The sequence below is a fragment of the Chenopodium album genome, chromosome 5 (assembly GCF_948465745.1).
Source record: "Chenopodium album chromosome 5, dcCheAlbu1.1, whole genome shotgun sequence".
Classification (NCBI taxonomy): Eukaryota; Viridiplantae; Streptophyta; class Magnoliopsida; order Caryophyllales; family Amaranthaceae; genus Chenopodium; species Chenopodium album.
In genome coordinates this window covers 64,606,609-64,724,850 of record NC_137838.1, presented here as the reverse complement: position 1 = coordinate 64,724,850, position 118,242 = coordinate 64,606,609, and the positions used below count along the sequence as shown (strand labels likewise).

Below are 118,242 nucleotides of genomic sequence, written 5' to 3'. Positions count from 1 at the left end.
TACCAATTTCGGCAATCCCAATAATTCAATTAACTTGAAGTATGATTGTTGACGATCGATCCAACGTATCGATGACAATGAAAGAAAAGAAAAAAGAGTTGATCACAAGCTATAACAATTTTCTAAAGGACTACCTCCCTTTCTTATTAGTTTTACATTTTGCGCTATGTACCCGTTTTAATTAATTGCTTATCGATGTAGTTAGCGTTATGTCATTAGTGCTATGTCAAATATATCCGATGTCTAATATTTTGAAACATATATAAAAAAATGTATATCATTGATAATAGAGTAAATATGAATCATTATATAAATTATATAAATAAAGGGATGGGTCACATGTAAGATTAGTACTAGATGAAGCCCGTGCGATCGGTTTGTTTCAATTTTTTAAAACATTTTTTTACAAATAAAATTTGTTACATATTTAAATAAAATTTCTAATATCAAAAGATAATATTTTATATTTAATTAGTTTAAACTTAAAAATCTCAATCGCCAATTTTGCGTGGCATTTGAATTATATAATTCTAAAAGAAAATAATAATCTCTTATTTGATTGGCTACAATTAAGCCCGTGCGATGCACGATTTATTTGAACTTTTTAAATAACTTTTTTAACATTATATTTATGTGCTAAAATTTGTTATATATTTAGATAAAATTTCTGATACCAAATGATAATATTTAATTAATTTAAATCAGAAAATCTCATTCGTCAATTTTGCTTACGTGTCATTTAAAATATTTAAATTTATAAGAATTAGATACCAAATGATAATATTTAATTAATTTAAACCGGAAAATCTCTGCTTACGTGTCATTTAAAATATTTAAATCTAAAAGAAATTAATTATCTCGCATTTAATTGGCTACCACTAACTCCCTAAATATATATATATATATATATATATATATATATATATATATATGTATGTATGTATGTATATATATTAGATTAGGTGGGTGAATGAATGTGTATATAACATTATTATACAAGTTTATCAAAAACTTGTGTAATAAAAAATCAAAAACTTATAGAAAAGATTTAAATAAGTTAAAGAGATGAAGCCTCAGGCATATCTATCCAATAGTAAAACATTTAGAGTCATTAAAATGTAGTGTGAATACTCCGAAAAATTATGACTAAACCATAAAATGCTTAAAAAAATATACTCACTTTGTTAATTTATTCGGTGGTATTCTTATTGAATTATATAACAAATTTGCATGCGTCCAATTTAATTTTAGTTGATAATCAGGGTTCGTTTGGCATCACTTTGGTTTTCTGTTTTTTGGTTTTTTGTTTTTTAAAATCATATGATATATATCATGTAATGAATAAAAAATTAATCAAATTTATTAAAATTATGATAATTTTGAAAACTGACAACCAAAAAGTGGAAACACCTTTTTCTTGTTTCTTTTTTTGGTTTTTAGTTTTCAAAAAAACACAAAATTGAAAACAAAAAACAATGCCAAACAAGCCCTGATATTTAAACAAATTTCTGATTTATAAAGATAACATCAAACTCATAATTATAAATTCTTTCAACAACAACAACAACAACAACAACAACAACAACAACAAAAAAAAAAAAAAAAAAAACTCATTACCTAAAGGAGGACAGTGCTTCCTCGAGCATTTTGTCGTTGGGGATAGCTCCGCGGCATATAAGAAGGTGAGTAAGGCTATAAGATAACCCACGAGCAGCGTGTTCCAATGGCAGGCGTTCCGGCGACATAGCATAATGATGAAAGTCATTTAAATCAACATAAATGCGGAGTTGAGAATCAAGAAATGCAGCAACACAAGCAGTAGCACATTTTTTGCAAAGGCGCGCCAACACTTCGGATGCATTGAAAGCCTTAAGTTTGTAATAATTTTGAACGATGAAAGATGCAAATTGATCCTTGTCATTAATTTCAATTTGCTTAGAAATTTGTTTGGAGAGAGAGTCGTATTCGGCAAGGTAAGCAGTCTCTTCTGATTCAAATAATTCAGTAAGACAGCCAGCAGATCTAGCCAACTTTAAAGCAAAACATGGGTGAATGATGTCAGATTGTGTCTTTAAGGTTGATAAAGTACTAGTCTTGTGCTTATCAGCATCCATCTGTAACACACAAATAAACACCATACCATTAATGATCGAAATCCATCCATTCTTATTCAGATTTAATCCCAATGCCAAATTTCCGCAAATTGTTAATTCAAATAATCAAGACAACATAAAGTTATATCCAGATCTGGAACATACCTTCTCCGAGTAAACATCATCTTCAGCCATAAATTACAAAATAAGAATAATCTCTTGAAATATCGAAACTAAGCAGATATGTCAACCTTTACTTGCTAGAGAATTAAGAGGTAGGAGATTAAAGAGAGAGAAAAAGTACTTTTAAAGAGGGTAAGAGTGAGGATGAGGGTGGCGTAATAATGAAAGGTTAGAGAGAGCTGAGAGTTTTAGGTTCAGTTTGATGAGGGGTTGAGAGTTTGATGAGACATTGAGACCTGATCAAATGTCGGGCCGAGCCGGGTTCGGACCGGGCCACGTAGTCGGGCTGATCCGGGTCGGGCCGGCCATTGGGCCAAAACTTGTTGCCCAAACCCGTCCCATTTGGACTTGTCGGGCTTCTTCGGGTTATTTCGGGCTTTAATAGTAATAGTCGTTACAACAATATAATATCATTAACCCATAATAAAAATGGGAAGTTAGCAACAGTAACTTTTAGAGATATTACACTTACACCCCCGAAATTAATGGAATTCCGAAATTGCCCTTTATTCTAATTGGTTGATGCTTGAGTGATTTGACTAATTGACTGCTTTCTCACCGACTTCATTCTCTTTCCTCCTTCTCATCTCAAAAAAAAAAAGCTCAGAATTCTTATTGGAAAACAAGGAGAGAGAAACCTAGAGAGAGAAAATATGTCCTCCTTCAACAATGATGGAGATGAGCTCAAAACCACCGATCATCCTTGAAAAACCATGGCGATGGGCTTCGATTCTTCTCAGTGTTTCAATTTCATCGGTTTTGGCGACGCGGTTGCTAAGGTTCATTTATCTTTCTTGTTTTAATTGGTTCAATACATCGATGTTCACCTCCTCGATTAGATTTTACCTTTTATATGAAGGTTGCTTTATTTATTTCTAGGCTTTCATGTAGTTTTTTTTTTTATTGAATTTGATTTCAAATGGTTTCCTAAAACAAAGATGTTCGGAGGAATGTTCCAGAAGAAACCAAGCAAGGAAGAAGCTCTGCCGCAACTTTGATCCCACGAATTGATGTTCGGAGCATGGGTTGTTGCTATTCGGGTCACTCATTATTTTCTTCAGTATTTTTCCAGAAAGAGGAGATTACTTTGGATCTTTGATTCAACCCCACCAAAATTAAGGTATTAGTCTTATAAGTTTTCAAGATATTGACTTTCTTTGATTATTAATTTCACTATTTTACGTTATATGGGTGTTTTAGATGTTAAAAATTTAATTTTTGCAAGGAGGAAGATGGACCCAGGAGAATTTTGATGTATACTAAGATTCTTAGGGGTTTGGATGTATTTTGGATATTTGAGTAAATTTCTGCAGTTTATTAGGAATATTTGGATTTCTTTTGGATATTTGAGAACAATTCTGCAGTTTAATGGAAATATTGATGTGTTGTGTATACAATATCTGTTTCCTTTCTCTTTCTTGTTCTTATTGGTTCAATTTTCAACCCTTCTTCTGTTAGTATTGCTAGCGATCTCACAGGTTTATCTGCAGTAGCAGTTTCTGAAAGATGGAATTACTACAGATTGGGATGCTGTTATTGATGCTGGTATATGCTCTAAAATTTGAATTTTTGTTTTTAATTTGTTTAATTTTTTTTTTTGGTTTTGTTTTGTTTTGTGAAAAACTAATTTCAATTTCTGTTGGTTCATTGATGATTTATCCTTGATTATGTCTCTAACATTGATCAATTTTTGCTAAATTTAAAGGATTAACTAAGTAGGTTCTATAAATTTTCATTTATTGATTGAGATTTTAAGGGGTTTAGGTAGATTTTTGTACTGTTTGTAGCATGGACATTTACCAGAAGTGTAAGTTTTTATCATTGGAGTTTAGCAATGGAACCAAATTGCTGCCTTGATTCTGTAGCAGTAGCTTTCTATATTTAGCATATTATGGTAATTATTGTTTTATTCTGCCAGTTTGCCATTGCCTTGAAATCAGTGGTTATCTGCTAGTGAGCTTGCTTTTAGACATGAGATGCTATAGGTGATGTTTGAGGGTGTTGATTCTTGATGTTTGAGGGTGTTGATTCTTGATGTTTGAGGGTTTGGTGAATTAGTGAGTGAATTGAATGAATTAGTATGTTGATTATTGTCTTGTTGATTTGTATCAGTTCCTTAATTTATGGGTTGTTTAGCTCTAAGACACTCAAGAATGTTTAAGTTTTTCCTTTTTTATTAATTTTTTTTTGCATTCCTCACTTTTCTAGTATTATAGATTGAATTTAATATGAAAAACTCTAAAAGTTTGCACATTTTCTGAAAATGCAGCAAGTCCAAATTTGTTCAACAATGTCATTTTGTTTCCATCACATTCCTGTCAAACTTCCAGGATTCAACAACAAAAAGGTCTTGATAATTTCTCAATTGTAAGATTATTATAAGAGTAAGCTAATAATTAGGTTGCTCAGTTTGGCAGCAGGTTACTAATTTCCGAATCATATTTGTGTTTTCTTGTTTATCCTGAACAATGTTATCTAATTTGCAGCACATGGAATGGTACATAAATGCAGTTTACTATTTATATTATTTGTTCAAAAGTGTCACTATTTTATAAGTTCTTAAGTGCTTCATTGTACCAATTCCCATGTCTATGATCGTAGTTTTTGAGGGGGTTGGGGGAGTGGGGTTAGCGAATTAGGTCATGCTGATCCTGAATATTGAGTTAAAAGGATAGCGAGACAGATTCAGTTGTCTATTTTCATATCTGAAATGAAGAAAGAAAAGCTTGAAATCTCAGTGTTTAGTTTCTTTTGTAGATTTCTGGGGGAGGTACAGCTGCGAAGGGATTCAAGGCTGCCGGTATTTATGGTGGTTTGAGGGCCCAAGGAGAGAAACCTCCTTACTTACAAATTTCTGAACATTTAGGCTGTAATAATTAACTCGGTTTCTTCCTTCATTGTTTCATCATGAAGATTGGTTGGGTGCTATTGTTTCTATTTTTAAGGTTTTGTTCATTTCCTTTTTTTTCGTTATATTTCTTGTACCTTGATTATGAACGATGCTTTAATTTCTATCTATGCAGAAATGGAGGGTGACAAATTATTTCAGAATTTTGGGGTGGTTTCGATTCAGTTTGGTAAAAAAATTGGGATTATATTCCCATGCATCATAAAGCTAGGGTTTTATTTATTTATATATTTGATTTAGATCATTCAATATCTAATTGATTATTTTTTATATGAAGTCTGCTGGAATATCAGCTCCAACTATTGGAAGAGTCGAGAACACTCATTATTACCATCCTGGAATTGTTGCTCCTCAGTAAATTTTCAGTTTTTTTTATAAGCCCCAAATTACTATAATAATGTTGCCATGTTTTTAATAAATATGGGAAGATAGAATGCTTGCAAAATTAAACAAATTTTTCTTATGATTATAAGACAAAGAGGGTTCTTAATTCATCTAGAATAGAGTAACAAACCTTCTTTTGATCTTATAATTTAAGTTTATATTGTGGATATTTAACCTCATGTAAAAATCCCATTTTGACTTTTTTTTTTTTAAAAAAAAAAAATTATTTTTGTTTTGTTCGTGAAGAGAGTAACAGGGGAAATGGGGAGATTGAATGGGATCTGAAGTGAAAAGGTTAATGGCTAGCGAAAGAGCAGCATTAAGTGAGTTCTTCGATCTCCAATGCCTTCCCTTTTTAGTATCCTTTTATTCTTTGGCAAATATCTTTTTGGTTCATTTATGTTTACTCTATTTCTCAGGTTTTTTTTTGGTGTTTATTTTTTTTGGTGTTTATTTTGATGAATTTGAATTTTGAGATTTGGGTTTTGTTTATTTATAGGTATTGTTGGAATTCTGTAGAGGGGAAAAAATGAGTTTAGTTGTGCAATTTAATCCAAAATGCTCATAGTTAAATCTGGTTCACTTTTGATTTCTTGATTATCCATGTTTATTTTGATTTGAGTTTCTCTATTTTGATGCGAGTATTAGTGAGTATTTGGGAAAACTATTACTCATACTTTATTGATCGGTAGCTAACATAAGCATTACAATGAATTGAGAATTTGTACATGCTTATAATATGGCTGAAAATTGTTATTTGTGAGCTATAATAAGCGAATTTATAGTGTTGTCTGAATATTATTAAATCTGTTAAGATAGCTCAAAAGATTGGTATTTTTAGTGTCGTAGATAACATGATTCTTTTGCTAAGTAATTTGCTAAAGTTTGGACTAAAAAATATGTTTGATTACATTGTAATTTATTTACTTTAATAATATAGCCTCCATTGTGGATCGTTGAGTCCATTCTCGTGTACTGATGTATTTTTCTTTAGAGGGCAACTAAGTAGGAGATGAGTGGCATATGATTTCTTATAAACTATCATGGGTGAATTTTTAGAAAATACCTTACTATAAAATTATGATATTTAATTTAATGTCTCAATAATTTTAATGGAGGAATAGGAAGCTGAATCAATCACTGCAGAATTGAGTTTTTTCAGCATTATTGATATTTTTACTTATACTATTTTTGCTTTTGTTATATGATGGGACTTCAAAAGAGGTCAAGAAGATAGTAGCTACCCAAGTTCAATGCAAGTGAAGGTTGGTCATGAAAAAGGCTGTGAGTCTACTTTACGAAGACTTAGGGGAAAGGAATTTGATATAGTTCATGAAGCAGCTCAAATCAAAGTAATACACATCATTCAATAGAGTATTAGAGAACTTTGTGACTGTGTCTCATTCCTGATCCCCTTCCAGTGAAAGGATTAATAATCAATATCTTATGTTTGCATTTTTCAACTCATCAAAAGAAGGTCGAGGTCTAGGTCGAGTATATGCTGGTGGAAACAATTGATTGGTTTTGTTGGGTGTTAAACTTTTAATAATAAATTATGGATACTGGATAATTTTTGCCACTTTTTTATTTTATTTTATTTATTTATTTTTTTTTTTGGTGAAGATAAGTAGGCAATTCATTTCAGTGTTTTAGCTTAAGATAGCTTTAAAATGTCCTTGAATAGTTTCTTGCATTTGATGTTACTCAAATGGATATTCTAAGAATTTAACATTAATCGTAATTAGTGGCTATGTTTTTCCATTTGTATGAATGTACATTTTCAATTTCGTTATGTGCGAACACATTTTTCTATATAGCAATAGATGAATTGGCCAAATAGCATAAATAATTAAATATAACCAACCAACAAACAAGTTAAATAACCATACAAACCATGTAACTTCAATTTTTTTTTTTTTTTTTTTTTTTTTTTTTTTTTTTTTTTTTTTTTTGTAGTTGTTCATTGTTTTGTTGGATGAATCTCAATATGTGTGTGCTAAGAACATTATGTAGAACTGATTGGTTTTTGATGAAAGAATGTAGTTGCAAAATTGTTACTTTTTCTCCGTAACAAGTAGTACAAGGAAATGAAAACTTAAACAAAATTCAAGGTAGGAGTAAGAGATACTCAAAATTGAGAACGTAGAACTGTAGATGAGAGGATAGAGGTGAACACACCCAAAAATAACCCATTGAAAAGGAGGGAGGGAGGGAGAGAGAGAGAGAGATTACTTATTAAGAATACTTATTAGAGTGTCATTAAGGAGAAGATGACACTACATTTTAAAGTAGTCAAAATTACAAAAGATGAGTGAAATAACGAGAAAACTAAAGGGAGGGAAAAACAAAAAAGAAATAGCAAGATAGGGGGACTAGATTTTGACAACTATATTTGGACACACTTTTTTTAAATAATTAGTAAATGTTATTAATTAAACAGCGTGATTTTGTGACAATTGAGACATCTAATTTATTAACACCTTTAGAATAAGAGTGCGTTCTATTCACTTGAGTTTTTTTTATTTTTATTTTTTTTACGGGCACTTGATTTTTACTTATATGAAGTTATCTGATTTTATCTGAACTCATTAACCCTTATTAAAACTTATTTTAGTAATAAATTGAACTTGGGTAACCCTGATAAGCTCTTATCACAACTCATTTAAACTTATTTTTTATGAATTTATCTTATCTAAATTTATTAACCATTATATGAACTTATTTTTCTTGAAATAAGTGAAAATAAGGTCAACAGAACAAGGCCTAAAATTTTCAAGATTCTGATAAAAAATCATGTTAGATTCATGACTAAATGTTTTTTTTTATGTTAATACAATCATAGTTATAGATAACTTTAGGAAGATAAAGGGTAACAGATAGGAAGGGGGAGAAGGAGTGGAAGAGACTCGAGAGAGGAGAGAAAGAGAGATAGAGAGAGGAAGAAATAGGAGGAGATGGAGAGGAAAAAAAAGAGGGGGGGGGGATGGGAAAGGAAGAGAGGGGTAGAGAGAAAAAAACAGAGGGAGCCAGGAATAAAAAGTGATGGAAGAGAGAGAGAGAAAAGGGTTGGGAAAGAAAAAGAGGCCAAGAGAAAGAGAAAGAATAGATAGATAGACCGAATGACAATGTCAAAAGAGAAAGAAAGATAGAGGGGGTTGAGATATGAAGGTGCTAAAGAGAGAGAAGGCAACGGTCACGAGAAGGGGAGAGGGGAGATGGGCTAAAAGAGAAGCGTGCTATGAAAGAGAGAAAAGTTAAAATAAAATAGAAAGAGAAAAGGTTGGACATGAGCTAAGAGTAAATTAAAGAACATGTTAGGGGATAGACAGAGAAGGGCTGGGTAAGAAGAGCCAAGAGATGGGAGAGAGGAGCCAAGAGATGGGAAAGAGGATTTATGAGAAAGAGAGAATAAAAAAGATGAGTTGGGAAAAAGAGAGTGAGATAGAGAGATAACGAGGGCCAAGAGAGATAGAGGAGGTCAAAAGATCGAATAAAGTTAGAGTGCTAATTAGAGATAAGGGTATATGAGGAAGGGAGAAAGAGACAGAGAGAGGCCAGAAGAAAGAGGGAGATAAAAAAAAGCTGAGATAGAGGTCTCAGGGGAGAAAGAAAGAAAGATTGATATGGGAGGAGGGGAAGGAGGCGAGAAAGTACAATCTATAGTTTTAAAAGCCTAATTTTTTTTTAAAAAAATGGAACAAGGACAAGAAGAATTATGATAGAAGAAAGATATGGAGAAAGAGTTTTGGGCAGTAAAGGAAGGGAGAAATGTGAGCAAGTGAACCTTTAATTCCAAACTCATTTTAAAAAAAAAAAAGAACGGGGAGATAAAGTCAAAAAAGAGATAAATGTGTGTGTGTGTGTGAGAGAGAGAGAGGGGGGGTGTTATTAATTAGTACTCTTAAAAGAAATAAAGAAGTTATATGAGAAAGAAAACGCATTATCATGCGTTTCATGTTTATACATACACAATAGTACTCTGAAATACTTATTTAATCAGTCAACCAAATTAGAATTCAACTTACTTTATTGTATAAAGCCCTTATTGATCTTTCCAAAAACACAAGAACACCCAATTTATGGTAATGAGAAAACAAATCTGAAAATAAAAATTAATTACGCGAATAAAAATTAGAATTATTATAAATTTATTAATTAAATTTAAATAAACTTATATCAAGAATTAGTGATTGTTTTAAACTCTCAAAATCTGATGATCCGAGCCGTATCCAATCCAAAATCTATGAATATTCGATCCAAAAAAATTGGATATTCAAGATAATCATACACAATTCACATTAACAATACAACAAATTATTATTACAAAACATTAAATTAAGCTCCCCTAATCAGCATGTTAATAGCACCCCAAACTATAAAACACGATCTCAATCACGAAGCTTACATATCTTAGTGTCGGGGGGGCACGCGAGTAGCACGTGCTCCAACGACTAGTAAAAATAAAAGTCATATCTTATCATATCATATAACTAATATATAAAGTTTAACCTTTAGCTAGGCGACGAGACAGCGACACTTGACGTTCCAACTTTTCGCCAAGTGTCGCGCCACGCAGGATAGAGTTATATAGAATTAAATTTGTAGGATAAAAAAGTTAGTTTAGAATTCTATTTTCAATCAAATTTGGATAGAATTTTAAGATAAAATCGTTAATTTAGAGTTATATTTTAGATAAAGTATCAATATTTCATATGTACAAATTGAATTATAATTTTATTCAAAAAAAATTAGATTTTAACTCTCACAAATTATCATATAGATTTATTTTTGGTATCATAATATTTTTTTGGAGCGAAAGAATCAGTTCAAAATGTACCACATCCATCATTTATAACATACTAGTTGTGGACCCACGCGCGTTGCGCGCAATTTCCCAAGTTATCAGTATTAACTTTTGATGGTTGTTTTTATTGTTTTTTGTATGTTCATCATATATTTATGGACATTTTCACCTTGAGTAACCATTACTCCGTATATTCTAATTTCTCATGAAAGAACTGGTTTATTAATACAAAGACTTTGAGAATAAAAAATTGATATGTATTTATTATTTTATCTACAAAAAATTTTAAGATAAATAATTTCTCATTCCCGGGCCTTTTTTCTCGGTCCCTATATTTTTCTCCTGATCACTCTTTCTTTTCCAACTCTTCTCTAACTTGGCTCCTTCTCTCTCGACATACCCCTTTCTCTCTCCACATTAGAAAAAACATGATCAAATGAGATCTTGTTAAATTTGTCACAATGTACACTTTTAACATATTAAGTTTTTATAAATTTTTACTAAAGTAAATGATGTAAAATGTTCATTGACAAATGTGAAAACTCAAACGTTGTCCATCTATAGTGAGCCTCATTCACCCAAATCTCTAGCCATTTAAAATTTGATCAGATTGATTGTCACAACCTAAGTACATGGTAGTGGTATAGAGAGAGTAAATGCTAGAATTAATTAATCCTAAGCTAAACAATAATTTTAGCACAAGCCAAATATGTAGTGTGAGAATTTGTAAAAATTAATAATATAATTCCACCAAGAACATCAAATTTACAATTATTGTTATTTCTACCTATTTCGGGGGTTTTTGTCCCTTGGGAGAGTTACAACACTAAGACTGGATTCAGCAAAGGGCGCCTGTACCTGCAAAGCAAATGGACCGCCTGATGGTCGGTGGTCCGCCTCCGAAGATTAAGTTAGTAAGTATTCGGAGTAAAACGTGCGGAAATAAAGTTATCTGCTCGGATTCCAAGCTCCGGTAAGGTGCTGTATGTTTCGTGAAAACGACAGCTCTGTAGTAAACGTGGATGTGACGTGTTGTCTCGTATTCCGTGTATCCCTCTCATAAATGAAGGAATTGTCCCTTTTTATAGGGTCTTTTGGAAAAGTGTGCCCTCCCTAAGATCTGGTGACCTAGGGATTAAGTCACGCCGCAAAACGGCGCCTCAAAGTTTGGGCCCTTGAAGGCCGCCATTCCAGAAGCAATGTCTGAGTGACACGTGTCACTGAGCCCAAAAGGCTTTTGGGCATCTCTTAGGGTGACATGTGTCGCCCTCTTAATGGTTCATGCTGGATCATCAATCATCTCAGAATGGAGGAATGTCTGCCTACCACGTGTGACCATCTCAAAGGTCCAGGTGGCACCTCTACCAATGACACGTGGCGGCTTCCGATTGGGCCACTTGGCCGGGTATAAAAATACCTAAATCATTTGCCCCTCACAGGGGTCATGTGCATTGCACATGACAGACACATCTGTTTGGTTGGATTTCAAATTATATTTTGGAGGGAAAAATTAGGGTTTACCCCTTCTATAAATAGAAGGGTTTGACCTCCCTTTTGCTTTCACACCTTTGCGAATCTTGGAGAATCTTTGGACTTTTGACTTTCAAAGACTCTCAAAGACTTAAACTTATCAAGCATCCGACGCTTAGCTTTCTGTCCTTTTGTTTCAGCAAACCAGGCGTCTCATAGTACCTTCTTCTAAGGTAACCGCCTACTCTCTTCTTTTACTTATTTTTTCTTGCATTTTTTCTTTATCAAATGGTTTCCCAAACGCACCCGGCACGAACTAGGTTAGCGATCAGCCGGTCACCGGGGACGGCTGAATCTAGAACTGGGAGTGCCGAATGCTCGTTCGAGAACTTTGCTTTAAGTACATCTCCGAATCCGACAATGTCTGTGCATCTGCAGGACACAATGGCCAGAACAAAGCAGACAATGAGGAGATATAGGGCGGATGGTTTCTTTTACCATTCGGAGGCGAGACTGTCAACTCTGATGGCTCCATTAGGGTGCCTGCTAGTGAAATCTCTAAGAACCCTCCAAACCCCTCATCTGACCTTCCCCAAACTCCAACTTATTATTCTTCCCCCTTTTCAAGCGGCACCCCTAGTGACACCATACTACGGGAAGCCGACAGTCAATACCAGGCCGAGCCTTCAGAACAGGCGTCAGAGGAGAGTCTAGGGGAGGACCCTGCTGGACCCAGGCGACAGTCCCTTAGCTCTAGGGAGATCTCTGATGACGATTCAGCCTCGTCATCTTCTAAAAATGCCTCCGTTACTTCAGAGGAGGCCCGAGCAAAGATAAGCACTGCAAGGGAATCCTTGTCAGTGGAGAAGGGAGAAGGCTGGGTGGAGCCAAGTGCTTCTAGGCGCCTGGAACGCGCCCCCTACTATCACCATATCCCGCAAAGTAAGCGGACTTTTATGAGATCCGGTCTTGCCAATTTAAAGCGCAAGACCGTAATGGGTCATGGCTTTTCCTTGTCCGTTCCCAACAAGGATGATACAATAACCTGGCCGACCTTGGCCAGCTATAAGGACCAAGCATTCAGGTGCTACGAGGCGGTCCTCCAAGCTGGTCTACGCTTCCCTCTCCATCCGGCCGTGGAGAGAATACTGGACGGATACCAACTGGGTATCTGACAACTTGTCCCGAATTCATGGATTAATATCATCGGGTATGTTGCCGCATGTGAAATGCTGGAGGTGAATCCCAGCTTTGAGGCATTCGCCCACATGCATTATCTCAGCCGAGCGCCTGCCAAGGGCGGCAAAGGCTGGTACACCTTGTCCGCCTGCAAGGGGTACATGATGGCAGTCGGCAAGGAGAACAAGTGGAAGGACTGGAGAACAAAGTTCTACATAGTCCATTCCTCTGATAGCCGACTGAACCAGAAATACAATAGGTGGAACAAGGATCCGCCCCTCCTGGCTGGCAAGAGTGCCTTGCCCCCTCTCCCTAGTCGGGCCCAGGAGGAAATTTTTGACCGGGGTTTGTTCAAAGTGTCCGTTCGGACAAATGAGTAGGGGGAGAAAATAGTCGTCCCCCAAAGCTACATTCCCCTTTACAAGTGGCTAGAAGATGGGGTGTTCTTGGCCGCTTGTGGGCTAAGCTCTGAGATGCCGAGAGGTAGTCGGCCGTCTGATTTTATGCAACCTTTAAATTGCTTTTCAATGTTTGTTTATAATTAAAGTCTAACTCCTGCTTTTGGTGCAGACAAAGCTATGGAAAAGATCTCGGCAACAAGGAAGCCGGCTGCTGTCTCTGCAGCAAAATATTGCTCGAACGTCCTTAATCGAGTGAGTGACGAGCAGAAAACAGTCAGGACTCCCAAGGTAGTTGTTTATAACACTTGGTATATTTTTTAGCAAAGGTTAATTTTTGCCCGCCTGTTTTTCTGACGCCTTTCTTTTTTCTAATGCAGAGTGGGTCCACCAGGCCCTCTCCCTCCAAGCAATCCCAATCCAAAATCCAAAAGACTGGAAATGGTGATGTGAGTGCATCCGGCAAGAACCGGAAGCACATTGCTCACAAGCCTAAGAAAGGAGACGACTCTACTCTCGAAGCTGACAGGGAGGTCAGCAAACCGGATGCTACTCAGGCATCGAAGGGTGGATTTAAGCAACCCACTACTGTTGTCGGCTCAGCAGGAGAGAAGAGGCGTCATGGGAAGGAGGAGGAGATTCAGCTGGACGGTATAAACCGCATCTTCATTGAATTTCAACATCAAGATAGTTTCTTAAAATTTTCTTGACTAACTTTAACTTTGCAGCTCCTGTGCAAAGGCCGACCATCATCCAGATGGCCAAGGAGATGCTGAGGGTGCTTGATCTAGAGGACAAGGCGTCCGTGAGAGGAGTCGGCACCCTTAACTCACTACTACAAATCCCTTAGTTTTTGGACGCTATTGGTTCGACGCTGTGTATGGGGTGTCCACGTAAAAATAAATTCCCGCTTATTTTCGACGCTTTTATGTGTCGAATCAATTCTTGACAAGTAAAAGCGTCCACAAATTCCTATGATTTGCACGTGACTCAAGGCAACCTGAGGAAAATTAAACAGAAAAAAAAAGAGATGTAAAAAACTGGCTCATACCCACAAATATACCCAAAGTACCACACGCATAACTCTCTCTCTCTAACTCTTAGATCTCAGCACCTCAACACAAACTCCTTCGTCATTGAAATCCTCTTCTTCGATCTCTCAATTTCTGGATTTTCTCTCCTCTTCTCAATCATGGTGCTCGAGGTTTTGCCTTCTACTCAATCTCATATTAAATTGCTTCCTAAAACGATTTCAAAATTAGGGTTTTTAATTTTACTGACATTCTATTATTCCCCCTTTTTATTGGAGTTTTCAGGCGACTATAATCTACATGCATCGTCAATTCAAAGTGGATGCGTAATGGTGATTACTCGCCCACCAGATTTCAAGCTATTTCTGATGCTGTTAATCTCATCTGCGACGCTAAAACTCAGGTTTTATTTCTCTCTCTTCACTTCTTTTAAACCCTAATTTACAATTTGGGGGTTCAATTTGTTATCAATGGTGTTTTTTTATGAATTTGGTAGTTAATTGTGGATATTACTTGATGGGTTTTGATGTTATTGATTGATTTTGTGCAGTCTAATCCAGATAACACTGTTGAAATTCTGACTATGGCTGGAAAAGGTGTTATGTTTTGGTCACTCCCACTAGTGATCTTGGAAATATATTGGCTTGTATGCACGATTAGTTTTCGTTTGACATATCGTGAATTGATTAACATAAATTTTGATTATGCATGTTATTGAATCTGTTGTTGTGAATGCATGATTAGAAAGCATGGTTGTATCTTTGAGACAAAATCTTTAGGTATGTTTTCTGCCTTGCTGTATCTTTGTTTGCATCAATAAAATTTTTTTTCAAGTATTTATTGTTAACTAAATAGAAAATGGCTTAGCTAGTTCAATTTTGAATTTAGGTGATGTGACTACATCTACGAGGCTAGGGCACAACTCTGTTCAAGAATTAGCTTAGTACTCATGAACCTTCTTCATTTGCTCGGAAAAATGCAACATATTTTTATAGTCAATCATAAAAAAAAACTGGCCATTTTAAGTACTAACTGTGAAAAATATATTGCGCTTTTATTATAATTTTATATTGCATAATCTTTTCTTGAACTTCCTACTTCTTATAATTTAATTTTGGTTCTGGTCATATTATCATCTTGCAACTTCTGATTAAAAGTTCCACCTAAAATAATTTTAAACTCTTATTGTTAATAGGTTGCTTTTAAAGTTTTAAACTCTTTCTTAAAAAATGTGAGCTTCTTTACATTTTTGTTGTATTTATTACAGTCGAATGCAGGGTTCACTGGTCAAAATAGTAAGGGAGATGCAAAACCACCTTCAGCGAGGATGAAAAATATTGCTTCTGACTTATCTGTTACTACCAGATCTGACTTAAACCCTTCAGAAAGAGATAGTCCCTCAGATCAGCAGCCTTGTCGACCTATAATTTCTGTTGATCGAAGTGTTGTTACTCTGTCTCCATCGTATTCTCAGCCAGCATGATGATTGAGGTCTGTCTACATCTTTTAAGCAATATTCTTATTTATTGCAATTGGAAGATGCAAATGATTTTCTTTGTCTATTCGTGACAGTTGCTTGGCTTGGATTAATTTTAAGTTTATCAAGTATCCATGCCTTTGATTATGCTAGTTATTTTAAGCAGCATGTATTGCTCTTCATTGTTGTTAGTGGTGTAGCATGCTTTATGACAAAAACACTATCATTTTATGTTGGTTTTCTAATATTTTCTTTTTTCACAAGCATCCTGATTATAGTGAGGACATGGTCCAACTCATCTAATTGAGATAATTAAAACTCAGAAGCACTTATCAGCTAATTTCAATTAACACAAATGATTTAGTTATTCTTTTTCGTCTTTTTTAATTTTATTTTATATTTTATAAAGTTTAGACTATTAGTCAGTCATGTTTTGTAACAGTTTAGCACAATAAGAATCTCATATGTAATTCTATTTGTCAGACTAATGGAAGTTGTTGAATGCAAGCTACGGACCAGAAAATGCAGGAACTTTTGTCCAAAAATAATCTGTTTGCTTGCTGATGTTTGCTTCTGAGCTTTTTTAGGAGCGAATTACCCCATTTTTTTTGAAGTATGATCTTAGAAGTAAATAAGATCAATGGGAGTTTGCGAGTGATTTGTCTTCATGTGTTTTTCGCTATCATCTGCAACATACTCTTCTCAGTTTCATGTCTTCTTAGATCAACATTTGCCAATGATAGCTACAGATGAACACTTCAGCATTGTGAGACTCTGGGATCTAACTGTTGACTGTATCAATTTATATGAAAGAAAATCACGTTTGACAACCATTACTTTAGTTTAAATTTTGAATGATTCTATTTGTGAATCATTGATTATTGAATACCATATTTTTAATTCGTGGTTATGATTAATGATTCTCATTGTATATCTCACTGTACAATTATCAATTTGATTAGTTTGCTGGTATATTCTTTAGATATTAAGTTATTATAAATATATTCTTGATTAATGATTCACAAATAGAATCTACTATACATAAGCTAAGGGGAGGTTGTGGTGTCCCCCTAAAATAACCTCAACATCAATTCTTCTTTACGAGTTGCTAAGCGTGATACTGTGATGGTTTCACAAATTTTTCATGTTGCCATTGTTTTGATCCCTAAATCTTTTGCAATTCATGTGGTATAACTGCTGATCTGGTCCTAATATTTAGCTCCCTGTTTCAGGGTGATGCTCATATCTTCTATAGAGAAGGCCAAGTAAGTTAGATCTGCTGATGGTTGTAAATTGAATTATGTTACTTTTGCATGTGCCAAATACTAACTTGTGTTTGCATACGTTCAGGTGAAGGATGAAATCAGGGCTGCACTGGATTTTATTAACTATGTGTATGGAAAATTTGGGTTTCCCTTCGAGCTAAAACTTTCAACCGTATAATAATGTTCTCATTTTCTTTGTAGTAATTTTTGTAGTCAGCATTAGTATATAGATTTCAATTAGTGATTCGGAATTTGTTCCACTACAACTAGTCACGAATGAATTCTAAGTTGTAATTATAATTGTTGTAATAGAAACTCATTACTATTGAGATATTGAATATTTGCTATAATATATTTAAATGCAATATAAAAATTTCAGTATAATTTTGTTGTACTTCTTAAAATTTTTGGTAATATATATTAGTATACTAGAAATCATTGTCAGTGAATGAAATATTTTAATTTAGTATTTTTGATATTTTTTTTAAAAAGAATATTGACAAGATAAAGCGTCCCCAAATTAGAAAACGTGGACAGGAAAAGCTTGCCAAATGTTAGACAACAAATGTATGAAAATCTGGACATAAAAAAGCGTCACCAATCCTAAGATTCTTGACTACAAAAAGCGTCGCCAAAGTTAAGAAAGTGCGCTAACTGTTGCAAGTTGTGACACTTTGTATAAAAATTTAGACACAATAACGCGTCGAGATTCGCGACGCTTTTTGATGTTCAACAAAATTCTCGACTCACTTATTCTCGACGCTTTTTAGAAGCGTCGAGAGAAAATTTTGCGACGCTTTTTAGTGTCGAAAATAAGGCTAAAAAGCGTCTAAAAAGCACGCCTTTTGTAGTAGTGACTTGTATGCCATCTTGGGGAACCTCTGTGAGGTAAAGAGTTAGCTTAATTTTCTTATTGTTTAAGCACATATCCGACTGGTCTTGACCATTCGACTCTTTTCTCATCTTCAGGCTATGCTGCGCATCCAGGGGCTAAGGAGGCCAATCCAGGAAAAGTCCAAAGAGGTAACAACCGCTAGCTTGAGCCGAGTCCGCCTTAGACCGAGCTCAATTTGAAATTGCTCAGAATGAGCTACTGACCCTTGATATGATGTATTCCCAGGCGGATGCCAACCTGCAGGTAAAGAAGGACCTGGATTTGGCTCGCTCCAAAATTATTGACCTTAAGGCCGAAATTAAAGGCCTTAAGGAAAAGCTTGAGCCTCTTCAAGAGGCCAAGAAAGAGGTCGAGAGGGCCAAGGAGCGGGTTGGCCGCTTGGAGGTGCGCCTGGCGAACCAGGAGAAGCAGCTGAAGGTCAAGTTCAAGTCCCGAGCTGAGGAGGAGAAGGAGGCCCTTGTCAAACAAATGATGGAGCACTATGAGACCATCATGCGGATGGCATGGGAGGCGGTACAGCCGGGTGTTGACTATAGCACCTGGAAATCCAAGTTTGATCAAGCTAACAAGGATTTCAATGCTGAACTTCTTCGCTAATCTCAAGAGGAGGCGAACAAGGCTGCTGCGGAGGGCGAAGAGTCCGACTCCTCATCGGGTTCTTCTGGGGACGAGCAGGGGGACGAGGAGGATGATGAAAATGCGGAGCAGCCGGTGGGTGATGATGCGACTGCCAATGCTAATAACTCCCCTGCCCCTTAAGCTTTTTATAATTTCTTTCTGCGGCCGAAAGGCCATTTATCTGATCTTCCGGCCTGCGTGCCGAGTAAAAATGTATCTTTACCGACCAAGGGGTCGGGTTATTTAACAATTCTTCTGGCTTTGCCAGTTAACTCTTTGTTGTCGTCAATTTTGACGATTTTTTAATTTTTATGAAGCATCCGGTCATTTGGCCGGTTTTTATTTATATTGGTGTTTATGCATGCTTTAAAAATTTTCAATGCTTTAAAAATTTTCAAAGCTTATTTTTATGCATAGAATTTTAGCTAAGTATTTTAACCCATATAGTATGCGAATGTTCTTGCCCCTGGGTGGATGTCAATTGGTTTCGGTTGATTGGATTGATTGACTTAGAAATTATTGATACTTAGAAGAGTATGCATGGTTTCTAAGTCAATCAATCATTATGGTGATTGCCCCAAACCAAGCGACAGACGGTCATGCAGAGCAGTCGATTCTTTAATTTCATTCGGCCATAGGCCTCGTTAAAATTAGATGATAAGTTTTAACTTAGCTTATTTGTTTAGAGAAAATATTCCGCCTGCTTTGCCCCAAAGCAGAACAGGCGCATTCGGCCATAAGCCTTGTATACGCATAATGCTAAGTTTTTGGACTTAACTTTTTTGATTGAGAGAGAGTTCTCCGCCTGTCTTGCCCCAGAGCAAAAACAGGCGCTTCCGGCCTTATGCCTCGATAGCCTCTAGTCATGAAACAATGACCTTTCTTCAATTGTACTAGAACAATTCGAAGGACTTTCGGCCTTTTAGATTTCATTTTCGATTTATTCAAACAGCTGCGGATGCGTTTTTAGCATTCGGTAGGGCCGTTAAATGTATTAGTAGAGCAATGTGCCACCCAAATGGGAGATGCTTCTCCTCGACGAATTCGCCCGAATGGACGTCGTCGGTTATTTGAATCATGTTGGAGCAGACGGTCATACTCATGTTGGAGCAGAATGTGGCCGTCGGCCTCTGTTGTTTTATTAATATCCGGCCATTGGCCTCTATAAAAATGGTAAAGAGCCGTTAAGTGTTGGACTTAACTTAAAAATAAATCAGTAGGGTCGACTACTTTGGTACAGTCGGCTCCTTCAGACGGAATGGGGCGTCTGCTGTTGGGGCAGAGGCTAAAAATAGGGTGGTCGTCTGTACTTTGTATAGGCGACGCTAGCATAATTTACAAAATTTAGCAAGAAGACAAGTTTGGGAAATGAAGGCATTTTCTCATTAATCAGAACTTTGAAGTAATTACAAAAAATTCTTAGAAGTAGTACTTTTTTAAGTTGTCTACATTCCAAGTTCTAGGCAGCCGCCTACCATCTGGTTCTTCCAGTCGGTAGGTGCCGTATCTTACTTCATCATAGATTCGGTAGGGGCCTTTCCAATTTGGGGTTAGCTTTCCCTGCTCATTCGCCCTATCGACTGCCTCTATTTTCCGTAGCACAAAGTCTCCCACTTTGAGAGGACGCTTGTGTACTCTTTTGTTGTAGGCCCGAGTCATTCTCAGACGGTAAATCTCATGGCGCAAGGCAGCATTGCCCCTGCGCTCTGGAAGTGAGTCCAATGCCAGACGCATGGCCTCCTAGTTTACCTCTTCGTCATATAACATGACTCAAAGAGTCGGCTCATAGTGTTCGATGGGCAGGACAGCTTCTGCACCATACACCATGAGGAATGGGGTTTCTCCAGTTGCCCCTTTGGCGGTTGTTCTTATGGCCCAGAGGACGTGTGGTAAATCATCCGCCCAAAGGCCACCAGCCCTTTCTATTTTCTTTTTGATCCTGTCTGAGATTAACTTGTTGAAGGCTTCGACCTGGCCGTTTGCTTGGGGCCGGCCGTCTGATGCAAAGAAGCTTGAGACCCCTTGGTCTCTCAACCAAGTCTTGAGCTGAGGCGTCACAAACTGAGGTCCGTTGTCAAAAACCATGGACATAGGCACCCCGAAACGAGTGATAACATTCCTCCATATGAAGGAGATGACATCTTTGGTCTTGATGTTTTTGACCGCCTCCGCCTCTACCCACTTAGTAAAGTAATCCACAGCTACCAATATGTAGCGCTTGGCGCCTGGTGCTGCTGTGTAAGGCCCATGTATGTCCATGCCCCATTTGGCAAAGGGTATTGGGTTGTGGATGGCCGTCATGTCTGTGGCCGGACGATGGATGAGCTTGCCAAACTTTTGGCATTTGTCACATTTTCTGACCATTTCCATGGCATCCGACTCCAGAGTAGGCCAGAAATAGAGTCGCCTGGCCTTGGCAGCTAGGGACCTGCCGCCTATATGGGAGGCACAGAAACCCGCATGCAAATCTTCGAGGACTTCCTTAACCTTCTCTGGAAAAACACACTTCAACAGGGGTTTCAAAAAACCAGTTTTAAAGAGTTCTCCTTGTCTCAGCTCGAAGTTTGCCGCTTTATTCTTCAAAACAGCCGCCTCTTGAGGTGAATCAGGGAGCGTGCCGTCTGCAAGATAGGCCCGGATGTTGTCCATCCAGGTTGAGCTTCGGTCAAGAATTCCAATGGTGTCTTCATTAGATATACTTCTCTTTTCCATGATCTCCCAGAAAACTAACCCAGGCGTTTCACAGGAGGCGGATGATGCCAGTTTTGACAGAGCATCCGCCTGATTGTTTGAAGATCTGGGCACTTGAGTTAGATGGAACTCCACAAGTGTACCGAATTCATTTTTGACCGCCTGCAAATATTTTATCATGGCCGGATGAGTGGCCTCGTACGTTCCATTGACCTGGAGTACGACCAGTTGAGAATCAGAGCAGGCGTCAATTTTCTTTGCCCCTGCCGCCTTGCAATACCGAATGCCGGCTAGCAGGGCCTCATATTCGGCCTCATTGTTAGAGACCTGGAACTTGAACCGTAATGCATATTCGTACTTATCTCCCTCAGGAGATTGACAGATAATCCCTGCACCACAACCGTTCGTAGTGGAGCTCCCGTCCACATACAATTTCCAAACCTGGTTAGTATTGTCCGGTGCAACCGCCCTTGTCATTTCAACAATAAAGTCGGTAAATGCTTACCCCTTTATTGCCTTCCTTGGTTCGTTAGTGATTTCTAATCCCTGCATTTCAATCGCCCATTTAAGCATTCGTCCAGAAGACTCCAAGGTTGTAAGTGGCCACTTGATCGGTTGGTCAGTATAGACCTCTAGCGCATGCGCCAAGAAGTAGGGTTTTAGCTTCTTGACAGCCATGTAAAGGGCAAGGCCAAAATTTTCAACCATGGGGTACCGAAACTCTGCGTTCCTGAGAACATGGCTAATGAAATACACCAGGAGCTGGATGCCGTCTCTTTCATCTAAGAGAACGGTACTGAGGGCATGATCAGAGACAGCTAAATACATGAAGAGCTTCTCTTTGGGCAAAGGGCTAACAAGCCTCGGCAAAGAGTGCAGATGAGTTTTCAGCTTTTGAAAGGCCGCCTCTACATCGTCCCCCCATTCAAAGTTGGTCTTCTTTTTGATTGCCTGGAAGAAGTAGAGACACTTGTCACCTGACCGAATGAGGAATCTCCCTAAGGCCGCCAGGCAACCTGTTAACTTTTGCAGTTCCTTCACAGTACGAGGCGACTGCATGTCAATTATCGCCTGTATTTTCTCAGGGTTGGCCTCTATTCCCCTTTGGTCAATCAAAAATCCGAGAAACTTCCCAGACTCAACACCAAAGACACACTTTTTTGGGTTTAGCATGACCTTGTGTCGCCTGAGTGTGGCGAATGTTTCTCGGAGATCAGTAAGATGATCCGCCTGTTGTTTGGATTTGACTATCATGTCATCAATGTACACCTCTAAATTCCTTCCGATTTGATTAATGAAGACCGTATTAATCATTCGTTGAAAAGTAGCAGCGCATTCTTCAAACCAAACGACATCACCGTATAACAGAACAACCCCTGATCAGTGACGAATGCCGTCTTTTCTTGATCTTTTTTCCACAGGGGGATCTGATGGAAACCTGAATAGGCGTCCATAAAACTCATCAGGGCATGTCCGGCTGTTGTATCGACCAGACTGTCGATCTTAGGCAGTGGATAGCTATCCTTTGGACATGCCTTGTTGAGGTATGTGTAATCAACACACATGCGCCAAGTTCCATTCGGCTTTTTACTAACACAACGTTAGCTACCCACTCAGGGAAATTGCACGGCCGAATGAACTTGGCGTCTGTAGACACCTAAAAATATCTCCCCAAAACCAAACCCGATGATGAACAACCTTTTACCGCCACTATTGGTCGGGTTCAGTATTTAATCCCGAGAGTGCTTAAAAAATCGTATTTGATTAAATTCAATTTTTAAATAGTCTATGGATTAGTCTTGATGTTTGGTCAAAGCATAGTTTTAATTTCAGCCCAAACTTATTATTTAATTTTAGCCCAAACCTTTGTTTTTTATTTTACTGTTTTATTATTTAATTTCAGCCCAAACTTTTTATTTATTTTAGCCCAAATAATAATAAAATCATAAAATGGCCCGAAATTATCAATCGACACTTAAAATGCTGAACGAAATTAGGGTTAAAAAATGTATTTAGACGGAAAAGCGGACCGAAAATTCCCGTGCCACGGCAGCATTCCACCGAGTCACGGGAAACTTTCCCGTCTGACGGTGGGATTTCCCGTGACACGGGAAACCTGCTGTGACGCGGGAATTTGTGTGTCCTTTCCGCGTAAACCCTTAACGCATTTTCTTCCCCGTTTACTAAATATTTCCCGTGTCATGGGAATGTTTCCCGTCTGACGGTGGGATTTCCCGTGTCACGGTACATTTTGCCGTGTTGCGGGATACTTTTTTAGGGTTTTTATCATTTTAGGGTTTCGTGTGTTCCCTCAGCACATTTTTTCTATAAATACCCCCTCATTTCTGATGTACGGGGCATCAATTAATTCTCTAGTTTTTTCTCTCTTCTATGCTCTAGCCTAAATACTAGCCTACCCTTTTTCTTTCAAAATTCCTTCTTCAAGCACTCCAAGGAGTCTGTACTTTACTTGTGGTTCCGTCCTTAAGCCAAGGCGTGAGAGGTAGAACTGTTTGAGGGTTTGGCCCCAAATCAACTCTACTTAATTTAATTTAATTTAATTATTGTTCTATTATTATTTTCTTGAAGTTACTAACTCGTTTATTATTTTGTAGTCGCAAACAAACAGAATCAAAATAAGAATTATGTTCCTTTTATTTCTATTATTTTTCTAACGATTTTATATTGTTGGAATTATTGTTAAATTGCTTCCAATATTAATTTTTATGCTATTATTTTTATGATCACCATATTGCATGTTTAAAGGGAATATGTAATTGAAAATCACGCCTAATAAGATAATTTGGACAACCGGTTTAGGATCCTTTTTAATCTTGTTGCTTAATCAAGTGATCACTAATATTTTAGAATTATGTGTTGCATTAATATTCAACCAATTTAGCTTAATAATAGTTGGAGAAAATTGAATATTTTGTTTGTATGCCTTTGAGATCGCAGGAATGCTTTTCACTATAAGAATCGAGTAGAGGCCAATACGGGTGAATGTGACTCCATGACTCACTTCGTACCATCATCCCCGATCCTCCTTTCGTGGTTCCGAACCATATGGAGTTAGTAATCTCATGGATTATGAATGGGGTGTAACCTTCACGGGTCAATCGTTGTTGCCTATCGTTGTCCCTTAATCGTGGTTGCCTTTTATGATCCGTGAACGGTTTACAAGTTCCTTAAAAACTTGTTGGCGGCTCCCTACTTTCCTTGTCCCTAATCGTATACGTCAATTCCCACTTCCTAAGAGTGCCAAGCATATTCACACATGCTTTTAACGTAGGCGCACTTCGAGCGACACCTACAATTTGGCAACTCCACTGGGGAGGATTCTTGGTTATTTATCGATTTGAGTGATCGATATTTAATTAAGATGAGTGGATGAGACTTGAAAGATTCTTGAAAAATATTCCTGTGATTAATTTGGCATTTTTGCATATGCATAGACGTTTTAACGTCGCATTTAGGTCTGTCCCGTAGGAGAAATTGAATAACTTGATTGCATACGAAGGAAAACTGGGCACCAGTCAGATTTTCAGACTGTCGTGCCATGGCAGAATCTGCCGTGTCACAGTACAGTGCACCGTCTGACGGTGTGCGGTACCGTGGCACGGGAATTTTTGCCGTGTCACGGCAGTCCTATAATCCGTCCAGTGGCTTGTTTTATCTTCTCACAATCAACTTCCTTCGATTTTTCTGAAAAAGCGTGTGTGTTCTACATGCGTCTTAGCACCGGGGGATTTAAGCTCTATCAACCCAAAAACGCTCATGGAAATAAGGGTTCATCCGAGTTATTAAATCCACCCAAACCATGGAGTGGAGTTCGATTTCATCACGAACTCGCGGAGCCGCCCGTTGGCATACACCCTCAAGGGAGGCTGCCTTGCTAACGCGTCCAAACTCTTAACCATGGTACCCTATTGACACCAAATAAACTTGACCATATTGGAATATAGAACTTGACCTTAGGTTGCGAACTATTATTTGCATCATTATGCCTACGTATTTTTATGTTTGGTCGTTTTGATTCTAACCTTAACAATCTTTCTTTATCTATGGTGGATTATTTTATGACTAACGATTGCCAATGGAACGTACTCACTTAGTAAGTTTTTACCGTGACACGGTACAGTTTTCCGTGTCACGGTGCCCTTGAAATAAGTCCAGTCAAGTCTTCCGTGTTAATTTGGTCCTCGCGTCAGTCATTTTGGTTATTGTTCACATGTCTAGCCATACGATCATACCACGAGTCTTATAACATCACTTAGTCACTCACGAGTCAAGTATAGTCCACACACTTTCTTTATGTTCCGACTCGAGTCGTGCACCAGGTCGTTTATGATCGTATACTAGGTACATGCACCCTTTTTTCGTCATAATAAAAAATGAGTGGAGTTTTCTCACCTGTTGTCAAATGTCTATTTTTTTTCCTTCCTTTCCTATCTTGAGCAATGAGTCAAACAATTAAGTGAATTATTTTATTTCACAGTACTTGGTTAAGGAACAGGGATAGATTAATACGGTTTGAGTCATTATCGTAACATTCTATCAGATCTAATAGGCGTTCAAAGAGAACTTTGCCATCTCCACATTACTTATCACCTTTCAATGGCCACTAAAGAAGATATTGAGAACATCAACAAATCCATCGAGGCACTGTCTGCCATGATGCAAACCCTTACCACTAGGGTCACTACCATAGAACAAAACAAGGTCACTGTTTCCACCCTTGACAAATTGAAGGAACAAATGAGTAAGATTTCTGAGGATTTCACTTATGTGGAATGGCCTCCCACTCCTTTGGATGTGAAGGACAAACTCCTTGAAAAGTTCTCCGCTGCTGATATTCCAAAGTTCAAGCCTACTGACAATCCAATATTCCATTTGAAGGCGTTCTCTGCAACCATGGCTCTTAAGGGATGGGACGTAACACTCTTCCCTACGGTGTTCCCTCTCTCCTTAGAACATGCTTGCCAACAATGGTTTTATTTCTTAGATGCCAAGCATACTGCGACTTGGCAAGATGTCACCGACAGTTTCATGAATCGTTACAAGTGTAACATTCAAACTAAAACTTCTGAACGTGAACTCTCCATTCTCAAACAGAAAGAGAATGAGGGCTTCACCGCTTACCTGAACAGGTGGAGGGAAACAGCTTCACTCTTGGTAGATCCTCCCAAAGAAAGAGAGATGGTTCGCCTCTTTATTCAAAATCCGACTCATAAATATAGGGAACATCTCAAATTTCTTCCACTGAACACTTTCGAAGCTGTATACGACATCGGCATCAATATCGAGGATGAGCTAATAAAGAGTGCTGGTAGTAACAATAATAACACTTGGAAAAACAAGAAGAACGACCATCCTTCTTCTTTGTCTTCTAAGCACGAAAATACTACCAACAATATAAGCCAAGTTGATCTTAATGAAGTGTTAGCTATTGATGCTCCATTGCCCAAGAAGAAAAGAACTTACACTCCTTTAGGAATGACTTATGATGCGGCCTTTGATCGCCTTTACGGTCAAGGCTTGATCACACCTATTGGGCCATTTCCAGAGCCAAAACCAGAAGAAAGGAGCGCCAAATGGAATCCCAATGCCTATTGCAAGTACCATCAAGGAAAGGGCCACACTACGGAGGAATGTTGGAATTTGAAGGACGTCATTCAAGATTTGGTGGATGCAAACAAACTTCTTGTCCCTCCAGGCGGTAAGAAATAATGAACACAAGGCGCAAAGCAGATCCTTCGTGCAAGATTTTATGATTTCTTTATTTTTATCATTCATCTCCATTCCCCCATTCATGTCTACCATTGGTTTTCCATTTTGAATTTTTATATGTTTCATGTGTTTCGTTCACCTTGTCCATTAATAAAATGAGCAAATTTCATTTACATCTCGATCATAGAATTTTTCATTTTTTCATTCATTCTCAAAAAATAAAAAAATAAAAAATAAAAAAATAATTCCATTACCGAACTAAAACCAAGGTACACCAATGACTTGAGGCACCTTTGCAACCCTGTCATTCCCTGTTAATCGTTCAATCACATTCCATTTCTTCATCAACCATTTTGAGCCTCGTCTAACGTTTGGCCTTCATTTCTTCAACCCACATTTACTTAACTCTGGGATTGGAAGATGTGTAATTGTATAACATTCAAAAAGCAAGTAAAAAAAAAAAGCAGCAAAGCAACAATAAAACAATGTATAAAGGCAAGTGTTCCAATGTCTTTGATATGAACACGTCTCAAATTGCGTCTCTCATCGAGTGCACGGTACCGTGCCTGAGTAACATGAATGCTAAGTGAGTGATGGACCGCATGATCTGAGATTGCCTACATTGATTCAAAAGAATAAAAAAAAAATTCAAAGCAAAAAAAAAAAAAAAAAAGTTTAAAATAAACTTGCAAAATTCAAAATTTTCAAATTCACAATTACACATCTTGGGGGCTTCTCTCGGGTCTTGAGCCTTTTACCCCTTTCTTCCTCAAACCATCAACTTAACCACATTACAACCCTTGAGAGACCTCTTTGAGGTGTACATACACTTGTGCAAACTTCGGTTAGAGCTACGTTCGGCCTGATTCCTAACGGATACGTAGGCAACCTCACATTGAGGTGCGGCCACATTCATATTCATATCTATGCATGATCGAGTCAAAGAATATCCAATGCTTATCTCTATATTCCTACCCATTTAGAGCTATACTTGGGGGCTTCAACCCAAATCACGTTAGCTTACCCAGCCTAGAGAGTCATCATCTTTGACTCTTCACGCATATATTTCCATCACCATAACCTTTGCAGCCTCACCTTAGTATCACTTTCACACACTTCTTTCACACATACATATCCATATCATCTTTCCCTTAGGAACCCTTTATCATGAAATCTTGTTTCCCTACCGCGCATGCTTCATTATCTTTCAAGACAACATTCATCATAAGAAACGTTGTATACTTGCTTAGCTTCTTGACCTGAGCAATGTTCATTGTTTCATGCATCGCATAATGTGCAGAGTAACATTTCTATATCAATGATTTGTAATAATACAAAGCATATCGTTCTTAGCTCCTTGACCTAAGCAACGTTCATAATCACTTCATCTATATACGTGCTTAGCTTCCATACCTAAGTGACGTTCAAGATCGCTTTTTTACACCATATATGATGCTTAGCTGCTCCATTCATCTATCGTGTCACATGATGTAATTGTCCTTAGCCTCCTGGCCTAAGAACATGCATCATGCATACATTATTTTCAGGAGAAGCAATTAAATCCATACGAGTCATTTCGTCTTGCTCAACAAGGAAGTTCAAAACTTCTTCCCTTTTTTATCATGACTTTTATTTTAGGGAAGTTTAAAAACAAAACCTCATTTTTCATGTCTTTCTTTTCGGGAGAAAGTCGGTACCCTCCACTCATGACAAAAATGACGGAAAATTTTTGCTTTTGCATTTTTAATTGCTTGTGTCAGTGCACACACTCACTCAATACACACACAATCACAAGTCATACTCATGTCATGTCATGTCATGTCATGTCATGTCATGTCATGTCATGTCCTGTCAAGTCAAACTTGGTCAAGTTAGTTGATCAAGTCAATTATAGTCTATACGAATCCCCTGGCAGATTTTATTTTGTAGATCTCAATTACAGCCCACGTCCGGGGACAAGCGGACCATCTACAACCCACGTCCGGGGACAAGCGGACCATCTGCAGCCCACGTCCGGGGACAAGCGGACCATCTACAACCCACGTCCGGGGACAAGCGGACCATCTGCAGCCCACGTCCGGGGACAAGCGGACCATTTATAGCCCATGTCCGGGGACAAGCGGACCATTTACAACCAGCCCACACGTCCGGGGACAAGCGGACCATTTATAGCCCACGTCCGGGGACAAGCGGACCATCTACAACCCACGTTCGGGGACAAGCGAACCATTTACAGCCCACGTTCGGGGACAAGCGAACCAACTACAGCCCACGTCCGGGGACAAGCGGACCACCTACAACCCACGTTCGGGGACAATCGAACCACCATCATTTCATGATGCAAGGTTCTCGATACACAGAGACTTGCAATCTCATCATCTGTCGACTTTCCTCAAGCATGGAAAGTATTATCCGGTGGATTTTTTCAAGCATAGAAAACCGCCAAATTCCTTTGTCGGCTTTCCTCAAGCATGGAAAGCATTATCGGTGGATTTCTTCAAGCATAGAAAACCGCCAAATTCCTTTGTCGGTTTTCCTCAAGCATGGAAAGCATTATCGGTGGATTTCTTCAAGCATAGAAAAACGCCAAAATCATATGTCGACTTTCCTCAAGCATGGAAAGTGTCATCCGGTAGGTTTCTTTAGGCTTAGAAAGCTACCAAACTCATATGTCGGCTTTCCTCAAGCATGGAAAGCATTTCAACAAACGTCATCCGGTGGATTCCTTCAAGCATAGGAAAATACCAAACTCATTTGTCGTTTTATCCCTTTACTCTTTTATCTGTAGAACTAACATTTTTCTGCAAGTATCGGCGTATACAGAGTGGTTTAGGATTGCGGAACGTCTTAAATCATTCTCCGTCCCTATCGACTACTTTAATGATTGTTTTCGAAACTGACGTTTCTACAAACTCAGTCAAAGTGGGGGCTTCTGTAGACACCTAAAAATGTCTCCCCAAAACCAAACCCGATGATGAACAACCTTTCACCGCCACATTGGTCGGGTTCAGTATTTAATCCCAAGAGTGCTTAAAAAATCGTATTTGATTAAATTCAATTTTTGAATAGTCCATGGATTAGTCTTGATGTTTGGTAAAAGCATAGTTTTTATTTCAGCCCAAACTTATTATTTAATTTTAGCCCAAACCTTTGTTTTTTATTTTACTGTTTTATTATTTATTTTTGCCTAAACTTTTTATTTATTTTAGCCCAAATAATAATAAAATCAGAAAATGGCTCGAAATTATCAATCGGCACTTAAAATGCTGAACGAAATTAGGGTTAAAAAATGTATTTAGACGGAAAAACGGACTGAAAATTCCCGCGCTACGGCAGCAGTCCATCGTGTCACGGGAAACTTTCCCATCTGACGGTGGGATTTCCCATGACACGGGAAACCTGGTGTGACACGGGAATTTGTGTGTCCTTTTGGCGTAAACCCTTAACGCGTTTTCTTCCCCGTTTACTAAATATTTCCTGCGTCACTGATAAGTGACTTTTATGCCACTTTTTAGGGTGTTTATTGAGTCGTTTTTCGGCTTATTTTTCCAATAATTTAACCCTTTTTGTCCTTTATTTCTTTATTTACTTATTCTTGTCTTTTATCTTGATTTCGAGTATTTAAGTGGTTTTTAATAGTTTTTAGCTTATTTTCTTAATTTATTTAATTTATCTTCTTTGTTTTTATTTTGATCTTCATGCTTTGGTTTTGTAGGAATTATGCGCCGAAAGAAAGAGGATATCAAGAAGCCAAGTTATCTGTTGTGCGCGGGGTGCTGTGCGGCTTATGCGCGGGCGCACATGTGAGGCTGTGCGGGAGCGCAGCCCTGTCAGAACCCGCACAGCCAGACTGAAGAAACAGAGCAAAACCAGAGAGTTTGCGCGACCCTATGCGCGACCTCTGTGCGGGCGCACACACCTTTGCGCGGGCGCGCATGACTCATGTGCGGGCGCGCTTATTTTCCCCGTACCCACAAAGTTGCGGCCGCACACTACGATGAGAGGGCGCACACACATTGTGTGCGGGCGCACAGGACTCATGTGCGGGCGCGCACGACTGGGTTTACGATTTATTTGCGCCTTGTTGTCCAAGTCTCTTTCTTTTGTGTGGAGCCACATATATATAGACGGGACTCTTTGAAAAAAAGGGGGGATCTATGATGCTATTTTCTTAGTTAGTTTAGGAGAGCTTCTCTCTCTTAGGGTTAGATTAGGAGTTTCTCTCTCTAGTTTAGGAGTAGTTTAGAGAGAGAAAGCTTGGATTTTTCATGGAGTTTTTGGGATTTTGAAGAAGCAAATTTGTGGATTTTCCCTCTCATAAATTCAATGAGTCTTCCTAACTTTCTCTCACCTTTATTGCTTTCATTTATTATTGTTTTTGCTTATTTATTTGTTTATTTGAGTAGATTAATTAGTTTAGTTGTTGATTCTTGCTTTTATTATTATTTTACCTTGTTTTCCATATTTTTGTTCACCATGTTAGTTTAGGTTTTGTTCTAGGGAAATGGATGAAGGTTATGTTAATTAATTTAATGATTGATTGTGGTTAGTATGAAATTGTTTCTTGATTATTGTGTATGGATGATGCTTTTATGGATTAGAATCTTTCTAGCTAATTGATTCTATGCTTTTAATTGTGTTTTCAATCAATTGTGCGAAAGTGAGTTGTTTGAGAACCCTAAATTCCTCCATATCTTTGCTAGGCTAGTTGCACGAGAGTGAATTAGTCTAGTAGGATTATTAACATGTTTAATTGCGCGAGAGTGAGTTAAATGTGTAAATCGTCCTAATTGAGGTCATTTTCATCTAATTGTTTGATGTTGTTGAATGCATTAATTTAATTGGATTCCACTTTCCCTAGTTTTAGTTATTTGCTCTTAGTAGTGTTTAATTGAACCTCTCTTACCTCACAAGCTTTCCTAGTAGTCTAATTAGCATAGATTGATACACTTAGTCCTTTTGGGTTCGACCCTTTACTTACCCCTATACTCGTATTAGGGTAGTTTAGGTATTATAAATTGTTAATTTGATTAGGGTTAGTAGACTAACGACACTATCTATCCCCGATCAAATTTTGGCGCCGTTGCCGGGGACTAAGGCGTTCATTAGTTTGTGTTGATTAGATTAGCTAGGTTCTTGTATATAATTTGATTTGTGTTTGCTTTTCTTTGTTCTTTGTATAAAAATGGCATGCTTATCTTTTCCTCAATTTGATGGTGAACCCTTTTATGCTTACTTTGAAAGACTAGATGGTTTTCTTAGTTACCATGGGTGTTCTCTTAGTGATGCTTGTGATATAGCTTATTGGGGCATGAATGAGTATACTAGGGGAATGGTTGAGGACATGAATAATGGTAGATTTTGTCATTTGTCTATGCATGATGCGTGGGATTTCTTCACATGGCTTGCTAAGGATTCTTTAGATAGAGAATCTCATGTTTCTTACTTTGATTCTCAATGCCAAGATTCTTTTAATTTTTGCATGAATTCTCTTGATACTTCTTATGTGCCTAGTGATAATCCAAGTATGCAAATTGACACCTTTCCCCCTTATGCTCATTTTGATGAGGTTTGTGCTAATTTTGATGATGTGCAATTTGAATTTGATCATGAACCTCAACCCAATAACATTGAAGCCCAAATTCTTTCTCAAATGCAATATCTCACCCAACAACTCCAAGAGCTTCAAGAGGAACAAAAATTGAGAGAAGTGAGGCTTGCCCAAGTGATGAGTGCTTTGGTTGATGTAAATGGATGTGAGGCACCTCATTTGGAGTGTGAGAGTGTTTTTGAGAATGATGTGGGCCGAGGGTGTGAAGGTGAGGGGAGATTTTCTTGTGATGAGAGGATTTTTGAGGATTTTGATCCTTTTCATTCCCCATTTGAGCTTGAATGTCATCCTTCCCCTTATTCACCCCCTTTGAGAGCTTCCCTTGGTGAGGATGTGAGTGAGCCATCTTCAATTTTGAATGAGGGATTTCATGAGGATGATGATGATGAGTTTGAGCAATCAAGAGAGATTGAAAGTCCCTTGAGTGATGGTGGAAGAGTTTTTAATGAAGAAAATATCGATTTTGAGGTTTCCAACCCCCTTCCCCATCTTGATGAGTCTACCTTGCATGTTTGTGACCCTTCTATCCATGAGTCTTTGGACTTATTTGAGGTTATGGCTAGTATGTTCATTGAAGGTGTAACAAATCATTATAGCCTCTTGAAAGAGTTCATTGGCAATGCTTCATGGGAAAGGGATGAATTTGAGAGAAACCTTTATCCTTTCATGCATGGTTTAGAGACTCTAGGCTTTGAGGATCTTGAGGGAGTTGTTGTTCATCGTTGTGATAGAGAGGAGGATGAGGTTGTTTCTATTGGAGAGTTTTTGTTTGAGGGAGATGAGAGTCAAGAGTGTTCTTTTGAGGATTCAATGATTGATTTTCATGCCCTCATTGGTGATGTGAGGCTTTGTGAGACCATTGTTTCTCCTCCCCTTCCTCATGTCCCTTTCTCAAGGAAATTTGACCACATCCCCTACTATCCTATGTTCCTCCCCTCTTTTGTCTTAAAGCCTATTGAGGACCCTCTCTTCTTTGATGAGACTTTTCCTTCTCATCCTCCCATCATTGAGGAAATGGGTGATTATGCCACCCAAAAAGATTTTGAGGAGGTTTTGCCTTTTTATTCTCTTCCTTATTTTTCTTCTTCTTTTTTTGATTTTTCTTTTGATTTTTCTTCTTTCTTTTGGCATCTTCCTCCTCATTTACGTGCAATAATCTTGTTGCACGTCCTCCTCTCGTCATTTGCCTACTTGTTATCATATGAGATGTGTAGTAGTGCATTTGATAAGCTCTTGCGTTCATTGCAATTTTATTTACTAGAGCGGTCTCGCTTGGACGTTAAACAAGCCTTTCTCGGGAAGTAACCCGAGGTTTTTATTGCTTTCATTTTCTTTCCTTTTTAGATTAGATTTTCTCTCATGGAAATGTTTGTGTGCCTTTTGCTAGGTACATGGCTTGATATACTCTTATGCATTGGTTTGGATCAAGAACCAAGGAAGTTTGACGCCTATTTTTGCTAGCATAAGGAAATCGAGATTCAATTCAAGAGGAAATCGGCTTTGAAAGGTTAAATTGGTTCATTTGCGGGTAATTACACCCACCAATATCCGGTAATATCTTTCCTAGATCTTTCTCTAATGGTTGGTGACTCGTTGGACTTGTGTTGGTTTGTTGGATTGATTTCTTTCTTTTCCCCTCCCATGGATTATTTGGTTTATGTTTGAGTATATTGTCTCATTCAAGCTTGGGGGAGGGTATCCTATCATGTTTGGTGGGATGTTGATTCGTTTATGCCATGCACTTGAGTATATGCATTTTCATGTCTTTTCTTATATTTTGAAAATTCTAAAAAGATTTTTGTGTACTTTCAAGGTAATTTTGGCAAAATGTTTTTTGTTTGTTCTTATATTGGACATTTTGTTTTGGGACTTGAATCCTTGAATGTTTTTCTTCCTAAGTGGTAAATGTATGCACGGTTTGAGAGTGTCATTGGTTGACTCTAGGATACTATATGCTAAGGTAGCCGGTTTAAGAACTTTTAGGGGTCCATGAAGCCTTAGTTCACGGGAATGTGGTAAGATGGAGTTGTTCTCTATAGTGGATTTGAAACCCTTGGTTGGTATTTGTTTGGTTATAATCCCTTGTGAGCTTCATTTGTTCTAGCCTTCATCACCTTGTTGAGCGGCTATTTAGGATCCTTGACTATGCATGTCTTAATCCTTGTTTTGACCTCTAGCTCCCAAGATCGCGACCGGGCCTCTCTAGGGGAGGAAAAGGGCACCTTTTCTCATTTTTCTTTATCTTCTTTTTATTTTGTTACAAATTTGATTTTCTATTTTGCATCAACCTACTTATTAACCAATTTGAGCCTAATGTTTCCCGCTCTTGTTTAAACCGCATTACAAACCCAATGGCCTATGTTTACCAACCCTTTTAGTTAGTGAAGCATAGGCATGTGAGGTTTGAGTGTTGAGAGTGTTGATCATGAGCAAGAAAACTTTGTGAATTGGTTTAAGTACGGTATTTGAAAGTTGAGCTTGAAAAGAATATGCAAAAAGTTCGAGAAGAAAGATGCAATTCAAGAAAATCAAATGAAGTTTCAAGAAAAAGCCGTCCATGGTTAGAAAAAGGCAAGGACACATAAAAAAATAAAAAGAAACAAATAAACACAAATAATATATTTTAGTTTGGTTTCGTTTTCTTCCCTTGTTTAAGCATTGAGGACAATGCTTCGTTCAAGCTTGGGGGGGAGCGTTCCTTCATTTTTTTTGTATATATTGTGTGTTAGTGTTGAGTAAACTTGTGGGAGATGGCATTATTGGTATTTTTGTTTGATATTTTGCGATTTCTTGAGTTTGTTTTTGAGAGTAGGCCACTCTTTTGCTTCACTTAGGAAATATCACCAAAATTTTCAAATTTTTACCCTGCCTTAACCATTAGCCTTACGTTACAACCTAATAAAAGTCCCTTAGACTTTAGTGGGGTTAGGTCAAAGAACGGTGGAGGGAGATAGATTTCAAACCTATGGAGAGAGTATGCATAGTTGAGATGTCAGGATTACCTTCTCAAAGTTTTTCATTTCTTTATCTTTTTTCGATTCCTTCGTGGAATCATGAGAAGCTAGCTTAAGGGTTGATTTGAAGCTAGTGGAGAGAACGCGGCCCGATTGGTTGGGGCTAGGGTGGATTGAGTCCTCATTAGTTCTCTATGCTTAGCATATGTTATGTTTCAATCAACCATTGACATCTTGGAACGTGCATACATTTGTCTATTTAGAAAGGTTTGCATCCATCGGTGTTTGTTCCAATCTCTTGTCCAAATATGAACTTGTGTTTTTCTTTCTCGTTTTATGTTTCTTTTTCTTTTCTTTTTATTGCCTTGCCTTGGTTTTTATTTAGAGTTGTGGGTTAAACTCTTAGGACACCCTCACGAGAGCACACTCGTCCTCTAGGGCGATCTAGGGGTTTAAAGGGCTTGTCATTAGTTGCTAAAAGTGACCGTGATTCCTACGAAAGTGAGTTAGTGTACATTCTTGTCTCCTTAAGTGTTCTAGCTTTGCTTGAATAAATCATTCTCCTTCATTCGTGTTTCATGTTAATTTGCTCGAGGACGAGCAAAAGGTTAGCTTGGGGGAGTTTGATAAGTGACTTTTATGCCACTTTTTAGGGTGTTTATTGAGTCGTTTTTCGGCTTATTTTTCCAATAATTTAACCCTTTTTGTCCTTTATTTCTTTATTTACTTATTCTTGTCTTTTATCTTGATTTCGAGTATTTAAGTGGTTTTTAATAGTTTTTAGCTTATTTTCTTAATTTATTTAATTTATCTTCTTTGTTTTTATTTTGATCTCCATGCTTTGGTTTTGTAGGAATTATGCGCCGAAAGAAAGAGGATATCAAGAAGCCAAGTTATCTGTTGTGCGCGGGGTGCTGTGCGGCTTATGCGCGGGCGCACATGTGAGGCTGTGCGGGAGCGCAGCCCTGTCAGAACCCGCACAGCCAGACTGAAGAAACAGAGCAAAACCAGAGAGTTTGCGCGACCCTATGCGCGACCTCTGTGCGGGCGCACACACCTTTGCGCGGGCGCGCATGACTCATGTGCGGGCGCGCTTATTTTCCCCGTACCCACAAAGTTGCGGCCGCACACTACGATGAGAGGGCGCACACACATTGTGTGCGGGCGCACAGGACTCATGTGCGGGCGCGCACGACTGGGTTTACGATTTATTTGCGCCTTGTTGTCCAAGTCTCTTTCTTTTGTGTGGAGCCACATATATATAGACGGGACTCTTTGAAAAAAAGGGGGGATCTATGATGCTATTTTCTTAGTTAGTTTAGGAGAGCTTCTCTCTCTTAGGGTTAGATTAGGAGTTTCTCTCTCTAGTTTAGGAGTAGTTTAGAGAGAGAAAGCTTGGATTTTTCATGGAGTTTTTGGGATTTTGAAGAAGCAAATTTGTGGATTTTCCCTCTCATAAATTCAATGAGTCTTCCTAACTTTCTCTCACCTTTATTGCTTTCATTTATTATTGTTTTTGCTTATTTATTTGTTTATTTGAGTAGATTAATTAGTTTAGTTGTTGATTCTTGCTTTTATTATTATTTTACCTTGTTTTCCATATTTTTGTTCACCATGTTAGTTTAGGTTTTGTTCTAGGGAAATGGATGAAGGTTATGTTAATTAATTTAATGATTGATTGTGGTTAGTATGAAATTGTTTCTTGATTATTGTGTATGGATGATGCTTTTATGGATTAGAATCTTTCTAGCTAATTGATTCTATGCTTTTAATTGTGTTTTCAATCAATTGTGCGAAAGTGAGTTGTTTGAGAACCCTAAATTCCTCCATATCTTTGCTAGGCTAGTTGCACGAGAGTGAATTAGTCTAGTAGGATTATTAACATGTTTAATTGCGCGAGAGTGAGTTAAATGTGTAAATCGTCCTAATTGAGGTCATTTTCATCTAATTGTTTGATGTTGTTGAATGCATTAATTTAATTGGATTCCACTTTCCCTAGTTTTAGTTATTTGCTCTTAGTAGTGTTTAATTGAACCTCTCTTACCTCACAAGCTTTCCTAGTAGTCTAATTAGCATAGATTGATACACTTAGTCCTTTTGGGTTCGACCCTTTACTTACCCCTATACTCGTATTAGGGTAGTTTAGGTATTATAAATTGTTAATTTGATTAGGGTTAGTAGACTAACGACACTATCTATCCCCGATCAGTCACACAAAATTTTCACCGTGTCATGGGAATGTTTCCTGTCTGACGGTGGGATTTCCCGTGTCACGGTACATTTTGCCGTGTTGCGGGATACTTTTTTAGGGTTTTTATCATTTTAGGGTTTCGTGTGTTCCCTCAGCACATTTTTTCTATAAATACCCCCTCATTTCTGATGTACGGGGCATCAATTAATTCTCCAGTTTTTTCTCTCTTCTATGCTCTAGCCTAAATACTAGCCTACTCTTTTTCTTTCAAAATTCCTTCTTCAAGCACTCCAAGGAGTCTGTACTTTACTTGTGGTTCCGTCCTTAAGCCAAGGCGTGAGAGGTAGAACTGTTTGAGGGTTTGGCCCCAAATCAACTCTACTTAATTTAATTTAATTTAATTATTGTTCTATTATTATTTTCTTGAAGTTACTAACTCGTTTATTATTTTGTAGTTGCAAACAAATAGAATCAAAGTAAGAATTATGTTCCTTTTATTTCTATTATTTTTCTAACGATTTTATATTGTTGGAATTATTGTTAAATTGCTTCTAATATTAATGTTTATGCTATTATTTTTATGATCACCATATTGCATGTTTAAAGGGAATATGTAATTGAAAATCACGCCTAATAAGATAATTTGGACAACCGGTTTAGGATCCTTTTTAATCTTGTTGCTTAATCAAGTGATCCCTAATATTTTAGAATTATGTGTTGCATTAATATTCAACCAATTTAGCTTAATAATAGTTGGAGCAAATTGAATATTTTGTTTGTATGCCTTTGAGATCGCAGGAATGCTTTTCACTATAAGAATCGAGTAGAGGCCAATACGGGCGAATGTGACTCCATGACTCACTTCGTACCATCATCCCCGATCCTCCTTTCGTTGTTCTGAACCATATGGAGTTAGTAATCTCATGGATTATGAATGGGGTGTAACCTTCATGTGTGTCAATCGTTGTTGCCTATCGTTGTCTTTTAATCGTGGTTGCCTTTTATGATCCGTGAACGGTTTACAAGTTCCTTAAAAACTTGTTGGTGGCTCCCTACTTTCCTTGTCCCTAATCGTATACGTCAATTCCCACTTCCTAAGAGTGCCAAGCATATTCACACATGCTTTTAACGTAGGCGCACTTCGAGCGACGCCTACAGCGTTTAGCAGCTTTTTAACTTCGGCGGCTGCCGCCTGACTTCTTTCCTCGCCATGGTTTCTTTTCTTTTTCCGGATAGGCTTCTTTTTAGGATCCACGACGAGTTTGTGGACAGCAAGATCTGGGCTGATGCTTGGCATCTCTTCCACTTCAAAGGCAAAGATGTCTTTGAATTCGCTCAATAGTTGGTGCAGGCTCTCACCCAGCTTAGAAAATGCAACCGTCCCCACCTTAATTGTCCGCTCTGGCCGACTGTTGTACAGAGGGGTATCAATGTGTTCTCCAGTAGGCTAGGGACCGAGATCATCTGATCGTTCCCCGGTTAGTGATTGTTATTGTTTTTCTTTTTTGACCACCACTAGCTGATCAGTCTTTCTTTTCTTTCTGGCTGGTGGGTCCGACTGTTCTTCCTCGACATCGTCGAGGTCGATTGTTTGCTTGCCCCAGCCAGATGCTGCGGCCGCGGGCTTGACGTTTGAGAGATAACACTCTCGAGCCGTCATCTGGTCCCCATTGAGGGAACCGACTGTTTCATCATCCTTCTCATACTTGAGCAGCATGAGAGCAGGGATGATGACGGCCTTACACTCATTTAGAGTGGGTCGGCCAAAGATGAGGTTGTAAGCTATGAGCTCTTCAACCACTAGGAAACGGATGGTCATGTGCCGACCGTCTCCCCTGTTCCCCAGGCGGACGGGTAAGTTAATTCGTCCGACTGGGTGCACAAGTCCTCCCCCAAACCCAACAAGGGTGTGAGAGACCTCCATCATGCTATCCGGTTTGTATTTGAGATTGGTTAAGCATTTGAGGCTGATGAGGTCCAAGGAGCTTCCTGTGTCAATCAAAATTTGACCAACCAGTTGATTGAACCGCCTGACATAGGAACGCAGGCCTTCTCTATCTCCCTGTTGTACATTGCCCAAATCAAGGCTTGTCTTTTTGGCAGGGATGTTCATAGAGAAGTTTGAAGCAAACAAGAACGCAAGCGTCTTGAAGCTATTAATACAACCAGCCGGCAGATTGTCGAACCACTGTTGGGCTATGCCCTTTAGGGTGGCTAGAAAACAACGACACCATGCGGCATCATCCAACCCTTGTAAATACATGAGGTGGGTGTATGCTAGCAGGTGGTCTTCTGGGTTGGAGGTCCCATCATAGGTTCCAACCAAAACATTTTTCACCTTGGCCGGTTGTTCGGCTTTGGTTATTTCCCTAGAGAAGGCAGAGGGTTGATCTCCAAGGTGTTGCAGCCTAAGCTGCCAGTCCATCGACTGATGGCTGTATGCCGCCTGGCCTCCAAAGAGGGCAGGCTGCATGTTAGGTAAAGTCGGCGACTGATCTCCAAGGTGTTGAACCCGTGGGCTGCTTGCTGGGGTCTCATGTACAGACTGGGAATACCTCGCAGAGGTATTCCGAAAGCTATCATGGTAGGTCGACGTTGAAGCCGACTCTGATAGCTGGGTTTTCTTCTGTTCAATGTAATGTCGAGCATTAGAGAATGTTTTCTTGCTACCATCCGGCTGTATGTGCCGGATGGCTTTTCTTGTGCCTGTTTCTGGGAAACGGAGTCTGGTGAGGTCAAATTGGGGCCCAGCCTTCTCTGTAGGGGTAGGATGAGGAGTTGGCTGGCGGTCCCTGACCGACTTCTGTTTGCCAGCTTGAGCTGGATTCTTGGCCGACTGCTCCTTTCTAGGAGTAGGCGATCTCTTGGAGGCAAGTTCTTTGATTTCACCCCTGAGACTGCTTAGGATTTTCATGAGTTCATCTCGAGTAACGGGGGTTGATCCTGCCGCTTGGGAAGGATCACCCGTCCGCCCCGAGGGCTTCTTAGGCTGACCAGCAGTTTTGCTTGGCCCCGCCTGGTTAGGGTGACGCTCCCGCTTTTCCTTACTGCGGATGCGTCTAGAGATGAGGGATCCGTTAGGATCCACATAGGTTTCGACGTCAGCGTCGTCCCCTGAGTCATGGTCCGTCTGGACCACTATGTTTTCTAGAGGCCAATTGGTCTCAGGATTCGGTACAGGGACTTGTGAAGCCATCTTAGAGGTTCTCTCCCCACAGATGGCGCCAAATGTTTTGGGGGTTTTTGTCCCTTGGGAGGATTACAACACTAAGACTGGATTCAGCAAAGGGCGCCTGTACCTACAAAGCAAACGGACCGCCTGATGGTCGGTGGTCCGCCTCCGAAGATTAAGTTAGTAAGTATTCGGAGTAAAACGTGCGGAAATAAAGTTATCTGCTCGGATTCCAAGCTCCGGTAAGGTGCTGTCTGTTTCGTGAAAACGACAGCTCTGTAATAAACGTGGATGTGACGTGTTGTCTCGTATTCCGTGTATCCCTCTCATAAATGAAGGAATTGTCCCTATTTATAGGGTCTTTTGGAAAAGTGTGCCCTCCCTAGGATTTGGTGACCTAGGGATTAGGTCACGCCGCAAAACGGAGCCTCAAGGTTTGGGCCCTTGAAGGCCGCCATTCCAGAAGCAATGTCTGAGTGACACGTGTCACTGAGCCCAAAAGGCTTTTGGGCATCTCTTAGGGTGACACGTGTCGCCCTCTTAATGGTTCATGCTGGATCATCAATCATCCCAGAACGGAGGAATGTCTGCCTACCACGTGTCACCATCTCAAAGGTCCAGGTGGCACCTCTACCAATGACATGTGGTGGCTTCCGATTGGGCCACTTGGCCGGGTATAAAAATACCCAAATCACTACCATTTATAATCTTCTTTATAACTTCATCAACACATTGGCCACGAAATTCACCGGCTAAAAGTTGGAGATCAAGAGGTTTCTGCATAGTCAGACTCATAATGCATATTGAAGTTTAAATATTGCATGTATTCAACCTGAAAAAACATTAGTTTTATTGTCATATACTTGCAAGAAACAAGGGAAATTTGAGTATGACATTGGTACATGTTCAACTATAATACTACAACAAGATGACATCACATTTGTATAGTCCATAAGAAACATCCCATCCCAATCCATATTTCCTCAACAACAGAAACTAAAGTAGAAAAAGCATAAAAGATAAAAGTGGCAGTGCCATTAACGTGAATGAATATTGAAGTACTTCGCATAAGATAGCTTCAAACTCACCATGAACATCTTAAATTATTGTTGAAGCCTTCTTCATGCATACTGTAATTATGTAAACTTTCTTGTTTCAATTCTTCCATCATAGCTATTTTTACTTTGTAAAATTCATGAAGAATTATGGAAAATAATTCAAAAGTTTAGTAAATTCTCATATTTGCACAAAATCATAGGACACAAAGGACATCCAGATTTTGCGACAAATAACCTTGAATCGTCAAATAATACAGAAAATCATATACGTAGTATAAAAGCACATGATATATGTTACATCACATAGGATACTCACAAGTAAAATTGATCGTCTTCCACATTTATAAAGTTGTAGCTGCATAAAAAAAATACCATTTGTTCCACCACATGATGCTCGTTCCATGAACACAAGACTTATTGTAAGTCCAAAAGCATGCTTCATTTGGAACATGTCCAAGAAGCTACCTTGTGAGACATGATCAATAGTTTTAGCAGAGTCCTGCAAGATATTTAATGCTTACATCTTACATGCACTATATGAAATTAAATCAAGTTGTTTAAGTTCTCTGATACTCTTTTGAATAATGTGTATTACTTTGATTTGAACTGCTTCATGAACTATATCAAATTTCTTTCTCCCAAGTCTTCATAAAGTAGACTCCCAACCTTTTACATGACCTTTACCTACATTGAGTGTTTCTACTATCTTCACCATCTATTCAAAAGTCCCATTCTATAACAAAAGCAAAAAAGTACAGATAAAAATATCAATATCAAAACTGGGAAAAAAAAAATCAATTATCATAATATAACTGGTTACAATATGAACCATTTAAAACTCTAATCATAATAATTTTGTCAACTTATCCAAATGATGCATATTAAAAAGATAATTATAACATCAATATATATATCTTAACACCAAAGGAAAAAAAACACAAACCAACCTCGGAAATTTTTAGAATAGCAGAAATCCTCAAAGAGTCAGCAACAGCTTTAACATTATCTTTAGAAACATGTATCATATCAGCTTTACCCTATACCTAAATGACCTCTCATACCCAGATAATGCAGATCATTTCTGTAGTCTAGAGACCCCTAACCCACCCTCTATTGCTTTTATCCCGTTTACTAACAGTTATAAAATTATCTAGGGTTTGATCTGGATACACAAGTAAATCTGTCCCTTTCGCATGGCCTTCCATTTTGGATTGATGTATCATGAACTTCCCCGAATTCCCACTCAGTTCCAACTTCCAAAGATTTTTATATAACTAACCTTAAGAATGAACCTGAGCACTATCTCTGAAGAACCTTTTTGCACAAATACACACTAACACAGGGATCTCATATGGCTAACAAGGTGTATGATAAAGTAGATTAGCATCTATAAGATATTAAGATCACAAATTTCTTGCAGGGTACCTTATAATAATTGATTAAGCTAATTTACGCAGAATGTATATAAGAACACACATTTTTAATATTCTAATTATCTAAATTACAATTCAGATCTGTTCCAATTGAGCAATCAATGTAAGTAAAGATCATAACCGTCATAGTGTTCTTTAAACCAAGCTTGTTTTTCCAGTAAAAGTCCTATAACAAAAACCAATCAACATGAAAGAGCAAAATGAAGCTCCAAGAACTCATTAGATTAAGATCGTTAAGCTTGCCCAGTTTTAAAGACCTTTTCATATCTTTTATTTTTCTGGGGAAGGTGTTAGCTTTAAGAGGGTCGGTTTACCCTATATGACCACTCTCTTTGATTTAATTCATTTGTTGTTTCTTCACTGAGCAAGGTGGTTTAGGTAAAAAAAAATAAATAAGGCCCTAACTTTAGAATGCTGAGAAATCAAATCTCTATTTTTTACATAATCCTCATCATATTGGCAAATTATCAATTAGTCATTATTGTAGGGAATATTTCAAGCGTTAATCCCCTAGCTTGAACCCCACTGTGATCATACACTAAAGTACGGTGGCGTCTAAATGGAAAGAAGATAGAGCAAAAGAGTCGCCAACAAGTTTTAGGAACTTGTAAACCGTTCACAGGGTGAAGGTTACACCCCTTAACGATCCAAGAGATCGTCAAATCCATAAGGTCTTGAACCAAATAGGGTTCGGGGATGAAGGTACAAATCCAAGCTAAAAGAGATTGAACCTGCCCTTGTAATAGGCCTCTACTTTATTCAGATCGTATTCATGTGCGCTTTCTGATAACATGCAATCAATAGGTTTACCCTAAACCTGTTTAATCTATGTTGGTTGAGTATTAATGCACAAATAAAACTATTATTGGCGATCATTTGAATTATAATCAAATTAACCCTAAACAAGATTATTAAATATCTTATTAAGCGTGATTACAAGTACCAATTCCCTTTAAACATGCATAAAAATGTGTGATCAAGCAATAACAATGAATAACAAGCAACATAATAATAAAAATAATAAACAAAATAATAATTATAATCATAAATCATAAAAATAATCATAATAATCATGTTAAAGCACCAAATTAGCAAGATCCTAGGCATGATACTAACAAGATTAATAACAAACCCTAACATGTCACTAAGCAATAAAAATCATATACTTAACCCTAACATGATACTAACAATCATAAATATTAGGAAGAACATAAAAGGCATCATAACATTCATATTTAATTTAAGGAACTTATTCTTTACCCTAAACATGATAATAGGAATATCATAATAACATCATAATATCAATAAAAATCATTAAAGCACTTACTTTGATGCCTCGTATCTCTTTCTAATAACAAAATACACACGTTAGTAACTTCAAGGAAAATAATAAACAACAATTAAATAATTGAAATAGAGATTTGGGACCAAACCCTCAGAAATTAAAACCTTTCACGTCTAGGGCGAAGGCAACTTCGAATATGGCTAGGTGTTTCTAGTGCTAATGTATGAGGAATTGTGTTTGTAAAAATCTAGGCTTAGGAAGAGGGAGAGAATCAAGAAATTCTTGATGAGAGTTGGTGAGAATTGGTAAAAATTAGAAAGAATAAGATTTGATGACTGTTGATGAATGTGGATGCCTGAAAACGGAGTTTTTACGACGTTATTTATAAAGAAAATCAGCCAAAAGATAAAATATCAAAACAGAGTTCTGGCGCAGATAAGAATTAATTAGCGCCAACGTTGGATATTGGCGCCAGACGCCAACATTAGCGCCAGGCGCTACAGTTGGCGTTTGGCGCTGATTCAGAAATTCACGCGTTTTCTTAAAATCAGATAAAAATTGCTGTACAGGAGGATAAAATCGTATTTCCCTCAAAAAAAGTTCTTTGATTTTAATTAAAACTCTGAAAAGTCAACAAAAGTCAATTTATCAATGCTAATTGAATTAGGAATGAAAAGAACCTTCTAGAAGAATCTAGAAGACTAAAACCATTCCTAATTGCATTACGAATGATAAATCATTGGGCCGCATATAAGGCTCAAACCGGGCCCAGTTCAGTAATTTGGCCATAACTTCCTCAATATTCATCGGAATTGGGCTTATAATATATCGTTGGAAAACTCTTGTCAAGCCTCATCCAACCACACTACTATTGGGCCCATATCATGGACCAACCAAACTGGATTGACTGTTTTTCTTAAAATAAGTTTTCAAAAACAGAGTGAAGAGAAAAGAAATTAAAACTATCCGCAACACTAAACTTTCCACACTTTCACTTCATTCGATTATGATTTGACGTGAAATGTACTCATCACTGGGTTTGGTTTTGGGGAGACACAAATGGGTGTCTACAATTATCCAAATAGTCATTAATCAAAATTGGCCACATTTTAACTTTATAACTAATGTGTAAATAAATGGAAGAAGGGAAGACAAAATAAATAAGAGAAGCCCAAGCATTCATTTTAGCACCCAAACCAACTCAACACAACAACACCACATAGGCATGAAATGAGCAATAACAACCCGCTGCGATAGAACCAGGGTAGCAGACCACAGTAAATTCCAGAAGGCATAACTCCTAGCACACAACTCCAAATCGAGAAATTCTTGAGCCTAGATTGAATAACTTTTCAAGATCTAAAACATTGATGAAGAGAATATGAGATAAAAAAAAAATTCAGTTCGATGATTTTTGGATGAACTGAACAGCAGTAACAGGGCAGCACCAGAACAACAGCGGCAACAACGTGAAACAACAACGGCAACAACGTGAAACAACAGCTACCCTCTATAGTCACTCACAACAACAATATCTAACTTGACAACATAAATTTTGGCAGCAAACACCATATGCATATAAGCAAATTAAAAAGAGAAACAAAAATCAAACAAACCCCAATTAATAAATAATCTCAAATAAACCAAATTGTATAAAGTTGAGAAATTGCTCACCTTTATCACACAATCATCTTCTTTATCCTCAATACAGTCAATAGATTAGCTTCTCACACTTCCCAAACCCTATAAATCATGAAAAATCAACAAATTAACACACCCAGATTCAACTTTCTCAGACCCAGAAAAATCTGTTCAACTTTAAACTACAATTCAATCCAAAAAAAATTTAAAAAATGGGCACCTCAAAAATCAAACAAACCCCACTTAATAAATCAACTTAAATAAAATAAATTGGATCAGATCAAGAAACTGGGCTATCAAATTAATAAGTTCAGCATTGAATATACACCCAAGTATCAAAATTTAAGGAAAATCAAAGGGTTTCAGAACATGAAATCAAAGGGTTTCATAACATGAAATCAACATTAATTAAAAAATACTTAGTTCAATAAATCAAAAGAGGGAGAATTATACCAATCAAAAGAGAAGCGCTAGCTTAAGGAAGATAATAAAATTTATGGCGACGCAATACATGACCAAGTACATAAGCAAGAACCAGCATCATAATTTGAAGCAGAATTGCAACTCATGTTGCTTGCTGCTCTTTCTCCAGACTTCCACACGCACAAACGGATTCTCGCGCCCGATCGGGTGGTGGTTCGCCCGATCGGGCGGAGGTGGCTAAGGAAAATAGGAGAACTCTCGCACTCGATCGGGAGGCCCTCGCCCGACCGAGCGACGGACTCAAGTTTTTGACGAGCCCGATCAGGCGGCTCTCGCCCGATGGCTCGCCCGAGGTGGGTTTTCTAGATCGCCCGACCGGGCGCGACACCAGGTCTGGAAAAACTTTATCTCGCGCCCGATCGGGCAGATGTTTTCCCGATCGGGCCCGCCTTTTTCCTAGGTCGGTTTGCTTTACTTGTCTCCGTTTTCCGGGACTCATATAAATACGAGCCTTTTCTATTCATAAGAGTCGAATTACTTTTCAAGCCAAAGACACAAACCTACCCTTTGAAATCTGAACAGTTCTTGAGCAATTCCACTCTTCGAGTTTGGGTGCACAAATTACGGAGAGAGTTACGTTAAATTTGGGGGACGTGCGTCACTAGGAAACTTGTACCGGTGGTGGTGTATTTCGCTTCTAAGGCAGTGGATTATTTTTCCACGGCGCGACTGTGAGTTTGGGATCTTCAATCCAGGAAAGTTCTAATCTTTTGTTTGTTATTGATTTCAACTGTTATTTTACCAACAATTTAGAAGCGAAATATTTTATTTATTCTATTGATATCATGACTAGCAATTCTCAAACTCGTCTATACCTAGATCTGTCTAAGGTTGAGTCTCTTGATGGAATTAATTATAAGAGATGGTCACAAAGGATGTTGATTGCTTTTGAACAAGTAGAAATTGATTATGTTTTGTTTAAGGATGCCCCAAAACCTATTGAGCAAACCAATGCCATGATTGAAATTCGTAGTACTCCTGTTCCTGGGAATAAAGAATCTAGCACTAGCCAAAGGACCACTATTGTCATTGTTAATGAATCTGAAATCAAGAAATTTAATCGTGATAATAAGTTTGTTAGAGGTCATCTTTTGAACAGCATGAAAAACAACATATTTGATTTGTATGTTAATATGAAATGTGCTAAGGAGATGTGGGAGTCTTTAGAAAAGAAATATGGTGCTGATGATGCAGGGAAAAAGAAGTATGTGACTGGAAATTGGTTAAACTTTAAATTGGTTGATACAAAGCCTATTATGGACCAAGTCCATGTGTATGAAAATTATGTTGCTGAAATTCTTGCTCAAGGTATGAAGATGTGTGAAATCCTTCAGGCCAATGTTTTAATTGCAAAATTACCTGATTCCTGGTCTGATTATCGAAATCACCTCAAGCATAAAAAGAGGGATTTAACCCTAGAAGAACTTGTGAGCCACATGAAGATTGAGGAAGCCAACAGGCTTAAGGATGTTTCCTCTAAGCCAAATAATGTGTTAGCAATCAAAGCTAACCTTGTTGAATCCAGTGCTGACACTGACAAGAAATCAGGTGACAATCGTACCAAGAAGGGGAACTCTGAGAAGAAGGGAAATCTTCAAGCTAAGGGTAAGATTGGAAAGAAAATCACTGTCAAGTGTTGGTCATGTGGTGAAGTGGGGCACTTTGCTTCACAATGAAAAAGCAAGAAGAAGAAAAATCTAAAGTCAAGCGGAGGGAACAAGGGTCAGGCTCATCTGGTTGAGAATGAGGATGAAGATGTCATCGCTGCAGTTGTCTCTGAAGTCAACCTGGTTGAGAACAACAGTGAATGGATCGTGGACACTGGTGCATCTAAACACTTCTATGCTAACAAGGACATGTTTGTCAGTATGGAAGAGACAAAGGAAGGTGAACAAGTCTACATGGGAAATTTAAGCAGCTCTGAGGTACTTGGAAAGGGCAAAGTGGTTCTGAAGCTGACTTCAGGGAAGACCTTGGCTCTACACGTGTTGTATGTTCCTTCTCTTTGTAGAAATTTGATTTCTGGTGCTTTGTTAAACAAAGTAGGAGTTAAGTTAGTCTTTGATGCTAATAAACTTGTGTTAACCCGTAATGGGGAGTATGTTGGAAAGGGTTACCTTAGTGGGGGCCTATTTGTTCTTGAGATTGTAACTGTTTCTTCAATGAATAAGATCTCTACTTCTGCTTATATTGTTAAGTCTTTTGAATTATGGCATAGTATATTGGGTCATGTTGGTGCAATGAAATTGAAACAAATGAAAAGTTTAAATTTGCTCCCAAACATGTCATTAAATGGATTTGAAAAATGTGAAGTGTGTGCGAATCTAAATTCGTGAAGAAACCCTACAAATCTGTCACAAAGAGAGAGACCACACCACTTGAGCTAATTCATTCAGATTTAGTAGACTTTAAAAACTTGGAAAGTAGAGGCGGGAAACGCTACTACATCACCTTCGTTGATGATTGTTCGAGATATAGCAAGGTGTATCTTTTGATGACAAAGGATGAAGCTGAGTCCAATTTTCTTGTGTATAAGGCAAAAGTAGAAAATCAGTTGGAGCGGAAAATAAAGAGAGTTCGCTCACATAGGGGTGGAGAGTATGGCTCCGATTTCCTTAAGGATTTATGTGAAAGTGAGGGAATCATTCATGAAGTATTTGCCCCATATACTCAGCAGCAAAATGGTGTGGAAAAAAGGAAAAATAGGACCTTGAAGGAAATGATGAATGCAATGCTTCTGAGTTTCGGGTTGCCAGACAATTTGCGGGGTGAAGCGGTTCTATCAGCTAATTATGTACAGAACAGAGTAACTCACAAGAAGTTAGACAAGGCTCCATATGAAATATGGAAGGGTTATGCTCCAAACTTGAATCACATGAAAGTGTGGGGGTGTTTAGCTAAGGTGGGTTATCCATCGTTCAAGCGCTCAACTATAGGTTCTAGGACCTATGATTCAGTGTTCATTGGCTATGCTGAGAATAGTGCTGCATACGGGTTCATGAGTCTAGAAGATCGCTCTATATCTGAATCTCATGATGCAGAGTTCTTTGAACAGGTATTTCCATTGAATAAAAACTTAGTTACTAACGATGTTTCTTCAGTTTCTTCATCTCCAGAGCCAGAAGATGCTTCCCCTAAGATTGAAAGTGAGATTCAACCTAGGAGAAGTAAAAGGCAGAGAGTGGAGACAAGATTTGGACCGGATTTCCTAATAGCCTTTATAGCAGAGTGTGGAAATCTGGGTGAATTCAAAGATGATCTAGATGAGATCATGATGTGTCTACAGGTTGTGGATGAAGATCCGAAATCGTTCGAAGAAGCTATGAGTTCAGTAGATGTAACCTTCTGGAAGTAAGCTGTGAATAGTGAGCTTGACTCAATCATGTCTAATGGGACCTGGGAGCTTATGGACCTGACAAAAGGGAGCAGAGTTATTGGGTGCAAGTGGATTTTCAAGAGAAAAATGAGAACCGACGGCACCGCGGAAAGGTTCAAATTTAGATTGGTGATAAGAGGATTCACTCAAAAATTTGGCCTTGATTATTTTTATACTTATTCTCCTATGACTAAAATTGCCACTATTCGTGTTTTGTTTGCCTTAGCTTCATCTTACAAATTGATTGTGCATCAAATGGATGTTAAGACAGCCTTTCTGAATGGCGATTTGGAGGAGGAGATCTACATGGAGCAACCTCCGGGTTTTGTAGTTCCTGGCATGGAGAATAAGGTGTGCAGACTAAAGAAATCCTTGTATGGTTTGAAACAAGCTCCAAAGCAATGGTATGAAAAATTTCATAAAACTGTTCTTAGTTTTGGTTTTGTCGTCAATGGTAGTGATGCATGTGTGTACTCTAAGATGTTTGGTGTGCAATGTGTGATATTATGCCTATACGTTGACGATATGCTCCTGTTTGGAACAAATATGTATGTCATAAATGAAACTAAGAAGTATTTAAATTCAAAGTTCGAGATGAAGGATTTGGGAGAGGTAGATGTGATCCTTGGTGTTAAAGTTACTAAAACCAAGAAAGGGTATCTTTTGTCTCAGTCTCATTACGTGGAGAAAATTCTGAAGAACTTTAATTGTTTTGATTTGCCTCTATTGAGAACGCCCTTTGACCCTTCTGGAACTTTGGTGAAAAATGTGGGAGACAGTGTGTCTCAAACTGAATATGCTAAGGTGCTTGGTAGTCTGATGTTCTTAATGAACTGCACTCGCCCTGATATTGCTTTCGCAGTTAGTAGACCTAGTCGCTATACTCATTGTCCTAGTGAGCAACATTGCGTTGCTTTGAGGCGTGTGCTCAGATATCTGTGTGGAACCGTGACATGGGGATTGAATTTTGTTGGTCATCCTTTGGTTCTTGAAGGGTATTGTGATGCAAATTGGGTAACGGACAACGATGAAACAAGTTCTACAAGTGGCTATGTGTTTACCCTTAGTGGGGGTGCAGTTTCATAGAAGTCTGGAAAGCAGACGTGTATAGCTCGATCGACAATAGAAGCTGAGTTCATCGCATTGGATCTTGCTACACAAGAGGCTGATTGGTTAAGAAATTTGCTTATTGATATTCCCTTGTGGGGGAAGTCGTCACCGCCTGTGTCTATGAATTGTGATTCACAAGCTGCTATATGTGTTGCTAAAAACAGCGTTTACAATGGTAAGAAAAGACACATAAGAGTTAGACACGAGTCTGTGAGGCAGTTTATTGTGAATGGGGTTATTTCGTTGGACTATGTTCGAACAGAGAAAAACCTGGAAGATCCTTTTACTAAGGGATTAAGTCGTAGACTAGTAGTGGAGTCATCAACTGGTATGGATTTAGGACCTATGTTGTAATGACCTAAAGTGGTAGCTTTTCAAGCTATGTGACATGATACTTTGGTTTTAATAAATCTGGAACCTGTTTTGGTTTATTTGTTTCATTGGCATGAATCATGTGGATTTGCTATTTATGTATCATGTGTTTGAATCTATTACTCTATAAGAGTGGTAAGTTTTAATAGTTAGATTATGCTAGGATGAGCTTGTCTCTTAATGTCATTAGTCCAGTTGTTTTCTGAGCGATAGATGGAGGTTCTTAAGAGAGTTAAGACCTTTATCCCAATGGCTCTTGAAACAGGATAGATAATGACACCGAAAGTTGAAGGGTTGAACTTATGTTCTTAATGTTCTAGTTCCATTGCATGTAATTCTCTGGTTTGCAAGGTGCTTAAACGTGTTTAAGCCTGCAAGGAAAGACCTTTGAATTTGCTGGGAACGTGTGTGAATAACACATAGGTTGAACACCTACGTGAGTACGAGAGGTGGCCTCTCTCAAGGGAAGACTAGAGTATAGTTTTCCTGAAGTACTTATGAGAGCCCAAGTGTTGGCCAAGATTGGCGGAGTTTCTTAAGCTCTAAAGTCAAGGTATGTGTATTCAAGGTCCCTTCCTCGCTCCTAGGAGTTCAAATCTTAGGATACTCACTAGGGAAGTGTTGAAAACCTTGTGCACTAATGTGTTAGTTCAAACCTTTGGATACTAGCATTTAAGTACTAAGACTTTCATTTACTGTTCAGATTTCATGTTGAAGATCCGCTCGCATTAGTGGGGGATTGTTGGAAATAGGTAATGCAAACGAATTCTCGCGCCCGATCGGGCGGTGGTTCGCCCGACCGGGCGGAGGTGGCTAAGGAAAATAGGAGAACTTTCGCGCCTGATCGGGCGGCCCTCGCCCGACCGGGCGACGGACTCGAGTTTTTGACGAGCCCGATCGGGCGGCTCTCGCCTGATGGCTCGCCCGAGATGGGTTTTCTAGATCGCCCGACCGGGCGCGACAATAGGTCTGGAAAAACTTTATCTCGCGCCCGATCGGGCGGATGTTTGCCCGATCGGGCCCGCCTTTTTCCTAGGTCGGTTTGCTTTACTTGTCTTCGTTTTCTGGGACTCATATAAATACGAGCCTTGTCTCTTCATAAGAGTCGAATTACTTTTCAAGCCAAAAACACAAAACCTACCCTTTGAGATCCGAACAGTTCTTGAGCAATTCCACTCTTCGAGTTCGGGTGCACGGATTACGGAGAGAGTTGCGTTAAACTTAGGGGGCGTGCGTCACTAGGAAACTTGTACCGGTGGTGGCGTATTTCGCTTCTAAGGCAGTGGATTATTGTTCCACGGCGCGACTGTGAGTTTGGGATCTTCAATCTAGGAAAGTTCTAATCTTTTGTTTGTTATTGATTTCAACAGTTATTTTACCAACAACACTAATTTCCATAACCCACAAAATGATGATTTTATTGCCGGGGTTTTGTGATTCTTTGAAATTTTGATGCAAAGAATTGGGGAATATTGATAAACAATTAGGTTTTTAGAGTAAGATAGCGGCATGAAACTCATGATCCCATTATTCCCATCATATCACCCCCACCCACCACCACCACCAAGGCGGAAAATAGATATTTTTGGTACTTTAGTAGCAATAAACCCTAAGATCAGAAAACATCTTTGCCTCAGTAGCGGTGTCGACGAAAAAATAGATAGACATATCAGAAACCACTTCAAAGGAGAACTCAGAGGAGCGCTTCAATGGAGGAGGCTAACTGAGAGTATGCTTCAAAGGAAAAGGGGGAAAGCAGCCTCGTGTTCTCAAACGACAAAATAAGAGGATCAGAGGAAAATCAGGAAAAAAAAAATTAAGGGCACAAAGGGAAATCCCCTGTTCCTAAGCAATAGTAACTGAATTGCTCATATTTATAGAAAGGGTTAAAGATTCTACTCAATTAAAATAATATACTTCACAATCTAATGGGAAGCCCTAGAAAAAAGCCTTATTTATGTTACACGTAGCAACTCTTCTTGTATTTTATTACTTTATGTAGACCTATCAATCGGGTCGGGTCACGAGTCATTTCGAACATGGTCATTATTTCAAGTTACGGGTCAAAATGTTTTTGACCAATATTATTATTATTATTAGTCCTACTACATTACACATCAATTCCTAAGTAATTTTGTATCAATGATATGTTTTAAAATTTGACATAGAGATTAAAAATTTATCTTAAAATTCAATAAACAACCCGGGCATCTCACGAGCACAAAACTAGTAACTAATATATAAAGCTAAATTTTTAGACAGATTACGAGGCAGCGATACTTGGCGTTCCAACTTTTCGTCAATTGTCGCGCCACGTTGGATGGGATTAAATAGACTTCATAAACTAAAAAAGTTAGTTTAGAATTCTATTTGGATAGAATTTTAGGATAAAATTGTCGGTTTTGTTTCAGGGTTTTTTGGAATCCCTCGGGATACTGGTCACGCTCTGCCGGTAATAAGACTCGGACACCTGCAAAACAACGAAACTCCGTTGATCGGAGATCCGCCTCCGACGATCAAGTTAGTGATCAAAAAACAGAATAAATGTAGAGAGAGAGGTTGGAGCTATTTAGTGCTCTTTTTAAGGTTATGTCACAATCCACCCCTCCCATCAACAATGATTGGGGTATTTATAGGGGTGGGGATTTGTGCCCCTTAGGGTAAGTGACCTAGGATTTAGTGCTCTGATTGGCTGCGCAATCAAGAGAGGGCACGTGTCCCCTTGGGGGCGCCGGTTTTGCAGCATTCTAGGATCTTGAGCGTCCTAATGTAAGGAGGCCTTCAGTCTCTTTATTTCAGGTGCTCTCTTGCTCTTTTAATTCGTGTCATCTTCCTACAGTGACACATGTCACCTCTTTATTGGGCCACGTGTCATCTTGGGATTGGTCCATGCATTTAGGGTAATTTTTACCCTAAACATTTGCCCCTCAAAGGGGGTGGCTCGTCCCAATCGGGCTGCGTGCTCTGATTTCACTCGTCCGATACGCTAGGCGTGTTTTGAGCAATTAGAGATGTTTGCAGGAGTCGGACGGAATCATCCGTCTACTTGATTGGGTTGAATGCCTTGTCCGAACGGTCTAACGTCTTTGAGGAACTTAGCCTGGTCATTAGTCGGACAGGATGGGCCGAATGGCCTATGTTTGGGCTGGATTCCTTGATTGACTCGTCTGACGTCTTCAAGGAACTTAGCCTAATCGTCAGTTGGATAGAATAGGCCGAATGGCTTTTGGTAGGCAACCAGTTGTTCTCCATTTTTTGAAGAGAATGGATCAACTTCTGAGGCGGATGTCGAACTTGACGGGCAATTACGACGCCCGTTCGGATTCCGCCTTAAATACTTTGTCATTAGCACTAGTAAAAAAAACTAAATGGGAAGCCCCAATTGGCAAGCGGTTTTTAAAATTCGCTTCGAAAGACCCAATTTTTTTAAAAAAAAATCTCTTTTTTGGAATGGCAAGCGGTTTTGGTGGGTTGCTGCCACCACTCCTTTCACTCCCTTTTCTCTTTTTTTTTTATTTTCGTGGGTTTGTAGCTGCTCTTGTGCGAGGGTAGTTTAGTTCGTGTGGGTTGCTGCGTTCGTGGGGAGGTGTTGCTCGTGGGTTGCTGGTGCCTATTCGTGGCTGATGCTACTGTTTTCATGGGTTACGGTTGCTCATGGGTGGCTGGTGGTGTTCGTGTGTTCTGAATTTTCGCCCCACCACCATACCTTTCTCTCTCCCTGCCCTAATTTAAGCTACCTTATTCAAAGGCACCACCGCTCTAACTCTCACCCCACAATCCTTCTCTTTCTCACTCTCAATTTAGGTTGAGCTCTTGCTAAACTTTACTTCAATATGTAATAATTGTTTATTTATTCCAAACTTTAAAATTAGGGTTTCAAATTTACTTAACACATTTATCTTAATTATTTTATTAATTGTTATTTTATTCCATAATGTTAATTGTTACTTTAATTGATTAAATGTTACATACATACATATATGTATGTGTGTGTGTGTGTGTGTGTGTGTGTGTGTTGTTTGAATTTGAGTAGCTTTAAAGTGAATTTTTTGAAGAGAATAGTTATTAGTTAACATGATAGTTTGTTAAATTTGGTTAGTAAATTATAATGTTTGAATGGATTTCTATGAATGAATGGATGGATTGTTAAGGAAACCTTAGTTTGATTTTAGGTAATTTAATTAGCACTATACGAATGAATGAACTTGTGTATTGTTGAATGTCAAATAAATGCAAATTATTAAATGCTTGCATAATCATTTGCCTAGATACCCGTTCGAGTCTTTCTCAATAGGAGAAAGTCTTGAATAGTCCCTGGTTGGGACTGTTCTTGGACGTTTAATCTCACTTAGGTAGTGAATGTATGTCTCTTTTTCGATTTTAAGGAATATCTCGGCTTATCATTTTCTCACCATGTTCTCTGGGTGCATATGTAGGTAAGTAATTACCTACATTGTGTACTTGGAGAACTGGGGGGAAATGCTGCCGGATTTTCCTTAAAATTGAAAAGTTGACATACATTCACTAGTGAGATTAGACGTTCAAGGGTTAGGTTGGAGTGATAAGGACCTTTTGGGAGCATTCATTTTTACGCGATATAGATGAATTATATGCTATATATACTTTGATTGACATAATATATGTTACATTTATACATTATTTTAAATGTGTCGATATGTTTAAAGGCAATTTAAAACGTCAATGGATCGCGGTTGGATGTATGGTAGACGTTATACATTGGAATTCTTTAATGGGCTTCAAGAGTTTTGCAAGACTAATTCACAGTATCAGCTCAGAACGGGTGTCAATTACCTTTATTGTCCTTGTGTCAATTGTAATAATGTCACAAGGGTCGATAGTGTTGATACCATCATGGCTCATGTACAATGTCATGGGTTTAGGCCTTAATATCATGTGTGGGTTTGGCACGGTGAAAAAAGACCGTATAGAGTGAATGTTGTTAGGAATGAGACGCATGCTAAAAGTGCCAAAATTCGTGTGGAAGAGGAATATGGGAGTGATGATGATGGAGATGGGGATGAGGAGGGGATGAGATCGAGGATGTTGGTGATGATCACTTGGATGAGATGATGCGTGATGTTGAAGGTGAATTTGGTGACCGATCTGATGTATTTGACTCATTATCAGAAGCTACCAAAAAGCCTTTGTATCCTGGGTCCAAAAAATACACAAAACTCTCAGTCGGGCTAACACTTTTTAACATTAAGTCGAAGCATAACTGGAGCGACACTAGTTTTACTTCTTTGTTAACTGCGTTATGTGACATGTCGCTAGATGGGAATCAACTTCCTAATTCCTACTATTATGCAAACAAACTCATGTGTCCATTTGGTTTGGAATATAAGAAGATACAGGCATGTCCTAATGATTGTGTTTTCTGTATCAAAATGAATATGAAGAGTTGGAGGAGTGTCCACGTTGAGGTAAGTCGCGTTACAAGCAAACAAGCTGCAATGCTGGTATGAAGGGACCTCCTGCCAAGGTGTTGTGGTATCTTCCCATTATTCCAAGGTTAAAGCGTCTATTTCCAATACCAAAAGATGCTAAAAACTTGAGATGGCATGCAGAGGGAAGAAAGAAAAATGGTTTGTTAAAGCATCCGGCTGACTCTCCACAATGGAAGAACATCGATATGAAGTTTGAGGAATTTAGTGATGAAGTTAGAAATTTAAGGCTTGGGTTGTGCACGGACGGTATGAACCCATTTGGCACTCTTAGTACCAAACATAGCACATGGCCGGTACTTTTAGTGATCTACAACTTGCCTCCATGGTTGTGCATGAAACAAAAGTACATAATGCTTTCACTTTTGATAACGGGGCCAAGGCAACCTGGAAACGACATAGATGTTTACCTTGAGCCCCTTGTTGATGATTTGAGAAAGATGTGGGACGAAGGAGTTTCCGTTTTTTATGCCCATAAGAACGAGATGTTCATATTGCGTGCAGCCCTTATGTGGACCATCAATGATTTTCCCGCATATGGCAACCTGTCCGGGTACAAGAACAAAGGGAAGAAAGCATGTCCCATTTGTATCGATGACACACCAAGCGTGTACCTTCACAACTGGGGCAAAGATGTGTACGTGAGGACCCGAAGATTGCTTAGGCACGATCACCCATATCGTAGGCAGAAAAAGGCCTTCAATGGGAAAGTGGAAGAGGGGGTTGAACCTAGGCCATTGAGTGGAAAAGAGGTTTATGCTAGAGTGAAGGGTATACCATGTGTTTTTGGTAAAACAACAAAACCAATAGACCCACATGCTCTCTTTAAAAAGGAATCAATCTTTTGGAAGCTTGAGTACTGGAAAGAACATGATGTTAGACATTGTCTCGATGTGATGCATATAGAGAAGAATGTTTGTGATGCAATTGTTGGGACAATTATGAACATTCCCGGAAAAACAAAGGATGGAAAGAGTGTGCGATTAGATTTGCAAGCGTGGGGGTTCGTCCGGAATTGTGGGTTAACAAAAAGGTAGGGAAGGCAATGGTAAAGGAAAATGGAAGCGAAGATGGTGGACAAAAACGTAAGGGGAAGCGCAAGGAAAAGGCAACGGGTAGCTCAAAGATGAAAGATGATGGAAAAGGCAAGAATAAAAAGGTTTATTTACCTCCAACTTGCTACGCTTTGTCAAAGGAAGAAAAACAAAAGTTTTGTGCTTGTTTGTATGACATTAAGGTTCCATTTGGGTTCTCGTCAAACATGAAAAGATTTGTTTCCTTAAATGGAGAATTGAAGTTGACAAGTATGAAATCCTATGATTGTCACATGATGATGCAAGTATTCCTACCGATTGCAATTCGTGGTATTTTACCGAAGCACGTGAGAGAAGTTATTACAAGCCTTAGTTTGTTTTTCAATACTATATGCAGGAAAGTGCTTGATACCTTTACACTTGATGCTCTCCAGGCAAATGTTGTTGTAACTCTGTGCCAATTTGAGATGTATTTCCCACCGTCACTTTTTGACATAATGGTGCATTTTATTCTTCATTTGGTTCGTGAGATTAAGTTGTGCGGTCCTGTAGGGAATAATTTTAAGACTTTAAAATCCCACTAGCTTGAACCCCACTGTGATCATACACTAAAGTACGGTGGCGTCCAAAAGGGAAGAAAATAGAGCAAAAGAGTCGCCAACAAGTTTTTAAGGAACTTGTAAACCGTTCACGAGGTGAAGGTTACACCCCTTAACGATCCAAGAGATCGTCAACTCCATAAGGTCATGAACCAAATAAGGGTCCGGGGATGATGGTACAAATCCAACCTAAAAGAGATTGAACCTGCCCTAATAATAGGCCTCTACTTTATTCTGCTCGTATTCATGTGCGCTTTCTGACTAACATACAATCAATAGGATTAACCCTAAACCTGTTTAATCTATGTTGGTTGAATTTAATGCACAAATAAATCTATTATTGGCGATCACTTGAATTATAATCACAATTAACCTAACAAGATTATTAATATCTTATTAAGCGTGGTTGCAAATACCAATTCCCTTTAACATTCAATAAAGGTGATCAAGCAATAACAATAAAAAATATATGTATCAAGCAACATAATAAATAATCATGTTAAAACATAGCAAGATCCTAAGTATGATACTAACAAGATTAATAACAAACCCTAGCATGTCACTAAGCAATAAAAATCAAATCTTTAATCCTAACATGATACTAACATGAATTAACATTAGGAAGAATATAGGAAGCATCGCAAGAATCATATTCAATATTAAAATTACCCTAGACATGATACTAGGAATCAAAATAACAATCTAAACATGATATCTACATCATAATATCAATTAAAATCAATTAAAGTACTTACTTGGATACCTCGTACCTCTTTCTAATAACAAAATACACACGTTAGTAACTTCAAGGAAAAATAATAATCAAACAATTAAATTAAATAATTGAAATAGAGATTTGGGACCAAACCCTCAGAAATTAAAACCTTTCACGTCTAGGGCGAAGGCAACTTCGAATATGGCTAGGTGTTTCAAGATCTTGTGAATGCGGAATTTTGTATTAAAAAGCAAAGAAGAAAGAATGCATAAATTATGTTATTGAAAATTGATGAATGATAATTGTAGATGAATGAACATTGACAATCCGTCCTTCTCAAAACGGAGTTTTTGATACGATATTTATAGAGAAAATCATCCAAAAAAGATAATTTATCAAAACAGAGTCTGAAGACCACAAAAACACCTTGGCGCCAGCCCTGGCTCATTGGCGCCAGGACCAGTGGCTAGCGCCAAGCGCCAATGCTGGCGTCTGGCGCCAATCCTGATTCCAGGCGCCAAGGCCTGGGGTTGGACGCCAAACCGGCTTTCAACGCGTTTTTGAAAATCTGATAAATTTCCGTACTGGAAGATAAAATAATATAATTTCAGTCAAAAATGCTATTTGATCTAATTAAAACTCTGAAGAGTCCTAACTGAATTAAGAATGATAAAACCTTCTAGAATGTTCTAGAAGACCAAAACCATTCCTAATTACATTAGGAATGATAAATCATATTAGGCCCTCCCCTAGATCATTGGGCCGTACTTAAAGCTCAAACCAGGCCCAGTTTAGTAAATTGGCCATAACTTCCTCAATATTCATCGGAATCGGGCTTATAATATATCGTTGGAAAGGTCTTTGCAAACCCCATCCAACTACACCACTATTGGACCCATATCATGGACAAACCAAACTGGATTGGCTGTTTTCTTAAAAATAAAGTTTTCAAAAACAGAGAGAAGAGAAAAGAAAAGAAATAAAACTTTCCGCAACACTAGACCTTTCCACACTTTCGTTTCATTCGATTATGATTCGACGTGAAAGGTACTCATCACTGGGTTTGGTTTTGGGGAGACACAAATGGGTGTCTACATGTCCAGTCTTTATGAGGTGGTTCTATCCTTTTGAAAGACACATGGGTACATTGCAAGATAAAGTCAGAAATCCAGCTCATCCGGAAGGTACTATGGTACAAGGAATAGTGGCCGAGGAGATTGGTAATTTCGTGGTAGAGTATGTTGCCGTTGCCGAACCTATTGGGCTTCCCACTTCCCGACATGAAGGGAGACTTGATAGTCATGGCACAATCGGGTCGAAACGGGTCTCACCTACTCGAGACCAGTTCTTGCAAGCTCACCTATTTGTGATTCATCATGTTGTGCAGGTTCACCCTTATTGATAGTTTGCGTGTCAAATTTCCATATAAAAGGGAAAGGGCACTAATGCAGTTGCATAATTCGATGTTTGTGAAGTGGTTCCATGATCGTGTGATGCATCAATTGGATGAGGGAGTCTCTGATAAAATAAAGTGGCTAGCTTATAGTCCAAAGGAAGATGTTCATTCATTTGAGGGATATGACATAAATGGGTACACATTATGGACTGAGCGTCGGGATCAGAAATCCTCATTGACTCAAAACAGTGGTGTCACTCTTGTGGCTTCATAAACAGAATTTGCAAGTGCAAAGGATACATCACTAGTTGAGGCACTATTATCCTACTATGGACGAATATAGGAAATATGTGAACTAGATTACCGTGAGTTCAAGGTAGGTCTATTCAAGTGTAAATGGGTCGATAATAACAGGCGCAACGTCAGACATAACGACTTCACTCTTTTAGACCTTGGCCACTTGTGGGATAGTTTGGAACCATTCATCCTTGCATCTCAAGCTAAGCAAGTGTTCTATGTAACTAACCAGCTGATCCAAAATGGTCCATTGTCCTTGCTGGCAAAAGAAGAATTTTAGGGGTTGGAGATGTTGAAGACGAGGAAGAATGTGATGCATTTGATGATTCACCCCCTTTCACTGCTCCTAGACTTGATGTAGCAAATGATGTAGACAATGACACTACTTATATTTGATCAGACCACAATGAGGGAATACTCGAATGAGGTACTTTTATTAATGCATCATAATAAAAATCTCAAGCTTGATTAGATGTGAACTATATATTCATGAAAATAAACATGTTGGGAAAATTAAAACCTCATTTATGTCATTTTGAGCTTATTTCGCTCCTAAAACCTTGTTTTTGCATGAAATCAATGACTTTTAAGCATTTTCAACTTATAAACATGTTATATATACCAAATATATATTTCTAGAAGGATTAGATGTGAAGTTGGAATGAAAAAAAAGAAGTTGGGAAAGTTAGAACATGTTATATATAACAAATATCTTTCGCTCTTAGCACCTTGTTTTTGCATGAAATATTTTACTTTTAAGCATTTTCAAATTATATACATGTAGTATACACTAAATATGAATTGTTAAGAGGATTATATGTAAATTTGTTGTGAAAACAAAGAAGTTGGGTAAGTGTTTGATATTTTGGTGCAGCACCTTTGATTACTTTTAGTGATGACTAACAATTTGCTTTGCTCGTGATGGTAGGTGTGTATACATCATGGGTAGTGATGAGAACCTTCATTGTGATAAGGATATGGATGATGAAGACCGTAGTAGTTCTCACTCTGATGACGAGTTATATGATGTTAATAAGAAGACAGATTTGGGTGAAGAGGAAGACCAAGCTCATGACGAGTTGCAACATAGGCTTGAGGAATATGAGATATCAGTTGAACGTGCCCCTCTATTAAGGATAATGTTGTTTCCAAGTTTGTATGTGATTCATAAGGACAAAGTCACATGCAAAGTCAAGTGAAAACCATTGGCGGTGGAGGGGGGGTAAAGGCACCGGTGAAGAGAAAAGCTAGGGGTGCAACAAAAGCTTTTAAGAAACTCGGGGTACCCATGGTTCTTGAGTATAACGAGTTTGGTCAACATGCTGGCCAATGGCGCAACAAATATTCCCAACATGTTGGCATACTACCTCGTAAAATACCCATTACACTTGATTGGGCCGAGGTACCACCCAGGTTGCTTCAAACGGCTTGGGACGATACAATGGTAAGTATTTTGAATTTGCTGTTTTAATTTGGCTTACAAATCATGTAGTACAAGAAAGAGGCAAAACCCGTAAATGCCCTTGGTTATTCCCCGGGCTGCTGCCATGGCAAATTCATGCCTGGGCTGCGGTTGCTGCCTTGGTTGCTGCATTTGCCTAGGCTGCTGCAGCTGCTTGGGCAGTTGCCATGGCTGTTGCTTCTGCCTGGGCAGTTGCCTTGGCTACTGCAGCTGCCTGGGCTGCTGCTGCTGCCGCTACCTTGGTTGCTGCAGTTGCCTGGGATGTTGCAGCTGCCTGGGCAGTTGCCTTGGCTACTGCAGCTTCCTAGGCTACTGCATTTTCCTGATTCTCTATGTTTTTTTTAAGCTTTTAACGTTAACAGTTGTCATTCTTACAGAGTGTGTTTAACATTCTTGATGAGCCAGCCAAGAGAAAATTGTTTGAAGCTTTCGTACAAGAGAGATTCAAAAACTTCAAAAGTTACTTGAGAACCAGATGGATCCATAAGAAAAAAAGGAAAAGACCAAAGAAAAATAAAAAGCTACTGAGGGAGAGGAGGAACCTGATATGAAACCGTGGGATTTATATCCACAAATACTTTCGGATGACTAGCACAAGTTTGTGGCGAAATCAGTAACGTCGGCTGCACTTGTGTATATATATATATATATATATATATATATATATATATATATATATATATATATATATATATATATATATATATATATATATATATATATATATATATATATATATAAATTAGAGTAGTTGTTTGCTAAATTTGGTTTACTACAAATAATGATGCTGACATTTCTTGATATGTAGGGAAAAAGTGAACAAGCTAGAATCAATGCTCTGCAGAAATTGTATAGCCATCTATGGGTTGTAAGAGATTTGCGGAATGTAGACCAAAGTGGATCAAAGAGGGTCTATACCCCACATCCAAATTATCAAAATCTGATAAACCGCTTTTTTCCACGGTCTCAACTTTGGTATGTCGTGCAATTGACTGGTGGTGTGATATGCATAGGATTGACAAGAAAATAGGCAAGTATGTCATGCATACGAATACAAAAGCAGTAGCAGATACACTTGTAAGCAACCTATGCTACTTTTGCTATTATTACACCGTCATTATTAAATATTTTCATATAAACTACATCTTACTTGGAATTTGTAACTTCTTGTTTTGTTACAGCTCGATCATACATCAGAAGTGATTGAAGGCAAGCTCACTCCAAGCATTGAAAAAGATCCTTTCACCTTGGCTTTGGGAAAACCATACCACCCTGAGCGAGTTATTGGTTCAGGAGGGAAACAACTAGGGTGGGAAAAGGTGATGGGTTCAGAATACACTAGATAAAAAAGAAGTAGATCAAGTGTTAATTCACCACATCGTATGGATGACAAGGAAAAGGAATCACTTAAGGCGGAGATACGCGTAGAGATGCAAGAACAAATGCAAAGTCAATTCAATGCCATTTTGAAGCACATGAACTTGCCAAACTTTCCATTACCCTCGATTACGCTGGTGGAATCAAGTAGTCACTTAGACCGCGCCGAGGACGATCCACTTGTTGAGAGCGAGGTAATCTTATTACAATCAAAATATAAAATATGAACTTGGTCTCTTTCAGAACTTGGTCAAACGGGGTCTGTTGCATGCCTAATTATATTACCATTGCAGATTCCTAGTCCTACGCATGCAGAGTCAATGAAGACTGCAAATCCGACACGAGAACCTTTCCTTGATGTTAAGATAAACTTCAGTAGCTAATCAAATGTGCTTCTATTAAACTTTCGTTGGTTAGTTCATAACTAATGTCCTAATCAAATGTGTAGGAAGAGATGCCTTGTGAGTTCCTTCACCCCGGGGAAAACATGGATGGAGAGTTGCAGTTGGTGGGGTATGGTAGCGCACAACCGTTTGACAAGGTCCATTTCAAGTCTAATACTGGTACCCACTATATCTTGATCGGGATCAATTCTATAGTAGTTGGGTTTGAGGACTTACCACTACCGGTGCCTAGAGAGGAATATGATTTCTTTAAGCTGCTTGAGGCGAAAGGTAGCTTTGTACAATGGCAACGTGATCGGGTGAGGTTGTTAGGAGGGGTTAGTATACACTACTTGTTTTTAAAACATTTCTACATATACAATATCTTGTAATATGACCATGTGCTTTTATGTTACTAGGTTACAAAGGAGAATCAGTCTGCTAAAAGGAAGAAGGTGGAGAAGCCAAAATCCAAGGATGTCCAACCTCCAAAGAACATGGAACAAAGACAAGGGTTGAAGGGTGAACACTTGTCGAATAAGAGTTCGAGAGCTTCTTCTACTCCATTTGTAGAAGTCGATGTCCTTAAGTCGCTCTCTAAAGCTTGTACTTTTATTCACAACCGTGTTAGTGAGTTGCCCATGGGTAGATATATTCAAGTGATTTTACGTAAGGCATTGTTCCACTATGATGAGGATGCGATCGCATTTATTTCAAGAGTGGATGTGAAGGAATTTCTCACCGGTTCCATGCTTAACATTTCCATCATTCAAGCTTTCATGAGGTAATTCAATGATACTATTACTAATCATATTGTTTTCATGATATTTCCGAATGAAAACAATGCAAATACTAATAATTTGCCCACATTACTCTTATGAAGGTCACTACAGGAGCTCATTATTAGTAAACCCAATTCTCAGGCTGCAGTTGGGTGGTTATGCCCCGAGCAGACCTCCATAACTAGATGCTTAGGCAACCCTCGTGAGGTTGTTGATTACCTTGAGCAGAGTATTAAAGAATCAACGTGTGCGGGAGACAAGTTCATATTAGCCCCATGCTTTGAGGAGTACGTTTAACTATCTCATAATTCAGTTGTTTGTTAAGTATATATGCTGACGTCTAACACTGATGGATTGTTATTTGGTGAATATATATATGCAGTGCTCATTGGAGCCTTATGGTGGTTTGTGTTTCTAATAACACAATCTACTACTTTGATTCGGCTAGTACCTGGCCACCACGGAACTTGCTAGTGAAGAACCTACTGAATGGGTACATATTGATTCCTATTGTTGCATATCCTCACCTAAGTCATTGAGTAGTTCTGTTTCTAACTTTGAACTTATTTTCCTAAAGTGTTATGAAGAAGCTAAAGTGTAATTCTATTGCGAGGCCAACGTGGAAATATGCAAAAGTAATGCCTTGAACAGTGATTTGTTTGATAAACTTGGCTTCGGTTATGGCTATGCATGACTAGATTACCTTTGTGTCAAGTAAGTGTGCGCAACAAGACAACGGAGTTGATTGTGCCCTATACGTGATGAGGTTTATGTTTGCCATAGTCAATTGTTGCACGAAAGCTCAACACGTTGACGAGGTATGGGATTGTTTTTCTTTCGATCAATACTTGCTTCCATTATTGCACTGAACACATAAATGGGAAAGAAAGAAGCCGAGGAAGCAGCCCAAATATATGCAGAACCCGATGCAGCCTAACTATCTGCAGCACCCCAGGCAGGTGCCCAGCCATGGCAGCAGCCTTGGTAGCAGGCCGGGGAATAGCCGAGGCATGGTGTTAGTGGGGATTTGAGGAATTTTGGTAAATTTGGCCAATGTGGTAAATTTTTTTGAACTTGATGCGTAATTGTTAGTGAATTTGGACTAGGTAATATTGACACTTTATGATAAAGAATTAGTCCATTTGATAAGAAATGTAGGAAATGGGCAAAGTAGAAGTCATATAGGCCTTATTTGGACCATTTTGTATAAAATGCGTCCTAAAACTTAGTAAATGCTCTTTTGATGTGATTTCAAGCCTTAGACACCTAATCCTAGATAATATTGACATATTATGAGAAATAGTTAGTGCATTTGATAAGAAATGTAGAAAATGGGCAAAGTAGAAGTCATATAAGCCTTATTTGGGCCATTTTGTATAAATTGCGTCCTAAAATTTAGTAAAATGCTCTTTTGATGTGATTTCAAGCCTTAGACACCTAAGACTAGGTAATATTGACATGTTATGAGAAAGAATTAGTGCATTTGATAAGAAATGTAGAAAATGGGCAAAGTACCTATAGGCCTTATTTTGGGCATCGATGGATAAAATGCGTCCTAATTAAAACTTAGTAAAATGCTCTTTTGATGTGATTTGTAAATGACATACAAGTTTGGTTTGAATGTATATATCCTTTGAAATACTTGACACAAAATTGGTTTGAATTTTTTATAATAGTCAAGTGTTATATAATGTTTGTTTTTTCCCCCTTAAGATTTGCGCGTTTCAATGGGAAGACCCGTTAACAAGCAAAGAATTCGATGAAATTCACGACATGTGGGCTTATTTCGTGACATTTGATGGCATCTAGTATTGTCGGAGTGGGTGCACACACACCAAATTAATTAGTGAGCTTGATGAGTTTAGTTAGTATGATGAACATTATTTTAGTTATGGATTTTTTTATATATTAACATTAATTATGATTATTAATACGTAGCAATTGTGAGTGTTATATATCTTTACACATTTTGGTGTACTTACATATTTTTGTTAATTTAATATATTAATGATGTTACTTTTGATATGATATATGTATGTATTATTTCATGTTATTATTGTATTATTCTTTGTAATATTAATATTATTAATAATTAATAATATTAATATTAATTCATAATATTAATATTAATTCATAATATTAATATTATTTTGACAGGTCACTTTTATAATTAAGACAGATGACTATTTATATTAAAACATGTCACTAATTATATTATTACTAATTAATAATAATTTGAAAAAAAATAATAAAATAAATGGCAATCGGTTTAGGAGCCAAATCGCTTGGCATTTGAAGAGAATGGCAAGCGGTTGGTCATTGGCAAGGCCCCTCCCCCAACAGCGTGCGGTTCAAAACCGCTTGCCATTGGGGGATTGGTCCACGCATTTAGGGTAACTTTTACCCTAAACATTAGCCCCTCAAAGGGGGTGGCTCGTCCCAATCGGGCCGCCTGCTCTGATTTCACTCGTTTGATACGCTAGGCATGTTTTGAGCAATTAGAGATGTTTGTAAGAGTCGAACGGAATCATCCGTCCGCTTGATTGGACTGAATGTCTTGTTTAAACGGTCTGACGTCTTTGAGGAACTTAGCCTTGTCATTAGTCGGACAGCATGGGCCGAATGGCCTATGATTGGGCTGGGTGCCTTGATTGACTCGTCTTACGTCTTCAAGGAACTTAGCCTAATCGTTAGTTGGACAAAATAGGCCGAATGGCTTTTTGTTGGCACCAGCTATTCTCCATTTTTCCAAGAGAATGGTTCAACTTCTAAGGCGGATGTCGAACTTGACGGGCAGTTACGACGCCCGTTTAGATTTCGCCATAAATGTTTTGTCATTAGTGTAAATTCCGTCAAAAGAGGCAAAACGATGGTAATCCGTTCGATTTCTAGGTTAAATTTTTTCCAAAGTTAACTGACACGCTAGAGTCGTATCACCTAATCAAAAGTATTACCTAAATCCTCTAACTAATGTAGATAAGGAAGTAGGGTCGAATCCACAGGGAAACAAGTCTTTTTATTCCTAATTAATTAATATAATCTAAACTATTAAGTAACCAAATTGTTGTTATAAAAATTATTAAACTAAAGATAATAAAAGTAGGGAAGAATAAAAGTAGGTAGAATTCAATTAATAAAAGCCTAGGGCATAGGTTCACCAATAAATAATATTCCATGGTAAAACTTAACAATCAATCATCAATGTATCAATTAATCAAATCATAAAGTGCTTTCGCTACGTATTACAATAACATAATTAATCTACCGGTATTAAATCGCATCTCTCGAATCTTGACTTAACCATTTATAAATTAACCTGCCTATTGAAACTAAGCCTTATCAATTGTCATCTCTTGAATCTCGAATCAATATTGCTAATCTCATACAAATTAAATCTGGCCAAATCATATTGCAATTAAATGAAGCATAATAAAAAGCAATAAAGATTCAACAAATTAATAAGCTTAATTAAAGAAGTGTGAAGTAATAAAGATTAAAAGCTTAAATTGAACTAAAGAAAAACAAAGAAAACGAAAAGCGTAAAGTCTGACAAAGCTACCTACAAAACTAAGGATAAGTTTATCCCCAGACTCAAACTAAAACTCCAGACTCTACCACATCAGCATTCCATTAACTTTAAATTACTTTTTTATTATTCATACTTATAAAAGACTCTCTCCATTTTCACACATTATTCCAAGACTCACTCAACACTGGCTTACCCTCCTAAATACTAACATTATTTTATAAATCTATTTCTTTTGTAAAATTATTTTTAATACCAATGATATAATTTCTATTTGTATATATTATAATTTGAAAAAAAAATACTTCGTGCATTATAATAATTAGGAAAAAAAAAATAATATAAAACTTGTAATGGAAATTGGTAATTTAATGGCGAGCTGAACTTTAAAATACATGAAATATAAAAAAACGATAATTTTGGATATAATACAATAACAATAACTCTAAAGCATGTGAAATTTAAAGGCAAATGAAACTTGAAAATACATGGAACTTTAAACAACACTATTTAGCTAGCACCTCCTCCAAAACGTGACCATATATGCTCCATCAAGTCATGTTGCAGCTGATGACATAAAAGTATCGATCCTGATTTGCATAATAATTTCGAAGAAGACCATGATGAAGTTCGGGTGCTTCTGTTTCATTCACAGCTACAGAATATTGGACATCTCATGGTGGATTCATTTCGTCATTATCATCTCTTTCATCTTCAATAATTATATTATGCAATATGATGCGTTCTTTCATGACATCTCCTACTTCAGTTTTTTTCCCAAACGTGTCGGATTACATACAATTGCGAATCTCTTTTGGAGCACTCCAAATGCTCGCTCTATATCCTTTCTTGCGCCTTCTTGATATTGAGCAAATCGTTTCCTTTTCTTAGGGAGCATGTTTGCTCGAGGAATGGATTTGACAAAAACCGGCCACTCAGGATAAATACCATGTGCTAGAAAGTATCCTAAATCGTACATTATTCCATTTATTATATATTGAATGTCAGGGCCTCGGCCTTCAAGAAGCTCATCAAATATTGGAGATCGATCCAATACATTGATATCATTGTTAAAACATGCAACACCAAAATAGGCATGCCAAATCCATAAATCTTTGGAAGCAATAGTTTCCAATATCATGGTAGGGACCCCTTGATCACCTCGAGTGTACATGCCTTGCCATTTAACTGGTCATTTCTCCCATTGCAAGTGCATACAATCGATGCTTATTATTGTTGTTACTACTAGAAGATGAAGAAGAAGGATGGTCATTCTTCTTGTCTTTCCAGGTGTTATTATTGTTGTTACTACTAGTGGTAGGCCTGTACAAAACTATCCGAGAATCCGAAAATTCGATCCGCAATCGATCCGAATTTTAGGATATCCGATTCGAAACTTCGGATATCGGATACGGATTCGGATAATGGTTTTCAAATTTTCGGATATCCGATATCCGAAAATTGTCGGATATCAAATATCGGATATCCGAAATTAAAAGGGTAAATACGGAATTTAGATAATTTTTTTTTAAAAAAAAAAATACTGAATATGGCTAAAACAAATAAACAAAAGTTACAAAACCCCTTACTTCAATCTCTCACTAAAAAGTAAAAACCCTAAATTCCTCCCACTCTCTCTCTCTTTCTATGTTCAAGCCGCCACCCCAACCTTCATAGGCTCACCGGCCACCGTTCACGGCGTTTAGGCCCTCACACTCTCATGACATAGATCTCCTTCTACGCCCAGCCACCCTTAATTTTATTTTTCATTTGGATCTTCTTCTTCTCGCATTTAATTTGCTCGGAAAATCGCCATGCTTTTCGACCTTAATCTCCAGTATGTATTTGTATTTCATTGTTTTGATGTTTTTATTGGTTTTATTGTTAATTTGGATGTTAATATAGTGATTATATTGTATCTTATTTGTTGTGAATTTTGATTTGTTATCTGAATTTCGTTCTAGTTGTTGGAAATTTCGATTTTTGTTGGATTGTCGATCTACTAGTATTTGTTGGGAATTTTGATCTGGATTTTTTTTTTTTATCTATTGTGTTAATTTTCTGGTTTTCTATTTGGGAATTTTGATTTTAGTTTTTTTATCTGATTTTCTGGTTACTTTATAATAATTATGTGAGATTAAGTTTTCTGTTTGGGGAATTCAGATTCTTATTTTGTAAATGTATGTGTTTAATTCCAGATCCATGGATGAAACCGTTGATATGACGAGTGAGAGTGTCCTCCTTCAAAAGAGGAAGGTGCACAAATTCTAGAAAATCAAAGTCTATAATCCGAAACAGAAGTTCCAAAAGTTCCTAATCTAAATAAAAGACCATACGAAGAAGCTACTCCAAGACATAAATGCTACTGTTTAGTATTTGAAGAGCATAATGCTCAAATATCAAATTGTCAATTGATATTTAATGGTCTTTTGATAATTTAATTTGCAAAAAAGATAAAGTTAATGAGATTTATAAGATAGGCATAATGCTCAAATATATTGTACAGGACTACATGCTTAATGATACAAAATTGATAAAGTTAATGAAATTTATAAGATAGGCATAATCAATTTTCAATAATATTGGATAACGGATATCCGAAATATCCGATCCGAATGATTTCGGATATCGGATATCCGAAATTTTCGGATCGGATTCGGATATCAATTTTAGATATCCGTAGCTTCCGATATCCGATCCGAAATCTCATTTCAGATCGGATATCCGATCCATGAACAGGCCTAACTAGTGGTTTTTATTAGCTCATCCTCAATAGATGTCAATATCGTATACAGCTTCAAAAGTGCGTGTTCAATGGCAAGAATTTGAGATGATGCTTGTACTTGTGAGTTAGGTTCTGGATGAAGAGACGAACCATCTCCTTTTCTTTGGAAGGATCCACCAAGAGTACAGCGATTTCCCTCCACCTGTTCAAATAAACAGTGAAGCCTTCATTCTCTTTCTGCTTGAGAATGGTGATCACGGGCAAGTAGGTCGTTGAAACTACGACCCTAATCAAATTAGATATTTATATCCTAAACTACCCTAATACAATTATAGGGGTACGTAAAAGGTCGAACCACTAAGGAAGCACACTAGCCAAACATCAAATTTACTGATGCAAGAGAAAATGAGGGAATATTTTTGATGGTTTTTAAGATTAAGAACACTAAAACAAAAAAGAAAGTAAGATAAGAAGGATTAAACCAAGGGTAAACAACGCTAGGGGGTACGGGGGTGTCAAACACTATTAAAAAAAGGTGAACAACGATGATTATCATAAAGAACATGCCATAGAATACAAAATTCCACCTAAACAACTCACTCTCATGCAATTGTCTAAGCAAATCAATGAATGAGGTCTTGGCCTAATTGAGATCACTTTCGTGCATCCAATTAGACACAAATCAATCGAGAGATTAAGAGTGCACAATACATAAAACTCTACTTCAATAATTCATTTTCATGCAGTCATTAAAGTAAAGGCGATCTTATCCTAATTCAAATCATTAACATGCATCTAAATTAGGAAACATCAAACAATGTGCTACTAATACTCTCAAGCCATCAAAATCATACATTCATCAATTTATAGCATGAACTCAATCAAACCATCATCAATCATCAATTTTTATCCATGTTTATCACCCCCTTCCCCTAGCTAAAAACTTAGCTTAGGGAAGAGAAACTAACCATCAAACTAAAACAGTAAGAAAACACAATTAAAAGGTTGAGCATGAAAATCAAACTAGCAAGAACAAATAAGCAAGTAATGAATCAACAAAACAATAAGCAAACCAAATGAAAGTAATAAACTAGAGTAAAGAGATAGGGAAGAAGAGATTACTCATGGAAAACTTGAATTAACAAAGCTAGAAGAAGATCCAAGTGCAACAATGGAGAAAAAATCACAATCTAATCCTAAGAGAGAGAAAATAAGAAAGAGACTAAATTAATCTAATATAGGGTGAATTTAGAGTTAAGAGAGTATTTCCCTCAAAAACAAAAAAAAAAAAAAAAAATAAAAAACGAGTTAAGAGAGTATTAACCCAAAAAGAGGGTATTTATATTACAAGCTAAAATAAATAAGAAAAGGGCTATGTTAAACGTTGCCCTCGTTTTACATACTAATGCCCGCATTTTGTCTTGAACGGACTATTATGCCCCTCCTTTCTCACTCTCATGATCTCATCCATGCCCCTCTCCTTCTCTAAATCATCCATTGATGATATACTCTTAATTCTCCATAAAAGTGGCTAACAACTTTCTTCTCCATTGCAACAGCTTCAGAGCTTTCTCCACCATTAAAGCACCACCATCTCTCCCACTAACCACTAATACCACTGCCATCACCATCTCATCACCAGCCACCACCACAAACTCCACTAGCCACTAGGTCATCACCGCCAGTAGCAGCTTTTAGAATTTTTTTTAAAAAAAAATATAGAAAACACCCAAATATTTCATAACCCATAGGTGGAAACGCCTGAAATTTTCATTTCCACCAACGGGTTACGAAATCTTTAGGCGTTTCCAACAAAAATGCCTATAGAATTTCGTAGTGAATAAATTTTTTTGGCTTTTCCACTTCCGGGTTTCGATATTTTGAGGCATTTCCTGACCACTTTCCTTCCCTGAACTATTGACTTTTGCTACCCACTAATCCCTCGTGAAGACTTGGTAATTATAATCCCCAAATTTAATTATTCGTTAATTTTGTTGTAATTAAAGACTTCTTTATAATTAAATTTATATAGAGTATGTGAAAAAGATTAGCAATTTTAGTTTTTTGCAGATATCAATCATATGAAGTATAATATAAATTTGGTACTTAGATTGATTGTGGGTTCGATTTTAGGATTTGCAATGTGTTGTGTGTTAGTGTTAGAAAATAATGAAGGATGCTTCAATGGAGGAGAAACCCTTAAGCTAGTTTTAACGAAGACTTCAGAGTAGGTGCAATTGATGAAAATGAGATGAAGAGGGGCAAAATGGTAATTATATTTGAATTGCGGGCGTTAGTATGTAAAATACAGGCGATGTTTAGCGTTCCACTATAAAAAGAAATAAAAACTAATCAAGTTAATTAAATAACAAAACTTTCTTTCAAAAAAAAAATAACAAATCTAAAACTAAAAAGGAAATAAAAAGGAAAATAAAACCAAAGATGCCCCCAAATATCCACCACTAACAAAAGAAGAAAGAAATACTTAGTTTCCCAATGTGAAAATCCCATCAGACCACTTCTTCTCCTTACACGGCTGCTCTAAATCGCATCATCAACTGTTATACTAGATAAGCAATTAAAAAAGATAAATACTTATGTTGATGTTGTGTAAAATCAATGTTGCGTTGGATAAACTGGCGATAACCGTGTCGTGGCAAACCACTGACCTAAAAGACGATTCCGCGCTACCTCCCGGTGTTGTAGACGTGAAGCGGTCGCCCTCCAGGATAAGCACGACGCCGGAATTTGTGTGCACTCACAAACCCGACTGGAATTCAGAATACTTGCCCAGAAAACATAAATGACTAAACTCGTATTTAACAATTTTGAGAAGAGAGAAAGTGATTGTTGTGTTTTTTTATGACTGATGAAAGCAAGGGTATTTATAGAGAGAAAACAACTTATGGTAAGTAACCATACGAATGTGTCTAGGTTCATTCATTCGGCCAAATGACTAGATACGTCACAAACATGAAGGTGTCTAGGTTCATTTAGCCAAGTGACTTGATACGTTATAAACACAAAGGTGTCTAGGTTCGTTCAACAAAGTGTCTAGGTTCCTTTAATGTGGGACATGTACCTCACTTTAATACCACTCTTTTCTTGTTTTTTCATCATGAATTTCCTACATCAACTCCATCACACGCATCAGCTCCGTTCATCGCAATCATCAATTTTCATCTCCAATCAATAATTAATCATGGCCATTGGATTTCGAAATGCTTAAGGATTCACGAGTAAGAGTCACGTGATAATTAAGAAATTCAAGACCCACGAAGGAGCGGCCGCGGCTAGGCATCTACCGAAAATTAGACAAGGCTGGAAAACAGAGCCTCGCACCCGCGGCAGCAGAAGTCGCGCCCGCGGTGGTCTGGGTTGCTGCTTGCTGCTAATTTGGCGCTGCTGCTGTTGAGATTGGTGATTAGAGAGGCTGCCGCTGCGAATTTGCTGCGGTTCGGCTGGCCTGTTGGTTTGGCAATGCAATTGGCTGTTGTTGCAATTGTTGCGGAGGTAATTAGAAGTGGTTTGAGGCTGGTACTGTTGATTTGCGGCTGCTGCGCGGCCTTTGTGGTGGTTGTGAGGTGAAGGATGCTGCTGACCGTGGTGAATTGGTGATTATGATGATTTAAGGTGTGGGAATGTGTGGCTGGTGGTGGTTGAAATGGGTGAGATGGAGTTGTGTTTGTGAGGTGAGGGAAGGGGAGGTGTTTTGGTTGGTTTGGGCTGTGGTGTAGGTTTAGGTGATTGTGGGGTGTAGGTTTAGGTGGCTGCAACAGGGGTAGCAACAGGAGATTTGTTGAACTTGATTGACTCGGGTCCCAAACTTCCAATGCGTTCATTTGACCATGAAATTCGTGCTTTGACCCGAACACATACCTACACACAAAAACAAACACAAGGGAAAATCGGGACAAAGACTAAAATAATAAAATAAAACGAAGTAAAATAAAATAAAATACGAAAGTGGAATAAATAAGAAAATGAGAGAAAAGAGAAATTATTATCAAAAACTATGAAAATAAACTAAAAATACTAAAAATCACCAAAACACTCGAATAAAAGACAAAAAACGAGAATAAGAACATAATATAAATAAAGGATAAAAAAAAGAGTTATATTATTGGAAAATAAGCCGGAAAACGACTCTAAAAACACCTTTAAAAGTGACATAAAAGTCACTTATCAAATGGAGACTTCACGTTTAGAAGTTCTAGCTACAAGATTCATGAAACTTTTAGTGACATCTTGTCAAGTTGTAGTGTACTTGGCATCTAGAGAATAAATCCATTGTTGAAAAACATCCTTTAAGGAAAGAGAGAACACCGTATCCAATCCCTTGAGAGCCATGGTTAGTTGTAGAGAAGACCTTCAAATGGAATATTGGATTGTTAGTGGGTTTGAACTTGGGTATGTCAGAAATGGAGAAATTTTCAAGGAGCTTATCCTTCAAATCTAAAGGAGTGGAAGGTTGTACTATGTAGGTGAGCTCTTAAGAAAATTTTCTCACTTGTTCTTTTATCTTGTCAATTGTAGCAACAATGACTTTGGTTTGTTCCATGGTATTGACCTTGGTGGTAAGGGTTTGTATCATGGCATAAAGTGCCTCGATGGACTTGTGAATGCCCTCAATATCTTCTTTGGTGGCCATTGGAATGAATTGAAAGTAGTTCGAAGACTCGAACCGCGCTAATCTATCCCTACTTCTTGACCAAGTGTTGCGATACATAGCAAACTAATCACTTAATGGTTTGACTCACCACTTAAAATAGGAAAGAAAAGGGTGATAGATAGACATTTAAAAACAGGAAAGAAAAACTTCACTCATTTTTTTTTATTATGACAAGAAATGACACATGAATGAACTTAGTATACGATCATAAACAATATAGTGCATGACTTGAAGACAAAGTGTGTGCAACAACTCAACAAGTGTGATTAGGTGAGTTTTTTAAGACTCGTGATATGATCAAATGACTAGACATGAGGACATTGTGACAAAACAAAGGACGTAAGGACCAAATAGCACAGAAGACTAAACAACAAACTAACTTGATTAATTTTGTCCAATTTTAATATTTATGCTTTTTACTAGGTGAAAACGGTCCATTGGCAATAATTATATTAGTCATAAATAAGATCAAACACAACCAAATACAAAGAACACACGTTAAGATTAACAAAATAATCACAAGAAAATAGGAAGACGATTGGAATTGTAGAAGAGTTAGGACTCATGGGAATAAAAAAAAAATCTACAATCCTGTATTATATGAGTTGACACGGATTAGAAGACTAGAAGAAGTAGAATATTGGCTAAGACAAGCGTGACACGAAAAGTTACAAAGAAATTTTTTTAAAAAAAAAATGTTAGACGCTAAAAAGACACCTAAACTGGATAGACTGTAGTATTTATGTTATAACTTTTGATTTATGACTCTGAATGGGACAAAACGAATGCCAAATGAAAGAAAAAACTCGGGGCTACAGATCCATAGATTGCACGGCAGGTAACTCTTTATAGAACTCTTGCAATGACCAAAACAAGTTGACGCTTGTGCAATACGGGAATAGAAATCCGGGTTGACTCAAAACAAGAACTTGAAGCTGCTACAAACTGCCAGAAGGGGATGCTGATGCACATGAGTCCCAGAGGCCAGAGTGATGATGATGAGGTATGGTTTTGTAGTGAAGCTGAAACTGATAGTGATGATGATAATAATCTGAATACAAATGAAACAGAGTTGCATGTTAATGAAGGTAATCCCAACTTAGCTAATAAAAAACCAGAAATGGCCAACAAAAAAAGAACTCCTTTAGCACTGAGACTTTTGGCATTATCTAGTGATTGGGATATAAAAAGTGGTGGACTTAAGCAATTTCAAAATGAGTTCAATCTAAGTAGATCAACTGTATATAGAATGTGGAGAGTTGTTAAAGAGCAAGGAAAAAATGGTATTGACCTGATTAATGTTCAACATAAAAAAAAACTGGTAGAGTAGGTAGAAAACAAAGAGACTTTGATACTGAAATTTTACTTGCAATCAGCCAAAAACAAAGAACTACCCTTAGAATGTTTGTTGTAGCATTAGAATGTTGTGTTTCCACTGTCTATAAGCTACTTAAAAAGGGGATAATCAAGTCACATACCAACTCTATTAGGCCTACAGTTTCAGCTGCACACAAAATACAGAGACTGTAATGGATATTGGGTCTCACTCTTCCTAGATCAGTCACTCAGCAATCAACATTTCATGCACGCAGATCAGTGGGAGGAGAAGTAGTATGCTCATCACTGTCCCCTTTAATTGGGGTTTTAGGTGACTCAGAACTCATTAGTTGTTGATATACTCTGAATCAAGGTTCAAAACAGAATAAGGTAGGATCGAAATATTTTGGTACCAGGTTTCATTCTCCCAAGGTTCAATCTCAGGCAGAAATTCTGCTAGTGAAGAAGCCACAATTATCTTCTTCTGCTCCTTTGTAAGAGTATACTCCTTTACCTTCTTTGAAACAATAATAGCTTTCCCCTTTTCCATTACAGGGAAAATTTGATTTTTTTTTTGTTTAATTTTGAAAGGAGAAAAAATTTGAGTTAGATTACCTCAAATTAAGGATAGATAATTGAAGAGAGTAAGAATCGCATATAGATCTGTGGGTTTTCATAGATATTTGAGGAGAAAGAAAGTGGTAGAATTTTCTAAATGAACTTGAAGAACACAATTAAGAACTCTAGTAGGAGTTCCCTCAAAAAAAAAAAAAAAAAAAGCTCTAGGAGGAAGACGTGGGTAAGTGGGTTTATTGCCTACAATCAAAGTGGAGTAGTTAGGTAGGTGGGGTGTCATAAAAGAGTAGGGAGTGATTAGTTATAATCAACAATTATATGTTTAAACTAGGATGTTTAGGATAAAATCTGTTTTTTTATTAAGGGTAAAATAGAAAATTCAGCCTAAAAAACTTAACCAAAAAGGAAGTGTGTCAACTAAATATAACCTTCCCAAAAAAAAAATAGGTGTCAACTAAAAAAAATGGAGGAAGTAATATATTGTTAGAAAGCTCTGAAAGTCTACAATCCAATTAGAATTAGATCAATATTTATTTTTTAGATCTTAAGATATGACTAACATATACCAAGTTTGGTTCAAAACCAATACCCTCGCACAATTTCGATGATATCTCAAGATATAAAAATGATATTTAGTTGATTCCAATTGGGTAGAAAAGTAGACTTTCATAGCTTCTTAATGATATATTATTCGTCTTAACCCAAGATTGGGATCAAATTTCATGATAAAAATAAAAAAAAAATTAAAAAAAAATAACTGGAACATTCTTAAGGGGAAATGATAACCCATTATTTCAGTTCACCTCATTATCTACTTATCAGGTTCAATCTCAGTTCTCAACAAGAAAGAGCAGGACGAATTACGGCCAATGATAACCCATATACATACGTCTTTTAAGTCATAAATCGGATACAGCATAACATAACGATAGGCTTACAACTCTGGGAGGCCAACGAGACCAAAAGTTAATGGGGAATAAAAGTCCAGCATTACCAACAGTACAACTGAAATCAAAAGAAACAACAAAGGATAGTTCATAGATAAGCAAGTTAACTAAGATTGCCGAGATTCCTGTGAAGGGCCTTCTAGGTGCTTGCTGGTAGCTTAGTTTACTTAGCACACCTACTTGATAATCCTCTTGACAATCCGACGTAGAGGCGCATGAACTCTTGCTAATGTGAAAACACTACGCAATGATGACATCTGTGTGGTTTTAGACATCTGATTTTCCACTGACTTGACGATGTCAAGGTTAACAGCTAGCTGATTAGGAGATGGATGTGTTGGAGGAACTGACATTTGTAGCGAAAATTGAAACCCAGTACCAAATGCAGGCTTCTGCACCTAAAAAGATATTGCAACCCCAACAGATCAGTGTACAATACATAAACCTCCTATTTGAGGTGAAGTTATTTTCACCAACCAGTGAATAAGTGATGGGAAGAACATCATCAGACCACTAAAACAAAATTGAATTTCAAATACTTATTTACTAGAAGTTAAATTAATTAGTCCTTTAAAGGTTAGCAACATTGTGAGGTAAGCCATAAGCAGCAAGTGTTAAATTCAAAGAAAAGAGGAAAATCAACTAAATTCCCAAATACATAACCCAGGATGATAGGGAGTGATTTATATTAACAAAAAAAAAAAAAAAAAAAAAAAAAAATTCATGCTATTTGATGAGCCAATTTGGAATCTTTACCCCAACATAAGAGTGTGAAGTTGATCCAGAAAGCATTTGCTTCTTAGAAAATATCTTCCTTGACAACACTGACAAAACAGAAGCTATTGCATTAGATGACATGTCAGTAACAACTACAGAAATACATTTGTTCAATTATTTATAAATCAATATTATTAGTGTAAAACAGGAAAGTTTAAAAGAAATCTAGAGTGCCACGTCATCCTTTTTGTTTTTGTATTTTTTGTTTTTTGTTTTTTTTTTTTTTTCTTTTCCTTTTTAATTTTCATTTTTTTAATATGGCCTTCAAATTTCAGTGAAGCGTGTCTTCAAAAATATTATCCAAGTGAAATGTTACAATTATCTTTTCCCTTTTGGCTGTTACGGAGTATTTCTTTTCCTCTGTTATCTTCATTTGTTTCTTACATGCGGAATGCTCAATTAATAATTCCCATCTCCTATTAAGCCTAAATTCCCTAATCATTTTCGCATTTGCTCTGCATATAAGGTTATAAATTTCACTCTTCTTTTTTTTAAATTCTTAAATGCGAAATTGTACTGTTTTTTTTTTTTTTTTAAGTAGTGGGTTTTTTTTTTATTATTTATTTATTTTAGGAACAGTTATCTTGCATAGCATAGATTATGGGGAGGTGTTCAATCACCAGAAGACCAAATACTGAGTTTTTCTTAAAAAATTTGGGTTATTATGATATGTTTCGTCAAATTTCTAGCAATATTTCTACCAGTTTTAATTGTTTTAGATCTGAATTCGGGTTGCAGTTTGATTTCACTTATATAATTTGTGACAAAATCATCGCTTCACAATCTTGCTAGCCATGCCGTCTTTTCTTTAGCTTAGTCTTCTTTTGGGCCGAGGCTTTGCCGGTAATGGAAAAACAAGTTGTTCTTGACTAAAACCACACGTAAGTGTTAAATTTGTAATAAATTTCACTAACCGGATGTTTTTATTTGAAGTCTATAAATTTTTCTGGTCGTTTTTAAATTTTTAATTGGGTTTCTTGCTTTTGAAGTGTTGAAGGTATTAAAACTGTGTTAGATTCTTACTTATAGGATTTTAAGGTTAAAGTTATTGTCTTTTTCCCCCTTCTTTTTCACAATTCAATTTCTCTTCCCCGTTGAAAAAATAGTTCTTTATCACAAATTGTTCTCATAAATCGATTGATTCCTCATTTGTTCAATCCTCTTTCATTCTCCTCTACATGATCTCTCTTATTTTTTAAAGGCTAGTTGTTATTTTCCTTCCCTTTAATTTCTCAAATGTTAAGTAAATTTTAATGTTGATGGCGAATCGAATTTTCAATTTCTATGTTTATCTATACTAATTTTGTCATTTTTCACTTGATGGTTCTTTTTTTGGTATTTGATATTTTGTAAATTTTATTCATTGGAACTAATTATTTCTCTTAATCTTCAATCAAATTTCCTCATGCAAGCGTTGATGTACTATTTCCAGATTGCCGATTATATTAGTAAAAGTTAGTAAGACTATAAATTCACAACCAATTTTTTAAAAAGTAAGGGTAATTTTATGATCTTACAAATATTAGTATTTTCGAGATTTTATTAATCTTTAATTTTGAGTGTTTTGTTTGGTGATGGGTTATGAATCTTATTATCTTTTATAAATAGGTTCTTCAGTTCTAGAATACATTTGGGTGACACAGAATTTTGCTTTATAGTTTGATATAATTTTGTTTTGTTTTGGTTTTTTTTTTTGGATATTAAAGATTAAATATTATGGGCACTTGAATTTCCACGTATAAATATTACGAGTAATTGAATAATAATTCAGGTGGATTATTTGTTTTCATTATTATGCTATACTTTAGGTCCTGCAATCCATACCTCTTAAAGGGTAAAATTTTAGTATTCTGATTCATCCATACCAATACTATCTGTACCAATTAAGGAGTAAACTGATAATGCCATATTTTGTGTGTTTTCATAGTTGAGTAATAGGAGCAGGTTGATTGGGCTTTAGATTTTTAAATTAAAAAAAATTACAATACAATAAACAGATTGCACGGGTTTAAGACTAGTTTTGTTTCATATCTAAAAGTTGTTTGCAAAAAAGGTAGTGGACAAAGGGCACGTACCTTCAGACTCAGACGTGAGCTTGAGAAGCAAACTTGATCAATCCACAATGGAGCATTACCCACTAAGTCAGATTGGCTCATCAAATTAAATTATAAGCACGCAAAATATGTAGTATTGCTCCCCATATACAGCTTATGTCCTAATTATATATATTTTGGATCAAAAGAGTGACTAAAATACTTTTGTTCTTGACATTTAGCATTATACGCGATTATAAAGAAATTGGGTCAAATTGAGGTAAATTGACATAAATTCAATCATTTAAGGCACAATTTAGTTAAAAAGGAATATTGTACATGTAGGGTAAAAAAAAAAAGGCAAAAAGTAAAAAGAGATGAGAGAGAAAGTAATAATGAGTATTGAAAACCCATTAAAATATTATAAAAGGTACATTTACACATGAAAAGTGGAGGGCAATTGAGTATTTAAATTGTAAGCAATGGTAATTTTGTCTAAAATCAATGACTTAAAAAGAAAAGATCCTAATGTAAAAAATTAATAGGATCACTGTAAACACCCAAATGTGTCTCCCCAAAACCAAACCCAGTGATGAATACCTTTCACGTCATTAGATTATCGAATAAAGCAAAAGTGTGAAAAGTCTAGTGATGAGGATGTTTTTATTAAAATATCTCTTCTTTCTGTTTTTGAAAATATTTCTTTTCTTACCTTATTTTAGAAAAACGTGCATTCCAGTTTAGTTTGGTTCATGATATGGGTCCAATAACGGTGTAGTTAGATGGGGCTTGAAAAGACCTTTCCAACGATATATTATAAGCCCAATTCCGATGAATAATGTAGAAGTTATGGCCAAAATACTAAACTGGGCTCGAACCGGATTTTACCTACGACCCAATGATCATGTGGAGGGTCCAAAGGTTTAATCCTATTCTTAAACTAATTAGGATTAATTAAAACCTTCCATAAGTTTTTAAAAGATCTTAATTATCATTTTTGAAAAGATAAGATCAAAGAATTTGAGTTAAATAAAAACTTTCCTTTTTTAAAACTTTCCTTTTTTTAATCCTAATTCTATTCAAATTTAAAGATGTTCAAAGACAGTAAGATTTTATTTTCGTGCCTCGTAATTTTTATCCAAATTTTATATGGTTAGATAGATCTTGAAATTATTTTTCCAATGATATATTATAATATTAAATTCGAGCTATAACGAAAAAGATATGAATGAGATATGAAACTCTATCCAAAACTGACGCCGTTCTACTATTTCGGCCATATCTTTTTATCTACAAAATATTTTAATCTGATCCTAATTGGGTTGGAAAGTAGACTTCAAGAGCTTTCCAATGACATATTATATGCCTTATTTGGACTTCTGGATCAAAAGATATGATAAAAACAAAATCCGCAAAAACTGTTGTCCATCGAGTTCTATTTCGATTCGAATTCGGATTCTTTTCTTATTCTTCGACCCTCTTTTTTCTCTATAAATAGAGGTCATATCTTCCTTTTTTCAATCATCAATTCTTATTCTTTCTAATTCTCACCAATTCTCATCAAGAATCTCTTGATTACTCTCTCTCTCTTTTTCTAAACCAACCTTTTTACAAACAAAATTCCGCATTCACAAGATCTAGACACACCTAGCATTATTCGAAGTTGCCTTCGCCCTAGACGTGAAAGGTTTTAATCTCAGATGGTTTGGTCCCAAATTTCTTTTTCAGTTATTATTTAATTTAATTGTTTTATATTTTCCTTGAAATTATTAACGCGTGTATTTTGTTATTAGAAAGAGGTACGAGACATCCAAGTAAGTGTTTTAATTGTTGCATTGATATTATGATATAGAAATCATGTCTAAGTTGTTATTATGATTCCTAGTATCATGTTAGGATGCTTGATGTTTCGAATGACAACAATGATTCTTAGTATTATGTTTAGGGAAAAGGTTATAATATCAAATATACTTATTATGATTCCTGCAATGCTTCCTATTTTCATCCTAATATTCATGTTAGTATCATGTTATAGCTATATATTTGATCTTTACTGTTTAGTGACATGCTAGGGTTTGTTATTAATCTTGTTAGTATCATGCCTAGGATCTTGCTATTATTATTCTTTAACATGATTATGATAAATATGATTATTTTATGATGATTATTATTATTATTATGATTATTATTATTATGTTGCTTGATTATATTTATTGTTATTGCTTGATCACACTTTTTATGCATGTTTAAAGTGAATTGGTACTTGTAATCACGCTTAATAAGATAATTAATAATCTTGTTTAGGGTTAATTTGATTATAATTCAAGTAATCGCCAATAATAGATTTATTTGTGCATTAATATTAAACCAACATAGATAAAAAGGTTTAAGGTTAATTCTATTGATTGCATGTTAGTCAAAGCGCACATAAATACGATCAGAATAAAGTAGAGGCCTATTGTTATGGCAGGTTCAATCTCTTTTAGGTTGGATTACGATTTCATGGACCGTTAAAGGGTGTAACATTCACCTCGAGAACGGTTTACAAGTTCTTAAAACTTGTTGGCGGCTCTTTTATTCTATCTTCTTTCCCTTTAGACGACACCGTACTTTAGTTTATGATCATAGTGGGGTTCAAGCTAGGGATAATGCTTGAAATATTCCCTACAAACACCATAAATGGAAACATAAAAAACAAATAGGAATGGAGGGAGTACCTTTTATTACTCAGGACAACTACCATGTAAATAAGCAATATTTACAAGGGTAAGTTTCCCTCAAATTCAAATTCCTTCGTAGTAAGGCTAATGCAACTAAGTTTATTGAATAAAACAATTTTCATTTCGATGAGTAGTTGTTAGTCAAATGTGTGGAATGTAATATGGCAAAGAGAAACACACATGTCCAAAATTCTGACCCCGTCCTAAAAGCAATAAAGGGGTCATTAGGATCGAGTTTGGTTTGAGTTATGGCTCACATGAGTAATTTTAGAGTTTTACAATTATGTATAAACTCCATAATATATCAAATAAGCTACATACTCCCTATTATTTATTTACCCATTTATCTTAAATAATTAAGGGAAAATCGTTGGTTTGGACATGTAAGACAGAGACCCCGAGGGTGCACCGGTGCGAAGAGTGGGACCATGGAGGGATTAAACGAGGGAGAGGAAGACCAAAAATGACTTGGTTGAAAGGAGTTATGAAGGATATGAAGTGCATAGATTTACATGAGGATGAAGCTTTGGATCGTAAGGGATGGAGGAGAAAAATTTATGTTGATGACTATACGGAATAATCATCTTGGTTCATGTCAGCCGACCCCACTTTTGGGATTAAGGCTTTGATTGATTGATCGATCTTAAACAACTACACCCACTGTCCCCCCCCCCCTTTTTTTTTTGCACAATCGAGGTAGAGTTACTTTTATAAATTTTTTGTTTTAAGTGAAGTTGATAAGACAAAAGTGTCGGGAAAAATTGACTTTATGTGAGAGTAAAGTTGTGTTCCCAATAGGAAAGTAGGTACATTTTTAAAAAAAATACAGAAATATTAGTTAGATGGTCATAATTGGTCAAAATAAAATACGAGAATATTAGTTAACTCATCAAATCAATTTTGAAAACATCGAGTTTGGGTTAAACATTTCAGAAAATTTAGTTTGGGTTACACAAACTGTTTTGATATTCACTACCATTATTCGACACCATTCAGTTCGCCCTCATAGCTTCGGTGAGTTAAATCAGAGGATATCACCATGCTAGTCTGCTACACAGTTGGATAAGACCCAACTGCCTTTGAGAGCCAGAACCTATCTTATCAGCTCTGAGCTTAATTGCAATAGATAGGCAACTCCCATACCAGCTTTCAAGCAAGAGAGGGAGAAACGGGATATTGACAAAAGGGGGGCAAATTTTTCAAGCATTTTTGTATGATATGCCATGTTTTCGATTATGATTTTCACTAAAATAAAGGGTTTTACTAGCTAAAACAACCAAACTATTTAAGGCAACCAAATAGTAGCGAGGAATATATCAAAGACCATCAAAACTCAAAAACAATAATAATCAGAATCTCTCTTTACCAGTCTGTAATGTCACTGCTCACATCACAAGGTCCCGCATACGTAACGTCATGTGGCGCCTCATGCTTCAACATACTCTGCAGAATAGGCATAAATGCAAAATATATAAAAATTTAGATTGAGAATCCATTTGTATAAATAAAATATACATAACAGTTTCTACTACATATAATTTCAAAATATAAATTTAAAGACATGTCAATTACACATCTTTTTTTTAAAAGGAAAATCAAATACAGTACATATCACACAACTCACTTGTACGCACTACAAGAAAAAAGATCAAAGAGGGTGACATAAATAGATCAAGGAGGACGAGTTGTTTTTTGCCTTTTCAGTTTAAATCAAGGAGGGCGAAATTATAATCACCCCTTCATTACAGAGCAAAGAGGACGACTTTTACTTTTGTCTTTCTATTTCAAAGCAAAGAATTTTCACCCTCTATTTTAATAGCAAAGAGGGCGAATTCCAGTTTTGCCCTTCTTGGTCAATAGCAAAGAGGGCGAATTCCATTTTCGCCCTCGTTGGTCAATAAATATTGTAATAAAATAAAACAAAGGTAAAACAATTCAACGTTTTCTCTATAACAAAAAAAAAAAAAAATCAACGTACTCTCTTCTTATTCACCAGCAAAAATGTATGAACCCTAATTTTTTTTCCTACTCGAATTGCTACTCTAATTCTTCACTCTGACTCTCACAAATTGCTACTCTAATTCTTCGCTCCAAATAGACGTTCAGATTTCACACATTGTTGCTCCAAATCATTGCTCGAAGTCGGTCAAATCGCAAGTCGTTCAGATATTAATTTTGTTAATTTTTTGCAAATCTACTAATTTTGTCTCAATATTATGTTATTAAGCTTTTGATTTTGTAAGAATTTGTTAGATTCCCGAAATCCTTGCTCTAAATTTGTTGATTTTTTTATCATTTTGTTGTTGCATGTTAGTATTGCTATATTTGCAAGTTTTTAGGAGTTTTTATTTATGCAAGTAATGTCAGATAGATTATGGATTTCCTACTGGTTGCTATCTCTAAATTTGTTGTTTTTTTTGTCCATTTGTTGCTGCATTGTCAGTATTACTACATGTGCAAGTTTCTAATGGAGTTTTTTATGATGAATTTTTAAAAAATCTGGTAGTGATTAGGATGAACAACGAGCTGATGAATGAGCAGATCAAGGTAGCATTAGCATACTGTAGTTTTAAGTACTTTCAGAAATATGTCTTAATTTCTTTCTTGAGTTGTCTGACAATATATAATCTAATTTTAAGTGATGGCTAATTTTGCAAAGCTAAATTCCAAATGACACTTGAATTATTATGCTGACCATGTATAACAATAAGCTTGAAATTGTCTAATTTGGATCGTTTTGAGTAACACCTACTATTAATTTAGGAAAGGAGTAAGAAGAATCGGGCAAGTGCTTTTGAAAGAAAGTCTGCCATGTGGTGCAAAATCAATAGCTCACATAATTTTTGATTTGGTGAGTATAAATGTTAAAATTAATTTCTAAATCCTTGGGGAAACTGATATGGGAAGCCATGCCTTCAGCCTTTTATTTTTAAGATATGATAACATTTTCTAATATCTGATGCTTTTAATCCCTCATGAAAATGAAATGAGGTCACTTCTAATCAAGGTGTACCTGTCTGCTCATGCTTTGCTTTCCTCTATAACAAACTGTCTGCTCACTTCTAATCAAGGTCACTTCTAGCAGATTTCTTATTGATCTTTCTGAAATTAATAAGCGTATGTATGCGATTTGATAGGAACTTAAGGCACAAGCTTGTGAAAATGAGAATGAGGTCACTGAAATCAATGGTTCTAGTTCAAATGTAACCACCTCATCCCAAGCTAATGATGATCCCATGTATTTGAAGTTATGGGAGAAGTCAAAGAGGTACATTGAATATTTGTCTAATGCATGAACACTTTGTTTTTCTTTATTTTAAAATTCTGATTTTGTTTTATCTTGTAAGGCACAAAAATCTCCACTCTTGGGATTAAAGCTTTGATTAATTGATTGTAGGCACAAAAATGGGAAGTTTTACGATGAGGCCGAGGAGAAGTTCAAGGAATTTAGGGAATACCATGAAAAAGAAATTGGTGAAAAAGGGGTAGATAATCTTACTCGTGAAGAAGCTTATGTGAAGGTTCTTGGACATCGTTCAGGTTATGCCCGAGGTTTAGGCAAAGGGCACACGGTGTTGTCTAAAGACGGAAAAATAGGAAGAGCTTATGTTGAACAACTACAAAATGAAAATAATATGATGCAAGCTGAATTAGAAGCGTCTAAGAAGAAACAAGAAGACCTAGAACAAAAGCTTCAGTTAGTCATGGAAAAGATTAGCCTTGATGCTTGATTGAGGTAATATTTTCTAGCTCACTCTTTGCAAAAAATTGCCTTGTGGATGCATTTTCAAGCTATGGTTATATTAGCTGGTTATGTTGAATCTTGGACAGGTTCCTATATAATTGAGTAGGTATAAGACATGGTGCTCACTGCTCAGGATTGAGTTTGCATGTTCTGTTGTTGAGCTGTTGAGTGTTTTGTTTATTATGCATTAATCTTGAACTCAAACTGATGCTTTTCTGCATATGGTTATTTTGGCAGTAGCCCATCAGTCCATCAAACATTCCATTTTAGTCTCTTATTCTTGAACTTGACTTTTGTGAATTGTGACTTCCTGATCCTATATTCCCCGACACTAGGACTTGATCTATGCCTATCATTCTAAATACTGTACATCCTAAACAAGTAGGATTGATGATTTACGTATCAACTTTTACCAGCCAAGCTGTGGCTATGTAATGACTATTCACCCAGAGATAGCTGCCACATTTTTTTGCAAGTTTATATGCTTACTTTTTGCTGTTTCTTAATCTTAGGAGTAGTTTATATTTATGTTACTTATTCCAACTATACTAGAAGTATATATAACCCAAATACAAATAAAATAAAAAGGTTAATAAAAGTAATATAGGAACCCAAAATTGGAGCAAACCAACCAACAATAGTGTCAGTTTAAGTAGGGATTGAAGCCGAAGGTAAATGCTATACTTTGTGATCTTCTTTCTCCAAATTTTTTGATTGTGGTATCTTTATGATGTTGAAAGCGGAGTAGTAGTGGTCTAGTGGATAGTATAGAGTAAAATGTTTGGTTAATAAGGGTTAATTAGGAATAAGAAAACTTATCTCTATACCTCCATGATCTGACAAAATAGGATTTTTTTTGTGTAGTTGTTGTTCATGTACACATGCATGAGTCTAATGGGAGGACTCGGCTTACCTTTTTAATCTCTTGAGAAGGGTACAAGAAATTGCAAATTCAAGATAGACAAGATGCAGGAAGTAGGATAGAAAATTTTGCTGAAGGAACATACATTATTAAATTTTAGTACTTTTTGGCTAAGTTATATTTGCTATGATACTTTTGTATATATAATGACAAAATTAGAAGTTATGCCTATTAACACCTTTTCTTTTCCTAAAAGTAATCCCTCCTAGAGTTTTTTTTTTTTTAAAAAAAAAAAAAAAGAAGCTAAAAATTGAAGAAAGAGGGCGACTTTGATTTGCCCTTCAAAATTTGATCAAGTAGGGCGAATTTTGAGCAAGGAGGGCGATATGAACGGACTTGATTGAGTTGTTCACAGAGGGCGAAAAAACTTATCGTCTTGCTTGATTCAATCAAAGAAGGCGAAAATTTGTCCCCTTTGATTTTGATCAAAAAGGGCGAAAAATTTTGCCCTCTTTAATATTTAACAAAGAAGGCGAAAGAATGTAGTTGCCCTTTGAAGCTCATAGGACGAAGCTAATAGGGCGACTTGTGGGTGATTTTAAAATGGCGCTCTTCGCCTATTAGGGCGAAATTTTAACCTTTTTGATCTAATATCTTGTTGTGACGCTAACTTACTATTGACTACATGGGTCCCACACAAATAAATATGGACCATTCAACATTTTATCTTGGGCCAAACTTATGGAACTTTTTACAAATTGGCCGACCCAAACACTTGGAATATACCTGTGCTAGATATAAGTATTAGAATCCAAAACATCATTACCCGTGTCAAACTATGTCTACAATTTAGTTGTTTCACTTCCTCAAGGTACGCTTATTAAGAATTATGGTCTAGTGGGTTATGGAGTGCTTTCGACTATGCTAATAACAAAGTCCCATTTATGTTAACCACCGGTTATTTACCCATAAACATTTCCCACCCACAAACCACCCTTGGTACCCACCACTATTTCACATCATTACCCGTGTCAAACATACGTTGTTGGATTAGTCACAATGTATAACTTTTTTTTTCAATAATTTTTAGTAATATACAATTACAGATATAAATGGTCAAAGCGCAAATGTGTCGGTTAAGAAGTTGTACCTGATGCCTTAAAATTCCAATGACATTGAATGCATTCACAAAATTCTCCTCATACATGTAAAGCTCTAAATGTGGTGCCCACTCCCTCAATATAAACTGCACAATTGGGGTATTCTCTAGATCAGAAGACGGAACCATCAGCTTATCCCAAGAAACCGAGAGTAAGGCGCCTAGCTCAATGATATTTCCCATTTCAATATACTTTAGGCAAAGTTTACATATCCTTAGTTGTTCAGTATGCGAAGCCAACAATTTGATAACATCAAGGGGTTCTTCCTGTCAAAACAATTAACATAAATCCGTTTTCAAAAGCCATTAAAATGTACAGTAGTGAGTAGAGCTGTTTAGAGTGCGGTCTAGATCGCACCGAACCACAAAGGTTAGCACTTTGAAATTTGCGGTACGGTTTCCAAAAATGACCAAACCGATGTATTGCATTTTGGTGCGGTTTCCAAAAATATTTAGACCAAACCGCACCGCAAACCTTTAAACCATTTTTATCAAAAAAATGTATAAAATAATTTTAAAAATTAATGCGATCTTTGACTAATAAGTAATTAAAGGTTAAAAAAAGAGTTTTATATTCAAATCATAGGTTTATAATAAAAAAATAAAGTAAAAGTTTTCTTAAAATAAATATTTATAATTTTACAAAAATGTGGTTAATCCGCAAACCGCACAGTTTGGTGCGATTTAGTTACAAGTGCAGTTTGGAAAAACTGCAAATGTGCAGTTTGGAAAAAAAACTGCAAATCGCGGTTTGGATCCAAACCGCACCACAATAGCCCTAGTAGTCAGTATGGGAAAATAATCATTACCAATTCCGGCAATCCCAATAATTCAATTAACTTGAAGTATGATTGTTGACGATCGATCCAACGTATAACATAGTCATGAGATCTGGTGACAATGAAAGAAAAGAAAAAAGAGTTGATCACAAGCTATAACAATTTTCTAAAGTACTACCTCCCTTTCTTATTAGTTTTACATTTTGCGCTATGTACCCGTTTTAATTAATTGCTTATCGATGTAGTTAGCGTTATGTCATTAGTGCTATATTTGAAACATATCCGGTGTCTAATATTTTGAAACATATAAAAAAAAATGTATATCATTGATAATAGAGTAAATATGAATCATTATATAAATAAAGGGATGGGTCACATTTAAGATTAGTACTAGATGAAACCCGTTCGATGCACGGTTTGTTTCAATTTTTTAAAACATTTTTTTACAAATAAAATTTGTTACATATTTAGATAAAATTTCTAATATCAAAAAATAATATTTTATATTTAATTAGTTTAAACTTAAAAATCTCAATCGCTAATTTTGCGTGGCATTTGAATTATATAATTCTAAAAGAAAATAATAATCTCTTATTTTATTGGCTACAATTAAGCCCTTGCGATACACGATTTATTTGAACTTTTTAATTAACTTTTTTAACATTATATTTATGTGCTAAAATTTGTTATATATTTAGATAAAATTTCTGATACCAAATGATAATATTTAATTAATTTAAACCGGAAAATCTCATTCGCCAATTTTGCTTACGTGTCATTTAAAATATTTAAATCTAAAAGAAATAGATACCAAATGATAATATTTAATTAATTTAAACCGGAAAATCTCTGCTTACGTGTCATTTAAAATATTTAAATCTAAAAGAAATTAATAATCACGCATTTAATCGGCTACCACTAAAATTTATTATCCTGGTTTCCTGAAAAAATTAAATCTTATGTGGCTCTCTAAAAGCTCTCTAAAAACTCCCATATATATATATATATACATATATATATATATATATATATATATATATATATATATATATATATATATATATGAGTTTATCAAAAACTTATAGAAAAGATTTAAATAAGTTAAAGAGATGCAGCCTCAGGCATATCTATCCAATAGTAAAACATTTAGAGTCATTAAAATGTAGTGTGAATACTCCGAAAAATTATGACTAAACCATAAAATGCTTAAAAAAAATATACTCACTTTGTTAATTTATTCGGTGGTATTCTTATTGAATTATATAACAAATTTGCATGCGTCCAATTTAATTTTAGTTGATAACTGATATTTAAACAAATTTCTGATTTATAAAGATAACATCAAACTCATAATTATAAATTCTTTCAACAAAAAAAAAAAAAAAAAAAAAAAAAAAAAAAAAAAAAAAACCTCATTACCTAAAAGAGGACAGTGCTTCCTCGAGCATTTTGTCGTTGGGGATAGCTCCGCGGCATATAAGAAGGTGAGTAAGGCTATAAGATAACCCACGAGCAGCGTGTTCCAATGGCAGGCGTTCCGGCGACATAGCATAATGATGAAAGTCATTTAAATCAACATAAATGCGGAGTTGAGAATCAAGAAATGCAGCAACACAAGCAGTAGCACATTCTTTGCAAAGGCGCGCCAACACTTCGGATGCATTGAAAGCCTTAAGTTTGTAATAATTTTGAACGATGAAAGATGCAAATTGATCCTTTTCATTAATTTCAATTTGCTTAGAAATTTGTTTGGAGAGAGAGTCGTATTCGGCAAGGTAAGCAGTCTCTTCTGATTCAAATAATTCAGTAAGACAGCCAGCAGATCTAGCCAACTTTAAAGCAAAACATGGGTAAATGATGTCAGATTGTGTCTTTAAGGTTGATAAAGTACTAGCCTTGTGCTTATCAGCATCCATCTGTAACACACAAACAAACACCATACCATTAATGATCGAAATTCATCCATTCTTATTCAGATTTAATCCCAATGCCAAATTTCCGCAAATTGTTAATTCAAATAATCAAGACAACATAAAGTTATATCCAGATCTGGAACATACCTTCAGCCATAAATTACAAAATAAGAATAATCTCTTAAAATATCGAAACTAAGCAGATATGTCAACCTTTACTTGCTAGAGAATTAAGAGGTAGGAGATTGAAGAGAGAGAAAAAGTACTTTTAAAGAGGGTAAGAGTGAGGATGAGGGTGGCGTAAGAATGAAAGGTTAGAGAGAGGCTGAGAGTTTTAGGTTTAGTTTGATGAGGGGTTTTGATGAGACATTGAGACCTGATCAAATGTCGGGCCGAGCCGGGTTCGGACCGGGACACGTAGTCGGGCTGATCCGGATCGGGCCGGCCATTGGGCCAAAACTTGTTGCCCAAACCCGTCCCATTTGGACTTGTCGGGCTTCTTCGGGTTATTTCGGGCTTTAATAGTAATAGTCGTTACAACAATATAATATAAAAATAAAAGTCATATCATATCACATCATATAACTAATATATAAAGTTTAACCTTTAGCCAGGCGACGAGACAGCGACACTTGACGTTCCAACTTTTCGCCAAGTGTCCGTCAAGTGTCGAGCCACGCAGGATAGAGTTATATAGAATTAAATTTGTAGGATAAAAAAGTTAGTTTAAAATTCTATTTTCAATCAAATTTGGATAGAATTTTAAGATAAAATCGTTAATTTAGAGTTATATTTTAGATAAAGTACCAATATTTCATATGTACAAATTGAATTATAATTTTATTCAAAAAAAATTAGATTTTAACTCTCACAAATTATCATATAAATTTATTTTTTGTATCGCAATATTTTTTTGGAGCGAAAGAATCAGTTCAAAATGTACCACATCCATCATTTATAATATATTCTAATCAATTAAAATAATATACTTCACAATCTAATGGGAAGCCCAAGAAAAAAGTCTTATTTATGTTACACGTAGCAACTCTTCTTGTATTTTATTACTTTGTGTAGACCTGTCAATCGGGTCGGGTCACAAGTCATTTCGGACATGGTCATTATTTCAAGTTACGGGTCAAAAAATGTTTTTGACCAATATTATTATTATTATTAGTCCTACTACATTACACATCAATTCCTAAGTAATTTTGTATCAATGATATGTTTTAAAATTTGACATATAGATTAAAAATTTATCTTAAAATTCAATAAACAACCCGGGCATCGCACGGGCACAAAACTAGTAACTAATATATAAAGCTAAATTTTTAGACAGATTACGAGGCAGCGACACTTGGCGTTCCAACTTTTCGTCAATTGTCGCGCCACGTTGGATGGAATTAAATAGACTTCATAAACTAAAAAAGATAGTTTAGAATTCTATTTGGATAGAATTTTAGGATAAAATTGTCGGTTTTGTTTTAGGGTTTTTTGGAATCCCTCGGGATACTGGTTACGCTCTGCCGGTAATGAGACTCGGATACCTGCAAAACAACGAAACTCTGTTGATCGGAGATCCGCCTCCGACGATCAAGTTAGTGATCAAAAAACAGAATAAATGCAGAGAGAGAAGTTGGAGCTATTTAGTGCTCTTTTTAAGGTTATGTCACAATCCTCCCCTCCCATCAACATTGATTGGGGTATTTATAGGGGTGGGGATTTGTGCTCCTTAGGGTAAGGGACCTAGGATTTAGTGCTCTGATTGACTGCGCAATCAAGAGAGGGCACGTGTCCCCTTGGGGGCGCCGGTTTTGCGGCATTCTAGGATCTTGAGCCTCCTAATGTAAGGAGGCATTCACTCTCTTTATTTCAGGTGCTCTCTTGCTCTTTTAATTCGTGTCATCTTCCTACAGCAACACGTGTCTCCTCTTGATTGGGCCACGTGTCATCGTGGGATTGGTCCATTCATTAAGGGTAATTTTTACCCTAAACATTTGCCCCTCAAAGGGGGTGGCTCGTCCCAATCAGGCCGCCTGCTCTGATTTCACTCGTCCGATACGCTAGGCGTGTTTTGAGCAATTAAAGATGTTTGCAGGAGTCGAACGGAATCATCCGTCCGCTTGATTGGGCTAATGCCTTGTCCGAACGGTCTGACGTCTTTGAGGAACTTAGCCTGGTCATTAGTCGGACAGGATGGGCCAAATGGCCTATGTTTGGGCTGGGTGCCTTGATTGACTCGTCTGACGTCTTCAAGGAACTTAGCCTAATCGTCAGTTGGACAGAATAGGCCGAATGGCTTTTGGTTGGTAACCAGCTGTTCTCCATTTTTCGAAGAGAATGGTTCAACTTCTGAGGCGGATGTCGAACTTGACGGGCAATTACGACGCCCGTTCGGATTCCGCCTTAAATGCTTTGTGTAGGCGTCGCTCGAAGTGCGCCTACGTTAAAAGCATGTTGTGAATATGCTTAGCACTCATAGGAAGTGGGAATTGACATATACGATTAGGGACAAGGAAAGTAGGGAGCCGCCAACAAGTTTTTAAGGAACTTGTAAACCGTTCACGGATCATAAAAAGGCAACCACGATAAGGGACAACGACATGCAACAACGATTGACCCGTAAAGGTTACACCCCATTCATAATCCATGAGATTACTAACTCCATATGGTTCGGAACCACGAAAGGAAGATCGGGGATGATGGTACGAAGTGAGTCATGGAGTCGCATTCGCCCGTATTGGCCTCTACTCGATTCTTATAGTGAAAAGTATTCCTGTGATCTCAAAGGCATACAGACAATAATTCAATTCGCTCCAAACTATTATTTAACTAAATTGGTTTAAGATTAATGCACACATAATACTAAAATATTTGTGATCACTTCAATTAATAATAAGATTAAAAAGAATCCTAAACCGGTTGTCCAAATTATCTTATTAGGCGTGATTTTCAATTACATATTCCCTTTAAACATGCAATATGGTGATCAATAAATATAATAGAACAACATTAATATTAAAACCAAATTAATCACAATTCCAACAACATAAAATCGTTAGAAAAATAATAAAAATAAAAGGAGCATGACTCTTACTTTGATTCTGTTTGTTTGCAACTACAAAATAATAAACGAGTTAGTAACTTCAAGGAAATAATAAAACAATAACTAAATTAAATAAAATAAAATAAAGTTGATTTTGGGGCCAAACCCTCAAACAATTCTACCTTTCACGCCTTGGTTTAAGGACAGAACCTCGAGTAAAATATGGACTCCTTTGAGTGCTTGAAGAAGGAATTTTGAAGTGAAAAGGGTAGGCTAGTGTTTAGGCTAATAGCATAGAAGAGAGAAAATAAAATAAGTAAAATTCCTCGGTGCCCCGTACATCAGAAATGAGGGGGGTATTTATAGGGAAAATGTGCTAAGGGAGCACACGGAACCCTAAAATGATAAAAAAAAACCCTAAAAACGTATCTCGTGACACGGTCAGACTGTACCGTGACACGGGAAGCTCTACCGTCATACGGTACACTCTCCCGTGACACGGTAGACTTTTGGAGTGACGCGGGAAATTTTCAGTAAACGGGATGAAAAACGCGTTAAGGGTTTACGCGGAAAGGACACGGAATGTCCCGTGTCACGGCAGACCTCCCGTGTCACGGGAAGTCCCACCGTCAGACGGGAAGGATTCCCGTGACACGGTGGCAGTCTGCCGTGGCGCGGGAATTTCCAGTCCATTTTCCGTCTAAATACATTTTTAACCCTAATTTCTTTCGGCTTTTTAAGTGCCGATTGATAATTTCGGGCCTTTTCTGACTTTTATTATTCGGGCTAAAATAAGAAAATAATTAAAATAAAAATAAATAAAAGGTTTGGGCCAAAAATAAATAATAAGACAATAAAATAAAAAAGGCTTGGGCTTAAAATTAATTAATAGGTTTGGGCTGAAATTAAAACCATGCCTTTACCAAACATCAAGACTAATCCATGGACTGTTCAAAAATATGAATTTAATAAAATACGATTTTTTAAGCACTATCGGGATTAAATACTAAACTCGACCACTAGTGGCGGTGAAAGGTTATTTATCATCGGGTTTGGTTTTGGGGAGACATTTTTAAGTGTCTACAGAAGCCCCCACTTTGACTGAGTTTGTAGAAACGTCAGTTTCGAAAACGATAGTCAAAGTAGCCGATAGGGACGGAGAATGATTTAAGACGTTCTGCGATCCTAAATCATTCTGTATACGCCGATACCTGCAGAAAAATGTTAATTCTACAGATCAAAGAGTAAAGGGGTAGAATACATATATGTCGCTAGTGTATCGGTGACAAACGAATTTGGCATCTTCCTAAGCTCGAAGGAATCCACCGAGTGACATTTGTTGAAACGCTTTCCATGCTTGAGGAAAGCCGACTGAAGAGTTTGGTAGTTTTCTAAGCCTGAAGAAAGCTACCGGATAATACTTTCCATGCCTGAGGAAAGTCGACGTATGAATTTGGTGTCATTCTATGCTTGAAGAATTCCACCGATAATGCCTTCCATGCTTGAGGAAAGCCGACAAAGGAATTTTGTGGTTTTCTATACTTGAAGAAAAATCCACCGATAATGCTTTCCAAACCTAAGGAAAGCCGACTTGGCGGTTTTCTATACTTGAAGAAAAATTCACCGATAATGCTTTCCATGTCTGAGGAAAGCCGACTTGGCGGTTTTCTATACTTGAAGAAAAATCTACCGATAACGCTTTCCAAGCCTGAGGAAAGCCGACTTGGCGGTTTTCTATACTTGAAGAAAAATCCACCGATAACGCTTTCCAAGCTTGAGGAAAGCCGACTTGGCGGTTTTCTATACTTGAAGAAAAATCCACCGATAACGCTTTCCAAGCCTGAGGAAAGCCGACGATTGCTGAAATTGGTAAGTGTATGATGATTCGATTATCCCCGAACGTGGGCCGCAGATGATTCACAATTTTAAGCCGATTATCCGACCACATTAAGTGCTTAAAATGCCGAAAAATAGACCTTGATGCTTGCCGGGGGTAAAATGGTAATTTTAGTCCCCTTGAAGTACCAGTTAGAATTTCCCGCGTGATTCCAGCGAAAAATAATCGCCCAATAACCTCGAAAAATCGTTCAAACAGGTAAAAAACGTCAGAAATATTCGCTGACAATGCACAGAATTGCCGCGCCACGTCACAGACTTGTCGTGACACGGGAATAACTCCCGTCAGACGGGACAAAATCCCGTGTCACGGGAATATTTTCCTTCCCCCTTTTTTTTACTGTTTGAATCAGTCAACGCGTGAATAACTGTGCTTTTTCTCGACGAATACCAGCGCGCCACGTCATCGGTTTACCGTTACACGATAACGGGAACCGTGGCACGGTGAACGGGGAGCGTAACGTTTACTTTTTTGTCTTTAAATTCGCATTTCCGCTTCACCATTTCGCCATTTCTCATCTGATTCTCACTCCAAAAAGTTCAAAAATTTTCCTTGGGTTGCCGTGTCTCGTCGAGTGCTCACCGGTGCTCGGTTTGTCTTCCCGCCGGCCGGTTTTCACCACCGTGTCGCGGCCTTCCCGCATTCTCTCTCTCTCCTTCTTCTTTTTTTTTTAATTTTCTTGCTTTTTGATGCGGGTTGCTGCTGCTAATTTTTGCTGCTGTTGTTGCTGTCTTCCGCCGGAGCTGCCGTCGGGGTCACCGGAGCTCCGTCGCCTTTTGAGCTTACCGTGACACGGGATAGCCTCTCCGTGTCACGGATTCTGCTGACCGTGTCGCGGCGGTCTGTTGGTGGCCGGAGCTCTTTTCGAGCTTTTGGAGTTCAAATTTTCACCAATTTTGCTGTAATTTCTTGCTATCTTCCTTATTTTCGACCCTCTACAAGCATTCATGTAAGTTTCCTTTGATTTTTGTCTTGAATTTGCTTCACATAAGTAATTTCATGAAAAACCCTTAAAAATCAATTTGGGGATTTTTGATTTTGAGGTTTTATGTTGAAATTCTTGCCATGATTTTACTTGTATATGTATGCATGTGTGTTTGTGAGAAATTTTAGACAAAAATTACATGATTTGATGGAGAATTGAGCAAATCACCATTTTTGGGTACTACTTTGTGAAATGGTGGTCATGTTATTTCTCTTGTACTTGAAATGGTGAAAAAACGGTGGTGAAGTGTTTCATGATGTGTTGATTCATTGTTTTTGTGTAACTTCGAAACATATTTTGCGTATGTACTATATCGTCATGGAGAACATAGTATCATGCGGCTAAGAGAACTGTAGTATTAGTTTGTCATGGAGAAACTAAATACCATAATTTTGCCAATTTTTAGCCTGGAGGTAAAAATTTAGCGTATAATTCAATAAATAACTAAATAACTTAGGAAATGATGCTAAGTATTTAGATTTTTATAATAGCATGCCTAGGCGACGAGATTGCGATCTTTCTACCCTCGGCCGACATCGGGCTTTTTGGGAGGACACTCCCACCATTCCTGAGGGTATGGACGACGATGCTTTAGAGTCCGAGCCTCGGGCATCCGCGAGTAGAGGTAGGTGGGTTCCACCTCCGTGGACTCCAGACCAGTTGGTTTTCTGCCGTGAAAACCATGTCTCTCATCGCTCACTCTCCGGCATAGTCGATGGCACGCTTCGCCACCACGGTTCTGGAGCCGGCGATTTGGATTCTCTGTAGGAGTTTATAGGTACTATGCAGCGGATATAACATGAATCATATTCAAACAAGTACCAATCCCAAGAATCACATGCATAACACACAAGACACATAATCATACCTTTGACGCGTGAATTCCACGAAGCTATTCGACAGGTAAATCAGGGAGAGAATAGAGCCCCAAGCGTTGCTCCTCTACTTAGTCCACGAGATTCGAACGATCCGTCCACCAATACTAGATTGGTCGAGTGATTGAGGAAAACCGCGATCACCACCTTTACGGACAACCGACCACCGCACGAACCACCACCACCACGACACACCACCGGCGCCTAGGAGGAGGAGAGAGCCGTGAGAGAGAGAGGAGTTTGAGAGGGTTGGGTTTCGTGTTTGCTAATTAGGGTTTGATCACACTGATCAGTTAATTGCTTACTTGCAGCAAACCTAGGCACCTAGTCTATTTATAATCTCATTATAATTAGACTAGGGCACGAAGCCCAAAACTCACTTGTCCACTCCATATGGCCGGCCACCTAGAGTGATGAGGCCCATGATGGGCCTCGTCCTCTAATGCTCGATCTAGCCCCTTTGTGTGACCTTATAGGATCCGTCCAATTGGGCTTTGGGCTATTTTACTAGTCCAAAGATCGTTAGTTACTCTATCTATGGCAAAACGACGACCCAAATGTACGAACTTAATTATCTCCATAATTTGATCCATTTATATATCTAGTAATTGCACACGACGAAGACATAACTCCTTCAATCTCCCACTTGTCTGAGACAAGGGTGCAATATTCAAATTCCTTGAGTCAATATATGTGTCGATTTGATAATATGATTGCATCACATGTCGAGATCATATTAATCTACAAATCGTTTCTTGAAATCTGAGTTATTTCAAAACCAAATGATTACTGTGTAATGCATTTGAACGCGGCCACGTATTTTCTGAATTCTCCCTCTTCAAGCGGCCATGACACATTTCCTAATTTAATAGGTAGACTCTATCCAATCTTGTGGCAACATGACTCCCACTCAACTTCTGAAATAACCGGGAAACACCCTTTATAATCTCCAGTTACGGCTAGACGTTTGAGTGTACCACAATCACAACATCCATTGAATGAAATCAATGTTCCACTCATGTCAAAGGAATCCACTAATATATACGGAAGCTCTATACTTGAACTTCAAAGTAGGTCAATAGTTCGATCATGTATCATTCATGCATATCCAAGTGATTGACCGAGCATCACTATGCCCCTATAGCCCATGAAACTACGCTATCCAATCAATCTTACATGCTAGTTCATTTAATGAAATCATTTATGTCCACTTTAATGATCTCGAACTAGGAACTTTAAATATGTATGAATTTTGTTCACCTGTGGGGTTTCAATTCACCAGGTCATCAACCTGATGAGCCCATCAATTCATAATTATTTTGGACATTTTATTTAATTTCCAAAACCATAATTAAATAAGACAAATAATAATTTCTATTTTAAACATAATTCTGCAAATTGATGCATTTCTCATGTAATATGCTTTCTCAAAACATATATAACTTAAAGGTGATGTGACTCTAGCTCCTTTGTTCTTGGGCAAAGGCGACCTGTTAGTCACATGACATTTTAATCCAAACTTCCTCTGTAACTATCCGACTATAGTTTAATACACACATTCTGACATTGAGTATGCAACAGTGCTCTGCTTTGAACTCTTCAAGCTCACTGTCCTTTTCCATCCAGACACAAATATGCATTTAGATCACCATCTAGAATCATCTTGCCTGTTTGAAAAACTTGCATTTGTGTAACCTTTTGACAATTTGCTTAAATTACCATTTAACACAATAGCTAGAAAAAATTCCTTTTAGTGCTTCTCAAGTACTCAAGGACTTTTCTTGGTAATTCTCCGTATGCTTATGCTGAATTTGCTTGAATTCTGCTACACATGCACAAGTCATATGCAACATCTTGTTTTGTACATTTCATGGCATAAGTAATGGACCCTTTTGCAAAAGCATGAGGTACATTATCCATACAACTCAACTCTATTAGCTTTTGAAGGCACTGAGTCTTACTGAGCGTATTACCATGAAACATGGGAAGATATCCTATCTTAGAGTCTTGCTTCATGAACTTGTCAAGGTCCTTATCAACATAAGTCTCTCGATTCATTCCAATCATTCTTCAAGATTCACTTCATGGATCTTAATTCCCAATATGTACTCAACATCTCCTAAGTCTATCATATTGAAACAATCTTTCTAACCATTGCTTGACTTATTCAAGCATTGATACATCATTTCATATGAACTGTATGTCAACTACATACTAGACTAAAAGACTAATTGCTCCCACTAAACTTCTTGTTTCTACAAGAATTCTTTCGTTCTACTAAGGAAATCAAACTGTTTGATTGCCTAATCAAAACGAATGTTCCAACTCCCTAATGCTCACTTCAATCCATGAATTTCTGAAGTTTGCAAAACTTTCTAGGAATTTCTGGATTTCAAAACTCTTAGGATGTATTATATACATTCTCACCATCAAGAACATTCCATGAAAATGATTTTGATATTCATAACTAGAATGATCCGAATAGGCTTACCCAACTAATAGGTTTGACCCTATTTGTAAGACTATTATGGACTAACACATTTTTACAAACATGGAGTCCATACTGGATTTCATGGCTTTAAGCCATTTCCTGAGTTGGCATTTATCCAAAGCTTGATTGTAGGGCATGGATTCTAACCATTCCAATAGGAAAATTTTAGAATCCACCTTTACTCAGAATTTCAACAAACTGTTTATTTTGATCCCAAGAAATCTACGATAGGTATGAGCGACAATAGAATTATTCTCTTTAACTCTTTGAAGTCTTTTCATTCTAGTGGGACGACAGAAGCCTCGCTAGTGGAATTAGCTTGCTTCGACACATGGTTTATCAAATTAGCTGATTTCATATGCCTTCGTCTTTGATGTAGTGTTATCCACATCCATTTGTTGCTCGTCTCGAATCTCATCGAGATCTAACTTTACTCCCACTTGGCTTTGTAGGAAGACATTCTTTCTATAAAGACACTATCGCGAGCAACAAACACTTTGTTTCTACGCGATTGTAGGAATAATACCTCTTAGTTTCCATGAGAAGACCCATGAAGAACTACATTTCTGATTTAGGGTGTATTATGTTATCGTTGTAAACATTTTACATTGATTTCATAACCCTTAATCCTGTTTAGAAAATCTCAAGTGATTCATAATCATATAAGAATGAGAGTCCATCCATTAATTTGGATGTGCAAATGGTTAATGTGACCTAACCTTACTTTGTTGTAAGTAAGTGTACTTTAAATCATCTAAATCTTATATTTTTGCGATTTACTTATATCAATGTCATAAAACAAAATTAACTCATATCTAGCAAAATGAAAACAATTTATTACCTTGGTCATGGATCAACACTTGTCCAAGCCAAGTAAATCAAATTCAGTATTCAAAACAAGAAAACCGAAATATTGTCTCATCAAAATTGGAAATTGTTCTAAAATCATGATAAACTAATCAAAATTTAAAACTATGAAGCTATCTCTGGCTACTCAAATACTTCTAGTGAACCTTCAAGCTCCATTTCCATGCTAGCTTCACTTATTTGCAGTTCCTGCGCAACATCAGTATGTTAAGCTCTGCAACTTGGTATCATATACCTAAGTGAAAGTTAAAATGTTTATAACATTATACCTGAGGTTGATGCTCCATTCTTTTTGAGGAAGTCATGGTATTTCTGGCAATTTCGCTTCCAATGCCCCTTCTTCTTGCAGTAAAAGCATTCACTTTCACTTGCAGCCTTGGGCTTTGGAGTCGTCTTAGGCTTTTAGGAGCCTTGGCAACTTGCTTGCCCTTGCTCTTGGCACTAGCCTTTTGCCCCTTCTTCTTGAACCCCTTTCCCTTTTGAATCAAAAGAACTTCTTTCGTAGGTTCCTTAGGGATTTGTTTCTCAGCACTAACCAGCATTGCATGCAATTGATTCATAGTCTTTGCAGTGGCAGTCATGTTAAAATTCATGATAAACTGGTTAAAACTTTCTGGTAGTGAATGGAGAATGATGTCTGTTGCCAAATCATCACTGTATGGGTGCCCCAGTTTTTCCATACTTTGAATTAGGCCGATCATTTTGAAAACATGATCATGAACTGTGGCTCCCTTCTCCATCCTACAATCCAGAATCTCACGATGGAGCTCATACCTTTCAACTCTAGCTTGTTTCTTAAACAAAGCTTTGAGTTCTTGCATGATTGAGTAGGCATCCTGGTCCTCAAAACGCTTTTGAAGACTAGGCTCCATGGTAGCAATCATTAAGCAAGTGATAGGTATAGCTCTGTCATGAGCATCCTTGTGCTTCTTGATCTCTGCCGCAGTTGGATTTTCTGTCAGAGGTCCTGGTAATGGGGTATCAATGATATCCTCTTTACCCTCAGATTTCAGAACAAGTCTTAGCATTCTTTCCCAAGTGGAAAAGTTCTCCCCTGTCAACCTATCCTTCTCAAGGAATGGTCGAAGGTTGTAAACGTTGTTGTCATTGTGATTACGGCTACCCATCTATGTCAAAATAAGGCAAAGTTTAATAATTATGTTTAATTTAAAACTAAAGTACCATAAACGCATTCATTTGGTAACTTTAAAACACTTTATTTAATAATTAATTGATCCCAATTGAATTTAAGTGATTCCAAGATCCTTTATTTGTGCAATAATTGACCGGACTGAGGCCCTACCATCAACCATTACATTTTCAAGGTGAGTAAACTCTTTAATGATTACAACTCTTGTAACTCTTGGTTGAATAATTAATCATCACATGCTTAATTATTACCCTTAGCTTCAAGGTTCTAAACTCTTTAGGTAACCTTGTTGAGTACAACCAATTAAAAGTGTAAAACGTGATTTACCCCCACTCCCCTAAGATATAATATGACACTCAGCTGAGGCATGACCCATCATAAAATATCAAAGGTTTCATCGGGTTTTTAATTGGAAAAGCTATCTCAATATTACTGGGACCTAGATTTATTATGTTGTGATTATTTAGTGAACTCTAGCGCATCATCAATCAACATAAATAAAATCTAACATGCATAATCTACTAATGCAATAAATCATGACATAGTATGGCCCCTTAGTCCTAAGAAAACTAGAAATGAAAAAGCTCCCACTTGAATCGTCATGGATCTCCATCCACCTTGCTCCTTTGGGCCTTCACTTCATGGGCTTCTTTGGACTAACATTATTTAAATAACTATTCTATTTACTTTAAATAAAAGTTACAAAAATACTTAACGGTACGCAGACCGTATTTAGATTACAAAAATACATCACGATGCGCAGATCGTATTTAAGAATCTATGGGCCATACTAGTCTATATATAGCAACATAATATCATATATTATAAAAGTGCCATATAATAAATCACTCAACATGCTTGTCTAAACTACAACATCGAATGTTCATAATAAAGTCAACGCATTTCCTAAAATATCTCATATTTTAATCATAATTAGATAATATCATATATTATTCATGACCGTTTATTAAATATCATATATTTAATTTAGTCATGAGATAGAATCAAATCATATTTTAATCTAGAAAGATAAATCATATTTAATCTTCCATGATTATCCTAACAAATTTAGGAGATTCTATCCTAATTATTAGCCAATCAAATAATTTTAAAATCAATTATATCCTAATCTAATTATGGGATAATCACATTATTTAAATCAATTATTATCCTTTTGGAATATGCTCAGAATATCCTAGTCAATCTTATCCAAAATTAACCACTTTAATTAGGATAATTACCAATTTAACAACTTTAAATATGGATAATATCAAATATAACAACTCTTGAATATTTGATTTTATCCTAAAATAAAAGATTTTATCCAAATAAAACCAACTTTATCTTTTAAAATAAAAGATCATATTTTCAAAATATTTTATCTTATCCAAAATAAAACTGATTTTATCCAAAATAATTCATAATTATCTTGAAATAATTTTTAAAATAGGAATTTTTTTTTTTCTGAAAACACCGTGACTGCACGATTGCTGGCCACCGTGGTTCGCTAGCCGGGGCTAGCCACGGTGGCTGGCCGCTTTGCAGCAGCCACTGCCGCAAGGCAGCAGCAACTAGCAGCAGTGGCAGCCACGGCAGCAGCGTGCAACGCTTGCATAGCTGCTGCCTCAGCCACCAATACCGCCGCCCTCCTCTTCCCCTCCCTCTTGGACCGCCACCTCGGTCGGCAGCCGCCGTGGCTGCGCCACCCAGCCGCGGTTGCCGACCACTTAAAACCTTTTTTTTTGTGTTTTAATTTAATTAAAATAACATTTATTAAAACTAAATTAAATCAGTCCAAAAGATTAAAATTAAATCACATTCAACTTTAAAATTAGGGTTCTTCATAAAATTAATCCCAATTTAATTCTAACTTTTAAAATTAAATTGATGATCATACACAAAACACTTTTACGCATAAATCAGTCCGATTAAAATTATGAATCATAAAATAAATTGAATTAAATCAAAATCAAGCACAAAAATCATATTTTAGGGCTAGATTTTTTTTTTGAAAAATTCGAAAAATAGGGTTAGGGGGTTTGAAAATTTCGAACCTATTAGGGCTAAAATTCGGTCTCTTCATGGCTATTTTGAGCATAATTAAATCACATTTAATCGATTCCAAAAGTTTAATCACATTAAATATAATAATTGAACCATAATTAGATTAATTTCTCCCTCTTAATTGATTATAAAATTAACGTGGACATCAAATAATCGTATTATTATGATCTAGCGCGTTCATGCAAGAGGCTAACTGATACCACTGTAGGAGTTTATAGGTACTACGCAGCGGATATAACATGAATCATATTCAAACAAGTACCAATCCCAAGAATCACATGCATAACACACAAGACACATAATCATACCTTTGACGCGTGAATTCCACGAAGCTATTCGACAGGTAAATCAGGGAGAGAATAGAGCCCCAAGCGTTGCTCCTCTACTTAGTCCACGAGATTCGAATGATCCGTCCACCAATACTAGATTGGTCGAGTGATTGAGGAAAATCGCGATCACCACCTTTACGGACAACCGACCACCACACGAACCACCACCACCACGACACACCACCGGCGCCTAGGAGGAGGAGAGAGCCGTAAGAAAGAGAGGACTTTGAGAGGGTTGGGTTTCGTGTTTGCTAATTAGGGTTTGATCACACTGATCAGTTAATTGCTTACTTGCAGCAAACCTAGGCACCTAGTCTATTTATAATCTCATTATAATTAGACTAGGGCACGAAGCCCAAAACTCACTTGTCCACTCCATATGGCCGGCCACCTAGAGTGATGAGGCCCATGATGGGCCTCGTCCTCTAATGCTCGATCTAGCCCCTTTGTGTGACCTTATAGGATCCGTCCAATTGGGCTTTGGGCTATTTTACTAGACCAAAGATCGTTAGTACCTCTAGCTATGGCAAAACGACGACCCAAATGTACGAACTTAATTATCTCTATAATTTGATCCATTTATATATCTAGTAATTGCACACGACGAAGACATAACTCCTTCACCCTCGACTTCACCAGATCATTACGAGGGATCCTGCTACGAGCGCCCTATGGGAATCGGCTGGTTTAGTAGATTTCTATACGGCGGTTGTAGGGTTTCGCAGCCCCCGGGGTTGCGGTGCGACGGTCGTTCGCGCATTGTTGGAGTATTTCTGGGATACTACCAACACTTTTCATTTTGCTTGGGGGGAGATGACGGTGACCCCCTTAGACTTCAGTATGATCAGCGGGTTGCGCTTCACCGACCGGGCTGTAGCTTAGATGTCTGGTCTGTCTTGGGGATCGGCTGAGACAGCTGATTTGTTGGGTCCGATCGTTCAGTACATCAGGTACCGACCAGTGTCTCGAGGTGGTCCTAGGAGCAGACGATCGGAGCTGGCTTCAGCTTTAGCTCGTGGCTTCGACATGGAGGATACGACGGCAGAGCAGCGAGTGCGGATTTTCATCCTGATCCTGATTTCTATGACCCTTTCTCCCGATAGGAGTTCACGTGTACTCCTTTGCTACCTCCCCGCTCTGGTCAGGATCCATGAGATAGGATCCTATAGTTGGGCCAGCCTTGGATACGCCGATCTCCTCTTATCGCTACGTCATGGCTGTCGGCAGCTGAATGACGAGTCTCCCATCACCGTCTATGGTCTGTGGAGAGTCGTAGAGGTGATGATCTTTTCCCTTTTTGTTTCACTTTAACTTGTTCGACTCATGTGCTAAAGATTACTTTTCATCGCAGCTATGGTTCTACGAGTACTTCCCAGGCTTGGCTCCTCGCCAGCGTCGTGGAGCGGTCCATGATTTCCCTGTCGGGGCCAGCTGGCGTGATCGAGGAGAGTCGCGGGTGGAGTCTGTCCTTGCACTGCGTGAGCTGCTACGCCGAGGCACCTCTTTTGTCGGCGTAAGAATCAGTTTTGTTGCTGTTATTTTCCCTCCGACGTTGTTTCTTTTGTTTCACGCCGACTTTTTATGGTTTTCAGGTTACCATTGATGTCCAATATCGTCCTTGGGCCGGGATGACTGATCTACCTGAGGCCTTGCGTCTTTCTGCGCACCGCACCATTTTGGTTGGTACTGGACGCTTTGTCTGGTATTTGGGGGAGCGAGTCGTTCGTCAGCATAGCGGCGATCGTTTTGTGGTGCCCTCATCTCCACCAGAGTCGATGCTGGACTCACGCTTGATCTGAGAGTTGATCAACAGGGGAGAGCGCTATACTTTTCCATGGCAGGAGCTTGTACACATGGAGAGTGACTATGCGCGGGATTTGCTTCCCTCTCTGGCTCCTCGACCCCGTCTTCCTGAGGTATGATTTCTTTTGAGGATCTTCTTTATTAATCTCTGTTTTAAATAGTCGAATAACTTGATTATTCGATCATATTTTCAGACGACTATTCGCCCTGTGGGGAGGATCGAGATTCCTCCTCAGTCTGTTCGCTATCTAGGGTCGATTGGTATCACAGAGGACCATATTGCTGACGCGCCAAAGGGTTACAGACAGGCGCAGGAGTCTCTGCCCGAGGTCTTTGAGCCGGTGAGTTTTCTTGGATGCATTATTCATCCTTTTAACACTATTTGTTAATGACTTTTCTTTGTTTTATCCTCTGCCTAACCGCCCGGAGATGATGGGACTCATGAAGCTGGTTGACGCCCTGAAGTATTTCATCATCAAGCTTCGGCATGGTGCGAGTTGTCGGAGCTCTAGCGACGTTCTTGAGGTATCATTCATTTTTTACTTCTACCATTTGTTTTATTTTGCATTGTTGACACCTTTTGATTTTGTATCTTTCAGGAGCGATGGAGGTCCCGCTCGCGCTCGAGGCCTAGAGGCTCGGACGAGGAGGAGCTTGGTCGTGGTAGACGATCTCCTGAGATTCGCCGACGTTCTCATTCTCAGCGAGAGCCTCAGACTACTCAGCCATTTCAGGAGGCTCAGTGGCAGCAGTCTCAGTCTTCTCAGTGCTTTCCGGGCCAGAGTTAGGGGCAGCGTCAGTTGTTTTCACAGCCTGAGCTTGGGTCTGTTTTGACTCCCTTGGATCCTGGTTCATTTTCAGCTCCATTGTCAGGGATTCCTCCACCGGTGTCGGGCTTGTTCTCAGTTCCGATGTATAGGACGATGCCTTCACCGACGATTCCAGTGTCTTTGGGCCAGTCTACACCGTTTTCCGGCTGGACGGGTCCTGCCTTGAGCTTGACTACTGCTGGGGTTATAGGGACTAGTAGGGACACTACTCCCCGTACTCGGATGGTGGAGGGACTCTTCGGTTCGCCGTTCCCATATGCGCAGGGTGGAGATGATACTGATTCTGGCTCTAGAGACTTTTGACCGAGGGTTTTTATTTGTACATACTATGATGACACTTGACATGTTTATTTATTACGACTCTTTGTACATTATTTACGGTTTATGTATTTATTATTGTGTGTTAGTGTGTGCTTGAAACTCCTTGTGTGTGATTGTGTATTTATTAACGACGCGACAAAAAACATAAGTGGAGTAATGGAGGGTACCGACCTTCCCCAAAAGAAAAAGAAATAAAAAGACAAGCAAAATAAAATTACCTTCCCCAAAAGAAAAAGAAATAAAAATGATAATAAAATAAATGAAATTACCTTCCCCAAAAAAATAAAATGATAATAAAATAAATGAAATTACCTTCAATAAAAAGAAATAAAAAGACAAAAAAATAAATAAAGTGATAAAGAAATAAAATCTTAAAGTGATGAATAAATAAATAAATAAAATAAAGAAAATAATAATAACAAGAATATAGATAAAAAAAAGTGAGAATATTATTAGAAATAAAACTCTCAGAAAAACTGAAAAATAGACGGTGAAGATAAAATACTATAAAAATCCGGATAGATACGGGAAAAGATAAAAACGAAAACGCGAGAAGTGCCGTGACACGGCACTGTGTACCGTGTCACGACAGAACTTGCCGTGTCACGGCAAAAGTTCAGTGACACGGTGGAACTTCCCGTGTCACGGAACGCGTACTACTGAGCGGTGTGTTTTACGCGTATGAAAAGATAAATTCTGGGCAGTTTCGAGCACTTTTGCTATAAAATAAGACCAGTTTATTCATGATATGCATAATTACAAAACACAAAGTAATTTAGAATTTCATATTTCAATAATCATGTCTCAGAATTTTGATAATACATTGCGTGACTGGTCTTATTCTTTGACCAATGCTGAAAAAAGAGAGTTAGAATTATTTCATGTCAGGGGTTTGCTAGCCCTGCGACACGTAGCTATTGAACATGATTTTCTTGGGGCATCATTAGATTATTGGAGTCCAGAAACACACTGTTTCAAATTTGATTATGATGAAATCTGTCTCTTGCCGGAGGAATTTGGCGCAATCCTTGGATTTCCTGCTAGAAATCTTATTGCCATGCCTACCCTACGTGAATATTATTACCAAGATTTTGAACGCCATCTGAATCTAACAGATCCAGATTTGAATAGAATTGTTTGTGGTAATGAAGTAGACTTAGAAAAACTTGCTAATTTATATTTTAATCGCCCTATCTCTGAGTCTTATCATGTATATCGCAGAAGAGCATATATTTTTTGCATGTTTAGCAAGCTCTTATTTGCAAACGGTAGGGTAGGACATGCTTGTCTAGCGTCTGTGCTTGAACATGTCGAATCTGGAAGATCTCCTATGTCGACGTGCCTTGGAGAGACATTTCGTGGCCTTGATGAGGCAAAAGCTGACCGGAAAGCCATCAGGAAGGGCTCTCTAGTACTACTGCAGGTAAAAATACGCTCCGAGTAGCCCCCGTGACACAAAACAGGCACCGTGTCACGGTGGGTGTCTGCCGTGACACGGCAAAACCTGCCGTGTCACGGGAATCTGCTTGATTTTTTTTTTTTTTTTTTTTTTTTTTTTTTTTTTGCTGCCGTGACACGGGAACTTCTCTCGTCAGACGGGATGAAATCCCGTGTCACGGGAATATTTTACACGTTTTTTTTTTTCGTTTTTTTTTTTTTTGCTGATTTTTTCTTTCTCTCTCTTTTTTTTTTTTTTTTTTTTTTTTGTGTGCAGATTTGGTTGATGGAGCGTTTGGAACTATTCGAAGCCCCCGACGATGTTGAAAAATATGGCCCTAACGACCTAGTCCACAGGAAAAAGAATTACTCTGCGAACATGTCGTATGAAGATTGGAAAAATTGCAAAGAGGGAATTTTCCATTCGTTGGGTGGTGCCTTGGTGGAGGCTTACTAGGATGGTTGACACGAATGAAACTCCATATTGTCGTATTCCTAGTATCTCCAAACTGACCTTTTATTGTCCCTCTCGACTGATGCGGCAGTATGGACTTGAACAAGTAATTCCACGCTATAACGATAGTCCTCGTGAAGTATCGTTGCATGAAAGTAACGTTCACAAGTACGAGGCTTATTGGATTGGAAGACCTTTGTGGACCGTTTCTGCAAGTGACCAAGCTCCTCCTCCTTTATCTAGTGCATACAAGGCATGGTTGAACCCTAGAAGTAGGAGGGAACGATTCGGATCACGCAAGTCTGATGTGAAGAGTCGTCTTGGAAATAAGAAAGCTCCTCCTAAAGATCGTCTAGGTCCGAGAACACAAGGGATTGAGTTTAAGACTCCTATAATGCCAAGAAAGAAGAATTATGTGAAAGGGAAGGGTAAAGAAAAGATGGTCTATAGGGAGAAACAACCGAAAAAATTCAAGAAAGGTGAAAGTTCGACTAGGGGTGTGACGGTTCGGGCTACGAAAGACACATTAATGGTGAAGGCTGACCTAATTGACCAAGAGAAGGATGTTCCTAAAGAGAAGAGATATTAGATCAATAGTGCTTTGCTTTTTATGATTTAATTTTTATTTAAAATAAGGCATATGATGCCAATACTTGTAGTCGCATTTATTTTAATAATAATAGCACATTTATTTCAGCCTTAAAAATAAAAATTACAATGACTTTTATTTATTATTTATTTATCCGAGTCAAGGAGTCGGACGCAATGGAAGAACGAAAATAAAAACTCGAACAATGAATCCGCAACGAATGCGCCACTATTCTAAAAATAAAACGGAAAACTGAAATTCCACCGTGTCACGGTGAAAGGCTCCCGTGACACGGTACAAATGCCTGCGACACGACAATTTTCCTTTTTTTTTTTTTTTTTTTTGCCGACAAAAGGTGACGTGGCACGGGAACTTCTCCCGTCAGACGGGATAAAATCCCGTGTCACGGGAATTTCCCTTCCCTTTTTTTTTCGTTCAGGCCCACCGTGTCACGGTGAACAGTACCGTGACACGGTGGGATGTCCCGTGTCGCGGCAATTTCCCTTTTTTTTTTTTTTTTTTTTTTGGCCGTGACGCAATGCTGAACTGACGCGTATATTTGATCAACAGAGGGAGGATTTTTTATTTTAAAGTGGCCGGGCCCCCTTGAGGGGTTGCCTACGTATCCTAAAAAGGAATCAGGCCAAACGTAGCTCTATTGGGTCATGAACCCATGCGACTAGGCATAGAATTTCTTGAGTTGATCCAAGTTGGTTAAATTATGGAAGCCGTTACCGTCCATGTCTACCAATGGTGCCGCTCCGCCAGACAAGATGGCTTTAACAATGTACGGGCCTGACCAGTTTGGTCTGAATTTTCCTCTTGGATCTAACACATTTTTGCGAAGTGCCTTAAGCACTAGGTCACCTTCTTTGATATTCCTGGTCTTGACTTACTTATTAAAATGTCGCGCCATACGTTGTTGGTAGGTTTGGACATGATGCAAAGCTGCCAAGCGTTTTTCATCAAGTAAGACCAGTTCGTCGTATCTTGCTCTAATCCAGTCGACTTCATCTAGTTGGCTTTCCAATGCGATTCGAAGAGAAGGGATTTCGAGCTCGATTGGTTGTACAGCTTCAACTCCATAGACCAAAGAGAAAGGGGTAGCCCTTGTTGATATACGAACAGAGGTTCGATAATCCCAAAGGGCGAAATGTAGCTTACTTGGCCAATCCTTGTAATTTTCTGTCATCTTTTCGATGATAGTTTTCACATTTTTGTTGGCCGATTCGACTGCTCCGTTTGTTTGTGGTCTGTAAGGTGATGATCGGTGATGCTTGATATGATATTTCTGTAATAATTCCGCGCATTCGGCTTGGAAATGTGTTCCATTATCACTAATCATCTCATGTGGTACCCCATAGCGGCATATGATATTTTTCTCAATGAATTGAGCTACGTGTTTTGCCGTCAGCTTGGCATATGAGGCAGCTTCGACCCATTTGGTGAAGTAGCCGATTGCTACGAGAATGAATTCATGCCCCCCTTGTCCTGGTGGTGTTATTTTTCCAATGATGTCAATGCCCCAAGTGGAGAAAGGCCATGGAGAAGTATACGTGTAGAGAAGCGAAGGTGGAACATGCTGTAAGTTTGCATAGACTTGACACTTCATACATTTCTTGACGTATTCGTGACAATCTCTCTCCATAGTAGTCCAATAGTAACCTTGTCGTTGAATCTTTTGGACTAACATCTTTGCATTCATGTGTGTTCCACATATACCAGCATGAAGGTTTTCCATGGTTTTATGTGCTTCTTTCTTGGCTATGCATAAGAGATTTCTTCCCATTGCAGTGTTCTTGTGGAGTTCTCCCCTGATGAGCACATACTGTGAGGCCAGGAGCCTCAAAGCACGACGTGCCCTTTTATCAGTATTAGGAGGGTATTCTCCTCTTGTCACATAATTAAGGATGTCCGTATACCATGGCTCTTCATCTACTTCTTGTGGTTCTTGTTCATCGTCAAGTGCATGTACATAAGCCGGCTCATATCTTCTTTCTATAGTCAGTGGCATTCTGATTGTATCAGTTGGAATTCGCACCATTGATGCTAATTTAGCTAGTGCGTCGGCGAATTGGTTTTCTTCTCTTGGCAAATACGTATACTCCACTTCATCTAGTTGCTCCGTGAGAGTTTCTAAACGAGCTTGATACGTAGCGAGACTTTCACTTCTCACCTTCCATCTCTTGGAGATTTGGTTAATGATTAGTGAAGAATCACCGTAGATTCTGAGTTTCTTAATTCCTAAGGCGACAACTGTTTCTAACCCCAAAATGCATGCTTCATATTCTGCGGCATTGTTGGTGACATCAAAGTCGAGCTTCATGGAAATTGGGATGTGCTCTTCATTGGGTGATACGAGCAAGACTCCTACACCACATCCTTTTTGGTTTGAAGCTCCATCAAAATAGAGCGTCCAGCTATCATCTTCGGTCATGAGTAAATCTTCGTCAGGGAAATCGTACTTATCTTCTTCTTTTTCAGCTTCTTCTAGCGAAAAGTCTGCTAAGAAGTCAGAAACTGCAGAACCTTTGATGGCTTTTTGTGGCACAAATCTCAAGTCAAATTGAGCCAGATTGACTATCCACCTTGATAATCTGCCGTTGAGTGTTGCTTTCTCGAACAAATATTTGAGAGGATCCATCTTGGACACGACATGCACTGTATGAGTGAGCATGTAATGTCTTAGTTTCCTTGCGGCCCATACAAGTGCGAGACACAACTTCTCAAGTGGTGTGTATCGCGTCTCATATCCTTGAAGTTTCTTGCTCAAGTAATAGATTGCATTCTCCTTGCTTTCGATTTCTTGTGCTAGCATTGCCCCCATCGTTTCTCTTGTGACCGTAAGGTAGAGTCGAAGAGGAAAGTCGGGTATTGCTGGCGCTAGCACGGGTGGGTTTGCTAAATACTCTTTGATCTTGTCGAAAGCCTTTTGGCAATCATCATCCCATGTGACTGGGACATTCTTCTTAAGCTTCTTGAATATAGGTTCACATATCGCTGTGAGCTTTGATATGAACCTACTTATATACTGCAACCTTCCAATGAAGCCTCGAATCTCCTTCTCATTTTTAGGTGGTGGCATGGCCATGATCGCTTTTACTTTTGTAGGATCTATTTCAATCCCTCGAGAACTGATCACGTATCCAAGTAATTTGCCTAACGTGACTCCGAATGCACATTTTGCTGGATTTAATCTCATGTTGTACTTGCGGAGTCTTTCAAAAAACTTGCGAAGGGAAATAATATGGCCTGGGCGATCTTTAGACTTAACGATCATATCATCGACATAGACCTCCACCTCTTTGTGCATCATGTCATGTAACAATGCTGTAGCTGCTCTTTGGTAGGTGGCACCCGCGTTTTTCAACCCGAATGGCATTATCGTATAGCAATATGTACCCCATTGCGTGATGAATGTGGTTTTCTCCATGTCTTCTTCGGCCATCAATACCTGATTATATCCGGCGTAACCATCCATGAATGACAGGAGTACATGGTTTGCTGTATTATCGACCAGAATGTCAATGTGAGGTAGAGGGAACCCATCTTTTGGGCTTGCTTTATTGAGATCCCTGTAATCAACACATATTCTGACCCTTCCATCCTTCTTTGGAACTGGAACCACATTTGCTATTCATTCCGGATACTTGGATACCCTGATGAAACCTGCGGCCAATTGCTTCCTGATTTCTTCCTTGATTTTGAGAGCCAAATCTAGTTTCATTCGGCGCAGCTTTTGTTTGACAGGCTTCATACCTAGAATGAGTGGTATCGTATGCTGAGCTATATCCCTGTCAATTCCTGGCATATCTTGGTATGACCAAGCAAATACATCAACAAATTCACTAAGCAAGTTAATTAGCTCTTTGCGTTCATCTTGACTTAGTGTTAATCCAATTTTTACTTCTTTAACAGTCGTATCATTGGAAATGTTAACTTTTTCTGTATCTTCAATAACTGCTGTTTTACTTTCGTGTTCTTCCATTACTTTTATTATTTCTTTGTCATTTTTATCATTAGCAAAGCAATATTGATCAGGGCTAGGGGAATGGCACACATCGTAAGCAAAGGTACTCATTTTATTGAATTTACTGGCTAATACATCAAGAGAGGCAAGGTCGGCTGCGACCTCACCAGAATTATTAGGACTAGAAAGAGAGGACTCAACAAGATACTTAGGGTTGAACTCTATAGCAGAAAGAGGGTCGGCCTCAGACTCTAAGGACTCGTCTACAGACTTAGACTTAGACTCGGACTCGGACCCAGACTGAAGGAGTTATGTCTTCGTCGTGTGCAATTACTAGATATATAAATGGATCAAATTATGGAGATAATTAAGTTCGTACATTTGGGTCGTCGTTTTGCCATAGCTAGAGGTACTAACGATCTTTGGACTAGTAAAATAGTCCAAAGCCCAATTGGACGGATCCTATAAGGTCACACAAAGGGGCTAGATCGAGCAATAGAGGACGAGGCCCATCATGGGCCTCATCACTCTAGGTGGCCGGCCATATGGAGTGGATAAGGGAGTTTTGGGCTTCGTGCCCTAGTCTAATTATAATGAGATTATAAATAGACTAGGTGGCTAGGTTTGCAGCAAGTAAGCAATTAACTAATCAGTGTGATCAAACCCTAATTAGCAAACACGAAACCCAACCCTCTCAAAATCCTCTCTCTCTCACGGCTCTCTCCTCCTCCTAGGCGCCGGTGGTGTGTCGTGGTGGTGGTGGTTCGTGCGGTGGTCGGTTGTCCGTAAAGGTGGTGATCGCGGTTTTCCTCAATCACTCGACCAATCTAGTATTGGTGGACGGCTCGTTCGAATCTCGTGGACTAAGTAGAGGAGCAACGCTTGGGGTTCTATTCTCTCCCTGATTTGCCTGTCGAATAGCTTCGTGGAATTCACGCGTCAAAGGTATGATTATGTGTCTTGTGTGTTATGCATGTGAATCTTGGGATTGGTACTTGATTGAATATGATTCATGTTTTTCCGCTACGTAGTACCTATAAACTCCTACAGTGGTATCAGTTAGCCTCTTGCATGAACGCGCTAGATCATAATAATACGATTATATGATGTCCACGTTAATTTTATAATCAATTAAGAGGGAGAAATTAATCTAATTATGGTTCAATTATTATATTTAATGTGATTAAACTTTTGGAATCGATTAAATGTGATTTAATTATGCTCAAAATAGCCATGAAGAGACCAAATTTTAGCCCTAATAGGTTCAAAATTTTCGAACCCCCTAACCCTATTTTTCGAATTTTTTGAAAAATCTAGCCCTAAAATATGATTTTTGTGCTTGTTTTTGATTTAATTCGATTTAATTTATGATTCATAATTTTAATCGGACTGATTTATGCATAAAAGTGTTTTGTGTATGATCATCAATTTAATTTTAAAAGTTAGAATTAAATTGGGATTAATTTTATGAAGAACCCTAATTTTAAAGTTGAATGTGATTTAATTTTATGGAGAATTTTAGGTGGTCGGCAACCGCGGCTGGGTGGCGCAGCCATGGCGTCTGCCGACCAGGTGGCGGTCCAAGAGGGAGGGGAAGGGGAGGGCGGCGGTATTGGTGGCTGAGGCAGCAGCTGTGCAAGCGTTGCACGCTGCTGCCGTGGCTGCCACTGCTGCTGGTTGCTGCTGCCTTGCGGCAGTGGCTGTTGCAAAGCTGCCAGCCACCGTGGCTAGCCCCGGCTAGCCAACCACGGTGGCCAGCAACTGTGCAGTCACGGTTTTTCAAAAAAAAAAAAAAAAAAATTTAATTATCTTATTTTAAAAATTATTTCAAGATAATTGTGAATTATTTTGGGATAAAATCAGTTTTATTTTGGATAAGATAAGATATTTTGAAAATATGATCTTTTATTTTAAAAGGATAAGTTGGTTTTATTTGATAAAATCTTTTATTTTAGGATAAAATCAAATATTGAAAAGTTGTTATATTTGATATTATCCATATTTGATATTTGATATTATCCATATTTAAAGTTGTTAAATTGGTAATTATCCTAATTAAAGTGG

At 37.6% G+C, this 118,242-nt stretch overlaps 2 protein-coding genes and 5 long non-coding RNA genes across 8 annotated transcripts; 4 read left to right on the top strand and 3 right to left on the bottom strand.

Annotated features, from left to right (window-relative positions):
- Nucleotides 1-1,586: 1,586 nt before the first annotated feature.
- On the bottom strand, nucleotides 1,587-93,395 carry LOC145632167 (uncharacterized). The gene is made up of 4 exons (XM_081684470.1): nucleotides 93,308-93,395; nucleotides 93,221-93,268; nucleotides 2,259-2,278; nucleotides 1,587-2,114 (listed from the first exon to the last, which is right to left on the bottom strand). Exons 2-4 carry the CDS (start codon nucleotides 93,228-93,230, stop codon nucleotides 1,614-1,616), a joined length of 531 nt encoding a protein of 176 aa, XP_081540596.1. The 5' UTR covers nucleotides 93,231-93,268; nucleotides 93,308-93,395; the 3' UTR covers nucleotides 1,587-1,613.
- LOC145630862 (uncharacterized) lies at nucleotides 2,871-4,184 on the top strand. Its single transcript, XR_014112289.1, has 3 exons — nucleotides 2,871-3,055; nucleotides 3,215-3,396; nucleotides 3,744-4,184. It is a non-coding gene; the product is annotated as an uncharacterized LOC145630862 (long non-coding RNA).
- LOC145630861 (uncharacterized) lies at nucleotides 4,697-7,329 on the top strand. The gene is made up of 2 exons (XR_014112288.1): nucleotides 4,697-5,891; nucleotides 6,791-7,329. It is a non-coding gene; the product is annotated as an uncharacterized LOC145630861 (long non-coding RNA).
- Nucleotides 11,001-47,070, bottom strand: LOC145630860 (uncharacterized). The gene is made up of 4 exons (XR_014112287.1): nucleotides 46,925-47,070; nucleotides 46,505-46,573; nucleotides 41,753-42,845; nucleotides 11,001-11,159 (listed from the first exon to the last, which is right to left on the bottom strand). It is a non-coding gene; the product is annotated as an uncharacterized LOC145630860 (long non-coding RNA).
- On the top strand, nucleotides 14,488-17,521 carry LOC145630859 (uncharacterized). Of its 2 annotated transcripts, none has more exons than XR_014112285.1 (5): nucleotides 14,488-14,623; nucleotides 14,736-14,853; nucleotides 15,718-15,941; nucleotides 17,160-17,192; nucleotides 17,278-17,521. It is a non-coding gene; the product is annotated as an uncharacterized LOC145630859 (long non-coding RNA). The 2 variants fall into 2 exon arrangements; XR_014112286.1 differs by having other exon boundaries at nucleotides 16,411-17,192.
- On the bottom strand, nucleotides 78,581-93,076 carry LOC145631259 (uncharacterized). Its single transcript, XM_081683347.1, has 7 exons — nucleotides 92,580-93,076; nucleotides 91,191-91,272; nucleotides 90,373-90,648; nucleotides 85,982-86,058; nucleotides 81,938-81,969; nucleotides 79,842-79,909; nucleotides 78,581-79,483 (listed from the first exon to the last, which is right to left on the bottom strand). Exons 1-7 carry the CDS (start codon nucleotides 93,074-93,076, stop codon nucleotides 79,262-79,264), a joined length of 1,254 nt encoding a protein of 417 aa, XP_081539473.1. The 3' UTR covers nucleotides 78,581-79,261.
- Nucleotides 93,396-108,869: 15,474 nt separating the features above from the next.
- Nucleotides 108,870-109,813, top strand: LOC145630858 (uncharacterized). Its single transcript, XR_014112284.1, has 2 exons — nucleotides 108,870-109,102; nucleotides 109,177-109,813. It is a non-coding gene; the product is annotated as an uncharacterized LOC145630858 (long non-coding RNA).
- Nucleotides 109,814-118,242: the final 8,429 nt, after the last annotated feature.

What these genes read in the sequence shown, in the direction of transcription:
- LOC145631259 (XM_081683347.1), bottom strand. Translation starts at nt 93,076, where the DNA reads ATGGATGCTGATAAGCACAAGGCTAGTACTTTATCAACCTTAAAGACA. An exon ending in TATTGGGATTGCCGGAATTG is followed by an intron (nt 90,649 to 91,190) that starts GTAATGATTATT and finishes TTGTTTTGACAG; the next exon opens with GAAGAACCCCTTGATGTTAT. An exon ending in GCTCACGTCTGAGTCTGAAG is followed by an intron (nt 79,910 to 81,937) that starts GTACGTGCCCTT and finishes CTGTTTTGTCAG; the next exon opens with TGTTGTCAAGGAAGATATTT.
- LOC145632167 (XM_081684470.1), bottom strand. An exon ending in ATGATGTTTACTCGGAGAAG is followed by an intron (nt 2,115 to 2,258) that starts GTATGTTCCAGA and finishes TGTGTGTTACAG; the next exon opens with ATGGATGCTGATAAGCACAA.